Below are 144,179 nucleotides of genomic sequence, written 5' to 3'. Positions count from 1 at the left end.
TTTTTTGTCATGTCCTTTTTTCGTAACGTTACTAACCAGCCCTTTAAGTTGCTATAGCAATGCTATTATTTCTTTGATTGTATTCATTCTTTTCTATATCATAGACCTGGGAATGATGAACATGTTTTTGACATAATTTTGGCTTAAAATGAATAAACGGTAATTTAGTAGTAAAAACAAATATCTAAATTTGTTCAAATGTAACGTTACTAACCGCGGAATTGCCCAAATGCTCGTTGTCTCTGACAGATCAACGCTTTGAGGAAAGGCGTTACCCATGGTTGATCGTTTGAGTGCATTTTGGTTGATTTCAGCGGAAAAAAACACATCAATTTTCTCTTGCAGGGTTTCATAGAAATTGTCACATTTTTCTTGGACAGAAAGCTGAGGGGATGTGACTTCAGCCCAGTTGTGCTGTGAACACCAGTTACCAAACTCACGAATCGCAGAGTCTTTCATGGGACGAGTGATTTTACTGACCAATTTGTTTGGTTTCTCATCTTTACTATAGGATAGTTTCCAAAGCACAGCATTGTGATCGCCACCAGTGCCTAGAGGTGAGAGGATGTCTGGTGCAGAGTACAATCTTTGCATATTTGTGATTATGAGGTCCAATATGGCAGGTATTAATGATATCAAGTTAAATGATGAAACCATCAGTGACCCTGTTCACATTGTAAATGTTTTCAATTCTTATTTTTCAAAGTTAGGTGAAAATTACGCTCAAAATTTCCCTGTGTCAGAGAATCATTTTATTGAATATTTAGGTCAGCGCAATTCTAATTCTGTCTATTTTACTCCAACTAATAGACTTGAGATTATTGACATTGTATTTTCTTTAAAGAACAAGAGGAGTTCTGGTTATGATGACATAGATAATTTTATTCTTAAAGATGTTGTATCCTCAGTTCCTGATCCACTTGCTCATATTTTTAGTTTGTCAATTTTTAACGGTGTGTTTCCCTAAAGATGAAACTGACCAAAGTAATTCCATTACATAAGAAGGGTGACAAACCTGAAGTCAGTAATCATCGCCAAATTTCATTATTATCATAGTTGTCCAAAGTTTTAGAAAAACCAATTTATAAGAAAATTACTAATTTCTAGAAGTTACGCAAAATTTTTACTAATTCTCAATTTGGTTTTCGAGAGAAGCATAGTGCAACTCATGCTCTTTTATATTTCGCTGATTTCATTTCATTTCATTTCATTTCATTTTATTTCATTCTCCTTTTTCCAACAAAACACAACACAGTATAAATTAGGTTATTATCACAATCGTATACACACAACTTACAAATGATATCAAATGATACAATAATAAAGTAACATTTTATGTATACGCAAAATAATACAAGTCTTTGTTTCAGTTGAAAAAAAGGAGAACTGAGAGGTCCACTAAAAAGCAAGCTTGTAGATTGTGAACCACTCAAGAAACTCTAACTAAATACTTATTTGTATATGCTGGACACAAGTATGATTTACACAAGACGGAAACAAACGGGAGACACACAATAACATGACACGACTAGACAGAAAGGTGGAAAATGAAATGAAGGAAGGAAGAAAGAAAGAGAATGCCTACACGCTGATCAAAGAAACGAAAGAGAGAATTGAAGAGGGAACTGAAGAAATTCTTTAAACAGCCGGTGGTTGCATACAGCTGTGTAGAAATTATAATGGCTATTTCATAAATTAATGAATTCAGAAATCAGTTGATTGATGGTTGGATGATAAACTCTGTGGTTGTTGGAACTTGATTAACAAAAACGAACATCAGAGAGGGTTTAACAGAAAGGATTTCAACTTACGCTTAAAGGAATACAAAGAAGGAGAATTTTTTATTTCGCTACTTAATGAATTCCAGAATCTAGGGCCTGTGTATATAAATGTATTCTGAGCCAATAATGTTCTCAGAAGAGGTAGATGAAACTCAGAAGATTGTCTGGTGGGATAATTATGGAAAAATTGATTCCTTGCAAACATTGAATTGAATATACAGGGAAGTGCATTTGTGTTGAAATTAAACATAAACTGTCCAAGCTGAAAAAAAATACAAATCTTTGATTTTTAAAATCTTATATTTAGTGAATAATGGATCTGTATGGGAACGTGGCGGGACGCCACAAATAACACGAAGTGCCTTTTTTTTGTAATACCAGTAATCTATCTAGTAAAGTTTGATGAGCGTTACCCCATGCTAAAAGACCGTAGTTAAGATAAGGTAAAATTAAAGAGAAATATAACGTCAGCAAAGAAGACAATGGAATATGAAACTTAAGTCTATTAATGATTCCAATATTACGTGATATTATTGTACTTATGTTAATAATATGTGGCCTCCATGAAAATTTATCGTCTACTGTAATCCCCAGGAATTTTATATGAGATACGCGTTCTATTTGAATGTCATCAAAAATAATCTCTTTACGTAAAACTTCTGTAGAGTTACTAAATAACATATACTTAGTTTTCAAAAGATTAAGAGATAATTTGTTAGCTCTTATCCATTGGGTCACTTTTTTTAATTCGGAATTAACAATGTGCACGAGTTCATCTGGATTTTGATGTGAAAAGAAAACATTTGAATCATCAGCAAAAAGTATAAATGACAACACGTCGGATGATCTGCAGAAATCATGGATATAAATGATAAAAAGTAAAGGACCTAATAAGCTACCTTGTGGGACGCCACACTTAATGAATTCAAGACTTGAAACGTTCTCGTTCAGAGATACGTATTGTTTGCGGTTTTGCAGGTAGCTCCTGAACCACTCCAAGGCCTTCCCCCTTATCCCATAATGAGACAACTTGTAAAATAAGATTTCATGATTTATTGTGTCAAAGGCCTTGGAGAAGTCCAGGAATATACCAATAAGATGGGAATGATTATCAATAGCATGCGCTGCGTGGTCGATAAACTTCAAAAGGGCATGAATGGTACTGTGTTTTTGTCGAAACCCAAATTGAGAATTTGTAAAAACGTTATGAAAAGTTAAAAAATTAATTGTTCTTTTAAATATCAATTTTTCCAAAACTTTAGATAAAGATGAAAGCAAAGAAATGGGCCTGTAATTACTCATATCAGAACTATCGCCTTTTTTGAAGAAAGGGAAAACCTTAGCTATTTTCATAAAATCAGGAAAAACACCACATGATGTAGATCTATTAAAAATAATTATGTGAAAGTAGAGCTACTCTGATTGCGTGAGCTACTCTGATAGAGTAGCTCACGCAATCGACAATCATTCTTATTCAATTAGTATTTTCTTGGACTTCTCCAAGGCCTTCGACACAATTGATCATGATAGTTTACTCCACAAGTTATCATATTATGGAATACGTGTCACATTATGGAATACGTGTTATTTAGAAAATAGAAAACAATTTGTTACAATCAAAGACTTGTGATTCAGTAATAAGAGAAGTGAAATGTGGCATTCCACAGGGAAGTTTATTAGGGCCACTATTATTCATTGTATATATTAATGATTTTTGTCAGGCATCTGAAATACTTTCCTTTATTCACTTTGCTGACGATACCAATATATTCTTGCCCACGATGATATTAATTTTCTTGTTCAATTTATATACATGTACAGCAACAACTCATTACCGTCCATTTTCGATTCTATGTTTCTAAGAAATTAATCATTCCATGAGTATCCCACTTGACGTTCCAAAGAATTTTATTTACCTCTTTTACGAACGATTCTTGCTAAGAACACACTTATTTATACTGGCCCATCTTGTTGAAATACTTTGTACAATGAAATGGAAAAATGCCCCCTCTATATATTCATTTAAAAGGAGATGATTAGAGTCCTTTCTATTGCAATTTTATGATCTCACAGAATTGAATTAGCTTGACCGAAAGATCGGTCTGTATCTGGTCGTCGGGGATATGTTCCGCGGAGACTGCGTCTGGCTTCACGGCTCCCCTCCTACGGAGGAGAGCCGATAACGTAAAAAAAAAAAAAATAAAAGACTCCTCCGGACAGATGGATCTTTCTGTCTATGAATTAGCCTGCTGGCTTATTTTAATTCCTCTTCGAAGAACTTGCATTACAAATAATATACTGTCACGTATTTTCTCGTTCCTGTTGTCCTAAGACACTTGCAGAGTAGATTTGATTTCATTTATGTTACTTCAGCATCTATTTCTCTATATTTCCTTGTCCTTTTCACGCATCCCATTATTTATTTTCGATATACTTCTGTCGAGGATCGCTGGATCTGTAATTCCTTTCTGTCCGTTGCATTGTCTTCCTGTTATGTTAGTCTTGTCTCATTCTGTTTTGTCTCTTAGTCTCCAATTATTAGTTTCGTTGTCCCAGTCTTGTTGAATGTTTATTCGCGTGTGTATGTGTGTCTGTTTGTTACTCTGTATTCTTAGTGGGCTTCCAGACCTTTTTCCCAGCCTTTTTTTCCCAGCCTTTTTTTCCCTTTGTGCATCAATTTATTTTTCTATTTGACATTCTGTACCTGAGGGGCCCACATTCTACAAGCTTTGTCTTTTTAGTGGGTCCCTCCATTTTTCGATGTCTGCGTATTGTTGTTTTGTCTTTATCACTTCAGTTCTCATGACAAAGTGTTGTTACTCCAAGGTTGCACAATTGTAATTTTCTCAATTTACTTTATTTTGATTATGCAACATTATTCTCTATTACCAAAGAAAGTGAAATGTCTATGTTCTTTTCGAAAAATAAAGTTTGACAGCTGCTTGAATTGAACTGAATTGAATTGAATTAATTTTTTTTTAGTTTTAGTCTTTCTTACGAGACGACTGTAGACAAACGAACGAAATGTCATCATATAATTTTGTCTTGATTTCAAGTTTCTTATTACATGCGGAAGTTAACTAATAAGTATCAAACAGATCGAAGGAGGAGAGACAAGTCAAGTATATAGCATACCATGCGAAAAAAAAGTAAGATTACAGATATTTCAACCAATACCTTTATCTCTCTCTAAAGTCACCTCGTTTCTCTGTGTCGTATCTACTTTTAATGTGGTTGATTATTTGATGCTTGTACATATTGCTTGGACCCACTAATCTTGACCAATAAAACAACAGTCCCCCCCCCCAAAAAAAAAAAACTATCATGTTAAAAGTTACCATTTGCAGATAAAACCCCAGCTTTAGTGCTTTAAAATAGTTCTAAAATATGAGATAGGTATAGAAACAACCACCCCAAAAATTTGAATACGTGAAATCGATGTTATGTATTGTTAAATATACAAAATGTGAAGAGTAGTTATAATAAAAATGTTTCCAGACTAAAAAGTCTGCAGTTAGAAATATACAGATATCGCCGTATATCTTAAACTTTATCGTGAACACTTTATATGATATGTTTTGTGGTATAACAGACCTATACATATCTATTAAATGTCACATCTTGTTTTCTTTTTAAATCACTGTTCCTAAAGGTGAACAAGACCATTAAGTATATCTAAACGAGAATTACTTTGAATCAGTAGGTGTCGCTTCCTTTAGACTAATTGATTCGTTTTATTGCGTCAAATCAACCTTTAAATCTGTAACATTTAGCAAGGATCGGAGCGTTTTCAAAAGGGGAGCACTTAAAGGTTTCATGAGCTAGCAAAAAAAAAAAAAAGATTCCCTATCTCCAAAGAGCTAGCAAATAACATCGCATATATTTTTTCTTTCTTTTCAGTTTATAACTGGCAAGTCTTATTGAGTTTCGTTACATTATGTAGGCCTACTAGTCGGCATACTTAGGACCTCAGAAAATAGTTTGACTTGCGCAAATGTCGACTTGGTATTGCGTTTGTTTGTGTGTTTCTTTCATTTCCATCTGATAAGATGGCTTGATAGCTCATATTCAGCTGCAATATAGCTGGTCTTCCATGGGGTCTAGCTGGATGTACGCGTGACACACCGCACTAACAAAGTGTTAGCGCTATATCATTAAGTCTCCTTTAGCTCTTGAACAACAGAAGGCTGCAGGGTGATATCATATTTACTGCTGGAGTTGTAATTATGCTTTACCATCTGGGCATCTGCTCTGATATGACGTCCTTTAAAATAAAAAAAAGGCAAGTTCAGCTAAGAGTCTCTTAGGTCTGTAGGTAAATGATACTAACTAGTGTCGTGTTCAAAGGCCGGAAGCTTGATCAGCTATTATGTTGATATTCTTTCGTAATACGTTGTACCAGGGTCATGCAAAATTAAATGTGCAGAATTGATGCATTTCAAGTTCAAGTCCATATCTATTTTCATTTTTACATAGTAACATGATATACATCTCACATGATATACATCTCATTTTCTTTAGTGACAGATATAATGCATGTGAATTAAAAAGAGTAAACATCAATAATTGAAACCAGACGGTAGACGCTTTGCCTCCTTTCTTATATGTCGACAAAAGAAAAAAATGACTCTGCATGGTAACATGCACGAATACCATGCAAATGTATTAAAATTAGTAAATGCTTATGATCAAGTTACCCTATTTATGAATTTCTAACATGATACTACTTTGTGCTAGAATCGAGACCAGCCAAAATATCATTCCTATTACCAAAAGAAAAAAAAAGAAACTTTCACAAAAACTACATACATGTACATCATTGCTCTCTACCGTACTTGAGTAGCCAGATCTCCTATTTCCCACTTTCCCTGGCTGTGTTTATCTTTATGATTAGTCGTCCATAATATACAACAGCGATTAGTTTAATCAGGCTTCCGTCACTATCAAGCAAAGCTTCAGATTTTTGTAGACCATTGCAACATTCTGCGACATTTACAAATTATATCTATCCCTATACCATTTTTTTTCAAGATTGTGATATATTTATGTATTAATATGAAAAGATCGCAATTACCTGATTACTGTGCATTCAGGTAGAATCATAGCTTGTATCATAACATTTCATCATTACATTACACTGTATAGAAATTGGTATACTAATAGTATTATGTTTGTTTCATGTTTAAAAGAAATGTATATAAAAATCAACTCACATCAGGATATTTTCTTTCGGTGGTGGAGAATTTGGGTCTTTCTCTACAAAAATGAAATGCCCATCCCCAGCCCACCCCCCCCCCCCAAAAAAAAAAACAACCAACAACCTCAAACAAACTTCTAGTGACGCACTTGCCTGCCACGCTCCAGGATCCGACGGCCTACCCTAGCTGCTCCTGGTTCTTAGTTGTAAAGCAATACAGTCTATAATGCTATGAAATGCACTTAATTCATACCTGAAATTTCGTCGTAATTGGCCTACTGATTGGGCACTTTATTTGAAAAGGAAACAATCTTAAATATTATGAGATCACTAAAAAATCAGATTAAAAAACCTCATAAAACAGAGCAAAATTGGCAATAATTGCGATCTCTCCCTTTCTCTTTCTTGTTTCACTCCCTTTCTCTATCTCCCTCTGTAGTTCGATCCCTGTCCTATTCTGTGGCATCTCATGAAGCGTTTTGTCAGATTTTTTTTTTTTTTTTGGACAAACTGTTATAAGTTACTGAAATCCTTGCATCTGATTGGATGAAAAATAATTATGTCAGCAAAGACATCCAGCCAAACGCTTCATGAAAATAACGGGCCCCTGTTTATCTGTCTGGGTTGAACGTTTTCCAAGCTCAGGCAGAATCCGAGCATTCAATTCTTGTATACACGTTAGTTATATATCGGTACATTAGAATGATGAATTTTATAGTTCAAAGACACCAGAACACCAAAAAATTTTACCTGCCGTTATCAGTACACTCAATTTGTTGAGAATAATACATGTGCATCGCTCATTGCTTCTCTCTGTCAATTCAGCATTAACACTTCAATTTCACAAATATGGCAAAAAATGTATGCGTGAAGAAAAATTAAATACGAGGAGCAGAGATTTCCATTTCCTGCTCTCTACACACATACACATACACATGCAAGCACGTGTATACACACGCGTGCATACAATGTGTGTGTGTGTGTGCACATGCCATATAGATGTACATATAGCATAAACATATATATATATATATATATATATCCCGATGAAAACCCATTTTCTTTGCTCAAAGTTTTCACTATATATTTATTATTTGTTTCTGGTCAGTTTTCCCTTTCTTGTTTCAATATATATATATATATATATATATATATATATATATATATATATAAACCCTTCAAAAAAGTTTCGAGATCTGACTTCAGTTGTAAATTTCTCCAGTTTGTAAGCACTATACAATACATGCTTGATATCAATGGAAAGATTATTAAATTTTCTTTAAAATGATATCCTACTCATTATGACTATGCTGTCAAGTAAAGGCACTCAAAAGTGTCTGATAAGGTCTGCATTGAAAAGTTGCAAAATGAACAAGAACGGTCCTTATGAATGAGAATGGTCGAGAAGATTAATAGGGAACATGTTCTGTTGTGTTATGTCTTTTGTTCTCAACTGATCAGCCATGAAGGCAAATTTCAATAGACATCTTAACTTCACATTTAAGTTTTCAGTGGTGCCATGCCAGGCAATTTTGATAGCTCATCAAGTTTTATGGTTGTACATCATGCCGCGTGTAAGCAATGTTCAAAAAGCCCGCGCCATATAGGGCAAATTGAAGCTGAGATGCTTCAAAAAGATGACAACGCAGGACTCCGTCAGATGGCCAGATACTGGTTGACAAGTGGAACGCCATTTCTCAGCAGCGAATCACAAAGCTACAGTAATCAACAGCATGAGGACACGGTGCCAGGAGGTGGTGCAAGCACTTGGGTCGTCCACCAGATACTGAGCCCAGATCATGTTCATTGACGATATAAAGACAAATTAAACATAAAGTAAAGACAAAATAACAACAAAATGAAGACAAAATAAAGATGAAACTCCAATAAAATCAAGACCATGCCATTTCACTTCTTTATGTCTTTGTTGTGGTTAATGTGGCGAGGGTTCTGTGAGATAAAATGGTTTGAGACATGATCGTTTGTGTTTGTGTGTGTTGTGTATGTGTGTGTGTGTGTGTGTGTGTGTGTGTGTGTGTGTGTGTGTTTATCTGTTTGGTTGAACGCATACATGTTTCACTCCATAAAAATGCTAATGTAACAGTAAATGAACACTAAAGAAACGATGGGGAACTTACTCATAATGAGGAAACTCCATTAGGGACGTCAACAATAGGGCCATTTTGCAGCTTTTAAATTCTGACTTTACCTCATATTTGTAAGCACTGCACCTCCATGTATACGATAATCATAACAAGTATGGTATCATTTGAAAGAGAATTAAACAATCTTTGTGTGGTACTGAGCACAAATAAATCATGTCTATTAAGGAAAAATGAGAAATGATTGATCAAACTCAGATTTCCAAACTTTTTTTGAGGGGTTTAATATATATATATATATATATATATATTCATATGTACATAATGTTATATTTCAGTTCAGTCGATTCGCGCTGACACGTTCAGACACCGTCTGCTTATAAGTCCTTTGACATATGGAAGAGAGGATGGAGCGGCAAAGACAGGTTAGGTGTTTGTATCACGAGCACCATAGAATATTGTTGGTGATGAGTATGTCGTGAAAAAATGCTAACAGTACGCAGGAGACAAACAAACGGGGGGGGGGGGGGCAGAGAAAGATTTACGTCGCACTGTCACTTCTCAACGTGCCCAATCACTGTGAACACTGACGTGATAAGACAATATTTGTGGCGCATGTTGGTTAATGCTGGGGATTCCCCAATGCGGGTTGCAAGTGTAACCCGACTTAATGTTTCTCTCCAAATGGATTCCTTGGGTAAGGGTTCCCTTAGACTGTAGCTGTTAGAGATATGTACCCGGCAGGCATGATGGTTGTCAGGTCACTTTATTGTAATCTAGAGCCTGCAAGGGGTGATGGTTCATTGTAATTAAATCTATGTTTGTATTATAATCCAAGTGATAAATATGTTGTTATGATTCTCGGTATTTTATTGCCTTTAGAGCCTGCACGGGGTTATGATCCATTGCAACCAAATCCACGTCTATACCATAACCCATGCCAGAAATATTTTGTTATGATTCTCAATATTTACTAAAACTGCCTGCAATTAATGCTTTGTTGTTGTTGATAAATACCCTTTATGATAATGACAATAAGTTAAAAAATGTGTTTGGGTGGGGTTTTTTTCTCTATCTCTTGGTCGAAATATTTTTCTGATTAATTGGCATCCCAATTCAGAACTCCATCAGCTGATGTTTTAAATATCTAGATATGCTCCCAAATTACTCAACCTTTTAGCAGTCAACGTACACAAGCTAAATTTCATTATCATTATTGCAACACGCTTAAGCATCTTATACAGGTTGTATAGTTATCCAGGGTGATTGTTCAGTTTGTTCTTTGTTCAGGATGGCATCTGCAAACGGGTGCCATCTGAACTGACAGTATCAGCCGAGTATTGTATTCTTCTCCACTCACGCAGTGGACCGGCTGCACAGTTTAATACAGTTTATTACAATATACTATGTCAATTTGTAAATTGCTCGAATTTGGTGTGTGCCTTGTTCGTTAAAGAGTTGCCCTTGGCAACCGTGTACTTGCTCTATATAATATTATACTGGCCGTCGGCGGTCCCAGCGTGTTGGTCTTCTTGGGGCATAGGGATGGGGTGATCTTTTGCGCTGCAGTTATGGGAGAGGAGGAATCCGTATAGAGTTAATGATAAAAACGGTTTGTTTATAGATGTTCCTTGTGAACAAGCCCATTGCTGGTTCTCTCCAAATTGATTCTTCGGGCAAGGATTTCCTTCCTAGAGTTGCCCTTGGCAACCTAGTATTTACCCTATATACTGGCGGTTGGCGGTCCCTATGAGACTTGAGATGTCTTCTCTTTTGTCATAACACAATACGTATCATATACATTATGTTCCTTCTATTGAATGGATAAAGAATAATTACCGGAGTTTTATTATAACTTATTTTGTGTATATTAGTATACATGCTTATGACAAACTGTTCTCTTTATGTTTGTGCCAACTAAGATCGTATTAATGTTATGTATAGGACGATCCTATTTTCTTTTGTAGATAACGTTATGTCAAGAGACAACGATATAATGTGTAACTGCAATATTGCAACAATCTCCACGGTCAAATTGTTCTCTACTGCTCTCTACAGGTGCCCTCGTGGACTCAAGCAACGGACAACACGCTCACCCTTTAATACGCAATTCAATAGACACAGCATTCAATTCAATTAATGATGATGACTTTTTTGATTTGGCAGGACCTTCTTTTGAACAAAACGAATCAATTATCAATCAAAATGACACTTTTTTTTGATAATTATGTTTCCGACAGTTTTGTTTCATCGAAATTAGATTATGATTTTGACACAGAGAACCAATTGCAAAGTCCGTCTTCTGAATATCTTATTCAAACCCAATTTAACAATGTTGTCAAGGAATATGATTGTACTATTTTTTCTCTTTTACATTTTAATACTAGGAGTATTAATGAGCAATTTGAAGAATTGTGGTTATTTTTAAATAGTCCCATTAATGCATAATATCTCGGCGGTAGGTTTAACCGAAACCTGGCTCTCTCATGACTCCAGTCTTCCATTCGCTCTCGACGGGTACGATTTAGTGGTTAATAACAGACAAAATAGGGTAGGTGGAGGTGTTGCCATATATGTGTCACAAAATTATGATTATGTACTTCGTGATGAGTTTACCAGTATGACTGATTTTTTTGAGTCTTTATTTATTGAAATCACAGTTCCAGGCAGTAAAAATATAATCATAGCTGTAGTATATAGACCACCAAGCGCGAATACTAAATTATTTTTAGATTATATTTCGGACCTGGTTAAAAACCCACTTTTTATTAATAAAAATTGTTTTATAATGGGTGATTTCAATATAGATTTACTAAAACAGAATAATATGTCGCAAGATTTTTTGGAAATATCTTTATTTGCCTCTTTTTTACCCTTAATATCTAAACCCACACGTATAGTTAATGAATCTGTTTCTCTTATTGATAACATTTTTTGTAACATTCTTCCTCCTCCCGATTCTTTTGTAGTACTCTCAGATATCACCGATCATTTCCCCATCTGGACTGGTTTTTCTTTGAATGTGACAGTTAATAATAAAAACAACCGTATATTTAAACGAAGAATTACTCATGAAAGTATAGCTAGGTTAGGTGCTGGTTTAGACACCGCAGACTGGTCCTGTATCTTTGATACAGATGATGTTAATTTGTCTTTTGAATATTTTATGAAGATTTTTATCCAACATTTGGACACTTGTATTCCAAAACGTAGAGAAAAATCAGCTTACTATAAAAAAAAATACCCAGGCTCCCATGGATTTCAAAATCGCTCCTGCGTTCAATAAATAGAAAGAACAATTCATATTACAGATTCAAAATGAAACGTACTGAGCAATCAAAGTTGAAATACACTAGTTACAAAAATACTTTGACGAAAATTATACGTATAGAAAAAGAAAAAATATTATACTAATCAGTTACAATTTTACAGGCATGATATGCAAAATACATGGAAAATTTGTAAAGCAAGCCATGAATATATCAAATGTTAAGTCAAATATTACCAAAATTAGATTTGATGGCGAAATTTTTGAAGATTCTCAATAAATTTGTGATATTTTGAATAACCATTTTTCTTCCATTGGGGAAAGCCTGACAAGTAATATACCTCCCTCCACAAAACATTTTTCCAAATTTTTGGGTCCACCAAATTCTAGTTCAATATTTTTTAATCCAACATACACTCAGGAGATAATTGATATTGTCTCTGATTTTAGTTCCAAAAGAAGTGCTGGACATGATGACATCAGCAATTTTCTTTTAAAGGGGGTAATATCGTCAATTGCGGATCCTTTAGCTCATATATTTAATCTATCCCTTTTTAATGGCACCTTCCCCGAAAGTATGAAAACAGCAAAAGTCATCCCTTTGTTTAAAAAAGGTGACAAATTAGACGTAAATAATTACCGACCAATTTCTTTGTTAAGTGCATTGTCAAAAATTCTTGAAAAAAATTATTTATAAAAGAACTATTAATTTCTTTAAATTCAATAATATATTTTCGAATTTTCAGTTTGGATTTAGGGAGAAACATAGCACTACACATGCATTATTGAGTTTTATAGAAAAAGTGGCACATGCTATCGATAAATCTTCTCATCTGATAGGTTTGTTCCTGGACTTCTCCAAGGCCTTCGACACCATCAATCATGATATTTTACTTAACAAATTACATCATTATGGAGTGCGCGGGAAGACCTTGGAGTGGTTCAGGAATTACCTCATGAACAGGAAACAATATGTCTCTTTAAATGGTTGTAATTCACAAATATTAAATATTAAATGTGGGGTGCAACAGGGAAGTTTATTAGGTCCACTGCTGTTTAATATTTACATAAATGATTTTTGTAGATCATCAGATGTTCTTTCTTTTATTCTCTTTGCAGATGACTCAAATCTATTTTTTCACACAATAATCTTCTTACCCTTGTTAACACAATAAATTTAGAATTAGAAAATGTTGCCCAGTGGATAAAAGCAAATAAGCTATCTCTTAATCTTCAAAAAAGAATATATGCTCTTTAGTAATTCTACTGAGGCATTACCTGTTGATATTGTTTTAGATGGTACTCCACTCGAAAATGTTTCCCATATAAAATTTCTTGGAATAACAGTTGACAATAAACTTTCCTGGAAATTTGATATTGACAGTATATGTAAAATTATTTCACGTAATATTGGTATAATTAATAAGCTTAAGTTTTGTTTTCCTTTGTCGTCCCTGCTGGTACTATATTCATCCTTAATATTGCCATATTTAAATTACGGTATTCTCGCGTGGGGAAATACGTATAAAACATTTTTAGATAAATTACTTTTATAGCAAAAGAAATCACTCCGTGTTATATGTCATACTGCATTTTTGTCCTATACTGACCCACTATTTTATGAGCATAAAATATGGAAAATTAATGATTTGTATTTGTTTAATCTAGGACAATTTATGTATAATTATAATAAAAATAATCTCCCAAACACATTTGAAACAATGTTTCAAAGAAATCAATCCGTTCATAATTATCCAACACGGCGATCAAATGATTTCCACTTGCCATTTCTGAGAACTTTGTTGGCTCAAAACACATTCATCTACGATGGGCCAAAGTATTGGAATTCACTTCCCAACAATATTACAACAGCTCAATCTCTGAATTCCTTCAAGAATAAATTAAAATCATTTTTATTGAAATTTTATAACATCCAACCGAGTTAGTTTCCCTTTATCATCTCAGTCAAGTCATCATTCTTTTTTACATAAGTCCTCCTAATTGAAGGGACATTCCAGACGGTTTTCATAATTTCACATCATGTAGTACATAAATCGACAACTCCATGTACAGATTTGTGGAATTTATTGTGATTCTTTAGCAGAGAAACAATACTTTGAAAAAACCCTTAAACAAATTACACTGAACAAGGATGATGACGTAGGAGGTTCACATATTTCAGAAATGTATCTGTGTAATTCCATTACAATACCGCTTGCTTGCGAGTTCACCTGTGCAGAATCTATGCATGCCTATTTCTTTTGTTCTGTTTCCTTGAGCCCCAACTCATGCATTCTTATGGTGACTCTGCCATGTCATCATCCTTGTTCATTGCAATTTGTTCTAAATTTTGAAAATATTCTTATTCTTTATCCAAATTATCACAAATTCTGAAACTCTGTCCTCAGTATAACTAATTTATAGTTGTTCAAATGAAATAAAAAATTGAAAATCATCCGGAGGTCTCCTTTAAGTCCCTGTCTGTGTTCTAAATATAACGATGTGTTTATTCTCTCTTTCTCCTGCGTTCTTACCAACATAATTACGTATAAAATGTTTTGCACTGCATTCAATCCAGCTTGTATTTCATCACTTATTTTACATTATGGAATCTAGATTGCTTGCGTCCACGATGGCACGTGCTGTAATTTTTCCCCTTTTTTTCTTTTTTTTTCTTTTCTTTCTTTTTCCCTTCCCAATCATCTTGATGTCAGTTGACATCGGTTCGTTTATTTTGTTTTATATTGCTGTCTTGTGTATTTTCTGAGGGTCCCATATCGTACAAGCTTTGCTTCTTAGTGGGACCCTCCACTTCCATCCTCATCCTTAGTTGACTTGTATTATACGCTTTATGTATATATTAACAAAGATGTAATCCCATCTACTTCTCATTTTCATATTTATGTACCTTGTCAAATTATGTTCTGCAAGTATTACAAATATCCTGTACATATTCAATGTATATAATTTTTTTTGTTTATTTGATGGAAGTGAAAATAAAGTTGAATCATTGAATCAATAGTTGTTCCACTTTCACCTTTATGGTGTCTTACGCCAAACGCATAACTGAGGCTCATTTCCTGCTCTCCATATATATAACTAAAACGAAGTGATCATTGAGTTGCTTGTAAGATGGCTCGTACTGACGAAACAATCCAGTGACCTTATAAAATAAAACTATTTCTGAAAAGACTGCACTTTGACGGAGAAAAGAAAACCACACATACACACACACTCACATCCCCTTTTATTTCCTCTTTTTTTTCTCACGCTGCCATTCTGTCTACAAAACAAGGACAGTCACTCCAGCGGACATTGAGTATCAGGTGGTGCCGATGTAAGGTTCCCCTTTTGACAAAACACGGATATACAAGCAACTTGTCAAAATATCGCTCAGTCTTCCTTCAGACAGAACGTTTCCTGGTTCATTTTCTGTTGAAGCTGCAGCAAGAGAAGTTGATATTCTCCTCTCCTGGGTTTGCTTGCATCATAGGTCCTCGATCAGCATGAACAAAATGGATAAGGCTTGGGAAAAGTCGCTGCGTCGTCTACTTGTAGTTGCATCTCTGCTGTCAGCACGGGCAAGCTCAGCCACTGAAAATACTGTAATATCATCTGCCAGAATAGGAGATACCATATACCTCGACTGCGGGCTTACTGAAAACTACCTGTCCGCTTACTGGTACGCAAGTAACTATCAAGCATACATTGCACGTGACGTGTCGAACAGGGGCTGTAATGTGATTAGTCCATATCACCGTGATGGTAGACTCTCAACAACATGCAATTCAGAGTCTCTGTTTCGTCTCTCAATAGCCACCATTACCCTGTACGACACAAGTAGCTACCAGTGCGTAGTTGATGGAAAGACTGAAAGAACATATGACATGCACGTGTATAGTTGCAACTGTTCTGTGGGAAGCGCCCAGGGCACAGATTATCGACAAATATACTGCTACGTACACAGTTATGACGCATGGATAGAAGAAAGAGTAACAGTTCGTATACACACGTACGTGGGAACAGAAAGCTTTGAGGTATTTGGTGATGTATACACCGACAATGGACGGCAAGTTTATAATCCACACGTAACTTTTCAACTACTCCAATCACATCTAAACACTGAGCTTTCCGCGAGATTCAATCATCCCACATATCAGTTCGTTGTTAATTGCCATGTACCAGCCCTGCCACCTTCATCATCGACATCAAGTATGGCATCAAGCACGAGATCATCAATTTCAGATATCTTGGTGAGGTCGACTGCAGCAGTCAGCTCGTCCTCAAGCTTATCCAGGAGGGCATCCACAGCATCACCCTCACTGATTTCTCCATCATTATCAGTCCCCGTGTCTTCTCACTCTTCTGACGACGTCACGATGGGTGCAGATCCTTTGACAGAAGATTCCCTGTCGCGGAAGCTCCCCATAATTCTATGTGCAGCAGCTGTCGGATCGTTAGCTCTTCTCGTGATCCCAACGTTATTTCTAATTATCAAACGTCGCCGTAGGCGAACTCGACCACCATCCTCGAGCACGAAAATCCAAATGCTGGCATCTGCTGATAAGGACAGAGCCTCATCAGGGTACTACAGCAGCACATCGATTGTTACAGCTTCCAAACGTCATACGCAGGATGTACGAGATTCGGATGTGGACGACTATTATTGTCAAGCATCGCCACACCAATCCGGCCTTGATCGCTGGTCTGCGGAGGAAGAAGTGGTGGATAACGAGTTATACACTTCCAGCGGTGAGTTCTACAGGGACCATTCACCAGACGAGTTCAAAGCGTCAGAGAGGTCCAAGAACGGTAGGGATTCCTCGCTGGCATCGGATCGCCACTCTACTGGTTTCTTGACGGACTCTGATTACCGATCGCCTTGCAGAGAAGAATCCACAGTAATGTCAAACGTTGCTGCGAATTTTTACGAAAATTTGCAGGTCGAAAACTCTACGAGTGGTCGCGACGTGAACGCCACTTCTGTGTACGAAATGGTTGACGAACCAGGAAAAGGTCAGAACAGTCCACAAGAGGACACGGAGTTCACGCAATCTTCCATCCCAAGGGATGCCGGCCATACCTCTTATGACGTCAGTCTTCTTTACGCTCAAGTGGACATGAGTAAAAAGGGAAAGTAAGATAAATCTGACGTAACCATGTCAATCGATTCGAGTTCATGAAGACTTGAAAATTTTTGTACCAATTTAAATCGAGTGCACATCACAAAACAAGGTAAGAAGAACGATCAAAAACAATGGGCTGTTTTTGCCTTAATTTCAAGTAGAATATAACTATCATGTTAATAGAACCCTACTAGTGTTCGTTTTATTGCGTCGAATTTACCTGTAACTTAGTGTGCCATAGATACAAATGCCACTGTAATAATTAATGCTGCACGTGGATCGTAGAAACCTGATCCCTGAGACAGCCCCCGTTCTTATATAAAATTCAGTCGCTATAATACCCTCGGCGAAGTATGACTGAAATTTTCATAATTTCACTCCTCGGTTGATACTATCGACTATCGTTATACCGTGTCCGTTCTTCCTGTGCAAATTTATAAGTGTTTATGGACAGTAGTCGTTATTTTGTAATTTACTTTGATTGTTTCATCACTGTACCACTCAGATAGCAGTGATTACTGTGATAATCAGAGTTTTTCCCTTCTCTTAGACTGCCTTGACTTTTGTAAGGTGAAACGGTGCCATCTTTATCTTGACAGATTGTGATGTCTTACAGTTTGCCATAACGGTTGAGCCAAACTTTGACAGAGCAAACCAAGAGGCGCATTTCAAGTTTTTGTTTTATTATGTGTTACAGTTCACAGATGTGTTAATGCTATGTGTTACACAGAGGAAACTCGAAAGGGCAACGGATCTATCGATAAGGCTGTCTGTTCGAGAGAAAAACGAAATGAAAACGAACTATGCGAATCAATTTATAGGACATTATCTTTAGGACAGAATCTTATGAGAAACGCATGCAATTTAATGTCGAGAAACGAAGTGACATCGTGACGAAACTGTCCCTGAGATCAGTTGAATTGAACTTGGGCATGATCTCAGAGCATAGTGAAACAGGTCCCTGGTGAGACCTGGATGTGATATCCCGATATACACAAGTATAATTATTAACAGCTAATCTTAACTATAAGCTTTCTTCTGGTGTGGTCCCATTCACATAGTTCATTTTAAATCACTGCTGTTGGTATGTTTTGCCATTTTTTATTGCGTCTTTCTTAGTTCAATGATACGATGTCTTACAAAAGAAACATTCAGTATATGCGTGTATGCACATAACAAAACATGAAAACTTAACAAAGGATAAAAATAACCACATTAACATGTAGATCTGTACATACATCATCATGCATTGCCTCACAAGGCAAGTGTACATAATACAAATATTACAACCTGGAAAGGCTTTTAGTCTAATACGTGGAAAATTTGTAAATGGCAATTCTTCGGTGAATAAACTGCAATCGGAAAATGCATTGCATCGCGGATGGAAAGATAAATTTCCTTAAGTCGATATCACCAATATTACATATATATATATATATATATATATATATGTACTATAGTAACCTATGACAAGTCTGAGTCACTTCCCCCAATTCTGTAATTGTTTTCTTTGATACTCAACATTTACGGACGTTCCAATCTTTTAAAAGTCGCTAGAGGAGCGCATTGACCTGGTTATGAGACACTGTCTATAGTTGTCGAAAATAACATTCCAAAAACACCTGCGTAAACTTATGTTATGTGATCCTCCTCAGTTCGTCACGCAATACACAACGGGAAAAACAAAACGGAAAGAAAATAGTAACAGGTTGATAGATGATAGTTGATCCAGGGATGCTACATTAAGAGTGAGTCAGTCATTTTGACGACACAGCTTCCGCCTGGCCGTATCGACTGTTAACAACTTTATGTGTATGTGTGTGTGTGTGTGTGTGTAGTCTGTTTATCTTCTTATTCTTTTAAGCAGTGGAACCGCAACATAAGGATGTCTTAAAGGGACTGACAATATTTGTTCGATGTGTTGACTACATGTATCTCATTTTAATTATCAGATCGTTATAACTCTTAAGGTTCCACGACATAGCATTGTGTAACTACACTGTATTGCATGAGCATCAGTTGAGAGGTTTTGGTCAAAATCGATGATGAATCATTTAATAGAAAATGTATATATGCGTATATATATATATATATATATGTACACCAACTTATGAAGATGTTTTATGCAAAAACAGATGAATGCCATTTCATTCTTTTTAATAAGGTCATCATTAAATAGAAGAAAGGTAAAATATCTTTATTTATACAGCACTATAGTCTTGTATAACAAGCAACTTTAATCTAAAATAAAGAATGACGTTTCTGTTTCTTTTTCTTTTTCTTTTGTTTTGCATTACAGTGATTATTGTATCGATGCCGTGTAGTAGAAAATAATCTATCGTATGCTTGCTTTTCTTTGAGGGGGTAATCTAAATATATTGAGAGTCATCATTAATACATGGTCATTCTGTGTGTGTGTGTGTGTGTGTGTGTGGGTGTGTGTGTGTTTTACGTATCATAGCGCAATGTTTAACATCTGCAATAGTAAGATAACCAACTACTCTTGTATATTTCACAGCATCACACCATCGCAATTGAATTATATCCATACACACACACATACCTGTATGTATGTTGTCATAATAGTATACTGTATACGCCATAATTATATTTAGCGAGTCTAAATTTTCGCGAATCAAGACTTCTCGACGATTACGCGAGTGGTTAAATTCGCGGTCATGGAGTACTGAACTGAATGGAGAAATGTGCATATCAATACGTCACATTCATATCGAGATCAGAGTCAATTTTTCGCTTGTCTTTAATTTCGCGAATAGCACCTGACTCGTGAAATTCGCGAAAATAAAAACCTCGGGAATTATTCGGTGTATACAAGTAGTCAACTCCATTTACTCTAATTTCGTTGACTTTGAATACGCAGACTGCTGCCTAACTTGAAATATTAACGGAAGTTTGCAGACCTCCAGATTATATCTCTTGATTTTCTGCATGACCTACGCTAATGGTAGTAGTAAGACCGAACATACATACATGCACACAGGCTGAATTTGTACACTCTCAATGTGGTTATATACACACACGCACATACACGCACACACACACAAAAACACAAACATTCAGCAGTTTTACATCTCCATTTGGTGAGCAGAGGATAGCACCACAGCAAGAAGGGAAATGAAGAAGTTCAAAACAGAGGAGAATTTGACGTTAGGCAATAATTCCCCAAACTTGTGCACTGGTATTAAAAAAAAAAAAAATGTCACTCATTAAACATGGAGCAACAAACTTTCCGTGTGTGTGATGTTGCAATCACATAAGATGTTGCAATCAAATAAAATATTCTCTTGCACAAGTCTTTATTCAGTCACTTTCAGATTCCCTTTTCTTCAATGGACTATTATGTTACAATAATTCGCATACTCTAAATATTGTTCCTATCCATTCTTGCCACATTGCATACAATGGTTGCCATGCTATGTCCTCCAACTTTTCTCTCTTTCTCTATTTCACACTCTCTTCTTTCAAACTTGTCATACTACACAAAGGACGCAAACAAAAGTGGCCACAAGTTGTCATCGTATACAGCACACTTGAGTTATTTTTATTGCACAAGGTCATTAAACACGAATCAAAATGCGCACTGGAGACACGAAAGTAGATGTGAAACCATATAGTAAACATTTGACTATTGATAAGTACATCTTTATACAACTCATGTGGAAGACAATCCTTTCTTCAATGTATTTAGTTTCGTTATTTTTGCACTTGATTCACATGTGGACCCTGGTGTAGGCTCTATTGATCAATTTTGGCACGCAATCTGAGAAGTGTTCCACTTCAAAACTTCATGAGTGTTCCACTTTAAAACTTCAGTTTGTTTCCACCACAACTTCAATAAAATAATCCTCTTCTCGAATACAGGTTAAGCTGCCTAATAACCTTATCAGAATTACTGTATAAAAATTCAATCGGCACTGCACTGATGGTCTAGATCTGGGACTAGACCTCAGCTGAGCTAGGGTCAGCATCTTTTACCAGCTTTGTATTTATTGTGGCAGTGGGGCATCATATCCCCACAAATAAGTTACTCTGAACAGTAAAGGTATTGGATTTAAATCACATAAAAATCAGGGAAGCTCTTTTCTTATATTGTGAAATTTTGCTAGCTTTCACAAAACACTTTTCCTCTTTCAAGACTAAATCCATTTTAGAGTCAGATGACACAAACACCCAGCATTAGTGTTTTTAAAATAGTTCTAAAATGTGAGTTAGGGATAGAAATAACCACTGTAAAAAAAAAAATAATAAAAGAAATAAAAAGGAAATCCATATAATCGATGCTATGAATCTTATACACTAAATGTGAACAACAGCTATAATGAAAATATTTTCAGACTAAATTGTCAACAGTTATGATGAAAATTTTATATGGTAGGATGTTTTTTAATACAACAGACCCACACATGTGCATCAAATGTGATATCTTGAACATTTTTTTAAATCATTGATCCCAAAGGTAAACAGGACCTTTAAGGCACACAAGCCAAGGGCAATGTTGTCGGGATAAAATGCACACTACAATCAGGATCCATGGAGGAAGGATGTGACAATTCCTCTGGTGAAAGCTGCACTCGTTTTTAACTTCCTGGTCGTTTTTATGTTATTTCATCTGTAGATGGCCAAAAATTACTATTCAGTGCACTTATATCACGGATGCCAACATCCACACATCAAAGTTATGTCATGAAAACATTTACGGACATACCAAAGTGTGTACCTATATCTCAATAGGAAAATCTCTAAAATAGGGAGGTTTTTCTCTCTTTTTTTTGCCAGGATGCTGAGATATGGTAACTCTTTCTGGAGAATCCTGCAGAATCAGGGACACTTGGGACTTAAAGGCAGTCCATGTATTTACCATTTGCAGATGAAACAAAAACCCAGTGTTAGTGCTTCAAAATAGTACTAAAATGTGAGTTAAGGACAGAAACAACCAATGTAAAAATGTTAATCATTACATTTTTTTAATCAATGATAGGTATTGTTATATATACAAAACATGATTACATGTAATAGTGATAAAACTGTCTCGAGAGTAAACTGTCCAGTTATGGCTTATTGAGAGAAATAGTGATATTGTATATCCTTAGATATTAGGCTTTATTGCAACATTTTTATTTGGAAGGACATTTTGTGATACAACTGATGTACAAATATGCATCAGATGTGATAAATCAAACATTTTTGAAGTCACTGCTCCCAATGGTAAACAATTCCCCCCCCCCCCCGAGATCTCGGCCATCGGTGGCGCAATCGCGATGAAATTTTGCATGCGTGAGACGCGCGTCATAATCTACAAGATTGTGTCATAAGATTTTTTGAAACAATCAATTTCTAATTTTAATTAATTAATTATGCAAATTAAGCTCAAGATCATATTTTAGCCTAATTAAAAGCATTGAGAGTCTAATTTTTGGTCTGTAAATCTGTTTCAGCATATTCAACGATTGTACATCACAAAAACTTCCAAAATTCATTTCAATTCTTATGTATTTTATTGTTTTCAGAATTTCTTATGCATTTCGTTGTTTTTCAACTTTTGTTTTTTCATTGGAAATTGTCATTGACCACTTTTCTACCATAATTAGCACAAAAGTAATCAATGAAAGTGATTAATTGTAAAAATAATCAGGTTTTTATGACTTTCACGACAGAGCACTGTTTTCCATAGGAAATGTACACAAAATCACAAAATTGTGCCCGTTTTGGGGCGACATTCCGTTACAAAAATGGGCGTGGCTTCGCAAAAGAATGCACGGACGTCGCAAATTTGGTCTCAAAAGTTGCGCAAGACTTGAACAAACAAAGTCAAGAAGCCTCGCGACGAGGCCTTCTCGCGTTACAGAATTATAGTGCGAAACGTCGAGGGGGGGCGGATTCCGCCCCCCCCCCCCCCCCTGGCCCTTTTAGGGTTAAGTTTTATTAGCTTCTGAAAAACTACTTGGGTAAAAAGGTTTGGTACTTGTTGGGGGAAAATGTGTGTCATCCTGTTTCGCACTGTGAGCCTTAGGTTTGTGATATTTCATGACAAGGTCTTATCTGGGACTTTGCTTTCCTTCTCCTATATCAGGAAGTAGACAAAATTAAATTTAGACTTATTGAAGGAAAGTGTCATAATACCATGAGCCAGGTTAATATAACAGTGTCTACTACAGGGAACCTTATTTGAGGACCTGAAAACTTTGATAATTACATCTTGTACCTTGTTACATCAGGTTTCTCACTATATCAGGGTACAAAAATAAAGAAGTACAAAGAGTTAGGACCTGCAAAATAATCTTGTTAAATGAGAAGGTTTTTTTTCTTTCTTTTTTTTAACACCATATGTCCAAAAAAGAATTACACCAGGACCCTATGCAATGATAACTTTAAAAATGGTGAATCAATCCAAATACAATTTCATGGCATGAAACTTTAACTTATTACCAACATCTTACAGAAAACCCCGGCCAATTTGCTTCAGTGATCAAAGAGAAATGAGGAGTTTTGTAGAGTATGTCAGGAATCCATTCCATCCGATTTCTGTCCATTTTAAGTGTCTAACTTGGAAGAATCAGACCGATGGCATGCATTACAATGATTCACATTTCTCTGTAACCACTTAACCAAGTTGAATGGGGTTTTCTGCATATTATAGCTAAGATGTTATATTTCTTAGACCCTGACGTAGCATTCAGATGATTAAATCATATTGGAAGTTATTGGGGTTCCACTGTACTACATTGTGGCAGGTTTCTGAGAGAAGATTACCTCACTCTGTGATTAAAGGTGCAAATATTTCAGCTTTACAAATCACACTTTAAGTACTGTTCATCTTACCTAATATCATTCAACCACGACATCAAGGTATTTCCAATTTCCTATTCTGTCTTTGTTCTTACAATTACTGGCAGCTCTGAATGAGTGCAACATCACCTCACAGTAGTAAAGGCTGCAACATTATTATCATTATCATTTCCTTTTTTGAACACCTTTACAATGTCTCTCAAATTTCTAGTGTTTCAATTGATATCCTACAGCAGCATGCATCACAGCTTACATTCAAACTGTAGATGGCTGTAAGCAGCCTGAAAAAAAAAAACACAACATCCTGTAATACACATTACTTTTTTTGTGCTTATACTGCTTTTTAGAAGATTTCCCTTCTATTGACAGACATACTCAAGAACCCAATTATCCATTGATGCTCATGGTTTAAGAGTAGGTTAAGTGGATGTTTACTGAATAAACACACTGTCAGAAAAGTTGATGGTGAGCTCACGTCAGGTCCAACATGATTTACAAATGTTGACATCTGGCACCAACATGTCGCACATGAGCCAAACACGTCCTCTCAAGTTTCTATGTACAGCACAAACTTATAAAACGTAGCTAGAAGTTAACAGTGACTTCATTTTGCAGAGCTGGAAGCATCGACATGTGGCCTGTCATGCCACCTGATGTCTTTTCCTAAATTTCAAAAAATCTACCACTGCATTTCATATTTCAATTATTCTTCTGTTATTTCTAGCAACCTACTAAGACCTGTCTGCAAAGCTCTTGAAAGCTTGTCCCTTTATCCACTGAAATGATAAAGAAACATACAACTAAAAAGAAAAGATAGTGGGTTTGGTACACTATGACAATGAAGACAAGTTACACTGTAGCTGAACATCATGGTATGTAACATCAGACAGCACAGAATTATGTATCCCAACACCGTTAACACAACAATGTATTTAATACAACATTGTGTTATTACTTCCTTCTACAGGCCACGAACGTCAGCAAAAAAAAAAAAAAAAAAAATAGACAAACAATTCTGCTTTGGGCTCAGGGACGGTAGGAGTTCATTACCAGGCAAGCGCAATAAAAACAACAAAACTCTCCTTGCCAACCTCGCTGTAAACAGGGAAGAGGGGGAGTCAGCTTCCCCGATGTAAAAGCACCAGAACACTTGCAACGCACCTTTATCTCAAACATTTCAAGATATGTGCAATCTACACACTCATACCAGTATAGCTAACCTCACAGAGATAACAATTTTAGGATATGTTTGCTTAAACACATCCAATTGAATACATGTACAACATATGAAATACAACATATACAATAGACTTGCACTTCTGGTTAAAGGTGCAAACACATGAGATACACAAGTTATGAAAACTACATGTAAAACATCACATTCGTATGTGCTGCATTTGATATCAACTACTAAATTTCTTTCATCCTGTAAATGAATCTCTTACACAGGGAATCAGTTCACACGAATGCAACTCTCTTCCTCACTCTAGTCATGAAAATTGCCCATTTTTGGGCCATACCAAGCATGAGAAAGAGATCATACAAAAATTGGAGGGTAGAGAAAATGAAAGTAACGATGAACACAGGATGATTTTTTTTTCCTCTAAATAATTTGATTCTGGGATAAGAGGGATTCCAGATATCTCGTTATCAATTCTAGGGAAAAGAATAAAGCTTTGTGTGTTGCAATAACTGTAAACACGATATTCAGCAGCCAGTGTTGTGTTCCGGTATGAATTTTGGTAACTTTTCATCCAAGGTCATCATGTTCAAAAGTAAATTGTGATAATTCTTTCATTTTTGTTTTTACTTTCCCACTTTTCACCATCCACAGTTTCACGCTGTACCAAGTCGAATCCCTGCTTGTTTACCGATTTACTCTTCTTCTGTTTTTTCTCAATGCAATTTCCTGCAGGGGAGGCAGTGTTAATATGCTCCCAGGTCTCTTCAATACTTCACTTTTTCTTTCCTTTTCCCATCATGGTGAGAGTCCCCGATCGACAAAACAATAGTTGCTGAATTAGGAATGGATTCTTTGGTGTCCTGGGGAGCGTTCGAACGCTCTCCTCTGTACCATACCGTACCCGCGCCACAGGAGCGCTCGAACGATCCCAAATTGTACCGTACCATACTGTACCGAGCCAAACGTGGACCACTTCCCGTTGTGCTCCAAAAGCGTACCAAAAGCGTACCAAAAGCTTGCTGTGAAGAATGCGCGTATCGTGCGCATACGTCACAATGCAAAGACATCATTCTCTTTGTTCGGGACAGCTGACCTTTTTTAATAATAACTTGTGAGGTATGCTTTCTCGAGAGAGCGCTGGAATGCTTCAAGTCTGGCACAGTTTGGTATGGTACGCTTTGGTTCAGTTCGCTTTGGTTCGCTTTAGAGCGCTCGAACGCACCCAAAGTCTCTCATGGCACATGACCTTTGAATACAAACTTCAGGAAAATAAGGTGAATTCCTTTACAAAAAGTAAAGAAAAGAATCCCCTCCTAAACCCTTTTTCCTCAGTGATCCCCCACCCCACTACCACCACACTCGTACAGCCACTACTCTGTACTAATGTCTTCCTGTGTCATTAATACGGACATTTATGTAATGACTAATACAATTTCAACACACAATACAACTAACGTCAATGCTTGGCTATTTATGGACCCTGCATATCACCCTAACCCAGTCCATCTTCTCACTTTAAACCAAAAACAACAACAAAAATCCCGACGGATGTCAAAATCATCCATGTGACATCCTTCTACCAGTAGATGTGTTGATCTACGGATATTTTGACACGTGAACTAATAGGCTAGGCAAAGAGCAGCAAGCGGAATGACTTACTTTTGAATATAGGAAGACATGAGAGGGTATGGTATTAGTCCCAAAGGGAACTTATAAATGCAAGTGTCCTACACAGGAACAGGGCAAACAGCCATTCATTTCACTAGCCTAATGGCGGGTGTAAGTTGCCCCTTGGAAAGTACAATGGGTATGCACGTCTGTAGTACCTTGTGTGAAATGTCTGTGATGGTTTGAATGCAAAGAAAAAGAAAGCAACGAAAGAAGAAGAAAATAATAAATGAGGACGAAAACAATGAAAAAGAAAATTCTGTGAAAACTTTGGCATGCACATTGGTAATTGACTGCAGTCTGCATGAGCCAAAAGCTGACACTTGCTGACTGCAGTATGCCTTTTCACATAGTCTGCATGACAACTGTATTACTCAGCAAACATTCATAGTTTCACTTTTATACAGTATGAACACACAATGCAATAATATATTTGAATTCATCTCCCTCCTCCCCCCCCCCCCCACCCAAAACCAAAACTCCAAAGCAAAACTTCATCACAAAGCGTGTTAGAAGTATTGCCACGAAACCTTGTGTCATGGCTTCAGACTCTTGGCATATCCTGTTTCAGGGACAATTTTCTTTTGTTCTATATAAAGCTTTCATAGTTACAGGTCAACACATGAATTAAACACAGGCTGGCTGGCTTCCTGCTTCATGAAGATATAACCTCCATATATGTTTGTGTGATTGTGAGTCTGACAGTACACATATAAAGTGCAATTGATTTAGTGTCCCTGACTCATGCTTGATACTTGATACTGTAAATCTATTTGCAGCTCCAAGAAGCTATACTGGGATGAACTAAACATGTGTGTCGTTGGGAGGTGTTACAGAGATGATCTCTATGTACAATAAAAGTGTGTGCTGTGTGAGTAAAATCTAAATACATCCTTCTCGAAGGGATGAGGGATCCAGAAGAAGGCTACAAGGTTGCAATAGAGCAGAGAGCAGCCCTCTGAATATTGTCAAGGTGGTGTCATGTAAGACTTGACTAGGTATACATCAAAGTCAAGTATGTATCTCAGAGTTGTAATGTTCTTCATGTCTACCAAGTTCACTTAAATAACATATCCCTTTATTTGCAGGCACTGAAAGCTTTAAAATTGCTCTGCCCCACATTCAAAAGAAAACACCTGTGATATGTGAAAAACACAAACATGCTACCTTTAATACCAGAAAACATATATCGAACACCAAGAGGGTCTGTGTGCCAATTCATGACCAAAGTTGATTTGTAGAATGTCACATAGAACTGATGTGGGTCAAGAATTCACATTCTGACCCATACAGCAGCACAGCCTGTATTTGTTTTATATTTCAAGTGCAACTAAATACACAAATGTCAGAGCACTACGAGGACCTCACATACTTAAACCGCACACTGTCAATGACATCATTTCACCATAACCTCTCTCAACTGTCGTCGGGATTGTGTTTCTATGTGTGTCATTACAGCTATTTCCACCAATGCAATCAACCATTCAAATGCCATCATTGCGAAAGTGACTCATGTAATGAACTCTGAGGGCCATATCATAACTTGTAATAGTACTGTGGGAAGTCACATAAAGAGTCTACAAATTTGGACAGGAGTACTTTAGGCCACTAAACATTTTTTTTCCAAGCTTTACTTTTAAAGGAAACTCAAACCCAAAGAGAAATGTGGATTGAGTTAAAGCAGCAACATTAGTAGAACACATTAGTGAAAGTTTGAGCAAAATCGGACAATAGATGGAAAAGTTGTGAATTTTTAAAGTTTTGGTGTTGGAACCACTGGATAAGGAGACCACCTAAGTTTATGACATATGTGTGGACAACAATTATAAAGAAAATATAAAGAAAATTCAACATGCTTTCACTTTTCTAGTTTTCTAGCAAAATGAAAAAGCACTTGATAAAAAAAAATAAAAAAAATAAAAAAACGCTTTCAGAAAGCTGGGGGAATATTTACAACCCTTACCATATGTCAGTATCAAATTGATGGAGTGTGCAATTTTTATGAAAAATGAATTTTTGTGGAATTCACATTATATTTTCTTGACATGATTGTCCACACACAACGCCATAACCTCTAGTAGTCTCCTCATCCAGCAGTTCCAACACTAGAATATTAAAAATTAATGACTTTTGCATCGATTGTCTGATTTTACTCAAACTTTCACTGATTGTGTTCTACTAATGTCGTTGCTTTCACTAAATCCACATTTCTCTTTGGGTTTTGGCTTCCTTTCGGAAATTCAGGACGGTGGATCCACATCAAGATCAGCATGCCACTGGTTCTCAAGAATGTGTCCTTTAGTGTGTTTCTATTGGACACCTCATCATTACCTCACATCACCATGAATTTCTGTCACCTGCATTACCTCATATTTTACTACTATCCTAAACTGTTTCTCCTTAGCAATAAAACACAAAGTGATAAAGGGTAAGGCAAGGGAGCCTGCAAAATGCGGTGAATAAGGAAGTTGCATATCAAATAGTCACAGATCAGGTCAGTATTATGAATAATTGAATTCAGAGTAGAAACTCTCAGTAAGATTTTGAGATTTCATTTCCTGCTCTGTTTCTACGGAAAATCATTCCTTGCATTACCTGGCATCCACCACTTACAAAAAGGTACAAAAAGGTACCATATGTCAGTATCAAATTGATGGAGTGTGCAATTTTCATGAAAAATAATTTTTTTGTGGAATTCTTATTATATTTTCTTTACATGATTGTCCAAACATGACGCCATAACCTCTAGTAGTCTCCTCATCCAGTGGTTCCAACACTAAATGACTTTTGCATCGATTGTCCAATTTCACTCAAACTTTCACTGATGTGTTCTACTCATGTCGCTGCTTTCACTAAATCCACATTTCTCTTTGGGTTTTGGTTTCCTTTAAAAAACTCATGGCAGTGGATCCACATCAAGATCAGCATGCCACTGGTTCTCAAGAATCTGTCCTTTAGTGTGTTTCTATTGGACACCCCATATTACCACGTATCACCATGAATTTCTGTCACCTGCATTACCTCATATTTTACTACTATCCTAAACTGTTTCTCCTTAGCAATAAAATACAAAGTGATAAAGGGTAAGGCAAGGAAGCCTGCACAATGCGGTGAACCAGGAAGTTGCATATCAAATAGTCACAGATCAGGTCAGTATTATGAATAATTGAATTCAGAGTAGAATCTCTCAGTAGGAAGTTGAGATTTCAATTTCCTGCTTTGTTTCTACAGAAAATCGTGCCTTGCATTGCCTGGCATCCACCACCTACAAAAAGGTTGATGACAAATCATCTTGCATAACCTCAAATCACCCACTACCCAGTGTGTTTTTACTGAAAGAGAAAAGAAAAATAGAGGTACTGAGAGCATTAGCTTATATTATCTAACTTTACCTCACATTACCTTGCATAACCTCATTTTTTTATCATTCAGTTAATACATGCGAATTGAGCTGAATATATGGGAACTTCATAGCCAATAAGGCAGGTTTGATGACCCACATTCTGTGAAGCACAGTCCTCCCCTCCCATCCCCTCACGGTCTTACCCCTCTCCCCCCCCCCCCCCCCCCCAAACCACCAACTCTACCACCAATTTCCTACAAGAGCATTGGATCACATGTAAGACAAGTGCATACACTTGGGTTCCATGCAGAGTATGCAGTATTTCCTCCTTCTGATAGGATCATGGTCAGCTGCCTCAGTATCTGTTTTTCACAAAACTGACAACTTCCCAAGCTGTGTTGCCCAATACCACAATGTGAAAAAAAACAATAAAAAACAAAACAAAACAATGATTGGACCACGCAGAGGCTGGTTGGCCACTTTTGGTCAAATGAGTTGTGTCTTCTGAAATGAACAACAACAACATAAACTCTAAATCTAATGGGGATTTCCCTCTGTCCAGTCTTTATAGCTTCCTCATCAAAAACAAAAACAAAAACAAAACAAGCCGAGAGAGAGAGATATAGAGACAGAGAGCAATGCAATGAAAAGTGACAAAGTTTGATTGATGAAAATAATTTTGCAATCTGCACTGACGAACTGTCACTCACATACAAAAAAAAAAATGCAGCAACAGTTTACAAAGTGAAATTCTTCAGGAACTGCCAAATTTACTGGTCCGACATGACTAGTAAAAAAAAATATTTATATATCAATAATAACAAAATTGTTGGAGCCTGGCAAGGAAAAAGAACAGGACCTTTAAATTTTGGTTTTGGACCAGTAAACAATTTAAAAATATCAAACTGGATATTTACTAGTCTGACAGGTACAGGTTGGACCAGTAGAAGAAAAAAAAATGGTTAGTGTGCAGCCCTGCCAAAAGTAAAACACTACCAGAATGGTTTTAAATGTTGTAGACATAATAAGACTGGGACAAGAACATGTACTGCTGCTACACCAAAACCCTGTTGAGGACAATTAAAGGTCATATGCTCCAAACCTTTAGAGTGAAAAGAAATACCAAGCATGGATACAAAAAGGGTCTAAATAATACAGTTCCACTGATGTTAACATAGTGATAAATGGTGTTAACATGTTACAAATAGGATAATAAAACCACTGCTGTTGCACCAAACACTGTTGAGGGCGCTTCTACAGGTTATATGCTCCATGTATTTGACCCTTGAAGTAAAAAGAAATGACAGGCATGGATTAAAAAGGGTCTAAAATACATTGTCCCATTGTAGGTCTCTAGTAGAGGAACAGCATGCTATACAAGCACTGCACTATTAAAAAATGTGTACAAATAGTCATTTAAAAAAAAAATGTCTTTGCTGAAATTTCCTTGAGTACTACCTAAATCTGAGACATGAAAACAAATCCTTATGTAGGTATTGCATAGATTCACATAATCCAAGCTTGCCACAGGTAAATAATAGCTACATCATCACACATTCAACTTTTCTTACTGTATAGTAGCATGCTTGGTATTGACCAGTCAACACAAGCAAAGCTTTAAGTACTCACTTTACCTCACATTACCTTTTTTTTTTTTTTTTTTCTAGCAATACTACCAAGAAATGCATCACAGTGGATACACATTCTGAAGAAAGTCTTCTTCAGCGTGTTTCTTCTGGACACCTCGTATTACCTCGCATCACCATGAATTTCTGTCACCTGCATTACCTCATATTTTCCTACTACCCTAAACTGTTTCTCCTTAGCAATAAAATACAAAGTGATAAAGGGTAAGGCAAGGGAGCCTGCACAATGCGGTGAACCAGGAAGTTGCATATCAAATAGTCACAGATCAGGTCAGTATTATGAATAATTGAATTCAGAGTAAAATCTCTCAGTAGGATTTTGAGATTTCATTTCCTGCTCAGGTTCTACGGAAAATCGTCCCTTGCATTACTCCTAACCCATCACCCACTACCCAATGTGTTTTTACTGAGACAGAAAAAAGAATTGAGATATTGTAAGCATTAGGTAACATTATCTCACTTTACCTCACATTACCTTGCATATCCTCAAATCCTATCATTCAGTAAAAACATGCACATTGAGCTGAATATGGGAACTTCATAGCAAATAAGGCAGGTTTGATGACCCACATTCTGTGAAGCACAGTCCTCCCCTCCCATCCCCTCACGGTCTTACCCCTCCCCCCCCCCCCCCCCCCACAAACCACCAACTCTACCACCAATTTCCTACAAGAGCATTGGATCACATGTAGGAGAAGTGCATACACTTGGGTTCCATGCAGATTATGTGGTATTTCCTCCTTCCGATAGGGTCATGGTGAACTGCCACCGTTTCCGGTTTTCACAAAAGTGGCAACTTCCCAAGCTGTGTTGCCCAATACCACAATGGAAAAAAAAATAGCAACAAGAAAAAAAAAAAACCTGAAACAATGATTGGACCGTGCAGTGGCTGGTTAGCCACTTTTGGTCAAAGGAGTTGTGTCTTTTGAAATGAACAACAACAACATAAACTCTAAATCTAATGGGATTTCCCTCTGTCCAGTCTTTATAGCTTCCCCATCAAAAACAAAAACAAAACAAAACAAAACAATCCTAGAGAGAGAGATAGAGACAGAGAGCAATGCAATGAAAAGTGACAAAGTTTGATTGATGAAAATAATTTTGCAATCTGCACTGACGAACTGTCACACACACACACAAACACACACACACACACAAAATGCAGTACTTAACAGTTTACAAAATGAAACTTTTCAGGAATTGCCAAATTTACTGGTCTGACATGACTAGTTAAAAAACATTTATATATTAATAACAAGAAAATTGTTGGAGCCTGGCAAGGAAAAAGAACAGGACCTTCAAATTTTGGGTTTGGACCAGTAAATAATCTAAAAATATTAATGTGGGTACCGGTATTTACTAGTCTGACAGGTACAGATTGGATAAGGAGGGGGAAAAAAAATGGTATGTGTGCAGCCTGCCAAAGGTAACATTACCAATATGGTTTTAGATGCTGTAAACATAAAATAATGCCTCCGGCACCACTTCGTGGCGGAGGCATAAAGACTAGGACAATAATGTGTACTACTGTTACACCAAAACCCTGTTGAGGACGCCTTTAAAGGTCATATGCTTCAAATATTTGACTGTTGAAGTGAAAAGAAATACCAAGCATGGATACAAAAAGGGTCTAAATAACACAGTTCCACTGTGTTAAAGTGATAAATGGTGTTAACATGCTACAAATAGGAAAATATCACCACTGCTGTTACACCAAACACTGTTGAGGGCGCTTCTACAGGTCATATGCTCCATGTATTTGACCCTTGAAGTAAAAAGAAATGACAGGCATGGATTAAAAAGGGTCTAAAATATATTGTCCCATTGTACATGTAGGTCTTTAGCACAAGAACAGCATGCTATACAAGCACTGCACTATTAAACAAGGAAAAGTAGAAATTACGCGGTGCGTAAAATATGTCCCCGCCGGAAGTAGCATTTAGTAGCAAAATGTACAATATCGGTAAAAAATCAAGGTCAAAGGTCAAAGAAGTCAAAGGTCAAAATTCTGTGTAGAAGTTTTGAAGCCCTCACCTAGTGCCATCACAAAAAGCAAACGGAATCGAAATCGGGTTAGAAATGGCGAAGGAGTAGCATTTTGTAGCCAATGTACAATATACATGTAGGTCAAAAATCAAGGTCAAAGGTCAAAGAAGCCAAAGGTCAAAATTCTGTGTAGAAGTGTTAGCCCTCACCTAGTGCCATCACATAAAGAAAACGGAAATGAAATTGGGTTAGAAATGGCAAAGGAGTAGCATTTTGTAGCAAAATGTACAATGCAGGTCAAAAATCAAGGTCAAAGGTCAAAGAAGTCAAAGGTCAAAATTCTGTGTAGAAGTTTTGAAGCCCTCACCTAGTGCCATCACATAAAGCAAACGGAATCGAAATCGGGTTAGAAATGGCGAAGGAGTAGCATTTTGTAGCAAAATGTACAATATAGGTCAAAAATCAAGGTCAAAGGTCAAAGAAGTCAAAGGTCAAAATTCTGTGTAGAAGTTTTGAAGCCCTCACCTAGTGCCATCACATAAAGCAAACGGAATCGAAATCGGGTTAGAAATGGCGAAGGAGTAGCATTTTGTAGCCAATGTACAATATAGGTAAAAAATCAAGGTCAAAGAAGTCAAAGGTCAAAATTCTGTGTAGAAGTTTTGAAGCCCTCACCTAGTGCCATCACATAAAGCAAACGGAATTGAAATCGGGTTAGAAATGGCGAAGGAGTAGCATTTTGTAGCCAATGTACAATATAGGTAAAAAATCAAGGTCAAAGGTCAAAGAAGTCAAAGGTCAAAATTCTGTGTAGAAGTCTTGAAGCCCTCACCTAGTGCCATCACATAAAGCAAACGGAATCGAAATCGGGTTAGAAATGGCGAAGGAGTAACATTTTGAAGCAAAATGTACAATATAGGTCAAAGGTCAAGGTCAAAGGTCACAACTGAAATTCTGTGTAGAAGTTTCAAAGCTCCCATGTAGTGCTATCATATAAAGCAAACAGAATCAAAATTGGCTCATAAATGACAGAGAAGTAGCAAATTGAACATTTTGATCACACACGGACGCACAGACAGAGAGACGGACGGAGCCCGTTTCATAGTCCCCTGCTCGAACTCGTTCGGCGGGGACAAAAATGTGTACAAATATTCGTCAAAAAAAAATTGTCTTTGTTGAAATTTCCTTTAGTACTACTTAAATCTGAGACATGAGAACAACTCCCTATGTACATCAATAGGTATTGCATAGATTCACATAATCCAAGCTTGCCACAGGTAAATAATAGCTACATCATCACACATTCAACCTTTTTTTACTGTATAGTAGCATGCTTGGTATTGACCAGTCAACACAAGCAAAGCTTTAAGTACCTTTTACCATACTGGTATTGCTTCAGAGCATTAATTTCCCATAACTACAATCACCTTACATCATATTCAATTTGACTTCAATAAGACCAACAGACTAGGCAAAGTCTCATCTAAACGAACATATAGGCCCGAATTTACGAATAAACCATGGTTTATGCAAATTTTGTTTAACGTAAATACAATCTGCAGATTGTGTATGCTACCATTTGTTCAGTATAAAACGTGCATTGATGTGTGCATATCAAAGCTATGCCCATTTCATGCTTCTTTTAGACCATGGTCTAAACTTGTACCATGGTCTAGGTTTAAACCAGGTTAAAATCATCTTTGTGAATTTGGGCCATAGAGAGAAGATGATGGAAGTTTATAGCATGACATGTTTTCAAAGTACTGGTTTTGGTTACAGACGTGACACCATTGTCACCTTTAATACAACTCTCCCTTTAATAATGTGCATAAAATAATGATACAATTAATTCTCGGGACAATGATTTAGCAAATAGCCAACACTCATATCCTGGTCTGTTGGAGTATGAAAATCATAGATGTGATTGTTGCACTTTCTGTGAAAAAGTAAAAATCTAACATTTAACCCATTCTTTATGGGAACCTAGTGGCCTGCGCTTTAAGTCTATGGCCATTTCAGAATTCAGTATGGCACGGGTTAAGAATGCTTTCATTGTGAAACCAATCTTGATGATACTTTTATCATTTTCTGTGTCTGATTTCAATCATTTTAGTTTGAACATGGTGTGGACTTCTAAGTCAACTCCTCTTGATCTGCACACTATGCAAATGTTTGCAGAAGTGCATTACTCTCTTGCTTTGTCACTTTTTGAAAAGAGCAACAGGACAACACCATTAAAGTATTTTTCTTACGTCCTATCATTGAATCAATCACCAAACTTTGGACTGCCTTTAACACAATGTCTTACCTAAAACATGTAGTACCTCTTGAGAAGGATGAACAGTGAATTTTCTCTCCTCCGATGCGACAGGATGCTGTCCCCTTCTCTGTTCATGGCTTCACAACACTTTACACCATCACAGTCTGTCACATGCCCCGGTCTCACGTATCATCTCCATTTTCTCTGGCCCCTGCCTCCACCTTGCCAGGCCAATCCACTCTCCTCATGGTATCCCTCCGCTCCACCAGTTCCCCATTGATGCCTCCAATGTCCTCATTGTCCCCCTTGGCGAGGCCGACGCCCTCTGCTTCGTCCGCTGCTCTTTTCTCCATTCCTCCCTCTTCCTTCTCGGCTGCATCCGCATCACCATTTTCGATGAGATGCTCATCTATTAGATTCTGCGCCAGGGGGTCTGGGAGTGGCGGATTTGCCCCTACAACTGGCTCTTCCTTGCCCTGCGCCCCGTGAATCCCGACAACCGCCGCATCTCCGCCCCCCTCTGGGTCTCCAGCCTCTCTCTCCATCTCCTCCTTCTCCTGCTGTTCCTTCTGCTCCAGCTCCTCTTCCTGTTTCTCCAGCTCATCCATCTCCTGCTTGAGGCGCTCCTTCCGCTCGGCAATTTTCTTGAGGTCCGCCGCTTGCAGGTGGCCCTTCAGCTCCACTGATTTTTTGATGTGCTCTATTACAGTGAAGGGGTCCACATTCACGTTGGATGCCTATTGACAAGATATGAAAAAATGGAACATTACAGAAGTTTTTGTTATGACACAAACAATAGCTCCGATCTCATAACATTACTCCCTGACAGCTTCTAAAAACTCTACAGCTGGAAAGGTAAAATACAGTTTGAAGCCTGTACGATGAATTTAGGCATGTCCACCATCAGAGCATACCTATGCACACATAAACAGACAATTCATTGATGCAGCTGATCACAAATGACATCCACTGTACACAACATACTGCAATGTACTGTAACATCAGAAATTTTGACATGCATGAAACTTTAAGTGAGTTTCTCGATGAGCCAAGATTCACAGAAATAGAATGCACATGAAAGGTTTTGTCTACACAATGCATTAAATGCCAGTGGTAATTTGCAAAGCTTCCATGCCTCAAAAAAGGTCATCGGCTCCAACTTGCAAAAGTTTCCTGCCGCGAATGTTGCTGGTTCTACAGCATACGTACTATGAAGCAGAAAGAATATGCCCTTGCAGATAGCCCTGCCAACGCTTAACACAACTCACTGCAAACAGCTCCATACTGCTGATGTCACTTCTTGGACTTGTGAGAGGCCCTCTACTGATGATTCTAGCTATGGCAGGAATATCTTCAGCTCCAGGGGTGGTATATGGCTCCTGCAGTAATAACAGCAAATACAATACAATTATCTATTACTGTAAAAGTGGATTTTTCATAGTGTTGAAATTTTTGGCAATTTTACGCAACCAGAAACTAGGGCGAAAAATAAAAGCATGCGCATATTTTTGCTCGCCATATGTTCCAGTAGTCAATGTCTGGATTCCGCAGAATTAAAAACATGTGAAACTCATCCTACCTAGCTGAGAGCGAAAATATCCACTTTTACAGTATGTGGAAAGAGAAAGAGAAAATTGTCTGGTGCCTTATTAGGGCAATCATATATTTCAGGAAAAACAAAACAAAATAACACACCTTAAAGGTGTACGTATTAAGTGCAAAATTATTCTTTTATTTTCCAATTGTAAACATGCAAATATCATTAAAAACTTTGTTGAAGTAAGATCTACATTACTAAAAAAATTTTGATGTGAAAGTTTTGACATTCAATGACAGTATTTTGTATGAAAGACAGTGGGTGATGTCAAGTTTGGTGCTAGTGCTAATGCTAGTGCTAGCTCCAAAATAACAGCGTTATATAGAGCTCCAACACCGATGGTCAGATTAACGAAGCGATACCGATCAAAATTATGGATCACCAGCACTAGGCGTTGGAATCACAGCACCGCGAGCTCCATGGGAAATGTGCGACGGAAAAAGTGATGGCGCGTGATTACAGTCAAATGTTGAAAGATATAGCCAAAACTGCTTAGTTTAACCCGTTGAGGATGAGTCCCGAGTATACTAGGGCAGGTGTCTATGGGAAATGTATGTTGTGGCAAAATCAGTCCGTCCTCAACAGGTTAAGGCACATAGTGAGGAAGACGGATTAAAATGCCACAAATTTCATCCATTCCTCAAAATACAACTATCTCAATTTTGCTCCCAGGCTCAGATTTATATAGCCATGTCTGGAGTGTTTGTGTTCTTTACGTGGGAGACCACTGCATTAGCATAGACTTTGAACGTAAAACGTGCATCTATAATAATATGGAAGTGAATACGGGTCTCGCACGTCAACGCTAACACGAGCACCGAACTTGAAATGAAGAAAATGATAATCCCTAGGGGCTAGTGTTAGAGGGGAAAAAGCACGTAAATCGCTACCACAAACGGCGGAGCTCGGTTCAGCAGACAACATTCAACACCAAGCCCAGCACCAACTACCGGAAATACGTCATAATTTTGAGGTCAACTCCCAACACTGACGTGATTTCAAGTTCAGTTTTATCGCCGGTGCTCGTGCTGAGATAGCACTAGCACTAGCACTAGCACCAAACTTGAAATCACCCAGTGACACAAACAAAAATGATAAAGCAAAAGCACATCTAAAAAAAAACCAAAGTTCTAGATTATCAGTGCATATACAAACGTGTAGGACCAGCACTCTATATTTCAGGGGAATTAAGAATGGACAGACTGCTCATTTCAAGCACTGCCTATCAAATAAGAATAAATAAATAAATAAAGATAAATCATATTATGACTTTGAAAAAGGAAAAACAAATATTCATGATTGTAAAATAATACTAGTTGGCAGCTCTCCTGGTGTTGCATAACCTACTAACTAGGGGGGAAAAGCCATATACACAAAACAAACAAACAAACACAAGGTGGAATCTATGTCACTTGGTAAGCTCACCAATTTGGGAAGGAATACAGCCAGACTCCAGGCATACAGCTGCATATCATCAATGAATGCCCTTATGGTATAGAACAATAACCTGCCAAAAACAAAATATGAAAAAAGGGCTGTCAAAATTCCAATATCAAAATCAGGGAGATACCAACAAGCAAACTAGGAAATATTTGTTTATCACAAAAACTGCAGAAAGAATGTATTCCCATACCAGGGAGGCTTCCATATACTGTATACTCTATATACAGCAAAAATATAAACTCTGATCCCAACATGAGCGCGATATGCACTCCCACATTTCTCTGTTCACTGCTGTACTCCACAACTGAGAATTCAACTGCATCCTAAATTGTTTGGAAGTCCTGATTCACAAATATATTTGACTGGCTTATTATATGGCATATATACAGTAATCTTTTGACATAAGTTTATCCGAAGTTTTCATCCATCCTGCAGAATTTAGGGAGGCTTTGACAGCCCTATTAAAAGACTATCTAAAGGACAATCTTCACTGCATTGCCGAAACTTGTAAACTTTGTTTTCAAGTCACACACAGTCATTTATGGTTGTTAGTAAGTAAGTCTGATATGGAATAAAAAAGAAATCTCATACATTCACAATGTTTTTTAATACAATTTGTATGAAATAAAGATTTCCATTTCAGCTTTTTGTGATCTTAAATTGCCTCTGAATCACAGAAGAAATGGAAACACTTCACAAAAACAACATTGTTTGAAATGTTGACAGATTTTTGTGAAACACAGACTGTCAAAATACTAAAACTCTCCATAAGAATAGTTGATTTGTAATTAATCACTTGCAAGTATAGAAAAAAGGAACTGCATGTACAAGGGCAAGAAGAAGGAGAGGGGAAAATTTAATAGTCCTAGACAGACTTTTCGATAAAAAATGTTACTTGTTGTTGGACAAAAAAGTTGTGCGTTGAAACAGTTCTAGCGCATCCTTACCGTACAAAGTCTTGGTCACAGACTTTGCTAACAATCATGACCTCATGGTCCTTTTTGGGAGTCAGGTATGCAATGGCTGTAGCCCCACCAAGGCTGGTAGTAAGACCAAGGGCATTGTGGACCTAGTGGGAGTACAGTGCATCAGGGACAAGGTTAAAGATCGTGATCACACGTCCAAAAAAATTAAGAATTACAGTCAAGTTTAATACTAGGAAGTGGCTGTAAGGAATGTCATACAAAAACAAGAAGTACAGTGTGACTGTGTGGGAGGAACCAAAACAAGAAGCACTGGGTGAAAGGAACCATGCTGCTGTAACTGGTCAAATTGTGTGTGAAGTAAACTACAGTTGAAGAAGTATGCCTTCACTGCTAACTTTTAAGGCTGTTCTCTTAAAATTATACAATATTTTCTGTGAACACAGTTCCAAACAAAATTGGGCTGTCTACACAACGTTGCAGTGTTTCTGGATTAAAAACCAACCAAAAACCAACAAACCAAAAAAACAAACAAACAAACAAACAAACAATCAAAATAAAGTGAGGAGAAGTACACAGTGAAAGCAGTGATCAAATGATTCTTACTACATGCAAGCTTTGTATGACTGGTTACTGTCAACTACAGTGCACTCCCGTTATAACAAACACGGTTATAAAGAAATTCTGGGTACAAAGAAGTAAAAATTTGGGCCGCAATATCATTGTCTCTATGTATATCTATTGCTCATTTGTTCGGTTATAACAAAATTTTGATATAACGAAAGAAAACTGCCGGTCTCAAGAACTTCGTTATAGCCAGAGTCCATTGTAGTTGTCATTTTTCTTACTCTATTATAACTTCAGAAAATAAAGAAAAGACACAGATTTCTGAACTTCTTTTTTTTTTTAAAGTATCCAACCAGTCTGAGGTACAGCAAGTACAGTTTACATTACTTTGAATTAATGATGGTGATAACAGAGATGAGTTCATTTAAGGTATTCAAGTGTAAATTAAATCTAGTCAATATTTCTGACCAAGGACAGTGTACAACCTGAATGAGATCTGAGAAGTAATTCTGTCCTCCATTCTTGAGGCTGTAATCCACGGCAGACAATCTGATGTGCTCCATAAGACCTGAGAAGAACAGGAGAAGACAAAACATATTCTCACCAAGAAATAAGCCAAACTTTTGTTTTGTAATCTTTTGCTATTACCATTCATCTTGAATTCGATTTTACTTCATCCACTTCTTACTGAAATGCCTGCAAACTGATACTTAAAGGGATGTACAGGTTTGGTTGAGATGGAGTTTCAGGTTTCCAACTTTTTGTGAGATAATGAGAAACCTCTGCTGAACTATGAAAGAGCATACAATCCTAAAAGGAAAATTTCTGTCAAATAGACTGAATTGGCTGAGATATCCAAAAACAAAGAGGTTTTAAGACAAGGTGGAAGCCACTTTCTATTAGGACTATTTTATTTCACTTTGTTCTTGTATATCTCAGCCATTTCAAAATCAAACTTGAATAAATCTTGAATTCCTCAAAGTATTGTATGCTCGGTTATTTCATGGGAGGTTTCCAATCATCTCGCAAAAAAAAGTTCCAAAATCTGAGTTCCATCTCAACTGAAACTATACCATCCCTCTGAGCGAATATCTCATCAGCCTGGAGACTTGGTGGTGACTCAAGTCTTGCTGGTTGCGGAGATGTCTACGCAACATCTCCTCGAGGCAAACCAATGTATGGGGAGTTGTGGAGAATGGAACATGTTCATTTTTACCTCCGCCAAGGGAGGAGGTTATGTTTTCGTTACCGTTGGTTTGTTTGTTCGTTCGTTCGTTCGTTTGTCTGTGCGCAAAATAACTCAAAAAGTAGATAACGGATTAGGATGAAACTTGCAGGAAAGGTTGAGAATGGCACAAGTAACAAACGATTAACTTTTGGTAGTGATCCGAGAATTTTTGGGAAATTTATGATGGATTTGTGATATTTTGGCAGTTAGGGTCAATGAACTTGGGAGTTCAGGCTGCGCATATTTGAGGTTTGCATGCACGCACTAAAGTGCGTTTCTGCTAGGGTGAGGTGCGCTGTGCAGCTGAGGGTTTATGACGTAACAAAGGCTTCTATATTGGGAAATGGAGAGACTTTCAGCACACTATCATAAACACTTTCAGCATGCTCAAATATAGTATAAGTACGTATGGGTGGAAATCACTGATATCTCTATGGAAGAACAAGATCAGCGATGGAAATGAGCTGCATGCTTGGTGGAGGTCTGCGCTCTCAGAGTGCTTCTCTAGTTTTTATAGTCACAACTTTTTCCAGTCTCCAGTCTCCAGCTGGTCTCAAAGACATCTCTGCAACATTGCCAAGACCTATGGAGACCTATTGGCAATGATGTGAAGACACCGTGGTGATGTCTCCTTCAGTGAGATAGGTCCTTTAACCTGTTGAAGATGAATCCCGAGTATACTCGGGCAGTTGTCTATGGGAAATGTGTGTGGTAGCAAAATCAAACCATCCTCAGTGGTTAATTTTGAAGTATATTCTGTATTCAAGTCTATGAAAGCTTCTTTCAAGTGATCTCATTTTATAGTTATTTTGCAATAAAGATTTAACTGTTTTAATGACTTTTGTTCCAAGTCTTGTCCCTTTGCAGACTTCATAACTGCTGCTGAAAAAAATTGAAAGGGACAAGGAACTGCTGCAAACTAGGTTTGATGTATTTAGGGATGATGCCTACTTGAACAAAAGTGCTCTCTTTCTTTGAAGCATCTGCTTAAAACACCCACAATATATAGAGGGCTTAACTTCTCCACATCACAGACCATGAGATTCTGGCTTCTTCTCATTCTATAACACCTCCCTGACAAAACTCCCACCTGAGGAACCAGCAGACGCTTCAATGTGGTTTTGTCAGATGTCTGTGGCCTTTATACCCACGTTTTGCATAAATGATAACAAATGCATACACACCTGTATACCTGAACATGCAAAAGTGCAAAGACAATCAAGTATACCCTCTGACGAAAAAAGAAAACCGTGAAAACATTCAAGACACAGGATTTACAGTATACAAAAATTTGACAGAGCCAATCCAAATCACATTTTCTTAGTGATGTCCCAGCTACACGTGGAACAGCAAGAGAGTTAGTTTGGTGGACTTACCATAGTGGCGGACAGGGCTCATGCTGGCCTGAGCATGGGGGTGGATCTGGCTGGCGCTGGCCTTGGGTAGGTTGTCCCACATCAGGTGAGGATACCGGTATTGTTTGTCTGTCGTATGCACCTTCATAAACCTGCAACCATAAAAGAAAATCTATCAGTGTTTATCAATATCAACATATATTTATATACAAATATATCATTTTTACATACATACATGTATAACATATATGATACACCACACCATTTGTAGTAATACCCAGGGGTACCGTCACAATATAATCGAAGGTGCAGTGTGGTGAAACGCCATCTTGTGTTCGTAAAATATACAGTCACAGCACACTGCCACCGTTGCAGCCAAATTTTAGCAGTTGGCAATAATGATCCCAATCCTGCAATGCCAATCCAACTCTCTTATGACTTTTTTTTTGAAATCATAATTACTTTTATAACAATAATATTTTTGATAAATACATTGTATATATATATTTTTAACACCTTACTACAATATTGAACAGTAATTAAAAAATGAGGTAATATCAATTCAAAAACTTGTCAGATGATTACTGTAAAAGTGGTTTCTTTCACGTACAGAAATTTTCTCGGATTCCATTGGTGCGGACTTTTTCGCGTGTGTTTAAATTTGCGGTCGGTAATGACAGCGTTGTACAAGCCACGAGTTCAAAACATTTTCGCGTGATGTTAAATTAGCGGTTCGACCTCAAAGCGCGAAAAGTGTGAAAATAAAACCACCGCGAAAGAAACCACTTTGAGACAGTACTCATTTTACATCTTCCGTGGATTGGTAATCATAATGCATAGTGTGGTGCAGCTGTCTGTCGGTGACACTGAGATCACTGGTGTATGTATGTATGGTGTGTGTGATAAGGACTGATGTCATGATGCTATTGCACTGTCGAGATCATTGTTGCAACAAAATTTCTTCCATAAAGCACTAAAAATTACTGTCATCCATTTTTTTGGTAATCCTGGGTGCAGTTCTAAAAAAAAAATGAAGTAATAAATAATACAACGAAATGGCAGATTTCTACTGCATCTTATATATTATATAATGTGATATATTTATATATATTGCACTCATGTTTGTCTTCTAATTACACTGTGAAGCATAAAAAACTCTTCAGACATTTTTACATGACAGACAAAAATCATTATTTCACTACTGTACCAATCCACAGGGGTTTGGTTTGCTGGTAATTTGTAATGGCACAATTAAGTGGTTGCAACCATTTTTTTTTTTTTTTTTTTTTTTTTTGGGGGGGGTTCAATATGAATTTTAACCTCAGACGAATGAATCACTAAGAATAGTTGATATAAAAGAGAAACATGACACTTTGTCATTAAACATGGAGGCACATGCTGGCATTCTAACCATGAATACAAGCATGAGTTTAGAATTGAACAATCATCGGTAATATTTATTTTAATAAAAACAAGAGAAGAACATCACAGATGTCACACACTGAAATCAAACTTACTATACACAAGGTGTGACCCTTAAGAAGTGGCACTATCTATGTCTGTCGAAAGCGATTACACACATTTTACTCACCATGCCATGGTGACATCAAACATGTCGGTGAACTGCTCCTCGGTGAATCTGAGAGGATGGTGAGTCTTGAGGATGATGAGGGCATGGAAGGCGTCGTACTTGAAGGTGTTGGCGGCAGTCACCGCATGCTTCGATTCTATCCTCCCAAAGGTATCCTCTGAAGTTTTACTGACAGTGAAAGCATGATGGAATCTCTCATTAGGAGCTGGAGTACTTGTCCTTTCAATATTTTGTCATTAGCAAAATGATTTATTTTTTTCAACATGCATGTATACATGCATTATAATTATAGTTTTGTTATTAAATATTTCTTCATTTTGGCCACGGAGGAAGCACTTTACAACCTTAAGGCTACACCCCCACCCTCACCCCCCCCCCCCATACACACACACACACACACAAAATCAACAACAAAGTAGTGTCTACAACTGTTAATCCGAGCAAGTCTGGGATTTCAGAGCAAGGTAAAAAGGGTAGAAGGGATTGGAAAGGGAAGGTGAGAAGCACATACACCTTAAATGCTCACAATTTATAGTCACACAGGTCACAGTTCTGAGACTGCCCCACCAAGCTCTCCACGTACTCATCCTGCTCCTCAGCAGTGCCGCTCACTCCCGGTCTCTTGGACCTCAGGGGGTTGAAGATGGCACTCTCATGGGTGTACCGATTGAAGATGGACGTAATAAACTGGGCAGACAAAGCATATGAGCAATTCAACATTAGCAATTTTTTTTTTTTTTTTTTTTTTTGGGGGGGGGGGGAGGTGGAAGGGGAAGGAGTCGCAATTCAGCTGTGCCACTACTGCCACTGGGGGCAGCATTAAACAATTTTGCTGTAACAGCAACTGCTACACCTCAGCCTGGTGTTAAAGGGTGTGCCACTCTCTGCCATTCAAACGAGAACTTTGAGAGCAGGCATATCATGAATACCATTAACAAACCTACAAATAACGACCAATGAGATGAGCATGGAGATTTTGTCGGTTGGACAATATTTAATCTTAAAAGTATAGAATTGTTTACTGTTTCAAAGCTGTCAACTTACATTATGGGCACAATTAGTGTGTTAGTATTGCTGGATGCAGAAGGTGCCACAATGCAAGAAATTACCAAATTTTACTTTTGGAGCATCAGCTGATAAAAGAACAAACCAAAACCGGATGATGATTTCCATGTACAGTCTCCTGTCTTAACGCCTGTTCACTAGTAGTGCCAATTCAACATCTAGATCAGGTAATTTTTGTGTTGTCCCTAAATGGCTTGTTATGGTCATGTGATTTTGACATTGCTGTCATGACAAATGGATACCTGGCAAAGCATGTTACTGGCATTCAAACGGACACCACTTTTATGTAATATGCCTGGCATAGCAAAAAAACAATAACAACAACAAAACCCTCTGTTCTGTTATTCTATTGGTGAGTACCGTTAGCATAATTTTGTTTAACTTCAAAATTTTCACCATTGCTTTTTTAAAATTTCTTTATTCATTGGTATTTTTTTTAAACTATCCTATTAACAGAATGGTCATGGGAACAGGCTGTAATATATCTGTACAAATTAAACCATTCCTCACAGGTAACAAGCAAAGGTTCTAGCTGACTTTGACGTCTTACCTGCAACTTAGTTTCCTTAAACAGCTCTTCGTCATTGCCAAGCCACTTCAGCACTTTGGTCTGGAATGTTTCAGGAATAACAAGCTGGCCTGATCTCCGACTGACACTGTAGATATCCTGGAACTTGTGGTACACCGTTCTGATGAGGGATTCCATAATTTAGGGTGTAATATCAATCAATTGCAAAAGACATTATAACGAGAAAAAAAATAAAGTAAAGGCCATAGAACAAAGAAATGCTGGTGAATTGCTTTACATTGTTACGTTGGGTTTTTTTTTTTTTCATTCCATGATGCAAACACATACATATTTGCCCTAACCAGTGGTGGCACTCAGAACGATATGAAAGGAGACACCTGGCATTTATATCATATATTTTCCACAGCATTTTGTATTGCTCTGGATACCAAAGAGTGTGGCAAATATCACTGCATGAACTGAAGAATTAGAGCATAAATCTCTGATGTTTGACTATGAACCTTTGGAAATGATTGAACAGTTATATCTTGAAATAAAGCATGCACTATCAAACAAATAGAAAAAGAAAGAAAAACAAAAAAGTTGTTGCATGCTCCTTATAAAAATCTTGATTGAGGACATACATGCAGTCTGGATGCTGGGCAACCTTCCATCGCAATCTGTAGTCTTCTAGACTTGCAATACCAAGCTTTTCCTCACTGGAACCAGCGCACTCCTTCTGGTACCATTCCTGGAGGAAGACAGCCATGAATTCATCATTTAGTGATCATAAATTCTGTAGTCTTAGTGGTCAAATCAATAAAATCCTGTACTTCCTGTGTTCTAAGTCACAAAATACATAAGACCATCATAACTGAATATTACCCATATTTTGTTTTCATATTTTGCACTGCTCTTGACATTTGCGCACATTTGCTATATCCATCCCTGAATATTTTCCACATTGCATAATGATTCAATCACAGCTGTGCATGTACACAAAAGATTACACTGCAGAATTTATCCAGATCTAGATCTGCACATGAAAAGATTGAATTGTTACCCCTGCGTGTTCTCACAATACAGATTTGAAAATATCTATGGTCTTGTGGGTGCCATATTCCATTCCACTTCCGGCCTTGTAGGTAAAATAATGGCACCAGACCATAGTACATGTATAAAAAGATGTCCATACATGTATTTTGTGAACAAGCAGGTGGCATAATCACGTTTAAAGGTGCATGGTCCTGGTGTTTCAGTTAAATGCGTACCCAGGCGCACGGCGCAAGTTTCCTATAGAGACCTACGCTATCGACTCCTCTTTAGCGCTTACGCTATGGCCCACTTCCCCGAGTCTGAAGAAGTCCGATTCACTGTAGCCAGTGGTCCGATCATAGTTCTGCTCTTGATTTGGCTGAGGGGGATGACAGCTTTAGCAAACTTCTTTTGTGATGTCATAATAAGAAGCACATATGCACGCACCCTGGCATTACTACAGACTGCGCGATGCGCAGAGAAGACAACGAAGGCAACGTTACTTAGCAACACCTACGGTACGCACTTTACTCTTGATTACAGCTCAACTTCGGTAATCTTCGTATCAATGCTAACGGTGATCGGCAGTATCATCAACAGCACCCTCTACACTACCGGGACTATGCACCTTTAACACCAAGAAACAATGATATTACCCCTACATAGATATTTCTCCTATAATGGATGCGTAACACAGGGTCTAACACGTTTATAGACCTCGAGTCTATGACTAGGTCTAGGCCTTATATGTCACACAAGCTGGCAAAGAAACCATCAAGATGACTGGCGGGGGAGGGAACATACCGAATGTTCCACCCGAAGGGTTTGAAATGCTATTGAGGGAGGTTATAATAGCATTTCAAACCCTGAGGGTGGAACGTTTGGTACATGTTCCCGACAACAAAAGTCATCATCTGTTATGGGTTGGTCAAATACGTCAATGTTTAACCACCAGATCGCAGAGATTCAGTGTACTTATGCGTAGCTAGCGTAGCCCGACCAGACGCCGTTAATACGCAGTGCGCTACACAGCGACTGGGCTGTAGTTACAGTGTACAATCTTTGCAACCACCAGCATGAATGCAGAGCGCTCGATCGCTCGCTCGCGCAGAGCCAAATAATTCACTTACGTGCGCGCGTGGGTGGCCGGACCTAGGCCTTCTGTCATTTGTTACGTGAAAATGTTCTCCCATGGGAGAACATTACCAAGAATGTTCGCCCATGGGCGAACGTAACGAATGTACCTCCATCACGTGACTCTGTTTAGCCAATCACTAACCAGTATTTGACTAACCCATTTTAATACACTAGAATGATTCATCATGCTATATTCTTGTAGCCCCTACCCTAGGCAAAGTCTTTTTGACATGATTTCACTCACCTATAATTCTACATTTGTTTATTGTTTATTGTTTTTATATTTGTCTGACATATAGAACAAGACAGTCAAGGCCTAAATACAGTTAGTGTGATGAGATTAAGACATTGACAGTCATTGTCACATTTAACGTTTTAGTCTATTTGATAACTGAAACTCTATTGTGTAGAGTCAAGAAAGGGAAGAAGACAATGCTAAACTTCAAACTTCAAAACAAAAAACATGGAAAAAGATGATAACATACAAAATCAGACCCTAGCTCCCGTATCACTGCACTGACTATTAAATTAAATGATGTAATTTACCGTTGCCTTGATTGAACGTAATAAGCGTAAACATCAGTCCCGTACAAAGAAAGTTGTGTAATGTTATCGTCCTCGCCTGATAAACAACGCATTTTGAGGTTAGAATTCTACTTACCACATCATGAGGAACCTGGTTAGAGAATCTTAGTATCGATGAGGCTGGCCGAGGTTTAATGTCGTATGAAAATGTTAAGATCAACAATCGAAACCATCCATATAAGGCAGCAGAGAGCAGTGTCAACCCTACCAGACAGAGTCGTTTATTCATACGAGAACCAGCCATGACGTTGTAATGGTCAGTCATCACAATACACACACACACACAAGAGTCTAGCCACTAGTCGCACGTAACAGAGGAGCTGCCGTCGCGTCGGGGTCGTCGCCCGCTGGCCAGCGCCTGGGACTTCCAGCCTGGGAGTTAACCGACCGTGACCGTGAACGCGGCTGGCCAGCTAGATCTACTACCGGTACCGGTATAGTATTACATGTAGTATATACATGTATATTTTTTTACTACCAGGTAGCTCTTTTTGGCTCATCGGTTTGAAGCTCTCGGGATAATGTCGGTACATTGGTAGTAGGCCTACACAGGGACTACTAGCGACTGGTGTACCGGTATACAGTACTACGAATCTTGTACTAGTTTTCTGATTTTAAAGGGATATAAGTTTTGGTTGAGACGGGGCTTTAGGATTCAATCTTGTGTGTGTGTGTGTGTGTGTGTGTGTGTGTGTGTGGGTGTGGGTGTGTGTGTGTGTGTGTGTGTGCGTGTAGTGTTTTTTTTTTTTTTTTTTTGAGGGGGGGGGGGGTTTAAAGTTTAAAGTTATGAGTAGTTGACGGTTGGGTATGGTGGAAAGGTGGGAATGAGGGTGGTTTATGTTGTTGTTGTTGTCATCGTTCTTTTGATATAATAGAAATTTCATTTCCTGTTTTTTTAGTGTTTGGCTAAATTGCTCACAAATGCATATATATATTCTGCTTGTTTGTTTTGTAGTTAAAAAGGAATGATCGGATAATTCATTCTATTTCCTCTCTTCTGTTTGATATCTGCCTTAAAATGAATTGAATGATTATTCTTGTTTTATGGATTATGGATTATGTCTCATAACTGTAGGAATATCTACATGATTTATGACAGATGTTATGTAGAATGTGTGTATTTTTTTTTGAATTGTTATATTCTCAAAGGAAATGGAATTAATAAAAAGATCACTGAAAACAAAAAAAAAGTGTGTGTGTGTGTGTGAGAGAGATCGAGAGAGAGAGAGAGAGAGATAAGGAGAACTATATGTGAAAAAGCAAACAATTCTAAAAGGAATTCAAAGTTGTTTTTTATGAACATTAGTTTCGAAATGGCTGGAAATATTAAAATCGAAGCAATCCTATAACAGGTGTAATAATTGGGATGGGTTTTTTCTTAGTTTTTGGATATCTCAGATATTTCAAAACCAATTTTCATTGAACATAAATTTCAGTAAGAATCACAAAAATGGTTTCTAATCATCTCACGAAGTTAAAAGCTGAGTCGCGATCTAAACCGATTACCTAGGCCTATATCATTCCTTTAAGTTCCTCTCTTGTTTCACATCCTTTTTTTTTTTAAATTGCACTAATTTTCAATCAGAAAGAATGTTTCAACTACAGCTATAAAAAGTAGACAGATAAGAATCCCGCCAGGAACCACTTCCACTACACCAGCACTTGTTAGTGACTTCATTCTGATTTCAACATTTGAATGGGTCATTTTTTTTTTCTCACTTAAAAATCTTCTCTTTCTCTAAAATAAATGCATCACTCGTAAATTACCTGCATACATGCACACACACCTGCATATATTGTGTATGATTTACCTACAAGTACAATTGTATGATGATGCCCAGTTAAAAGTCAAATTAAGGGTTGTAGCCTGAGGAGTTCCATGTGATATACATGTATTCAGAGGGTGGACAATTTATGCAATCTGGATTAAAGTTGTTATGCTTCTGTTCCCAGTGATCATTGAGATTAGACTTGCAAGTATTTGTGTGCACATATATGCAGTATACATATTATCAGTGAGGATGCAAGATACCTTCCACCTCCCTGGCAATATATTCATATACACTGTGTCGGGTAGTTTTCCATTCTGGAGGATACAGTTCGACCTCGATTATCCGGCCTCCTTTTATCCGGAAATCTCTATTATTCGGACGCGTTCAGGCAGTGAAGGACTTTTTTTTTTTCATCCAAAAATTGAGAAAAAACAGTGATTTTAAACTCAATCAAAATTTCTACAAAACTCACATGATTTACCTACAATATTCCCGACAGAACAAACATAAATTCACACCACATTATCATCGTAAAAGTAAGCAGTCATCACCACCGTTGCGGGGTACGCTACCTGCCTAGCTGCCAGTGCACTGGGACGGCAGCTTGGACGACAGCTATATACGTTAACATTGTGTCTCCCATATCCGGCCAATTCGCTTATCCGGATGAGCGCCGGTCCCGATATGGCCGGATAATCGAGGTCAAACTGTATACAATATCTCTACTCGTGAAAAATCTGAACCCATAGTCCTCCATCCCAATAGTGTCTCCTGATATTGTGTAAAGTTAGAAGTGGCAGAAAAAAAAAATCTCGACTGAAAATGAATGTGACTGTAGAATATATGCTTCCAAAAGAGGTAGCATCTTTAGGTTACTAGATCTATCATAGTCATTCATTTTTGGCCCATACCTGGTGCAGTTTAGAAAACAACACAATACAATGTACATGTACTATCTTTTGGAATGGGTTTTTGATAGCATGGTGGCATTTGCTCAAAGATATCTCGAAAAACTATGGTAGAGGGTATATTTTTCAAACTTCTGTATGCCAAAGTATGTTTGCTCTGTTTTTTTTTCAATGTCCATCAATTTTATCATCATAATACAGCTAAAGTTGGCCAAGTTATGATTTTGAGTCACAGAAATGTGTCTTTATGAAAGCTGTAACTAATCAGGAGGTTGCATTTCACTTGCCTTTCGGAAATTACTCACGCTTTTCTCCACGAAAACGAAATTGTTATGAAATAGATTAAAGACCAATTCAAATTCTAAAAATCAACGCAGTAGACCATCTGTAAATACATTGTATGTTGTTAATGGGACACAGTATGGCTAGTACTAGTATATGACTGATGTAATGTTTACTTGTATTGGAATGTATTCTCTACAGCTGTATGATTTTCTTTTAATGAGTCATGTTGAAAGATGCTTCCAGCATATGAATTACAGTATACGCTAAATGTTTCATAAGGCTCTTATTTTTGCGAATCGGGTGTAATTGCAAATTTGAAAACACACAAAAATATGAACTCTGATCCCGACATGACGGTGACATGCACACATACATTTCTCTGTTCAGTACTGTGCTCCACAATTGCAAATTTAACCACTTGAAGTCCTGATTCAAGAAAAATTTGACTCACTGAATATATGCCGAATACAGCATTAAAATCTTGTTTCTACTTCTACATGGATAGACGCATGACAAAGATGACACACACAGTTTTTCAGATGTTTCTCCATTTTTTTAATACTTTTTTTTTCGCATCAGACAGCCTTTCAAACACGTAACAAGCACAAAAATTCTTTTCACTCCCTACACGATGTCTCGCCTTCAGATTCTCATAAATAATATAAAAATAAAACTACCTCATGAGCTCATAAAGGAAGAGAAGGAAGCTTTCAGAACAGAAACGGAAAATAAAACAACAAAAAACACAAACTAAAGAAGAGAACTAGAGAAGCGTTCATTGTCAACAGCATCAAATGGCTCCGTACAGAGATGGCAAGTGATTCTCCATACTGGATGTACTTTGGACACTAAGTTTACCATAAACATTTAGAGGTGCTGTAATACATGAGGCATGAAGACACAGACAAAAGCCAACCTTCCCTCATGCCCCACCCCCATCAAAAAAAAAAAAACAACAAGCATACATTTTCATTATTCCCAAATGCACTGTGATTTTTTTTTTAATTCCTGCAGTTCTACCCGTACCATTTCTGATGGTTTTACTGCCTCTAACCCTACATGCATATTGTGCAAGTTATGGAAGAGCATCTGTACCACTTCTCTTACTGCTTTTATTGGAAATCCCTCTCCTTATAACTATCAAGATATGGCACATGCACCATATGATGAGGATGAGCTCAACGTTAGCTTGTCCCCTTTGTTATGAGTCAATTCCCTTGTTGGCGCAAATTTCCTGAAGAAACCAGACGTATATTTTGTTTAAACATCAAGGGTCTTAATTAAAATAACAAGGATAGAAAATCACTCTCATGCAGTCATGCATCATGTGTAACAAGAAGATGTTATAAACTTATCAAGTGTTACTCCATATGAATGCCGTTTCCCTGAAGGAAATCGTGAAGAGTCAATGCACAAACAACTATTGAATAAATAAAAGATGGCATCCAAACAATCATGTCACATCTCCTTTAAATCTACTCTTACACCGAATACGGCTGCAAGTGAGAATGGCTTCGCTTTCACATGATATTCCAAATTTCTGTAATATTTTCAAGTTCCAACTTTTAAGTAGTCAGGGGGGCAAAAGCAAGACACAGCACTAACTTCCTTATACCAATAAGGCAAACCATTTGCTGTGTCTGGCATTTTGGAGTTCTGTTAGTGACGGAATAACGCATGTATACAAATTAAATTTTTGCCATGTAACATGTTACAGTAGGAAATTGTAACAACAATCACATCAGTGACACTGTCAGGATGTAATTACACAATATATTGTAACTGCTCCAGATGATCGAATTATTAATTTCCTTCCTCGCTCCCTAAAACACATTTTTTGCTCACTGAAACTTCATCCCATTCTAATCGAGACATGCCCTGTTTTCAAATTGCTATTTCCATTGTAAAAATTGTACACACTGAGCCCTTCAGATTGACAAAAGAAGTTGTTCACTGAAAGTGTCTAGAAATGTTTCATGCTATAATCCAGCAATTTATGTAAGTCTGAAAACACATTGGCACAAATTCACGAAGGTGGTATAAATGAAAGCATGGTTTAAACTATGGACAAAAACCATGGAGCCCCAAGTGTCGCATGGAATATTTCGATACAAAATCAGTCATTTCGTCGATGGAATTATTATTTTGTGACGAAATGACAACATTTTGTAACTAAATGAACATTTCGTCCACAAAATAATTTTGTTAACGAAATAAGTCATTTTGTTGACGAAATGACCAATTTTGTAACGAAATATTCCGTGCGACACTTGGTGCTCCATGGTTTTTGTCCATGGTTTCATTTGAACCACCTTCGTGAATTCGGGCCATTTAAATCATGCTTCCTTCAAGCATGTTTCTTTGTTATGTTCTATCATAATTCCTGGGTGGTTTGCAATCTGCTGCACTGGTGTGACCTCTAAAATGCATGAAGGGGATGGAGCCTCTTTAGACTGCATTTCTGCTGGCAAACCATGCACTTACTAGACAAGTGTGTAACAGTGTTTGCATGCAGTCTTGCATGCATGTGAGCTTGAAGCTGCATAACAAACACAGGTCTCATGGAGTTTATGGCATGACTGTAGTACAAGAAGTCATTTGCAGTTTGTGATCAGTGGAGAGACTGATTGGTAGTCTGAACATTCCATAACTCTAAAAATGATTGACATGCACATCGTAATCACGATTACAATCAATGAACAGCTGTAAATCAACAGGATAGGGACAGGCATACAAGAGTCTTCAAGACATCTGTTTCTGTGGTGTTTTTTTACAAGTTTGCACTTGATATTATTGTCTGGTGTACAGATAACTATTACATATTACGTTAAATAAGTCTTGGTGACAAGAAGAATGATTTTTAATCAATATACATGTACATGTACTGTAAAAGTGCACATTTTTCGCGGTGTTGAAATTATCACGCATTTCACGCAACCAGAAATGAGCGTGAAAATAAAAACTCAGCCCACGCAAATATTTCTGCTGCCCATATGTTCCAGTAGTTGATGTCTTTAATTCTGTGGAATTAAAAACATGCAAAACTCTTCTTGCCCAGCCGAGCGCAAAAAAATAAGTTGAGCTAAAATATCCACTTTTACAGTATATTGTATCATTAACACCTTCTCTTCAGTAGAGAGCGTGACAGATTACTTTGGTTGCCACAGATGTCGCACAACCTGAAATACCCCTTTCCCCTCCTGAGCCACCCATGAGGAGAGCTTATTCAAGCCAAATAACATACTTATGAAGGCATTTAAAAACAACTGTTTACGTGTCAAACTATTTCTTCACACTGATAATACTTTACTGTTTAATACATCTGGAGAATCTAACACAAGAATCTTTGGTTAGAAGTGCCCAAGGACACTCAAATGCCTTTCTTGAGATGTGTAATCCCACCTATTTTTTCTCCTATCTACAGCACGTCTGTTAGCTACGTCAAAAACGGTAACTTGCCGCTACTAATGGAACAATACTATCATCCTAGATGGAAGATGTGATTTCATGGTGGAAGGCAGCATACCACTCATCATTGTAGGGAAGTTCAAATCACACAAATCAACAACAATAAACCCAACTATTTTTGTTTAATGAATCATATCACTTTGGAACACCTGCAACCTTATACAGCATATGTGCCGCAAGCAAACACCTGTATACAGCTGTAAGTAGCTCCCCCACCCTGAACTGTGTTGCATGTCGTACGACCTTTCACTTGAAAGTGCATTTGAATAACAAGGAACATCACAAGTATAGCAGCTAATGCCCTTAAATCATTCCATTACATTTCACTTTGCCAGCAAGAAGGATGAGCAGATTTACTGTTATTGGCAAACTGTTGTGTTCCAGCACAAGCAATGGGCTGATTATGACAAAAAACAAACAAACAAAAGGAAAAAGAAGGGGGAGGGGGTGAAGGACACCTGAACACATAGAAAAATGCAGAGAATGAGGGCATTGCATACAAGGTGAAATACATTCCTGGAAGTGAAAGTTATCATTGGGTAATCTCTACAGAAAAAAAAAAACAAAAAAAAAAAACAGCTGGTTGGAGAAAATCTATAGACCTATTGGCCCGAATTCACGAAGGTGGTACAATTGAAACCATGGTCTAAATCATGGACAATTCGTATGGAGCGCCAAGTGTCGTATGTTACGAAGTCAGTCATTTCGTCAATGAAATGAACATTTCATCAACGAAATGACTGATATCATAACGAAATAGGCCATGCGACACTTGGCGCTCCATATAAATTGTCCATGGTTCAAACCATGGTTTCAATTGTACCACCTTTGTGAATTCGGGCCATTAACAGTAAAATCTAGAGAGCATGTGCCAACTCTTACTATATTTCAAAGGCAAGATATATGGGGTTGTTTCATCACTGGATTTTGCTTCTGTATTTGCTTCTCCTGTCATTACCCCAACCCCCTCACCCCACTCAGGCAGTCAACCATTCACATACGCTTGCTCCAGATTATTAGAGATACCCCCTTCAAGAATGGAAATGAGTTAGGATTTTGACCCCCAATCATGGGTTTTTATATGAGATGTCATCAAAATTATACCCCCCCCCCCCAATCACAGGCTTTTGGAAGGGAAGACAGCAAAATAACCCCCTATTACAGTTGTTTTGGAATGGAAGCTAGCAAAATTACTCCCTAAATGAAGGAAGAGTGCCAAGCTAAAGAGTATGTAATTGATACGCGCTAACCTACTTATAGTAGCCAGCGCCTAGTGCCTGTTAGCATACATACTAGCAGCATGACTAACCTTTAATGTCTGTGGCGAAATGTCCTGCTTTGCAGCAAAACATGCACAGTAAGCAAGCCTGCCAAGAATTGGGGCAGACAGCAAAAAACCACATTACCTCTATTTCTGAATTTATCGAGGGATTGATATTATCTCTTTTCGGGGCCCTTTCATAAGGATCGTTCAGGAAATATTTGAAAATTACTGTAAAGCGAGGAATGTTCGCGTGCATTTTAATTTCGCGAATTTCGCGAGCGCCAAGATTCGCGAAATTAAAATGCACGCGAAAGTTCTTGTCTACACTATATGCACTGAATGCCAGTGGCTGTTCGCGAAAATTTCATGCCGCAACAAAGGCCATCGGGGTCCGATTCGCGAAAAATTAATGGCGCGAATATATCATGCTTTACAGTACCCCTATTTATTTATTTTTAATATTAGATGACCCCCCCACTTTCTTTCTTTTCTTTTTTTTGGGGAGGGATTTTTCCCAAATTGAGCCCCTGAACAACCTTTTCCCAAAAGAAATATCAGGAACACGCATGCCGTACAGATGAGTACCTGAGTGGTTTGGGGGGGGGGGGGGGGGGCAGGTCACTGTCCCACCAAAATGATCTGGAATTCATTTACAGTGTACTGTCAGTAACAAGCACATCAATCTCTTAGTTCTGGATCATGTAGACCATCGCTTAACAAAAACAGAGAAAAAACAACATCTATCACACTTGATAGTAAGTGATGGGGTAACAGCATTCATTACAAAGTTCTTGTCTTACAAAGTGTTTTAATTCGTTGAAATCTACTCAGCACCACAGGCACATTTGAGAAGAGACTGTGACATGGTAGCACCCAGACGAAGATACGATTGCTACCACTTTGCGAAGGAATGAAACATAACCGGATGGACATTCAAAGGCATTTAAATAATGTAAGTACTGATATACCCTGACCTGCAGTGTTACAAACATGAACAATACTTTAGGCATCCTTGGGGCATTTGTGTATTAAAGTGTGCCTATCTGCAATCAAAGGGAAGAGGTACAAATATAGCACAACACAAGGAGTTTACATGGAATCGGGGCACGGGGAACACAACATAACTATTCCCTTTCTGAGGACTCTGTCTTGAACATGCACATAATCTGAATGAAAACATAAGGGAAATGTGTGAAGGCAAACAACTTACATCGCTAGTAGGGTATGAAGCTAGGCAGTTCTTACCAGTATCATACAGCTAGGAACTATTAGCCCATCCCCACATTGTTATTTTTCTCTCTTATCTTAAGCTGTTGCTCTCTTACATTGTGTTTTCTAGAGAACCTGATATAGCCTCTTTTCCATTCAGCGGCATCTCCCAAAAAAATCATTCCCCTTGAATGTAGAAAACAAGTTTGTTTCCCTCCAAAGTTAAAATAAGCATGAACATGTGATGGAACAGCCTGAGCAAAAGTGGCACATTCACTCTGAACTTGAAGACCACATATGTAAAAGTGGCACATTCACTCTGAACTTGAAGACCACATATGTAAAAGTGGCACATTCACTCAGAACTTGAAGACCACATAAACATGGGTGCCATGTCAAAATGAGCTCTATTTCATCTATTTCTGTCACTGGTGCAAAAGCATGGCAAGATATATAGATGGCCATTAAAAGACCAGTATATTCCCATTTAACCCTATTCCAACTGTGGGGGGTCAAATTGACCCCCCCCTCGACATTTCGCGCCACGATTCCGCAACGCACAAAGATTTTGCCGCATCGTTTCATGACTTTTTTCATTGAAGTCTCCCGCATATTTTGAGACCAAATTTGCGACGTCCGGATACACTGTTCTGAAGTTAAGTAATGTTTTACATATGCATGTCAACCCAAAAACGGCTCAAATTCATGATATCGTGTGCAAATCGAATGCAAATTGTGTGTGTGTTTTTTAATTGGTATAAATTAGATTATTTCAACTTTTAACTATTGAAATTAATAAATCCTAATGTAGATAAGCTTGAAAAAGTGCCTGCAACAAATTTTGGCAAAAAAAAAACAAAAGGTCGAAAAAACAACAAAATACATAAGAAATTAACAAAACGATAAAAATCAAAAGGAATTGATTTTGATTTCGCTATTTCTTTACAAGAAAATTGTTTGATGTGTCTTGAGGAGCTCTGACACAAAAATTTAGGGATCCTTCAGTCATTTTAATGGAGTTATAGGTGAAAATATGATTTCATGCATAAATTTGCATAATTAATTTACTAAAAATAGAAAGCCAATATTCTTCTATTGTATGACCATGTAATCTTGTAGTTGACATCCAGCTCTATCTTCAGGCAAAATTTTGCGGCGATCGCGTGATCGGCGGCCGAGATCTGAAGGGGGGTCAAATTGACCCCCCTAGTAAAAACTTGGTCTCAAATAGCCCAGTTAAAATAGGGTTAAACCCTTTGCCTTTTGGTCTTTAACCCTTGCTATTACATTGCAAGAACAGTGTGGAACCCTAATACAGACACACTCAAAGGGGAAAAAAAAAAGAGAAAACAAAGTCAAAAGTGATTCATTAATAAATGAATAGACATGAAGAAGTATTTCCAATGCCAGGCGCCATTATTCGACACCAGTCATATACCTGAAAGTGCCCAGGTAATCTGTATCATGCCATCACACACACTGTTTGTTTGTTGGATTGACACACCTCTAGATGCAAACACCAAATTGTACAAAATCATCTGTGTGGGAGTGAAAAGAATTTTAATTCTCATTTCTACTTTGTCTCCACTGACTGCTTTCCAACCATTTTTTCTTACACGCAGTTTTCAAACAACAAGCAAAAAACATTAAATAAGCCACTATTCATTTCACGTCTGAATGCAGGGTGCAGATTAAAAGCTCTGCAAATATGTTTAGCCTACTCCATTACACACTTGACCTTCGTACCGTCTGAAGCAGGAAAATTTTGAGAAAAGTCTTGCAAATTGCTCATAGAGCTCACAGTCACAAAAATGTCAATACACTTTACACGTACAGCACAAGAAAAAAACAAACAAACAAAGTTGCTTCAAGTGTAAACAACATGCCTGCTGAGATGAACATAACACAGGAAAACACAAGTACATCAACAACAAGAGAGAAAGATAGAGAGAGAGAAGAGAGAGTGAGATAGGAAGAGCACAGAAAGGAGACAAGAAATTAATGAGATAGCACAGCTTGTACAGTCCAACTTTTGCGTGGGCCACGACTTAAAACTGGAAAGGAAAAAAAAGAAGAAGCGGTGAATGTCCTTTTCTCTTTCTGATCGCAACCCTGCGCTTGGGACGCCGAGATGAGAAACAAGAGCTGGCGGAGGCTGAAGATGGCATCCAAAGTGCCACTGGCTCCTCTTCCAATGTCGACAGGTCCCTTCTCCTCCTTCCAGCCAAGGCATCACCGCAACACGGCCCACCTGGCTCCTTAGAGACGGGTAAGTTGCTGGAGGAGGCTGGCAGGAATGATGCCTTCCAGTCTCTCCATGACGAAGCTGAACGGCGCTGACAGCGACGAGAGGAACTAAAGGGGTGGCAGATCAAGAAAATAACACTCTTAGGGGGTGTTGCAAGAAAGTCAAGTTGCGATTAATTGCAAATATCTATTGCAACTTTGCAATGGAGAGATCTATTGCAACTTGCAATTAATTGCAAATTTGTAATCTATTTCAGGATTTGCAATAGATTTTGGGGAGTTGCAATTAATTGCAAGTTTCTTGCAACACCCCTTTAATCAGTATAATAATTCTTGAAAATTCTATGTGTTTCACGCTAAATTCATAGACACCTTGGTTCCTCAAAAATATGTTAGATAATAAGTTTGGAGGCAATGTTAAGGCCCGGTCACACCGCCCGAACTTTGTTGGAGCGTTCCTTGAACGGTAGGGAGAGGGGGCCGAATTTCGACAACGCTCGTCACCGTGCACGAAATGGGAAAAAATCGAAAACACGGGTGTTGCCTTAGCGGTGCGTTGCTTTAGCGTTGGTTTAACGGTAGCGAGCGTTGGTTAAGCGGTGACGTGAGCGTTGATAGAGCGGCATTCTGCGCATGCGGGCGCTGGCTCGGTGGTTGCTTAACGTTGGTTTAGCGGCATACCGCTTTTGACAACGGAGCTGAACGGAACGCTTTGATAGAAGTTCTGATAGATTTTTTATAAAGTGGATGATTGAAGTTCATCATGCCACGTGGACAAAAGAGGAAGGCTGGAGAAGGAAAGGCAGAAGCCTCCAAGAAGATCATTACTGAGCAGGCAGCTGAACCAATGGAGTCAGGTAAATATATGTGGCCCACTGGTTGTGTCAAGAAATATTTAACAACTGTGAAAAAATACTGTTATGTATTTTACTTCAACATTTGAGCAAATTCGATATAAATGAGGTCTGCACTCAACGGCAGCTCATATTCCAAATAATGGGCTCTTGGTACATTTCTCCCCGTATTTATAGCAAAATTCTGATAACACTCCGACACCTCCATACCAACGCCAAACCAAAGTTCATCACCGCAATGGATCGCTGCTTCAACGCCCTACACCGTTCCAGCAATCCCGTGTCCGCTCGTAAAACGATCACAACCACTCCACCAAAGTTTGTGCAACGTTTAATCACCGCCCAGGCAAAGCTGGCAAAGCTCGCGAAGCAGCGGTGGTCCAGCGTTCAAGAATTCTGCGTTGGCCTAGCGGACCCAAGCGTCCACTTGCGTCTAGCAGTGCAAAACTTTGACTGGGTGTTGTTGGAGCGGTGGTGAACTTTGCCGGAGCAGAAAATTGCCCGCTCCTCACCACTTGCAATATTTTGTGCAGCTCAAAACTTTCGGAGCGGTAGGAGGGACCATCAGCGGTGGCCGAGCGTATACAGCGTTGCCTTAACGGGGGCCAACTTCTGTTAAATGGTGGTGAACGGTAACGAGCGGTGATGAATTTTTTTCACCGCTCCAGGAACGCTCCAGCAAAGTTCTGGCGGTGTGACCGGGCCTTTAAACCTTAACAATTTGGGCACGATTAAAGGTATATTCCCGTACTGAATTTCTGTACATTTTAGTGCAAAAATTGACAGTTGTGCAGGCATGTATATGAGAACTATTTTTTTCCCTATAAGAACATCCATTTATCATCATTTATCATTCTTGACACAGGCTTTTTTTGAGAGGCACCCTAGAGTACTCACTGCTTTAGCGATGGCACCCATTGGTTCAGGAAACTGGTGGGTGAGGAGCGCCAGTGAGGCAGTAAAGGTGCACAGCCCTGCTGTGAACAAGATGAAGAACGGTAACTCCTTCTTCGGGTATACAGACACCTCGTGGAATGCTGCTGATGATGCGCATGTTTGGCAGGACAGAGATAGACACGGACAGAGGGAGAGACAATGTAGGACACATGTTAACGATTTCATTTATAGACCAGGGGGGGCATTTCATGAAGGAACTTGTCGGATAAAATATCTGACAAGTCAATTATATCTGACAAGTTTTGAGAAATTCTTTAGTCTGATTAGCTGATTTCTCTGAACTTGTTGGACATAATTGACTTATCGGACATTTTATCCGACAAGTTCCTACATGATATGCCCCCCTGATGTGTACTGCTTAACAAATATCCCATACACTGAGAGGACCTAACTGAATATAAATGGATTCCTGAGGTGGCAGGAATTCTCTATTACTGCTATTTCTGTCACCTATGAGTCTATAATTACACAGGTTGTTTGAAATGGTGCATGATATACTGTAAAAGTGGATATTTTTGCGTGAGTACTTTTTTGCACTCCATCGCGTAAGATGAGTGAGTTTTGCTTGTTTTTATTTCTGCAGAATCAAGACATCAATTACTGTAACAAATGGCAAGCAAAAATATTCACATGCTTACATTTTCATGCTAGCTTCTGGTTGCGTGAAATGCGTAAAATTTCAATACCACAAAAATGTCCACTTTTACAGTATTTTGTCTTACATAATTCAAAATCCCTCCCATGAGTCTTACATGAAAATCATAACAATGTTTTTCAATTACCCTAATTTTCTCTGTAAGTCTAATCCTAGTCAAATATGATTCAGTGTACTGCAGTGGAGGCAAGTTACAGAGTGGTCTGCGAGGGCAATTCCAATAGTACTTTCCACACACGAGAGATAGAAAACCATTACACAAATAATGACTGCTATGAGGGGCACACTTAAAATTATGGGCCCAAGGTGATGTGAAAACCATAACTATGCCCGAAGCGAAGCTGAGGGCATAGTTATGGTTTTCACATCACCGAGGGCCTACATAATTTTAACTGTGCCCCGAATATCAAGCTGTCATTATTTGTTTTATATACCGAAAATATAGATTCCGAAATATAGATACCGAAAATATAGATTTTAGTCTCTTTTACAGCACTCGTAATCAACGCTGATCGACAGCGCGGCGGTCATATCATTGGTGCGTACATATGAGTGATCTATGTGTACTGGGTTGCGACTGTCTCCAAACCTATTTACAGGGCACAGTTGATTCTATGCCCCGGGCACAGTAAATCATGACGTCATTTTGATCAAAAATGGGGCACAGCTATTTTCATGACTCCACTTTTAACCAATCAGATGAGAGGAATCTATATATGAGGTATATAATGATCAATAGCACGGTATCATGTACTAAACCAGGAATGTCGTCATGGTATCACACATTTTTCTCTATCAGCATTTAATTTTCAACATCATCACTATCAAAGCAACACTATGTTTGGTCACACGACGCTATGAAGACCAGTCCCTGAACAGGAATCTACTAATGAGGAATTTAACAGGAAATGCGACAAAAACCTGGCAGTAATCTGAACATGCCAAGGACAACTTTTTTATGGGTAAAAGCATTAACAAATCTACTTATTCTATTAGCAAATGTGCACGTTACTTGGTTGAGCTCTCTTTCAGTCGAACACAGCATAACCCCGAAAGAGCCTTGCGTAAAAGGGCAATAGGGCGATAGGAAAGCTCCAGAGTACTCTCTCATCAATATGTCCTCAATTATATCTGGCCTCTAAAAACTTCAGCCACAAATTGATTTCGCATGTTGAGATGGATTTTGAAGGAGAGACAACATCTAAATTGATCTGGTAACCTTAGAATTGTGCAAACTCCAGGCAATAAGCAATTTTTGAGCATTCACTCTCACATTCAATCTCTCACTTTTTTCATAGCAAATGTCCAGAAATGTAAAGACACTTCACTGCAAGGTATCCCGTTGTAGCCCTTCAGGTACTTTTTGCCAGAATCCACATCCAAATAATACTGACAAGACCAAAAGAATTATGTTCATAAACTCTAACCTTGTGAATCCATCCAATTTTTATGAGTACCGAACCTGAGATGATGTCGTGTTTAAGCAATACACATACACAATAACACACGCTTACCATGTAAACAGCTAGTGGGGAGGACGGATGCATACACACATACACCGTGTAGACATATGGATGCACATGGTGCACACCATACATTTGGGGTATCATGACTTTTTGACCCTAATCATTCATGCCAGTTGTGAAACGCATTTATGTATTTTCATATGAATAATGCAGATAATTCTGGTAAAGTTGTGTCCATGTAATTTGAATCTTTTTTTATTCAAAGACTAATTATTGATGTTGTCTGCAGGCAGAATTTCCTGTGAAGAGTATCAATGCTGCTCTGCAGGAATCAACGTTTTTAACTTGAGAGATTTTCCCATCAGTCCTATATTCCTTGGACCCCTTCAGTAGGAGTGTTCACCAACTTACGAGGCAGTAATTCCCTGTCCACTGTCTCAGTACAGCTGGGGTACGGGTAGAAGAGGTGGCCCTTCTCCAGCGGGTACGGGATCATGCGAAATGTCCCCTCCCAAGTACAGTGCAGGAGCTGGAGTGCGCCCTCGACCCTTTTCCAGTGCGCAATGTGGAAGAAGCTATACGCGATAGCCTCGCTATCACCCCTCTTCAGGATGTGTTCTGGTGGCAAGATCAGGCTTTTCATTTCCAATAAGTACTGGAGGGGTAAAAAAATGACGACACAATCTATAGTCCACTGTGCAATAATATTTGATATCTTGTGTGGCAACATATTTCTCTAGAATCAGTATTTTATCACAAGAAACCTGCACTTCCACGAATCTTTTCACACCCATCAATTTTACAAATTTTATCTGCAGAAAGGATGGATATGATAAAGTATTTTCAATATAAGTTTCTGAAAATCAATTATTTCTGTGAAGAATAAAGTACTTTATGATTTATTTCTATTTTTCTATTTGTGCAAATTCTGACAGCGTGTAATTGTAATATCAGATACAAGTACTACTTTCGCTGCAAGTGTGTTCGATACCATAGCAGGAAACCATCATCATATTACATGCATAATTGGTTATTGTGGGATAGATAAAACAATTTTTCAACACCACGTTCAACCTTACACTTTTATCTTGCATATTGTTGTATTTTAGTCAACACTCAAGCTACGAGCTTTACAATTTAACCTCCAAAATTAAAGGCCACAACATTGACTGTTTTCATTAGAGACCAACACAGACTCATGAATCTCTTAATAATGCTTCAGTTTACAGTTCTATCCAATTTCCATGTTGGGGAGTCTGTATTAACTATACTGCACCTGAGTGAAGTATACACTTTCACGTTTGAGGCTAACCTTTGGTACATGTGGATTGAACTCCACTGCTCGATGTATCGCCTCCACGGCGTTCATCTCCGCCGTAGACAGCCCTCGTTTGGACGCTATCTCCGGCGAAAACCTGAACGATGAAAGAGAAATTTGGGAGCTGCTACTATGGATGTTGGAGCTTCTATTTTATACACAGAGGGTAACAAAGCAAAACAAGAGAGAGAACAGTGTGTCAGTTGTTTTGCTTTATATCCTTCTGGAACAACTCCTCATCCTTTCAGGACATACGACCCAATTAAACCTGATAGATTTTCTGCTAATGCCAATTTTCATTGTATCACATACCGGGGTATGCCTTGACTTTCAACTCAATTACAGAAGACATGATCTGATTAACATGTTGACAGTTCAATCTCTTGATAGGAGTGACAAACTTTCCACAAACATGCCTATAAAGTGCTAATTAAAGGGAAGTTTCCCAGGCATAGTGGTTTGTGGGAATCTAGTCAAGGTAGAAAGACTTATGAATCAGTAGGTGCTAGTTCGAGGATAACTGGACACTACAAAAAAGTCAGGATTTTTAAAGTTCCCATTAATTCCACATGTAATCTTCTCTAGGTAGAAGCTCATATGATCAAGCTACAGGAGGGTTTTCTACTCAATAGCTTAAAGACTCTCTGTATAGAATCTACAGTAAGCTTGCATATGAAAGTATTACAGAAAGTACAAAAGAGCATAAGCATTAAAACAAATAGGTGATAGAACACAAGTTTGCACTCTTTTTCACCTTCACCCTGTCTATATAACAATATATTTTTTGATCTATATTTCTACCAACCTATCCATGTCTCTATATGAATTGTGCCACCTATGCTTATTTGAAATGAGTAAACTGAGTAAAATGAGCCAAATGACATATAAGCCAGAAATAGCAACGACAACAAAGAGTTCTGACACGCCTCATTTGGAGGTAAAATCAGAAAAGCTTTCAGTACTTTGGTTTTGTTGCTCTTTGGGGGGGGGGGGGGGGGGGGGGGGGGGGCCACAGACTGGAAATGTTTTTGAGAGCTTTGGAATATCTTTGCTCGAATCGACTGGGGAATGGCACTCACTTGTCGCACACCGTCCGCGCCTTGAGGAGCGCTGCCGTGTAGCAGATTGTGGCCGACTTGGGCAGACTGATGTCGTCGTACTTGGCAAGCAGGGCCTGGACATCTGCGTACAGCTGCATCTCCAGCAAGGCCTCGATGAGGTTCTCGTGGATCTGGAACATGCTGACTACTGGGAACTCTTTGATCAGCTGCAGCGGGAGGGAGAGGTAAATGCTCACAATTGATTTGTGCGTTACGACTTATTATCACTCAAACACGGAGGGGACAGGGAAGGGGAGGAAAGAAATCTCTTCTCCACCACTGGATATGGAAAGTATATATGCATACATGTTTTGATCTGTCCCCACCTCATGAATTAAAATGTACTCATTATCAGATTCAATGAAAATATCCTCTGACTGGTATCACAGTGTTCACCTCCAGTTTATTCAGCTGGCACAAAGCGATGTCACCCAAATCTTTACAAAACTCCTAAAAATGTTGCTCTGTCTATCTCCAAAAGCAAGACCGTTCATTAAAATCAATTACACTTGTTCAAAGTGCAAAGCATTCAGATAAATGGCTCTCACACAGAAAATACCACACCAAGTCAGCCCATTGCATTCAGCCAGATGAAAGGAAAAGCACAAAGTTTCTGGTTTGTATGCAACCTCAATACATGATGAATCAATGGTTACAGTTCAGGGGATTTATGGGCATCTGTCTCATTCCTTGTCATATAAAATCATTACTCCTCTATTGGTACAAGCAGGTTACTATTATGTGACACGAGACATTAAGAGCATCACTCAACTGCAAAATCATGCCATCTACAGCTGCATTATGTCTCTTCCACCCCCCTCCCCTTGAATTAGGATACGCTCACATGAGCTTGCACTTTTCAGTCTCCCTACTCACATCTCGCATCATTTTGACAGCTTCCTTTGTTCTGCCGAGTTTTCTCATACACATCGCAATCCGTCGCTTCACGTACACCAGCACATTCAGGTCTCTTCCTGTGTTGGGGTGTCAAGAGAAAACACCAGGGTGTGTTAGGATTTAATTCAATGCCTGTGAGAAAACCTAATCAGAGGCCGACTCTGGTGATGCCTCGCGCATCACTAAGCATTTGCCCCATACTGCACGCATTCAACTTAGGCAATTTCATGGGCAGATTTTCCATCTCATTTAAGCGGCGGGGAAATTTGCCCATGGCTGCTACACAAAGCAAACAAATTTTCAGCTACACTGCACGACTATAATGCCATTTCTCTTTTTTTCTTTTTCTTTTTTTGTCATCACTGCCTGTAGTGCTCTTTCATAATGAAATTTATTTAATGTCTCTGTAGGTGCTGTGTGACATCAATGAAGAATACTGGAAGAGCTAATTCTACTCTGTGTATGGAAAAAACAAATAAAACATATGTGCAACAAAATGAATCTCAAACGAACAAATTATTACAATTTTGATGAGGACTCTGGTTATCAGCAAAAACTCAAAGTTGATGGCAACTGCATACATTTCAAGTTCACGATACAAATGTCTACTACAGTATCTTTAGATGAACACTCCTGAAAATTAACATCAATTATAACAATAAACTAGATATATCGCTACGGCGACTGATATGCCTCCACCATAATGCATGGTTCTCCTAATAGGTCTATAGTACAATGTCTTGACAATGTGTGATGACAGTTTCAAACAATTGGCAAAATATTAAAATGACAGGTTTGACACAAATGTGCTGAATGTTCACTTTCCTAGAACTAGGTTCAATTGGATGAATGATTAAAATGTCAGAGTGCAGGTATTTGGGGAACTGATGATTTTTTACTTGACTTTTGACCCCTTTATAAGTTTATGCATTGAGTAATTTTTCAAGGTATTGAGAAAAAGTATAATTTCAGTATCAAATGGGAAAATAGCATTATCTAAACCTGGCCTTTGACCTTTGACCTCACAGTTCCAAAGAGAATCACTGTTAGGTTGAACATGCATAAATATGTAAGTTTCATGATGATACCTTGAGTTACTTTTGAGATATGGAGGAAAAAGTGCAATTCAGCACTTTCACTTGACCTTTGACCTTTTGACCTTTGACCTTTTGGCAAGAAACTTCCCACAGAATATATATTGGGTAATACATGTATACATCAAGTTAAAAAAAAAACACCTTCATTCATTGCATAAATATAAGGAAAGTAGTGATATTTTGAGGAGTTGACCTTGATCTTTGACCCCCTGACCTTTGACCCATGACCCCCAACTTCCCTAGATAATCACTGCCCATCGGTACAAGCATATATATACTAAGTTCCATGAAGATACCTTGAACCATTTGCGAGATATGGAGAACTAGAAATGTCGCTACGGCGACTGATGCCTCCGCCATAATACATGACTCTCCCAATAGGTGTATAGTACAATGTCTTCACAATGTGTGATGACAGTTTCACATAACTGGCAAAATATCGAAATAACAGGTTTATCAGAAATATCTTGAATGTTCACTTTCCACGAACTGGGTTTGCTATAATTGTCTATTTAAGAGTACAGGTACACATATTTGGGGAATTGAAAATTTTTACTTGACTTCTGACCGACCTTATTATAAGTTTATGCATTAATTTTCAAGGTATGAAGAAAGAGTGTAATTACAGTACAAAATATATCTTTTTTTTTTCATTTAAACCTAACCTTTGACCCTTAACCTTTGAATTTCTGGCTGGAAACTTCCAAGAGAACCTCCATTAAGTAATACATGTACATATATTAAATTTTAAAACTAATAATGCAATTATTGCATATACTAGTATATGAGGGAAATAGTAATATTTTGAGGAGTTGACCTTGACCTTTGACCCCTGACTATTGACCCATGACCCCTAAATTCCCTAGATAATCCCTGCCAGTCAGTATATGCATATGTACCAAGTTCCATGAAGATACATTGAACCATTTGTGAGAAATGTGATATTGCAACATTTTCACCTAACCTTTGACCTTTTGACCTTTCACCTTATGACATGAAACTCTCTCTGGAGAATCTTTATGCAGTAGTACATGTCTACACTAAGTTTCAAGAAAATAACTGCGGCCATTGCATAGATATGGGGGAAATAGCAACATTTTTAGCATTTGACCTTGACCTTTTGACCTTTGACCTCTTGTCAATGTCACTAAAATCTACTCAACTAATTGTCCCATCATATATCATCCTTGGACCAAGTTTGGTGAAAGCTGCTTCATCCAGTTTTGAGTTATCACGTAAACAGATAAATTTTAGGATTTGACCTTGATCTTTGACCTTTGACCTCTGTCCAATTTCACTGAAAAACTAATCAAGTAATTGTCCCATCATACATCATCCTCCAACAAAGTTTGGTGAAATTTGCTCCATACAGTCTTGAGTTATCGCGTAAACGGATAAATTTCATGATTTGACCTTGACCTTTGACCTTTTGCCGATTTCACCTAAAATCTAATCAAATCATTGCCCTATCATACTTCATACTTGGACCAAGTTTGGTAAAATTCCAGTAAATATTACTCAAGTTATCGCGTAAACGAAAGCGGACGGACGTACGTACGGACGTACGTACAGACGTACGTACGGACGTACGGACGGACAACCCGAAAACATAATGCCTCCGGCACCACTACGTGGCGGAGGCATAAAAACATGAAATTTCAATTTTTTTTTCACAAAATAACCTGTGATCTTTGACCTTTGACCCTGTGACCCTAAAATCCACACAAAGTATTATCCCCCAAGGATATACCCTCATACCAAGTTTGATGTAAAACCACCACACGGTTCTTGAGATATCGACAAAAACAAAACGGGACGGACGGACGTACGGACGGACGGACGGACGACCCGAAAACATAATGCCTCCGGCCACTTCGTTGCAGAGGCATAAAAAGGTCGAACATGTACATTTTGATGTCATTTTGAAGACTTCCAAGCCCACTTTTGAGCCAAGTGAGAATGAAGAGCTACAATGATCATAAATGTAACACACTTACAGTGAATGTTGCTCATAAGATTGCCTGATTATATATTTGTCAACTTTATTCAAAGCACTTGTGTAACAGTACACTAGTGCCTGCACCTTTCCTCTCGTTACTGATTCACAGTTTTTAAAGGAAAGCTTCTTGCTGCTTGACAGCTTTTAAAGGACAACTCTTTGTTGCTTGACATAAAATGTTACCATAGAAACATCTTGAGGAAAATTTCATCCATTTGTTATTACTCAATTGGTACATTTCACAATTTCATACTACAGTAGTCTTTATGTCACATTGAAAGATCACAATTAAAATACTTTTGATACCATAAACCACACTGGTATGTATGCCTATCAGCAAACAATTTCCTGTAAAAAGACTAAGACCCCGTTTACAGTGAGCGATAAGGCCGGCCGAGCCCGGCCTTCATTTCAGTGTAAATGCGCAAAAGGCCAAATGCAGGGCCAAAATTGGCCGCGCATTTGGTCACACTCTGGAGGTGGTCTCCGCCGCGGCCGAGCCTGGCCTTTTCTCAGTGTAAACGCAAACTGGGCCAAATGTGGTACCAAATTTAGTCTGGCTTCCAGACCCTCTGCCCGTACTATTTCGCTATTCAGGATATTAACCCCCTCAATGTCGAAAACTAGTATAGTTTAAGGTGGTTTTGTCCTGCAAAGGATTTTTCCTTCGGCAAAGACCTTTGCCGCTTCGTCGCCACGGAATCCAGTTAGCAAAGGGTCTGGAAACCAGACTATACCAAATTGCGTTTGTTTACAAGCAGAGCGCCACTACGACAAAATATTGAAAGGTTTGAATTAAAACCCCGGGCCGAGCCCGGCACTGTAAACGGACATAATTGTGGGGCTCGGCTGCGGCTTGGCCGCGGCTCGGCCCAGCCCCGCACTGTAAACGGGGTCTAACTAAAGACAGGACTGTATTTCAGAAGTTAGACCACTCATATCTATGAATCTTCTAGTATATGATATAACTTCAAAGTGGCATAATCTTTGCATGCTATCTATTTTGTCACAGCAATCAGTGATATCAATTGAAGAGGTTCGATACTTGCTGTCTGGTAAGTAAGTGATTTAAGTGACACAACACACAGGTTTGTTCAAACTACTATCCAGTTAAGTCAGAACTACAAAATTCACATTTTTCAATTCATAACTAGTACGCCATACAACAGGGCTTAACACTGACTTTTTCGTCTGGTGGTTTGTTCTGGCCATGAAAATCTTAAAATCTCAAATTTTGGTGGCATGAAAAAGCTTTGTAGTGGCTTGAATTAAAAGAAAGTAACAACCCACTTTCGTCTTAGTTGCCTGATCGGGCCACCAAAAGATAACATTTGGTGGCCCCGACACCAATTTCTAGTGACCCGGGACCACTGGCTAATGTCAAGCCCTGTGTACAAGCATTGTCACAATATGAAATTCACGCGAGGAAACTCTATATTTGGTCTCTCCCAGCAGAAAGAAGACTTTTGAAAACAATGAGCCACAGAAAGAAAAAAAAAAATCTGTGTTGCTTCAAGTTCCAATCACATAAACCTGATTAGAATCTTAATCTAGAGTATAACTCTTTAGACAACTTCCATTCTATCACCAAAATCTGGTGGACCCTGTGCAGGCTTGCAAAAGAGGGCACCTTTCTCCAACACAATTACATCCTATGGTACGATCTACCTACTTCTGTCCATGCAATACTATTCCACACTTACTGTGAATCTTCTCATGCGTTGGGCTGTGATGCTGCAGGGCCTGACTGCGCTTGAAGTTGGCCTCTGCTATCTTGAGAGCCTGCCGAAACTTTTTCTCAGCATCTACTATAGTTGTCGCCTCTTCTTCAGCCAGCAGTATAAGCGCTGTTGCACAGCTGCAAACAAGACCAGAGACGTGTAATAGAGACCAGCTATGAGGAGACCAGGGCCCCGTTTTATCAAAAGATATAATCGATTATAAATTTCATTTCCATACAGGCTCCCATAGACCTACCACAGAAATCAACTTTATAATCAAGTATAACTCTTCATAAAACGGGGCCTAGCTAAATACGGCGACGGAAAATCGGGACCACTGAATTTACTTCGGTAAATGTGGTACCATGTTTTAAAGTGACCTCTTTATCATGAAGTTTCCAATCGTCTCTTTCATACTGTCGATGAAAGAACACAAACTTGTATCACCTGCAAGTGATATTGTTCAAAACTACAAATCAGAAATTATCGTTCAAAGAACACTGAATACACCATGTAATATTGCTTTCAATCCAATCCACACACTATGTCACTGGACACACACAAACTATTCCTACATACAGCACAATGACCCACATTTGATATGCACGCTACACACATATCAAATGATAACAGCGCCTCATTAGATTCTCTGTAGGCTTTAACTGAGAGAAGTGCTGCAGGTAATATTTGCAAGAGTGGCGCAGTCTGTGAAACATCATACAAATGAGGGTGCAATTCCCAGCATCAATTTCTCACACTTCTTGCCTTACAGGAAATAATGTGGTATGTGCCACTAATTCAATTTTATTCCATTAAGTCCCAGGAACTAATATTTTTATGGTTTGGTGCTGTATCAGTTGATAAAAATGTTTATGTTCCAAAAGGTAAAGTAAATACATAATCTTTCATTTGAACCCTTGGGAGTTCATATACGACTGATTCTTAAGGTTGCAGCATTCAAAAAAGTCAATCTTTAAGTGATAAATTCGGAACAGATTCTCAGATTGGCCATAAACTGTCAAATATCAAAGGTCCCTGTCTTTATCTAAGCTTAAGAATTAATGATTTTTGTCATATCCATGTAATTTTCCCTTTATAAATCATAATGCAGTAAAATTCAGGGGTACTGGTTCTATGACAGAAACAATATAATGTGCACAGTAAGCTGTTATTTTCGCACTCAGATGTTTTTGCAAAAATGAGGTGGTCATGGACATTTTCATGTGATTATGTTTTTGCTATTTTGACACCGATGCTATCATAAGCGAACTAATGCCTGCCAGTTCGAGATATTTTCGTGTGTTGTTAAATTCGCCGTCCAAGAGTGACTTGTGCAATTTGCAGAAATTAAACCTTCTCGAAAATAACAGCTTATTCATAAGTCCCACGGGGGGGAATCTCCAGGACTTGATGGTTTCAGGAGAAAAAAAGAAAAGACTTACTCTCCAGATTTCTCCATGGCTTCATGTGCTGCTTTGATCCTATTTTGAGGGTTTCTCTCTCTCCAGGCTCTCATCATTACTGTACACATTTCCAAAAAGAAAAAAGAAATAATATACCCAAGGTTTATGAATGCCACAGAAATGGATAGAGAGGGATGTTAATTACATTCAAGTTGACAAACAAGGACAAAAATGACACAATGTCAAACATACACGAGATAAGTTTATTTCAAAATTTACCTCTCATTCACGATAGAACATGATACACAAACTGCTTAATTAGTTAAGCCTTTACGGATCTACGTCTGGCTTGCTCACAATGAAATCTATAGCTTAAAACATTTGAGGTACTGTATATACATGTACTATATGTTGACTGAATCTTACATTTCATAAATCAGGGACTGTCCAACTATTTCGAGAGTGGTGAAATTCATGATTGTGGAGTACAGTAATATGTAGAAATGTATGCATGTACATCAAATTCGTATTGGAATCAGAGGAAATATTTTTGTGTGTTGTTAAAATCGCGAACAGCATCTGAGTAATGAAATTTGCAAAAATAAAAACCCTGCTGAAAATATGGCATATGCAGTCGATATCACTAAAAATGTAAATCAGGAACAGAATATGAGAGGAAATATCTTTTAAAACAAACAAGTTCAGGGGGATGCAGAAGAAAGACAGGGAAAGTGTAGAGCATTGTAAGCATGCTGACATTTGAGTCACAGGTTTACAATTGTCAGATCTATTTTTCTTTATCAACACTGTCAGCTTTTCTTGATCCTCTCACATGTTCTCACATGTTGCTGAAGATGAAAACTAGAAATGTCGCTATGGCGACTGATGCCTCCGCCATAATGCATAAAGTAATATTGTAACATTCTCATCTAACCTTTGACCGTTTGACCTTTGACCTTATGACATGAAACTCTTTCTGGAGAGTCTTTACGCAGTAGTTCATGTCTACACTAAGTTTTTAATAAAATACCTTCGGACATTGCATGGATACGGGGAAATAGCAACATTTTTAGCATTTGACCTTGACCTTTTGACCTTTGACCTCTTGCCAATGTCACTAAAATCAACTCAACTAATTGCCCCATCATACATCATCCTTGGACCAAATTTGGTGAAAGCTGCTTCATCCAGTTTTGAGTTATCACGTAAACAGTTAAATTTTAGGATTTGACCTTGATCTTTGACCTTTGACCTCTTTTCAATCTCACTCAAAAACTAATCAAATAATTTTCCCATCATACATCATCCTCGGACAAAGTTTGGTGAAATTTGCTTGATCCAGTCTTGAGTTATTGCGTAAACGGATACAATTTCATGATTTGACCTTGACATTTGACCTTTGACCTTTGGCCGATTTCACCCAAAATCTAATCAACTAATTGCCCTATCATACTTTATACTTGGACTAAGTTTGGTAAAATTCCAGTTAATATTACTCAAGTTATCGCGTAAACGAATGCGGACGGACGTACGGACGTACGGACGGACGGACGTACGGTCGTACGGATGTACGTACAGACGTACGGACGTACGGACGTACGGACGGACGGACAACCCGAAAACATAATGCCTCCGGCACCACTTCGTGGCGGAGGCATAAAAAGGGTTAGAATAGAAATCCCTCGATACCTGGAACGATCTAGTCCATTACCTTCTTTGCAATCCTACAAGGATTAGTCCGATTCAAAATATTGCATGGCCACATAATGTAAAAACCTTTATTATGCTAATACCTTCCTCTGTATTTCCTATCAATTGTGAAAACGACTCATCCATATTCTAATACAAGCACTCTATGGATTATGCTTGTGATAGAAATAGAGACCCAACCAGTAACCCATTTTGTTGGGGTTGTTTTATTTTCTTGGTCTGTATGTTTCTGTTGTTGATGATATCTTATGATTCAGAAAGAAAGAAACGAGGAGGCAGGACTGCTGAATTTTCCCTCTTTGAGAACAGATGGAACAAACAAGTCCCATTACAATACAAGACAAACATACCCCAGATTTGCTCTGTAGGAATTTTTCCCCCCACTAACTAAATGCAAAATAAAGGAGTCATGCGGACTTTGTAAGAATTGTCATGTGCTGATATCCATGGAGATATTGTTCCCTTCATCATCCATTCCCTAAACATCCCTTTCTAATCCTATATAAAGTCAGTTGTTTTTTATGGCCAAAACAAAAAGAAAAAAAAAAACAAGCTGCACAAAAGAATACAACAATGGCACCATCTAAAGCTTTTGATATCTATCCCTATTATTCTCTTTTGCTCTCTAGTTAACTCTGCATTTATCAAAACGTGCTTGGCAATTTTAACTCTCGGGCACTACCACTATGGGAAATGATTTTAAAAAACAAAACAAAACAAAACAAAACTGAAGGCTAACTTGGGGCTGTTGGATGATTCCTGTCAAGTTTGGGTAAAAAATAAGACCATGTGCTTAGAATAATTATGCTAATTTTCTTCTTGTTTTTATTGCTTTGTTGTTGTTGGTTTTTTTGTTTTTTTGTTTTTGGGGGGTGGGGGGGTGGTCAGCAATGCTACACTCTAACCATCCCTGTCCTCACATTTTAATGTCTTTATCAACTCTTCATACTGGGGACACTTGAGGAAAAGAATCATTTATTTTTTATCCACTGGGGCATCCTATCAATACTGAAAACTTGTTTCTCATCAAATTTAAGTGAAAATTTACTAACTGAAAATAATTGAAAATTAACAAGAATTAGCTAAATGTCTTTTTGGTTTGCCACACAAGGGAAAGAAAAAAAAAAGAAACTAGATATATCGCTACCGCGACTGATATGCCTCCGCCATAATGCATGGTTCTCCTAATAGGTCTATAGTGCAATGTCTTGACAATGTGTGATGACAGTTTCACACAATTGGCAAAATATTAAAATGACAGGTTTGACACAAATGTACTGAATGTTCACTTTCCTAGAACTAGGTTCAATTGGATGAATGATTAAAATGTCAGAGTGCAGGTATTTGGGGAACTGATGATTTTTACTTGACTTTTGACCCTTTTATAAGTTTATGCATTGAGTAATTTTCAAGGTATTGAGAAAAAGTATAATTTCAGTATCAAATGGGAAAATAGCATTATCTAAACCTGGCCTTTGACCTTACAGTTCCAAAGAGAATTACTGTTAGGTTGAACATGCATAAATATGTAAGTTTCATGATGATACCTTGAGTTACTTTTGAGATATGGAGCAAAAAGTGCAATTCAGCACTTTCACTTGACCTTTGACCTTTGACCTTTTGGCAAGAAACTTCGCACAGAATATATATTGGGTAATATACGTGTATACATCAAGTTTTAAAAAAAAAAACCTTCAGGCATTGCATAAATATAAGGAAAGTAGTGATATTTTGAGTTGACCTTGACATTTGACCCCCTGACCTTTGAACCATGACCCCCAACTTCCCTAGATAATCACTGCCCATTGGAACAAGCATATATACTAAGTTCCATGAAAATACCTTGAACCATTTGCGAGATATGGAGAAAAACGTGAATTTTCAACCTTTTTTTTCACAAAATAATCTGTGACCTTTGACCTTTGACCCTGTGACCCTAAAATCCAAACAAAGAATTATCCCCCCAGGATATACCCTCATACGAAGTTTGATGTAAAACCACCACACGGTTCTTGAGATATCGACAAAAACAAAACGGGACGGACGTACGGACGGACGGACGGACGGACGGACGGACGACCCGAAAACATAATGCCTCTGGCCACTTCGTTGGCGGAGGCATAAAAAATGAACAAACTATAGGACCATATCAAGCTTTTTTTGACCATCTGCAGGTGTGGGAATGACTCATTTTTCACTGTTTCCTAGTATCAGCATCCTACATAAAAGCATATATGTAATACTAGCAGTTTAGAGTCATCACCATCAGAATTTGGAAATATGCTGTCTGCTCGAGCTCAAGATGGACATTAGCCCAATTTGTAAAACTATACAGCTTTCACTCCTACAGATGACACCTGTCAAGTTTGGTTCATGTTGAATAATACACTCTGACAAAGATGACTGATCAGTGCAAAAGTTTTTATAAAGCATAGATTGATAATGAATGCGAGCAGATGCGAGACTGCAACAGCTCTCTCAATATTTTGCATCGAGCGAGGGGCTCTAGTGAGCAGCCTACCTTCATCTTGCTGTCTCGTGGGATCCGAGTCACACGTGAATAACGTCTGGTGATCCTGGGCCGACTGGTTCATGTCATAGTACGTGAGAGGATCCTTCCCCGTCACCCAGTTGTAGCGATTATACTCGGCTCCTCGTATCAGGTTCAGTGGATTTCGCCAAGTTTTACATTCTGTCAAGAAGAAAAATTGCAGGGTATGAAAAGTTACAAAATCATTTGAAGTCATAACATTGGATCAAGCTGAATGGGACAATTTATCGCCACTGCTGGAATGGGATTTGTTTTAATCAAAAAATTCCAGCCCCTCTTTGCATCTCATGAGTCTAAAGGAACACGGTAAGATTAAAAGGTCAGAGAAGATTTGTACTGAATGGCTCTTCAGCACACACCATGTAGAACAAGTTACCATCTAATATGGATCATCTGTAATATGAGAGCGTAATCCATTACACGACAGCTGTTACTACCCTGTAGCTTGTCATAGATCTATGAGCAAACCACACTAAAGGGCCCCTTTACCTTTGGGAGCAGTGATTTAAACATTTTTCAAGATAACGCATTTGATGCACATGTATAGGTCTGTTGATTCACAACACATCCTACCATTAAAAAAAAATAAAAAAATTCGCAATAAAGCCTAAAATATCACTATTTTTCTCAATAAACCATAACTGTAGATGGTTTAGTCTTGAAACATTTTTATTATAAATATTGTTGACATTTTGTGTATTTAACAATACTTAACATTAAACCATACAAGACTACAGTAATCAAAATGAGGCAAGATAAAGGCATTATAACACATACAACACAAAAAGAGTATGTAACGGCAGTATTGAACGGAGCTTATGATGCATTCACCGATAGAGATCTAGAAATACTAATCTTCCCATGATTTATATCATCTATAATAGATATTCATCATCTATAATAACTCCTAAATAATTGATATTATCAACTTGACCAACTATTGTTCACATTTTGTATATTTATCAATTATACAGATTCAATTTTTTACAGTGGTTGCTTCTATCACATTTTAGAACTATTTCAAAGCACTAATGCTGGGTTTCTATTTCTTCTGCAAGTGGTAAATTATGCCTTTAAGAGATGAAAGCTGAATTTGGCACAAACATTGGCTCATGATCAGCATTCATGTTCATCCCTATACAGGATTCCTCCCTGGACAGAAAGGCAATTTAAGTGTCTTTAAATGTCAGTATCTGTCTCAATGCGTTCAATAACACACACTTTACATGCATTCATGAACAACTTTGTTGTGTTCTTTAATTAGAAAACATACACTTAAGTTTTAATGCACCATTCATTCACTACAAGGCCTGTATGTGCACAATAAATCCAGAGTTCATTACCAGAATGCACATGTACAAAGCTTGACGCACCTCCTTACATACGGTCTGGTTTTAACTGTCACATGCATAGACATGGTATCACTACTTTGACAATTAAGAGCATTTTACTACTAAACTGTCATTCGGGAACACTCGCAAAAAAGAAACAAACAAACAAACAAGCAATAACTATCAATTTGCCAAATGATTTTTGCATGCCATGTACACATCATAAAATTGGGTCACTGCTGGTCTTTTCTTTTTATCATCACTTTTGGAGCGAGCCAGGCAGCTATGCGAAAAATTGCTATATGCACATGTAGATCAATCATAAATCACCATCCTATCATACAGGAGACATCCATAAATAATATTAGAAAATACTGATAATTAACAGTGGCACTTTACAGAGCAAACATTTAGTCAAACAAAGACAGTTGTGGTGATATTAGAGAGGAAAGATATTTCAAACATTTGTAATGCCAGACATAGAGTGAAAGAGAACAATAATTCAGTAAACAAACATTATTAAAGAGGAACAAATGAGATGATTACAAAGAGATATGTGAAAAATCCCCAAGATAGGTCTTCAGATGCATGCTGCATATGATTAGCAAGGCATATTACATTATATGAGATAAATAGAAGAATAGAACTATGGTTCTAGGAACTTCTAAGTGCACAGAATGTAATGATCTTAGGCCTAGTGAAGGACTAGATACCTTATCAGTGAATTTTATACATTGTGTATGTATAACGTAAGGGGGAGTACTTTGTAAGCTGATGGATGGCACAGTACACTCACATTAATATTTTTAATTTCATTTGTTTGTTTGTTTTTTACTGGAAGCCAATGGAGCTTTCTCAGAATGAAAGCAAAGTGGGTTGCTTTCTTTATTCCTGTTAACCAGTCTTGCAGATGAATTCTGAATGGATTGCAGTCTGTGGATCTGTCGCAGAGGATGAAGAGATCAAAGGTAGAACCTCTTCTCTTGCAAGGGATTATTGATGTTAATCATACATACCCCAGCAACTGTGATAAAAGCAGGATATGTGAAATTATATTTGCTATCATTTTTTAATATTAATTGTAATTCTATGAACAAAATAATCATTTATGAGAAGTAGAGCATCATTCATCTGCCCAATGCCATTCCATAAATAAAAAGCAGTGTCATGCATTTACTATTTATAATCAAGCATTTTAGATATTACCATTGTCACAAAATGTCACCACTTTAATTGATGAAATCTAATATATCATTATTCATATAATACTTTTTATCAAATCTCTAACGGATCATTTACTACATTCCCAAGGGCAAAAATTGATTGGTGTATTAAACGCCACTTGTATTATAAATCATAAAAAGAAAAATACATAGATTTCCTGCATTCACTTGTTATGAACAAAGAAACCATTCTGAAATATGTAATTATTATTCCTACACAAAATAAAAATTTAGTAGACATTTGAGGACAGTTTATTCAAGATAGTTTATATATATACAATGAAGCTTCAAGAGATTTGTACTGAAGTGAAAGCAATCCTTGATGATGGAGTTACAATGTAGATTGTTGTTTTTTTTCCCCCTTAACTATCCAGAATTATATCATATCCTTGCAATAAAAATGCTGATTCTGAAAATGTCAAACAGACTTTTGGAGGCCATCAATCAAATTTACTGCAAGAACCATCATCAAACATCTGTGCAATATCCCTTTATTCATAAACAGACTACTACACAGTGTATTTCTCATTTCTTTATGAGAATGCAATATTTCTATGCACTGCATATGGTAACAACTTTCAGCATGCCATTCCAATATTTCTGCCCATGTTCACTCTGCTTTTATAACCAATTCTTTTATCATTCTGTCTTGTTGTTTGTAAAAACAAAATGGATTTAAAGAAAGACAATTTTTTATGCAAACATTCCATTTCCTATGACTATTGTCATGATATATAACTAGACAAAACTAAAAGGAATTTGTATGCAATTACTACAAAATATTATTAGTAGTAATTATATTCTTACATTTTGGGAAACATTTAACCCAGATCACACTGTAAACAAAGATTATATTTCCCAATACACCTTACGGGTCTTTCACAATTATCAACATTTTCACAAGTGTACAAACCACTCACTTTTCAAGACCCCTCCCCCATTAAAGTGTACGAAGAAAAGTGTTTTCACTGTGTTCAGTTCTTGCTTGGTCTGCCTTTTTTCAGTTTGTGTCCCTCCTCATCCTGGTGCTTCAGCAGTCCATACCGAGTGGGATATTTCTGGTCACACACTGGGCGGTCACTAGTTCTATTGTCCGCCATCTTTGACATTGTTTTCACGTGCCTATTTGTATTCTACTTCTTGCAATGTGGGCGCGCAGGCATACTAGTGCGTGCGAGCGAGAGGAGAGGCCATGATCAGACGGGATGGGCGCGAGAATACAATTGTATGGATCGACATTTTTCGAAATTGGAAAGCGTACTCCGGGTGCTGACCCCCTCCCCCCCCCCCCCCCCCCCCCAGCGTACGGTTTGTACGCTTGTGAAAATGTTGATAATTGTGAACGGCCCCTTATTGAATTACTCATTTCAAATCTCACAACCTGCTGTTTTCCCCTGTAATACTAACAGATGATTAATTTACCTACAGCACTGTACCTACAATCTGTGCATGCCAACTGTAAGAAAACTACATACTGTAAGTCCTGAAGTCATTGAGGTTAAAGGTATAATTTATCATTGGCAGATGAAACAAAAACCCAGTCTTAGTGCTTTAAAATAGTTCTAAAATGTGACTTAAGAATAGAAACAACCACTGTAAAAATTTTAATCTGTAAAATCAATGTTAAGTATTGATTATATAGAAAATGTGAACAATAGTTATAATAAAAATATTTCAAGACTAAACCGTCTACAGTTAGAGTTTATTGAGAAAAATACTGATATCTCCTTATATTTTAGGCTTCATTGCAAAAAATTTATATGGTAGGATGTTTTGTGGTACTACTCTACTTGTACAGACCTACAAATATGCATGAAATGTGAGATCTTAAACAGTTTTTAAATCACTGCTCCCAATGGTAAACAGGACCTTTAAAGAAATATACATGTGCAGAGCAAAGCAAGTGCATTATGGCTACAATCTGTAGCTTACTTCCACATCTGTACAAGAAACACTCACTGCCCTTGTCAACCACTGATCCCAAACATTGTGGCCATGCACATGTACATGTACAACATAGAGGAAGTTTAGGGGGAAAAAATGAAGACAAAACCCATGCACTTTGTGCATATATGCCCTCTGTGCTTTTCCCCACAAATTGCTTGGATCAGCGAATGACATTTTGTGGGATATGAGTCTCCTCATTTACATGCACATATCAACACAGGAGCTTTAAACTACAAACTAAGAAAATACCTATTCAAGCTCTTGCTAGCATACTGACAACAGGGGTTCTCATTTTCCCAGTCATGAGTATATACATTATATTAAAATACCTGATCAGTGTGTGCCTAGTTTTATTGTATCTGGTGCAATCTGAAATACATCTGTGCATATTCGTAAAGAAAACTACTGTTTACATGCATGCACCCACCCCCCCCCCCCCCCCCCCCCCCCCCCCCGCCTTTCAAGGTATCATGGGATTTGCTTGAAACTTGTAAATGAAAACACAATTTAACCCTCCATCCTTCCAGAGGTTGAGAATACTGGAAGATGTCTCAAACATCAAATGTTGAAACTTTGCAGTAATATGTAAGCAAAGTACACTACAAACACATACAACTGCTAAACCAACGTACATGTATGACACACATAATATGCATTCTCCTCTATTTTATGCCTGGGGTACCCTCTATAACAAAGTCTACAAAAATGATTGCATGTTTATCATTAAAGACCAGAATGTGGACAACATTTCATGACCTAAACACTGTACCATATGTCCCCCCCCCCCAAAAAAAAAAAAAAATAAAAAAAATAAAAAAAAAAATACAACAGTACCCTCCACAATGATAACTTTAAAAATATCTAGTGAATCAATCAAAATACAATGTCAGGGTATGAAGCTTTAACTTATTACCCAAATCTTGCAGAAAACCCCATCTGATTTACTTCAGTGGTCAAAGAGAAAAGAGGAGTTTAGTAAAGCATGGCAGGAATCCCTTTCCCCCAAGTTCTGTCCATTGTGTTCACACATTATGCAGTTCCCAGAGCATCCATACGTGCTAAACCCATGCCATGCTTTACAATGATCCACATTTCTCTGTGACCACTTAACCAATTTGAATGGAGTTTTCTGCAAAATGTAGCTATATGTTATATTCTAAGACCCTAAAGTACTTTGTAGCATTTAGACCCTGAAGTAACATTTAAACAGCTTAATCATAATATTGGAAGTTTATCAATGTGGATATCTGATTGTTTGTATGTTTGTTTTGTTTTGTTTGTTTTTTGTTTGGGGGGGGGACATACTGTATGTTTCTTCCAAATGGACTGAATACCTTCGCTGTGTACATGTATATGTAAGCATTCATAGTATAAAACATGGTACATAATATCTGAAATTGTACTTCCTGGATAGAAAAGATGATCAAGTAACAATATCAATCACACGCACGCACCACCAATAAGTGCTCCATAAGAGATCAAGACTGAAACTATATGGCTAAAAGATACTTTATGCCTTTTAAAGAAGTAAACAGGATATTTCTGTTCATTATCGATTTCTCATCACTCTAACCATTTATAGGATTTGTAGCTAAAACAGGAAAAGCGATCTTCAGTTTACAATCATATTTATTCTAAAACCACAGAAAATCTAAAGGACATGGAGTCATTTTGCACCAAAAAGGTATAATTTGACAGATAAAATTATATTCTAAATGTTTGCAAAGGAGGACAGAATTTCTAAAGAATTTCAACACACTGGCTGTATCAATCAGCTGCATTATTTTTAGTAACCTAAAATGGCATAATTGATATCTACCCGTATCCTAAGGGGCAAAAGTAGAAATGTGAAGGAACTACAGAGAAAGTGAGAGACTCTGCATTACCTTGGATGAAACAAAGTTAAGAAGATGTCAGCCACATTCATTCAATCTGAAAGCTGACGTTACATACTACATCTGAATATCAAAAATACTTCACTCTGTTATTGCTAATCATAATAATCTACCGCCCCTCTTTCTTGCTGCCATGTAAACATACACATAAACCTTATATACAGTACCATTGTAAAAAAAGATAATCAAAACTTCAAGACTGTTGTACTTTAAGTTCATGACTTGCAATTATACATTGTACACATGTACATAGAATGAGGTAGTACACTGTATGTTGTACTGTACACAGAACTCCCCTTCTACAAGTCCCTCGGTTCCTGTTTCCTTCACGCTTCTTCTTTGCCCATACTTCCACTTCACACATCCAAGTTACCGCAAGACTTCTACAAGGTCTTCCGGCAGAGCTACCACGTCTCACGCATTCTGAGTGAGACTCAAGCATTTAGGGTCTGTCTCACGATCTCACGCATGACACCCATTTTTCTCACGCATCTGGCAAAGTCTGCAACTTGGGCCTACAATAAGAAGCATAGCTCAAAAGATTAAAGCGAAAGTTGCAATTGAAGGTATATTTTCCCTTTGTCTTTCAAAATACGTACAAAATAGTCACTTAAGTATGCACCTGATCACACCATTAAGAGCTAAAAATTGAAAAAGCTCCCTCGCTCGCGCGTACATTCGCTCGCCGAGATGCCGAATCATGAAAATCTCACTCATAAAATTTTTTGAACTTGGCATCCCATTCTTCGACCTTTAAGGGACTGCAACCGAATTCACTTTACAGGACCTCCATTATCATTTGGTCTCACTACCCATGCATCATGTTGCACCTGCCCTGGGTCTGCCCCCTGTCTGAGGGTGTTTGGCCAATAAGCCATGCATGACTGCTGTTGCCAGGCCGACAACAACTGTGAAGACCTGTCGGTCACACTTGCTTAACAGATAATCCGATATTTGGGGCTGGCAGACAAGATGCTGGCAGACAAGGAATAAAGACAGAAAACTTGGGCCCACGATTGGCAGAACTACCAGAGCCATTGACTAAATTCCAACATCCCTCACCCACTACAGTTATAGAACTTTGCATCTCGCAATTAATCTTTGCAAGTCTCCCCCCCCCACCCCAATCTCTACTGAAGAATTCTCATTTGTTTTCTACCTATGACAGCCATGCACATCCAAAATCATTGCTGAATATTAATCAATGTATGTTGAAGAAGCGTGTCAACGAAATGTACATGTACCTGTACACTGTAATATTGGTAGCCACAAAGATTCTAACTTGAGAACAATGTAGCATAAATCAGGACTAAAATTTCTACACATTGTTTGGTGCATTATGTGTGATATTTGCCAAAATGGAAATGAATCTCTAGCTGATGTGATTGTGCAAAAAAAAAAAAAAAAAAAAAAAAAAAGATCTTGGAAAGCACTTCCAAGAAAGAAAGAAATTCTTTAAAACAAGAGGGAAACCCCCTACAACAACGATGAACAACCCTGATAATATCTCTGTGCAGCTGTATCTGCAATTTGGTAACATCACTTATGCCCCTTTCATGCTTAGCAAATTTCATTGTTTGAGGTTACCCGAGATCCACTGGGTGACGCTGTAGCATGAAAGGCATTTTGGATTTAATCTTGGATAAAATGTCACAACTTTTCAGAATCTTACCCATGAACCGTCCCTTGTAAACTAGTGGGTGTCCACGAAATCTCTCGGGTGCACGTGGGTGAAGTTGCAACATGAAAGGCATACACATTGTAACAGTAAAACTCTCGAGTGAATAGCGATGGTCGGCCATACCAAACATGTCTTGCGGGCTGTTCGCGCATGCGCCATAGCATGTACTTGCACTGCAGAAGAGCGGGAGAGATAGTTTAAGCAGAAGCTCATTCGCTAGCATGAAAGGGTGTTCCCCGATGGATACCCAGTTGAATCTCTGGGTGATCACCCAAGTGACTACAAGTGTAGCGTGAAAGGGACACTTGTAACTGGTGTGGGAAGGTACACGTACACACAGATTGCCCCATTCAGGGTTGGAAATACCATTGAGAGACTGAAACCTGTCCAAGTATTTTAAATACTGCAATTGGAACAGTCAACATTCCAGATGATGAAATCCATCTGCTTCACATGACAGCCAGCCGAAGGTACTTTGACAATAATAAATATCTTAAACTTGAAATATACATGGTAGCCACTACAAGCGACAAGCTTGACACAACACAGCTTCAGCATCTTTGCGCCTCATTTTCTTTGATACTGAAGTGATGTCTGCAGCATCACCATTAAGTCAACAGTATGCACAGCTGTGACAGGACAGCTTTCACTAGTGCATGCCCCATTCCATTACATGCACCTTCCATCGATTATACTTCCCTACGCACATATCAGCTATTCCTTTGTTTATTTTTTAGCATTGTAAAGTACATATCCTGGCATGTTCTACTCACAGAAAAACAGATCAAATTGTCAACTTTCATGTATTAATCATGTTTATCCAGTTGCTGGCTAGTATTTGACTAACCAATATAACATAATCACAGGTGGTTTTCAACTACTGATTGAAACTAGAAATGTCGCTACAGCGACTGGTTATACCCCCGCCAAACAACATTTCATAAGCTTTGGTAAAAACATTTCATAAGCTTTGGTCAAAAAACTGAGGAAGTAGTTAAATCCGCAAGATCTTTCCTTGATCTTCTGCCATTAATATGCCGTTACCATGGCAACGTACTTTCGGGTACTGTCGAAAAATGCGTCTTGCACATCTATAACCAAAGGCACACATCTGTACCAAGTTTCATGGAAATTGGGCAAAAACTGAGGAAGTAGTTTGCAACACAAAATTTTCCATCATTTTGGCTCATAATATGTGAGCTGCTACCATGGCAACATACTTTTTGTCACTGTCAAGAAATGTGTCATGCTGACCTATATCCTAAGACAAACATTCAATATGAATTCCATGAGAATTGGAAGAACACTGATGAAGCAGTTTTGCCATGAAGCATTTTGCCCTATATTTTACCAACAACATGCCGTTACCACGGCAACGCACTTTTTGCCACTGCGGAAATATGCGTCTTGCACATTAACATATTCAGATGAACATCTGTACCTAATTTCATAAAAATTGATCAAAAACTGTGGGAGGAGTTCGCGACGCAAGATTTGTACCCATTTTTGCCCATAATATGCCGTTACCATGGCAACGTACTTTTGGGTACTGTCAAAAAATACGTCTTGCACATCTACAACCCAAGGCACACATCTGTGCCAAGTTTTATGGGAATCGGTTGAAAACTGAGGAAGTAGTTCGCGACGCAAGATTTGCAACGGACCGACCGCCCGACCGACCGCCCGACCGACCACCCGACCGCCCGACCGACCGCCCGACCGTCCGCTGATTCCTATATACCCCCTTCAAACTTCGTTTGACGGGGGTATAAAAATCCCTGTCCAACAAATTATCATATTTATTAGCAGTTAAAAAGATAATAAAGATATAGATTATAAATACACATCCATAATGCATTATGAAGACTTCAGGTAGTAGTCATGTCTTGGCCTGATGCACAAGATTTGGATTTTCCTTGTCCAAACCTGAAGAGCACAAAATGCATTTATTTGATGATAGAATGTGCAAGCTCTGACATTGCCATGAGTAGCTCCTCCTGAGAAAGTATTTTGGAACTTGGTTTTGAAAGCAATCCCTTTTCCTTCTGCACGGCAACAACCTAGCAAAAACACAAACTTATAATTGCACGATTCTGGTCATCATAGTTTGAACAACTGTGGAAGAACAGACATATTAATGTAGATCCGTGTGATTCTACCTTGAAAGGGGAATTCCGATCCAATTAAAAGCAAGTCTAAAAAAGAAAGCAAATTTTACAAGCATGATAGTGAAAATTTGATCAAAATCAGATGAAAAGTAGGAAAGTTTTTAAATTGTGAAGTTTCGTTAACATTTCCCCGACAGTTCTAGAACAGCTGATGAGATGTGAATTTTCAAATGTCTTGGCTGGTAATAATATTGCCTCACAAATTTCAATTGATGGTATACAAAAAAAAAAATGATAGATTAATATTTATGCTATAAAGTATAAAATATGTCATTCTTGGCTGAATCACTTTGAAATAATCTGATTATTTAAATATAATTATAGAGTTCAAGACTTTGGCATAATTGCATTTGGGTAAAATAATGGAAATTTCAAGATTTTGTGTACAAACTATATGGCAAGCTGTGAGGTGATGACATCATCAACTCACTCATTTACATATTTGTATTGACTGTTCAAGAACTGTTTTGAGAAAATGAGCAAAACCTCAAAATTTCATAGCTTCTTTAATTTTCATCAAATTTTATCAAATTTTCTTTGTTGTGCTTATAAAAGTCAACTTTTTTTATCAGACTATCTTTTTAGTGGTCTGAATTTCCATAAAATCATAGATTCTGACAATTTGAAGTCGAGGAGCTACTAAAATCAGCAGTAGTTAAGTGCCGATATGGATGACAGGAGTGAATTGACAGGCTCAACAAAAGGATGATTAAGATGACAGAGACAGGAAACAGGGTTAATACCTGGAGGAGATTGTTGGCCGGATGAGTTCCCCCCTCCATTGTCCGAACCGCCAAGCCATGGGGACAGGTGGTTCAGAGACACTTGCTCAATGAAGGAAGTCCCATACTTTCGGAAGTACCACCATTCGAAGATCTGCAAGATGCAAAGAAGTGAAGTGCACACAAATGAACTTACTGGTGTCCAAGCAATGAAAATTGCATAAATACAATGTACTATATTCCTTTACTCAACAAAATAAAAATCATGAGACAATACATATACATACAGGTATGTACACGTATTTGTGTCAAGTTGTTTCACAATGCACAGGAAAGTGTACTTCAAAAGTCATTAATATGATATATCTCAACTAATTAACTGAATTTTGCACCAAATTTTGGCCACTTTAAAAAAAAAAAGTCTGATATATATCTGATTATGATAGCTAACATTTAACCCCATCTTACACTGTATAGATCTGACCCAGAGTCTTCTAATTAAATCATTTAGTAGTACCTTTATAACATCTCATCTGTTACCTTTGAATTTATCTGAATTATATTTCAGCTTACATTGTATGTCAAAACTATGGTTGTCAACTCTACTGCTTAGAGATATCCAGTCAACAGAGAAAAAATTTGGTGTTAACCTGCAACCACTGCTTTCATCCATAACATGTCAATTTTGTGAATTGCCATTCAGTGCATATAGTGGAGACAAGAAGTTTCGCATGCATTTTAATTTTGCAAATCTTGGCTCTCACAAAATTCACAAAATTGAAATGTACGCGAATATTTCTGGTTTTACAGTATTCAGAAACAAAAGTCCTTGTGCATTCTTTGGGAGTACTATCTGACAGAAATCAAAATGTTAAAACTCAAATGAGAACTGTATGTCATGCCGGTAATGATCTCCACTCCATGTGAAATTAAGTATACAATGTACACATGTACAGTAACAAGCAGTTCTATTTGAGACAGTATTTCCAGCACTACATTATACATGTACAATGTACACTGTGTAGTACATGTAGCTCTGAAGTTGACCACACCAACATACTCTCTCAGTGCAATCAATTTCCTCGAATGGTGCCAAGTGACATGAACAAAAGGCTTTCCTCTTCATTTTCAGGAATAGAAAATGCACGTAACAAAAGCTGGAACCTCCTGTAACTTTCAGATTCTGTTATGTTGGCTTCTAAACAAACTGCAGTCATCAAATATGGCTGGTATATTATATTAGCCATTAAAATCACATAAATATAATGTCAGCTGACAATTTTCTATGGTGTTACGACCAAAATCACTCTGAGAATGATCGCACAAAAGAAACAATCAACTGATGTTCAGGCGGTTTATTAACAGTGATATTGTGGGTACAGACTGGTAATCGGCTCTCACATCAGTACAATAATGATCAATAGAAACAGTTACAAATCAGTAATGGAATCACTTACACTTATTACATGCAATATCCCTGGAAATGTCCAAATACGATGCTCGATGCACAAAGGAATGATCCACGATGCACCGATGAATAATACCTTCGACGTAAATCCAGAGGTGCAGGTAACGATAGTCCAAGGTATAGATCCGGGGTAAAATCCAAGTTATGTGTCCACAGCAAAACGTGCAGAATCGAAACGTTATGACGATCACGTTCAGTTGATGTGTTGAATGATGATTCACTTTATAATGTCCAGCGAGGAATCCAGCCCGTCACAGCTTTGCCGTAACAATGTCCGTTGACACTAAAATGTGGAGTCTATCTCCAATGTAGGCAAATTAATTCTCTGCAGGCAAAATGTCTCCCAGGCCTTATCTCCACAAACATAACAGGTCAGCAGGTAACACAGGAGTGACTATAACAAGTCGCTTCAGAGCCAGAAGTGACGTAACTCTCAGAGCAGAGGTGTTGGGTACTCTGCCTACTGCAGAATTTCTCTAGCTTATATACTATTCATTCACCCCCTTCTAGCACATTCTGTAACTCTCTCCAACCTGGGGCCACACATTCTAGCTAGTCCAAGTTCCAGGAATCCTGGATGATTCACTGCCTATCTATGTACAAAACATCATTGCCAAGAATAACTACCAATCACATTGGGCTACAGGGACAGTGCCTCACTCAGCCAAACATGTAAGCACTTCCCAGAACTTTCTGGAATGGGTGAAATCAATCTAGATTGAGTGAGCTATAATGTATTTCCTGTTACATGCATGTACTGTATAGCTACATTGTATACCACCTAGAAAATTCTCCACTTATCTGGTCAGCCTGTATGTACTATATCTATACCACATAGAATGTTCTCCATTAATCTGGTCAACCTGTGTACATACACATTAAAACAACCATGAATACAGTACATCATACATGTACATAACTACTAGTGTGTACATTTGTGACACCATCCCCCATGGGAAAAAGAAAGCCTTTGCCGTAGCAAGGGTTTCTTTTACCTTCACAATTTCTCATTATTATTTACATTGATAAATGTGAGGTAAAATCGAAGTCAAGCAACAATAATCACATACTATCACGTGCCTTTTGGATAGCTGTATTAATTCCATGTTCTCTTTTCATGGATACCATTTACAATGATATTGCTTGGATTCTCGGAGCTTATACAATCATATCAAACTGTTTTGCACACATTTATGAATATGCTAAACACATACACTGGAAATTATATGCGGTGAAAACTTTTCACCTTTGATACTCTCTTCATGTTACACTCTTGACAGAGCGTCGGCAATTACATTGTTTTTGCCTGCCACATGTTTGATTTTGAGTGCATATGGCTGCGTCATCATGCTCCATCTGAACAACCTGTTGTTCTTCATTTTGAACCGGTCTAAAAAGACCAAGGGGTTGTGGTCAGTATAGACCGTGATCTCCCCTTTGCTATTTGTCAAGTACACTTCGTATTGCTGGAGGGCAAGGATGAGACTGAGAGCCTCCTTCTCAATTGTGGAGTACTTCTTCTGGTATGTGTTCAATTTTTTGGAGAAGTAGCTAACTGGTCGTTCAGTGCCTTCTTCATCTTCTTGGAGCAAAACCGCTCCCACTCCTACATCGCTAGCATCTATTGCCACCTTGAATGGCTTTGCGAAGTCAGGAGCTGCCAAAACAGGCTCATTAGCAAGGACTGCCTTTAGTTTCTCGAAGGCTCTTTGACACTCATCAGTCCAGGTGTACTTTGCCTTGCCCTTCAGCAGGTTTGTTAGGGGGGTGACTACAGTGCTGAAATTCGGTACAAATTTCCTGTAGAAACCAGCCATGCCCAGAAATCTGAGCAACTCCTTCCTGGAATGGGGGATGGGAAAGCCTAGTATAGCCTCTACCTTGGCTTCTCTTGGCAATACTTGTCCCTGACCGACTACATGCCCGAGATACACCACTTTGGCCTTTGCAAATTCACTCTTTGCCAGATTAATCACCAATCCGGCCTCCTTGAGTCGATCGAAAAGTTGCCGCAAGTGTGTAATGTGCTCCTCCCACGTGTCACTATACACTAGGATGTCATCAATGTATACTACACAGTTGTCAAGTCCAGCAATGATTTGGTTTGTCAGCCGTTGGAAGGTGGCCGGAGCATTTTTCATGCCAAATGGCATTACTTTGCATTGGAACAAGCCATCTGGTGTAGCAAAGGCAGAAATCTCTCTGGCTTTGTCGGTCAAGGGCACCTGCCAGTATCCCTTTAGAAGGTCTATTTTACTGACATATGCAGAATTTCCGACCCTGTCAATGCAGTCTTCTAGTCTGGGAATGGGGAAAGAGTCTGTTTTCGTCACGGCATTCACCTTTCTGTAATCTATACAGAATCTCTGAGACCCATCCGGTTTGGGCACCATGACGATTGGGGAGCTCCAACTGCTTTTACTCGGTTCTATTATGTCATTGTCTAGCATGTATTGAACCTCTTCCCTTACTTTTTGCAGTTTGCTCGGGTTTAGTCTGTAAGGGTTCTGCTTGATAGGGTCAACATCTCCTACATCAACATCATGTACAGCCAGAGGGGTGCAACCTGGTTTGTCTTTACACAGTTCTTTGTACTCATGTAACAGACTAGTCACATCTTTCCTCTGATTTTCAGGTAGGTAGTTCAGTGCCTCATCTACTTTCCCTAACATCTCTGAGTTAGACAACCTGGCACTAGAGGGCTCACTTCCATGCTCATCTTGAGCTTCTCCCTCTTCATCTACTTCTTCTTCTACCACCTGGGTTACACCTACCGGCTGACTAGCCTTTCTCTCATAGTACTCTTTCAGCATGTTTACGTGACACACCCTCTGATCTTTTCGTCTGTCTGGCGTACTGATCACATAGTTCACATCATTGAGTTTCTTTTTGACATAGTACGGGCCACTGAACTTGGCTTTCAGTGGTTCACCTTGTATGGGCAGCAGTACAAGAACTTTGTCACCTGGGTTGAAAGTTCGGGCTTTGGCATTTTTGTCTGCCTTTCTCTTCATAGAGTCTTGTGACACTTTCAAGTGTTCCTTAGCTACCTCACAAGCCTTTGAAAGCCTTTCACGAAACTTTGACACATAGTCAAGTAGGTGGACCTCATCATCCTCCGTCATGAATTTCTCTTTGATGAGCTTCAGTGGGCCCCTGACTTCATGACCGTACACCAACTCAAATGGGCTGAAACCCGTCGACTCATTTGGGGAGTCCCTCGTTGCGAACAGCAGGAAAGGGATGCCCTTATCCCAATCCTCGGGATACTCCTCGCAAAATGCCCTAATCATTGTCTTTAGGGTCTGGTGGTAGCGCTCCAACGCACCTTGGGATTGGGGATGATAAGCTGACGACTTCAGCTGCTTCACACCCAAACGATACATCACCTCTTGAAATATGCCTGACATGAAATTTGACCCTTGGTCAGACTGCACTTCCTTGGGCAACCCATACCTAGTGAAAAACTGCACTAGAGCATCTACCACAGTCTTAGCAGTGATATTTCTCAATGGGATAGCCTCTGGAAACCGTGTAGACATATCCATGATTGTCAAGAGGTACTTGTGACCCGACCTAGTCCTAGGCAAAGGTCCAACACAGTCGACTAGAACCCGACTGAATGGTTCTTCAAACGCAGGTATCGGAATCAATGGCGCCGGCTTCACTGAATGCTGTGGTTTACCAGCCACCTGACATGTGTGACAAGTCTTGCAAAACTCAGCCACATCCACATTCAACCCTGGCCAATAGAAATGCCTCATGATCCGATCCTTTGTCTTTCTGACGCCTAAATGGCCGCCAACAGGTAACTCGTGAGCAATCCTCAAGATCTCACCGCGGTAACTAGGAGGGACAACAACTTGACGGACCACCGTCCAATCCTCATCAGCTGGCCTATGGGGAGGTCTCCACTTCCTCATCAAAATGCCATCTTTGACATAATAGCACTCAGGGACCTTTTCAGCCTCAGCCTCAGAACACGCCGTCTGAGACAAGCCTTTCAACTCAGAGTCTGCCTGCTGTGCTTCAACCAAGGAAGACTTGCTAAACAGCCCATCACTGTTAGCCTCGGAGCCTAATACAGCAACCCCATCATTCAAATCCTTGAAAAAGGTTTCTGCCAACCAAACACCGGAATTCTCCTCCACATCAACAGAATCCGCATCATCTTGAACAGCTCTACGAGCCTGAGACCTAGTCACAACACAATCTGGGAAAATCCCAGGAAACTCCTCCTGCAACTGCTCAGTTTCAGCAACCACCACTGGTTTATCCGAAACAACTGGAGACGCAACCACCTTGTCCCCAGCCAAGTCATTCCCCAACAGGAAGTCAATGCCTGCCATGGGCAACTCAGGAACAACTCCAACAGTAACATGACCAGAAACTAGGCCACACTTCAAATCCACTCTATACAGTGGCACTGACATATAACTGCCATCAACAGTCTGAATCAAGACTTTTGCATTCACTGCACTATCTGGTGGAAAAGTCATACCACCATCCACCATCAACGACTGAGAGGCCCCCGTATCCCGCAGGATGACTACTGGCTTACCTGCCTCACCAGAAGTACATGGGGTCACCTCACCATCAAACAAAAAGCTACGATAGCTCTCATCCACCTGCTTCAGCCTATCTTTGAATTTGGGAGATTGACTTTCAATGGCCTGTGTTTCACTGAACGGGACACTGTTTTCGGGTAGGACACTTTTTGACATGACAAATCCCAAGTCCTTCTTTGTTTTGTTTTGCAACTTCCAACACTGTGACTTTACATGCCCTGTCTTGTTACAGTGAAAACATTTAATGACATTTGCACTTGTACCGGACCCTTTGTCAGATTGAGGCTTTGGTGTCGATGAAGTTTCAGAACTCGTGCCTTTTTCAGAACCAGCATTCTTTGGACTGCTCGACTGATTTTTGTCTCTCTTATTTCCAGAGAAATTCCTGAAAGGTGGTCTGTTGTCATTTCTGTGGGTCAGCTCATACTCATCAGCCATCAAGGCTGCTTTATGCAAACTTGTCACTTTGTGATCATCCAAATGTGACCTCACACTGAAAGCAACACTCTTTTTGAATTCTTCCAAGAGAACAACCTCACGTAGGTTATCAAAATCCTGATCCACTTTCAGGGACCTGTACCACCTATCAAACATCATTTCTTTTTCACGAGCAAACTCAACATGTGTCTGGCCTGGTCTGCGGTACGAATTTCTGAACTTGTGTCTATATGCCTCTGGCACCAACTCATAAGCATTCAACACTGCTTTCTTGACTGTAGCATAGTCACGTGATTGCTCTTCAGAGAGAGATGAGTACACATCGGCTGCTTTGCCGACAAACACACTTTGAAGGAGCAAGGGCCAAAATTCCTGTGGCCAGTTCAAACTGTTAGCCACCTTCTCAAATGACACAAAATATGCATCAACTCTGTTTTCTTCAAACTTTGGCACCAATCGAATGTTCCTGGCCAAATCAAATTCAGAGGGAGCCCTTTCATGAGTTCTTACAGTCTGTGCATGAGCCAATTCCATCTCACGCAATTTCAGTTGTTGCTCAAGTTTCTTCATTTCAATTTCTCTTTCAATTTCTAATCTCATCTTCTCTTTCTCCATTTCCATTTCTTTCTCCTTCATTTGCAATTTAGCAAGCTCAAGCCGTGTCTGATCTGAAATTTGAGCTTGATCAGGAGTATGAGTTTCTTCTTTGAGCTCCATGTGACCAGCCACTAAGTCAAGAATCTCTGCCTTTCTTGCACCTTGTGGAACATCAACATTTAAATGCTGTGCAATAGCGGTCAAATCACATTTGCGTAACCTTTGCAAATCCTTGAGGGACAAATCTGTCCTCTGAACAAATGCCTGAACATCCATCGTACTGATTGACATTGTCACAATGTATTACACACACTATACAATTGAACAACCAACTCAACTGGTATTTTGTCTATACCAATATTCTGGATTCCGGAACGTTCCAAATTCTAACTTTTGGCTTTAATTCACTTCCCGGACAAGCCCCCAATTTTGTTACGACCAAAATCACTCTGAGAATGATCGCACAAAAGAAACAATCAACTGATGTTCAGGCGGTTTATTAACAGTGATATTGTGGGTACAGACTGGTAATCGGCTCTCACATCAGTACAATAATGATCAATAGAAACAGTTACAAATCAGTAATGGAATCACTTACACTTATTACATGCAATATCCCTGGAAATGTCCAAATACGATGCTCGATGCACAAAGGAATGATCCACGATGCACCGATGAATAATACCTTCGACGTAAATCCAGAGGTGCAGGTAACGATAGTCCAAGGTATAGATCCGGGGTAAAATCCAAGTTATGTGTCCACAGCAAAACGTGCAGAATCGAAACGTTATGACGATCACGTTCAGTTGATGTGTTGAATGATGATTCACTTTATAATGTCCAGCGAGGAATCCAGCCCGTCACAGCTTTGCCGTAACAATGTCCGTTGACACTAAAATGTGGAGTCTATCTCCAATGTAGGCAAATTAATTCTCTGCAGGCAAAATGTCTCCCAGGCCTTATCTCCACAAACATAACAGGTCAGCAGGTAACACAGGAGTGACTATAACAAGTCGCTTCAGAGCCAGAAGTGACGTAACTCTCAGAGCAGAGGTGTTGGGTACTCTGCCTACTGCAGAATTTCTCTAGCTTATATACTATTCATTCACCCCCTTCTAGCACATTCTGTAACTCTCTCCAACCTGGGGCCACACATTCTAGCTAGTCCAAGTTCCAGGAATCCTGGATGATTCACTGCCTATCTATGTACAAAACATCATTGCCAAGAATAACTACCAATCACATTGGGCTACAGGGACAGTGCCTCACTCAGCCAAACATGTAAGCACTTCCCAGAACTTTCTGGAATGGGTGAAATCAATCTAGATTGAGTGAGCTATAATGTATTTCCTGTTACATGCATGTACTGTATAGCTACATTGTATACCACCTAGAAAATTCTCCACTTATCTGGTCAGCCTGTATGTACTATATCTATACCACATAGAATGTTCTCCATTAATCTGGTCAACCTGTGTACATACACATTAAAACAACCATGAATACAGTACATCATACATGTACATAACTACTAGTGTGTACATTTGTGACAATGGTCAATGACCTAAAAGAACCTCCCTTTCCCTTTTAAATGAGCAAATGCAGCACAAAGCAGTCATTATCAAAGAAGTTTAATGACACCTATTGTGAACACAAAAGAAAAGAAATGAGAGAGTAGGACGTTTGTATTCAGGAGCCATTACTCTTTTGTTTATAGATCAGTTAATATCAAAGATTCTTCTCACTGGTGATGTATAATTTGCAAGCACAAAAGGCAAAAAATATCAAATCAAAACACAGTCCAGTATGACAATCAGCCGTCTATGTTAAATTTATAGGTACAATACTGAAACAAATTCAAAACAAGTTTTTACGAGAGTCACAGGAATAGAATCACACAGACCACTTTTTAATGACCTCTTGGTCATAAGAATAAAGTGTCACAGATGAGGTAAAATCTTATATACTACAGCTTGTCAACTTTCCTTCATCAAAAGATTTTGTATAACTTCACAGTAATTAAGATTTTAAGACTTTTTTATGATAAAGTAATTAAGATGATGACTTCTTGATACTGCTCAAATTAAACCAATTTGAAATACCAGTTTTATTTCACTCTCTTGAGGCGACTCTCACTTCAACATTTGGAGCATAAACTCCAAATTCCAAAACATTCCAGGTGGTTATGAAAAGATATATATCATATACAGCCATATGAGTTCAGTGCTCCCTAGTTATAGCGACATATAATTTGTGAAATTAGAAAGAGAACTAACAAAACAAGGGGTGCTACGTATGAACATGAATCCTCATTTGTAGCAGTACCCACCAGGATGAGACCAGAGATGAGTGATGATGTCCCTGTGAGGGCCACGTAGAATTTTGGAGTCAGCGTGTTCAGGAACATTGCCACTGAAAGCCAAGACAGAAAGACAGAACACGTTGATCAGCCTGATGATTGTTTGTGATATCAAAACTCAACATACACATTCACATTGTACCACTAGCACATGTAAACATGCCGACACATAACACACAGAAACACACACACACACACACATTCTCATACACATGATTACAGAATGTGAGCTGGCCGCAACCTAAGGAATGAATTGGGCTGTCACACTGTATCACTGCACAAAGTGTGAAAATGCATCAAAACAATCCATTTCAAGTTACACTACAGGCAGGAAATATTCAGGATTTCCTCTGGACTTTGGATACCTGACCTGCACTGGATGTACTCCAAATTCTGAGCTAATGGCCCTGCTAAACTTTACATTCAGGCCACAGCAGATATAAACCTGATTTATGTGTTTTGACATGTCCAGTACCATATGCACAAGAACTCAAATGTGCATGAAAGGTTACTCAGCAATAATTCTGGGCAACTCCTGAAATTTTGCTACAAATTTTGTAGAGAGGCATAAAACTGACACTGACAGAAAATACTTTATTCTCAATGCCCATAATACTATATCAAAAAGAAAATGACTGTACAAAATGTATATCCACTATGGTTGTTGCACACTATATTGTACATTTCACATGTGAAAAAAACGATAACAACAAACAAAACAAACAACTATGGACAGACTTCAAATACATGTACACACGAAACTTAAAAATCCCATTGCAGAAATTAATATTCTTCCAATGCTAGGGGAAATTACCCCCCCCCCAAAAAAAAAAAAAAAACCAAACAAACAAACAAACAAACAAACAAACAAACTTATTTTCAGGCTCTTCCAAGGTTGAAATGATTAATTACCAATTTATAAGCTTTAAATCACAACAACAAAAAAATCCTGCCACCAAAGTGCTTAGTTTCTCTTTACATTCACAAACACACACATACATGTACACACACAATATTTTGCACATACACTGTACAGGTGTACATAGGTATGGACCAAGACATGGGTATGTTTATTTAAACTGCCAATTCACTATTCTCTGTCAACTTGCTTAGAGCTCACACAGAACTCTAAATATGTATTTCAGTAATTTAAAAGCAAAAGCAGACAAAACTTAAATAAGAGCTTTATGCAATAATTTTTAACCAAACTTAAGGGTAGTGCTGCATGGGTAGTCTAATAGATGAAATTCACCAGAGTCCCTCCAATGGAATATAATGCCTTTTCTATTTTAGGAGAAATATGATAGTGAAAAGGAAATACTGTACATTATGAAGTGAATTTGCTAAGTTTATGTTGTTAATGCAAAAATCAATTTTGTACAGATATACAGTTTTGTAATTAACAAACATACAGTGATTTGTACATGTACGTATACAATGTACACAATTGTATACAATGTATACAATTTGTACAGTACTGTATGGACTGTAGAGGACAGAATATTGTCTTTCACAATATGTTACGGCTAGAACTTTCTCATCTATACTACCTACAGTTTGTACTGTGCTTACTAGGAGGCTTCTGACATCTGAATATCTTTCATGGGCAAATTGCTGCCCATTGTTGAAGTTACAAACGTACTGTGTACAGTAGGACCAGCATGTGTGATCAGGCATCTCAAAAAGTGTTTTGTTTTGCTTTGCTTTGTTACACATTGAAAATCCCCAGTATTATCCAAGACGGTAGAAGGTATGTCTTCTTTCCAAAAGTTGCAAGCATCTGGCAAAATGTGCACACTGTACTACGTGTTGTGTGGATTAACAAAATGGGACCTACATGTACAGTGTATAAAATACTTTCAAGACACCACTGATCATGACAAAATCGATCAAAACACAAAACAAACAAAAGACAAACAAACCAAGTAGACATTTCCTCTATATGACAAATTATGCACTAAAGACTATACAATGTGTACAATGTAATTTACTATGACTATAAATACTGCCGACAAAAATTGAAGACAAGCCAGTGCAGTACCAATTCAATCATCATAAGAAGTGACCACAATATTAAAGCCATATGGCATTTTCAAAGCTACACTGTATGTTACACATTTTCTAATGCACACTTCATCCTTTCTCACTGCATCGTTGAATTTGCTCCAGTTTCAGTTTTGCCGGTATACTTGTACTCATTTTCCCCCCTCAACTGTGCTTGAAGAAATATAATCCAATGGGGGGGGGGGGGGAGGGAGAAAGCAGGAATCAATGACAGGCACTGTAGGCAAAACTGTGCACAGAAAATATACAATGAAACCACTCTGCTGATAATGAAACCCAACAAGATGGATGGTCCATTATGCCAATGACAGTTGATCAAACTGTGGCATTATGAATCCACTTATTACCTTTGATACTGCCATCCTTTGTGCTCCAGGAGGAGAGAGTGAGAATGAATGGAGGACCCTCTTCACATGGAAGGTTTAATACAGAATACTGAGATTCACTTTCTTCCCTTATTACTGGGATACATTGGTGTGTGTCATTTATTCTGTATAGATTATTATGCTTTTTATCGTCAGCCACACAAGAGGTTTCATGCGTAAAACTTCCCTTAAAAAGAAAGAAAGAAAAACTTATATTGAGTGAATCTGGTCGAGTTAGTGCATACGGCCTATTCTACCTTTGCAGAAGTTGCAAAAATCTAATGATTCACATTTAGAACAGTATCGGAAAAATCAAGTCAGCTCTGATATACTGTACCTTGTACACAAGTTGAAGTTACATTGTACACATTGTAATTAAATTCTTTCTCTCATACACACACACACACACACACACGCACACACACACACACAAACACACACACACACAAAGGAAGTGGGTCAACTATGTACATAATTTGAGCAGACTCTACCAAAGATGAGGCTCTTTTCCTAATCACAAAAAGATTAGAATCACAAAAAATTGTCCAGATATGAAGCAAGCTTTATGCAGCCTCCTGACTTCTTTTTTGATTAAGTCTCTCTTTATCTCCTTCCATTTTTCTTTTTTTCTTTTTTTTTGGGGGGGGGGGTGCAATTATTCATCATTGCAATAAGAGATTGCTACTGTCTTTTTTTTTTCCTCTCTCTCTCTCTCTCTCTCTCTCTCTCTCTCTCTCTTTCAGGCACCAGCCCAGATTGTCAGCATGTGTTGACCTTTGATGACTTGCTTTCCCTAGCCTTGTGACCCAATACAAAGTTTCCCAGAGTTGAAGTTAACTGTCATGATAAAACTACTCTTCAGGTAGATGCATCAAACTGTTCCTCTTATCCCCACGCCTCATCAGTACACGAGATTTGTTTACCTCAGCATGTCAAAACACTGGATCTTCCTGATTCCAAATGCTATGCGAGGTGGTTGCAATACATAAAATGTACAATGTATGTGCTAACATAAACAATATCATTACAAATTTTAGCATCATCCAAAGACTACCTGAAGGCTTCTCGAATAACTCCGATGTGTATGTAGAGTTAATACTTGTGAATATTAAAATGGAAGTTGAAAATACCTCCAAAATGTCACTCACTGCTGCAGTAAGATAATCAAACATAATATACATAGGCCTATATTTTTTTTTTTTTTTTTTTGGGGGGGGGGGGTAATATAATTTCATGACATGGGTCATCACTTCAAAAGATAAACCACTTCCCTGTCAAACAGCATGACCAACATGGGTTATTTCTCAGTCTCTCCCACATACAATGTTTATTCACAAATCTTATTAATATTGTGCAAGAAAGCATTAAGGCATCAACCCTTTCATACACATAAATATGAGCAAGGCTTCCTCAGAAGTCAATGTGTGTATGAAGCGAAAAGATTGATCAGCATGAATTGACTCCTCATGCAGGTTTTCAAAGGGGCATCTCACGGAGTCACAGGTTTTAACAAACACCTCAACAGGCAGGCATTGGTTGCCTGCTCTATAATGACTAACATGCACCATGCAATTATAGAGTTCCACCCTGGGCATGAGCAGATATTATGCACATTGGACAGGCACAGCACAAGGGCAAGCCATTCTCATCTGTACATGTACATCCGAGATGGCCAACTCACAGCTACAGACTGCAGTAAGCGGCAGGAGAATGTCCACGTGCAGTATATCTGTCCTCATGCTGTGGTGTACCATTTATAACCAGGAAAGATCCAGTTCAACTTTCAATGCATCCTCTGACTTACACTGTTACAGTATCACTATGCATTGACTACAAAACCTGGTGCCTGCTACACTTCCTTGATAAATGAGATGGCACGATGGTTTGCAAAGACAAGGCGGGGTAGGATGGTTACATGTTGACTTCATCCCTTACAGTGTATCTGCCTGGGACAGATGGGTTTAATGGGCTTGATACAGTATCAAATGATCAGTGAAACAAGTCTACAGTTCACAGTGACTCCATAATATGATTTTCATAAAGTTGATGCAAGTCTCAAATTGAATAAAGTATCCAAGATACAGTACATTGTATCTTGTTTACTGACAGGCATTCCAAAATTTGATTAGAACTCCTTTTCAAAGAATTCAAAATTTCTTTGTTTATTGTCTGTAGTAGAGTCTTCTTGCCTTGTAATATGAAAACACCACGCTAAATTTTATCTAGAGCAAAAACAGCATGCTGCTGTAAAATGTACCTAAATGTCATGAATGGCCTGTCAGTACAACGGTATTTTGTGAATGCCATTGCATGTGATGCGAGTGATACTTTGAGAATGCCAAAATATGTATGATAAATCACATCAGCAAACAATTCCTTCTTCTTCTTCAATGATCAGTTTCTTACAGGAACTATCAAAACTCCTTATACACATCTTAATAAAGAGCAGGAAGGCTGGCTCTAGGATTAATATTCGAGGAACCCTGCGACGAATTGTGTAAATCTTAATCACTGATCTCTATGAAAGTACACACCTACTACTACATCTAATCTCGACTGGAGTCGACCATGGCCAATGAGGGTACTCTTTGGGTGTGTTTGAGCCCTCACAAGCGAACCAAAGCGAACTGAACTATTAAAGTGTATCATACTCCACTGTGCCAGATTTGGATTTCGAGCGCTCTGTTGAGAAAGCGTACCTCATGAGTTATTTTTAGAAGAGGTCATGCATTTTCATTTTGTAGCAAAAGGGTCATTCACCTGGCACACCTAAACTACTTACAGCTGTCCCAAACAAAGAGAATGATGTCTTTGCATTATGATATATGCGCATGATACACGCATTCTTTACATACGAACTTTTGATACGCTTTTGGTACCCTTTTGGAGCATATCGGGAAGTAGTTCACTTTTGGATCGGTACAGTACAATACGGTACACTTTAGGAGCATTTGAGCGCTCCTCTGGCGCAGGTACGGTACAGTTTGCTTTAGGAAAGGGCTGGAACGCACCCTTTGATTTACATACAAAGTGTACATACAGAAACTGTTATGTATTCACTGACAGGTGCTATTCATGGTTTTCGAATACCCTGGTAAGCAGCGAATGAAGATTGATTTGATCAGACCACCAATGTCTCTCCATACTACTGGGTTTTTACCCATTGGCCCGAATTCACGAAGGTGGTACAAATGAAACCATGGTTTAAACCATGGACAAAAACCATGGAGCGCCAAATGTCACATGGAATATTTCATTACGAAATCAGTCATTTCGTCGATGAAATGATTATTTTGTAACGAAATGACAACATTTTGTACCTATAATTCCGTCCACGAAATGATAATTTCGTTGACGAAACGGTCATTTTGTCGACGAAATGACCAATTTCGTAACGAAATATTCTGTGCGACACTTGGCGCTCCATGGTTTTTGTCCATGGTTTAAACCACGGTTTCATTTGTACCACCTTCGTGAATTCGGGCCATTGAGGATGAGTCCCAAGTATACTCAGGCAGGTGTCTATGGGAAATGCATGTTGTAGCAAACTCAGTCCATCCTCGACAGGTTAATAGGTACAGACATAATTCAATACTTTATTGTCCACACCCAATTGGACATTCTACTCTTTACCACACAAAGCATTCTGAAGTTATGGCTGGTAAACTTGAGATACTCATACTGTATACTATCTTCTTTTTTTTTTTAAAGTAAAAAATGCAGCAAGAGCCACTCTTTCCTTACACCATTAAAAATAATAATAATAATAATAATAATGAAGAACAAATAATTGTCCCGTCTGCTGGAAGGCCATTTCTATGGTAAAAGCACAAGACCCTTCTCATTGTCTACCTGGATTTCAGCTTTGCTCAAACCTATTTCTTTATGTCCCTAACTTTTTTGTGTCTTCCTTACAGAAAGTTTACCCATAGAAGAATATTACATTACATGTATGTTCATAATGTTCATATTGTGGTACTTTTGTCTAGCAGCGTCTCACAAGGAAAAGATACACTGTAAAAACTACCAAAGTGTAAGTCCAGTATCATTAGGTATTCATAACATGGGTGTCTTTGCACACTTGAAGCATTAAAGCTTTAATACAAAGAGGCAAGATTGATATCCTACAGCTGTACATGGATAATGCTTACATATCTGACACATTAAAATGTTAACATGTTTTGAATCATCACATGACCATGAAAACTCAGAGTCTAGTGTTTGAGTAGTACTCTAGACATCTTTAGACATCCCAACAGTACCTTCTCTTCTTTGTTTTAATAGAAAACCAATTAATAATAATCTTTCCTTGTAAGTGGTCAAATAAGAAGTAGGAATCTGTTGGGATTATTGCATTGAAGATTCTGCTCACATCAACCACACAACCACTGCTCATTTTTATGTGTGAGAAGAGACTTGCAAATTGTACATCATGCTCTCAGAGACAGGGCAATCCAGGGGTTTGATAGAAGCCACACACTGTTATGACTCTGACACTTATTGATATTTTAGGTTACAGCCATGTATTCTGACATGTTTCAGCTTTTCAATGACATCACAAACCAAGTTTGGCTATCAATAATGAAGTTTATGCCATAAATATTGCTGGATGACTAAAAATATCACAGAGACACCACTTCGCCACTCACTCACTACTCCCAATGCCAATGCGCGTATGCCTAACGTACAAGCATCATCTGAGCACTAAAATTAGCTTGTGACTTTGATATGCAATTGTACTGTCAGGAAAAGCTGGAATCTATAACGGTCTTGAACTGGTCAGGTCCTGGTCCTGGGAGACAAATGCTGCAATCTCCCCTTGGTAAGTTATTATTCATTTGTTCTCTCCTTCACTCTCACTTTCTCGGTCAGAGCGACAAGAGAGGAACCACAAAACAACAAAGGAACTTGAAACAACTGACGAGGTAAAATTGTTAAATTCTCCCAACAGTTCAGGAGCTTTATAAGAAAGGTAATGTATGCAACCACATGCATGTGTCTTTACCATCTAGCCACTTGCGTGCAATAGCCACAGCCCGCGTTGCTGGATACAGCCACACACGTGTAACATGCAATGCGATATAGCAATATCATTGATTGCGTAAAAACATGCAATGTGTACAATGAATGTTTGGCCGGCTACACAGTGTTTTTTTTTTTTTTAAAGGCCAAACCTGCATCATAATTTTCATCATTTATAGGGAAGCTTAAATATGTTTATTATAAGAATATAATTCTGTAACCTAAAATATCATCAATTTACAGTCACATTGAGGTAAAAACTGTGGCCTCTAAACCTGGGCCCCCTGCCCTGCCTTTGTCCTGGATACCCAGATTGCCAAAAAGATGGGACTTTATAAATATTACATTGCTGGTTTATATCGGAAGGCACTGCACTAGTTTAACCAGCTTAACACTAACAGGGCGGGGAGGAGGTTGACCGAAAGATCGGTCTGTTGGCTGGATCTGGTCGTCGGGGATATGTTCTGCAGAGACTGCATCTGGCTTCACGGATCCCCTCCTAAATATACATGTCTACGGAGCTGCAAGGACATTGAAGGAGGAGAGCGATAACGTCAAAAATAAAAGATTCCTCCAGACAGACGGATCTTTCTGTCCAGGAGGAGGAAACTCTACTCTGCATTACTGCCACTAGAAACCATTGACTGCTGCTAGTGCTACCCTACAAACTCAGATGAAAGTAAGGAGGCAGATCATAACTTTTCACTTTCTCTCTCGAATAGCTCAACTTGCACTGGCTTGTTTCTGGGCACACAACCACAACCTCCATTTGCGTTGCATTGTATCAGTGGGGACATCCTTGCACTTCCACCAGCCGTGCCAGCACACAACGCGACGGGAAGCCATGCAGCATGCACAAAAACAGAGAGCACGCATCAGCTCCCAGCCAGCGACCCAGACAGCATACACAAGACAGACGGATAGCCGACAGAAATGTCCCGATTAGCGACAAGAGTTAAGAGTCCCATTCATTGTTGCTTACCATTCATACTTGCTTGCAAATCGACAAATCTTGCCCCTTCAGTCTTAAAGGATAAACACCAAAGAAGTATTTGATGGGAAGATCATCGCACCGTAGGGTAGAATTCAGTGAAATTTAACAGCATATGGAATTTAGTCGCAGACACCGCAGCAATTTTTCAGGATTCATAAGGAGACGGTCAAAGGTCAAGTTGTGTGTACGGAGAGTACGCGCGTACGGTGCATTAGGGGGATCAGTTGGTTTACGATCGTTGAATTGAGTTGGCTACGTGTGTCCGTACGCGCCGTCAAAGCGCTATCCCATCCTGTACCTATCCCGTCGAGCGGACAGAGATGACTTATCTTATCTGGCATGACTGTATTGACATTTTTTTTTTTTTTGGACTTCTGCAACATTTATTATAATATAGGTTATAAATCTTGGACCCCATGGAAGAACAGATCTATCATGTTGATAGATCTGAATTTGGGCTATCCATCGTTACATGTTATCATCATTGTCACATGTCAACTTGTTTTCATTGTGTTTTGATACTTCAATCTTGATTCATGTTTCAGTTATGCAGAGACTCCAAGCCAAAGCACCTTCTGATCGGGAGATTCTCCCGCCTGAAACCCCTAGCAAACGGGAGACTCCAAGTTGATGTGTGCGAAGCGCGAAATTCCTAGGGTTATAGCTGTTCTCTGGTGCTATCTAAGGCTTATTTTTTCAACATACAATAGCAATAAGTAAGAAATCCTTTCCAACGGGAGACACAGAGCCAGGGCGGGAGAAATTAAATCTCAAACGGGAGAATGGGAGATTCTGCAAAAATGGGTTTTCGGCGGGAGATCTCCCGTCGAAAACGGGAGAGTTGGAGTCTCTGGTTATGTCATTTTCAACACTATGTTTATCTTCTATATGATCTTATTGTTTCGGAAATATAAAATGAAAAACAAGAATAATATTGCAATCTACAGTAAAACCTGTCTTAGCGGCCAACTGCTTATAGCGGCCACTGAAAAATCCCCGCACAAAGTTGCTTATTATAGACCCTTTATACAGCGGTCACCCGCCTAAAGGACCGTTCACATTGGAGCGGTTTTGCGGCCACTCATTTTGTATCCCGTGGTACTAATAGCGGCCACAAAAATTTAGTCGGCTTTTACGTTCATTGCGTGAATTCTACCAGGGGCAGGGAGGAAGTCACAATAATACAGATATGATTGACAAACGCAACTTTTCGGCGTGAAATGTCGTCTTACCACTAACTGGACTAACTTGTTAGATTTAGGCTTAATGCCGCCCTGAACAGATGATACAAAGACAAAGACAGATCCTAATAACATCTTAGAATTTTACCAAAATGCTGACTACTAGTAATTAGTTATTAAAATTATTAAAAAAGGATAATAGGATACATTGTCTGGGCATTGTTTTCGTTAACGTCAGCCTGGCACTTATCGATCCCGGCGCGGGGGGGGGGGGGGGGGGGGGCTCGAAGTCGCTCGTGAACCCCATTCACAGGCTCGAAATGTTATTCTAAAAATCAAAAGGAACAGAAGTAGGCTAAAAGAAAACCTAAAATAAAGCAAACTGTGCGAAAAAAAATTCCCATATCATAGCTGCCCATGCAACCTGATTTGGTGTTTTTTTTTATTTAAGAAAAACATGCGGTATTTTATAGGCCTATTTACGCTTTTATATACAATGCAAGTGTTGCAATCAAAAAACGGGCCACCGACCGTCTACCGGCCACCTGTCTATAGTGGTCATTTTGTCGTTTCCCTTGGGTGGCCGCCATAGACAGGTTTGACTTATCTAATACAATATCATTGTCCGATGAAATTGCAACCTGAAAAAAAAAAAGACATTCTACTTTATTTTGCTATAGAGTGCTCTTCCACTTTATGTTCAAGATAACTTATGTTCCGAGAGTAAAATTGGACGACCAGAATAATTATTGTAGACGTTTCGTCAAAATCAGACATACAACAGTGATAACGTTTGCAAACACGATTGTATAGACACAGTAACTGTTGCAATCGTGGAAGAGATAAGTCTAAACAACTGAAAGTAATTGTGAATATGATATGTGCACCTTTATACAATATTCTCCTACTGGTATATGTTTTTGGTCGTTAGCCATAACCTCCCCCCCCCCCCCCACAAAAAAGGTTTATTGCCACGCAATTTTGAGAGGGATATTCCAGTCTAGTACTAGTATCTCCCCGAGTATCACGCCAAAATGGGACTCTTGGTGGTCTTCGGTGCGCGTGGATAGTGCAAAACAAGCGTGTGATGCCATGATGCTTTAAGCCACACCGGCTCGCGTGTTTTTTTTAGACGGCACAGATTGGGGAAACTAAAAATCTATCGGGGACCCTATCCCTAAACCTAACCCTAATCCTAATCCTAACCATCAAACCCTAACCCTAACCCTAACCCTAACCCTAACCCCAACCCTAACCCTAACCCTAACCATAACCATAACCAAAAACCCTAACCCAACGTTTTTCCCATAGGTTTAACACGCGCCATGCCCCAATCTGTGCCGTCTTAAAAAAAAAACGCCACCGGCTCTGCTTGAGTCGGGGGGGGGGGGGGGTCGTGTTTTTTTTTTTAATGCGCAAAGAATAACCAGCAATAAAGGGTGCATTAAAATCGGACTCAAAAAAAAAAAGAAGATTTACAAGGAACTTCAGTTTGACAGAGTGACATCATCAGCAATCGCATATAATCTGACAAGATAATTATCATGGCTTACCAATTAATCTCCACTGCAAATACACTCACACAAAAATTTTCACTTCATAAACTTCTCTCCCGGGAGGGAGGGGGGGGGGGGGAGAAAGAGAGATAATTATCTTGCATCCTTCGCATATGGGATTTTCGCCAGTTTTGCAATAACCCGGTAATGACGTACGTATAGTCTTATTCATAATACACTTGTATTACGAAAAGATGAAGGCGTGCTGTAATTGCTATAATACAATAATAATAAACGAGATGTGCTTTTCTTTTATTTCTTGTGTGTACAAACCATTGTGAGACAGTGGATGACATCATCACCCTACAGTTAATCTATGGTGGTCGCAACCAATACAAACGTTTTAGTGAACCACGAGTATCAAGGGGCGCATCGCTCACGTTCATTCGGAGGCTCCGACAGTTCGAGCCCGTCAACTCTTGAGTGTGATGTACACGGGCGGATCCCTCCCAAATTTTTCTTTTTATTTCTTTTGTTTTAACAAAAATTCAAGGGGGCGCGCGCCCGGTCCGCTCCCCCCGGGATGTGTTTTTTTTTTTTTTTTTAAGACGGCACAGATTGCGGCATGGTGCGTATTAAACCTACGGGAAAAATGTTGGGTTAGGGTTTAGGGTTACGGTTAGGGTTAGGGTTTGATGGTTAGGGTTAGGATTAGGATTAGGTTTAGGATTAGGGTCCCCAATGTTAGGGTTAGGGTCCCCAATCTGTGCCGTCTGAAAAAACAAAAAACAAAAAACAAAAAAAAAAAACACGCCCCCGGGATCCGCCACTGTGTACAGTAGTCCTGGGACGGTTTTTATCTCTCGACCTGGCAACGATGAGTATGGAGTAATAATGGCAGCGCCCTCTGGCAGAGCAGTGGCAACAGTGAAGAGACTACCCTGGGTAAAAGGAGATATCTCATAATTAAACTTCAGATAACAGTCCATCCGAACTTTGTATACAGATGATTTCAAGCCCGATGCTAATGAAACTTCGTACCCTCTCTTCCTCTGCTAGTTTATTGAGTATGAGGTGTGAAAGCCTGTGATAAGCCTTCGGAAACTTTGACTTTTAGTAGCTTTAAATGTACAATGAGATTATAACGCCACCTCGAGCGACATCTGCTGCGATGCAAGCTTGTTGCACAATTTGAAAAAAAACAGCAAAAAACAAACAAACAAACAAACAAACAAACCTTGAGTCGTTAGTGACGATCTCTATGGATATTTGCAATCACCTTAGGACCCTATACTTTAACGTCATTATTTTTCACTTTCATTAATTTTGTATAATAATAGTATAGGCAAACTGTATAATCATAATGTCAATGTCACTGCTAGATATTGGCCCCATCAAGAGCATTGAAGAACATCCCATTGCGGATAATTATTGTCGGGTGTTCTCAACATACAAACTTTTATTATTATACTTTACTCGCTATTTCATGGATTCCAAGGTGTTCATCATCTAAACAGATATGCACACTGTGCGCTATTTACGATATTATACCGTCGGGACTGGGTATAGGCCCTTTTCAGGGCCAAACAATAACCTAGAAAGAATACGAGGGGCACCGTTAAGCCTTTTCTACCACACAACGGTTCACCACCACGGAAGCCTTCAAAGATTTCAAGATACGATACCACATATACCATTATTCTTACTTTGTTTTTATTGAATATAAATTATTACAGTACTGATTAGTATCATTATCATCGTATCAACATCATTTAACATCAAACCTCAACCTTCACCCCTCTACTTGATATTCTCTTGCTTTCAACATCATTGTAATTATATACGATTATTCTTGAACTGACGAATCTTTGAAGTGAGATTTAATGTACAGTTTGTAGTTATATCAATATGTTGAGATTTCATGATTTGGCTCAACAGAAAAACAAAACAATCAAACTGCATGGTAATGCCTTTTTTGGTCAGTGATTGTTTAGTTGACTCTCATTCAAATGTATATTAAAACAAATAATTCATTGGCTACAAATACATTACCATTTTTTTCCTGTTTATTGAGTTATATTTTTCATCCGGTCGCAGCCAGGCACAGTAATGTTTTGACGGTTTCCTTCATCATTTTTATGGTTCTCCGGGTATAGAGCATAATGAAGAGCACCCACTGCAGCGATTGAGTTGAAAACGGCAGTATGAACGTTGTTTCGCAATACAATGTCTTATAGTCCTATGTAATATGTTAACATTTTATGCACAAATCCCGCACGTAAAAAACACGCATCATTACATATCATTCTTCCCATAGAGACGGCTATGTAAAGGCCGTGTCACACCTTTCCGGGCAAACTACACGGGCTTGTTGCGAGGAAGGTTTTCCAGCACGGAGGAAAATTTTCCGCGTGCGTACATGCATGTTTGCGAGTTTCGCATCGTATTGTGTCTTACCTGCTATAGACTCGTGCTACTACTTACATTCTACTTGTGTGTATTCCGTGTGACCTGCGTGAGAGCCTTGAAACCGATCCGTTTTCTGTTACGAGCGACGTACGGGTACTGAGAAGTACCTACGTTGAAGTTGCCTGCGAGGTGCTGCCGGTAAGGGTCTCCTACTGGTGTATACATGTACCTCTGCGAGCGAACCCCCACGACTCACTCGGAACAAGTTTTGAGCATGCTCAAGGCATTGTCATACTGTATCTGGGGAAGTTTTGCAGCTTGACTTGCGGGGAAACAACTTTGCTACCCGGAGCTCTCCGCAGTTGGTCCGCACCTGACAGTACCTAGCGCGTATCTCGCCTGTAGTGCTCGGAGGTGCCCACGCAAGTCCCATTTAACCGCAGCCAAGTTTTGAGCATGACCGAAACTTTTTCCGGGTGAGTCGCGGGGATGCCCGGAGAGGTCCACGCACAACGCCAGTAGGAGGTCCGTAGCGGCAGCACCTCGCAGGCAACTCCCACGCAGGTACCTCGCAGTCCCCGTATGCAGCCAAGATAATGACATTCTGTGGGATTTCTGCCATTCCGAGGAATTTCTTCACTGAGTTGTCAGCACCCACGCGACTGGTACACAGGTCACATAGTATACCCGCAAGAAGAATTTAAGTATAGAACGCATCCAGCAAGTAAGACACATATGCACTGACTCGCCCAAATCCTTGTGCGTCCTCAGAAATTTCCGGTATCCTCGAAAATCCCCACACACAACAAGCCCGCGTAGCATGCCCAGAAAGGTGTGACAGGGCCTAAACATGGTTGCGGGTATAAAGATTTGCGTGCGCACCTCCGGGCGACTACGGGTGAGATACGTGCTAGGTACTGTCATGTCCGACTCATCTACGGGGACCTCCGGGTAGTCAAAATTGTTCTTTGCAAGTCGCACGCAGGGCTTGCCCGGAAAGGTGTGACACGGCCTTAACGCTCCGCGTGTCATTAGCCCATGTAGCCAAGTTCCGTATATAGCATAAAGATCTCCTCTTCGTGCACAATCCCCATGAGAGGTTTCTTTTCTTGGGGTCAATTACAACTTTTATTTACAAAAATAACTTGGAAAAGCATCTCTGATTTCTGTACAAGTACCTTCAGCTCACGGTGCTTCATCTAGAGTGTCGAGTGTAGGCTGAATGGAGTAGCTTCGAAGCATCATTTATCAACCGGGAAAGGGCGTGGGACCGGATATCCCCCACCAACTCGAGGAAGCTTTTGCATTTCTATAGGACTGAAATTACACGATTTGGTGCGCATTTTTTTGGAATTTTTGAAAAACTGTCCATCGAAAAAAAAAACAACAACTTTGAGTCCAAGGAGGTGGATCGAGCGAGAAAGGGTAAAAGGAGGGGGTATCCCTCCCCCACACGAGAAAGTTTTACGCTTTTAGAATTTCAGTTTGAGTCTTAATGTTGTGGCATATGTGGATAAGACTCCCGACTCCCAAACGGAGAACCCGAATTCGATTCCCGGCCAGCGCTAAACGCCCTTGGACAAGATGTTTTTACCCATATGTCCCGCTTGACCCAGGTGGATGTGTACCTGGCAACGCTTGGGTAATAATAATGACACGGTGCTCTGGTATAGAACAGTGCAACACTGAAGAGGCTACCCTGGATAAAGAAGACCTTGTTATCATTATCATTATTATTATCATTATTATTATCATTATTATTATTATTATTATTATATATTTCAATTATTATCATATAATACATTTACGCGTTTTAGCAGTCTAGTTTTCTTTAACGATCCCGGAATAACTGCGGGGGGGGGGGGGAGGGGTCAAAATGATACGTTCCCCCCCCCCCCCCAAAGGCGCTGTTGCATATTAAAACATATTTCTATAACTGTTCATTGTTAGTGTTTCAAAATATGCAACATGCATAGAAATTCAGGGGTACAAACTTAATGATGACAAGATGATATCATTTTTTGCAATAATTTATACGACTGGAAATGGGTTAGGACCTACTTACTGGCAAGATACAGCGGAAATTCGACATGCCTAGTTAAATTTATTGTGATAAAACAAGGTTGGAAAACTAGGCGTAACAGATACACGTGTCTGATTTAAACGGGCATGTGTGCATGTGCATTTTTAAAAGGAAAACCCATCATCTTTTCAATCTAATTGCCTCTGTTGTCTCTTCCCACCTCCCTGATTTGCAAAAGCACGGATCGGGATTGCAACGTGATGCGTTTATGGTGGGTAATTCTCTCATGATAATGTCATTCTGATAAAATAATCTAGCGCGGACGTGCATGACAAGAAATTCATGCACCTTCCCAAGCGATAAATCTTCTTCAACGATAACCGTCCAAAGAAGAATTTTGTTTTTGTTTCTGGCACAGCGGTGAAAACAAACTATGGTTAATGAAAAACAATTAACAACAGACAAACAAACAATGATTGAATTGTAATTGACAAGACGAGCGTTTGGTTGCAATTACTCAGTTCTTGATGAGCAATAAGAGTTGCTGTCGCAGAATAGTAGTCATCTTCTCACGAAGGTATACCGTGAAATATAGGTAAACTGGGATGGTTTGCAAGTTTGTCTATTATGCAACTATTATACATTATTTTGTATAACCACAGGGAATTCAATCCATCGTATCAGTACTGTAAATCTGGGATATACATGTAGCTTTAAAATGGGTTTGTAAATGCTGGAGAAGAATTCTCTCCACATGGAATTTCTTTCAGTATTTGGTACATGCAAACTTCGGTAAGACAAAGTGAAGGTGCGAGGGATTGTCCACGTGTGACAATCAATGCAGTGCCAGTATACCCTAAACCAGATACGTCAAAATGCCGACAAATTTTCGGATTGCGCCACCACTCGGTCTGTTCCTTCACACGTCGGGTCCCGCTATTTGGCGAATCAAATAAATTTGATTTTTTTTAAAAAAAGCAAAGATCATTTCTGTATGTTTGTATGGGAAAAAAAATACTCATGATAAGTAAATTATCTAAAAACACTGTCAACCTGTTTGAATATTTCTTTATACGCGATTGCTTGTAACGTCATCTTGTTTGCGTCGATGGACTTTCAAGATAAAATAAATTTCAATTACCTTGATATTTATTAATGAGACTGCGACAATGATTTATTAAGCAATATGGGCAGCAGTAAGAATGGTGATTATGACCCATATTTCTTAGCAGCGGCTGAATTGATGCAGCTGGTATATAGACAGCAACCAGGAGCACAAAAATAAGACAACCAGATAAGCATATCATGCTTTCTGCGAGTTTTACCCTTTTTTTGTAATAGTTTGGACTAGTGCAAAAGAACAACAAAAAAATCACAAAAAGAGCAGTTTTGATTCTATGCTGATATTTATAATCAGTGCATTTATATTTGAATTACGTGCATAGAATCCAACAAATTTTACTTCACTAATCAGAACATCGATGTGGCGATGAATATAATTGACGAGTATCTTTGTTCGTTTTTCTTGCTTGCTTGTTTCGTATCTGTGAGCAAGTGCGTGCTTCCTTACAGTATACTCCCTCGAGACTCGTTTGGTTAACATTATTCGACAACGTTCGGGGTCATACAGAGTTTAACGGTGCAAGATTGACCAGAGCCCTGCAGATATAATATGTTGCATAAAAGATACAACCAAACAGAAGTCAGAAAATCAATCATAATTACAAGTGTCTAAATACTCAATTCTGACTGGCTGAATCCTGACTTATATTTGATTTTCTGACTTATGTTTGATTGTATCTTTTATGTAATAGGGTCCTGATCATTTAGATATTGTGTCAGAACATTCCCTGCAAGGACGGTGTTTGTCATCGTGTTTAGTGTTTATTCACTTCATTGGCTCTGTATGCGAGTGTAAATAAATAATATATACATACAGTGTGTTTATTATGTGCGTGTGTGCATATGTAAAATATTTTGTGGTGTGTTATTGTCCGGTTTTCGCGATTAATATAGAGTCCTCCAAAAGAACGATCATTCCATTGGAAAATCCAAATCTTGATGGCCAACAAATCCAGTTTTTCTTTCAGCAGACGTTATTTTTGTAAGAAAACTAATGCTCTTGACAATGCTCATGAGAGTCGGGGTGTGTGTGTAAGTGTGTGTGTGTGACTGTGTCTGTGTATGTTGCAGCTTGCTATACGAGGCGTCTTCTTCGATCTGCACCTTTTTCATATAGAGTAAATGCATATTGTTCTTATTTTTTTATTGGAATTACACTAGAACAAAATAATGTCGTGCATGTCGAATAAACACGAGAAAATCGTTTTGACATAACTGGATTTAATGTAATATCAGTCATTGGATTTCTTAGCTTAAACTACAGTAGTATGGTTTTGAACAAACTTCATCTCTTCTTATGACTTGTATTGAATTAAACAAAAGAATTTAATTTTTGTTCCTGGAACCAAACTGTGGCTTTAACCTAGCACTGTCGTCAAGGAGATGCGCGACGAAAAAAGAAAAAAAAAGTGATCTAATGGAATCGTGGAGCTGCATATACCTATACAACTACGGAGCTATAACCGAGGAGCCCCGAGACAAAAAGTCGTTAATAAATTTACACTTCGTGGAAATGCCTCCTTCCCTCCCCCAGTCTTCATATTAAATTGATTCGTCTTTGGCAAGAGAGAACAAGTGAGAGGGTTCAGCTGAGCTCATTCCAGCGCTCAGATGTCGATCAAAACCACATCGCACCCTCTCATAACGCACATATAGGGAAGTGTGATATCGGATGTCTCAACACATACACAAATCCACATTGAAAGAGGAGGAAAATAATGAACGCGCTTGAAAATATAGGAAGTCTATGCCTCACGAAGAGGGAGGATGCAATACGGAGGACTTTCTGTTTATATTTTTGAAAACTTTAGAGAGTGGAATTTTTTTTTTTTTTCAAGCAGAGTTTATTGATACAACTACTGTATGTACATCGAACTGGGTACAAACAAACTAGCTTCGCTATATATTCAAGAAATTAAAGATGTACCGTAGGTACATGTATTTGGTCATAATAGTAACAAAAGCAATTGTGATAACGTGCTAATGATCTTACCGCATATCAGTTTCTCTCGGTAGCCAATAAATTGCGTATCACAGAACTATACCTGAAAAGATGTCGAAAACGAGTTGTATTCTTTGAATCAAGTTGTGCCGGAGTTGTAATGATTCAGAGAGAAGGACTTTATAGAGGGGAGAGGCTGCTAGATCACGCACACAGACGATTTTCCCGTTCACTTTCCCGGATCATTTTCAAACTTTTTGCATTCAGTTTAACAGATCTGTAGTTCGATTTCGTCCCGATAAATCTGAAATATGCTAATTCAAGTTTCAAAGTCGTCTTTTGCCGATCATTTTCGAACAAAGTCTATTAAATTTAGTCATTGTCACACATTCTCGTCATTTACAATTCCAATTCGTCCGTCACTTCGCTGCACACCAACAGCAAAATTTTTCGTCCTTTAGCAATCATTTTCGTCAAATTTCCTTCAAATTAATAATTCATCTCATATCTTTTCCTGCAACCATTCACTTTTTCCACATTTAGGAGTAACAAACACATACGTGTACCCCGCCCCCCCCCCCCCAAAAAAAAACCACACACACACACATTGACAAACACAAACACACCCTAGTCAGAGTACACACATGCACATGGAGACAAGCATAATGTGTTTGTCACACAAACGGAAACAGTGATCCATGATTTTGGAGGCACATTATGATTGAAGACAATTTTACATGTGATGTATACGGCCCTAGAGTTTTAGCGCGTTTTAATGTAGAAAAACTAAAAGACATCTTATTATTTATTATACATATACATTTTGTATTTCAGTTTGCAGTTTGCACGTTGAATAAAGTTGTGTGTTTTTTTTTTTTTTTTTTTTTTTTTACATAAGATGCAATAACACAAAATCTGGAAACAAAAGAGTTCCAGTCCACATTGTCACAACATGATTAAAGATTGTCTTTACTGTTTGATGTTCTCTGACTGCCGAAAACCAGGGGAAAGTGAGAATATAACGGTGCAGAATGAAATTGGTTCATATCACCCTCACAATAAAAGATCAATACCATCTGACTAGTTCATTTGAAAAATTAATGAAATTTTGCGAACAAAGACGAATGTGATCCTTACATTCTTCAGTCGATGGGAGCCAAGGAAGAATTTCAATGACAATGATTTTGAATAAGATGTCTTTGAAAATGGTTGACGAAAAACGAATTACAATGACAATCGACTAAATTGAAGTTGTGATTTCCATTCTGTGTGCTTCTTGGCAGGAATATGAATTTTTAAAAAAAATCTTTAAAATCGATTTTTAAAAGTGCAAAAATGGACGGGAAAACCTATATTTTATGTTTTAAAATGAATTAATGGAGAGTTGTGTGAGGCGATGTATTCTTCGAATCGACTGATTTGCGTGATGTCATAATGACGACGGTCATTGTTTCGAAAGAAGAAGAAGAAGAAGAAGAAGAAGAAGAAGCTTCTTCTTTACACCAAGGCTTGAGAAAGCTACAATAATTGTACATAATACATGTAAAGCTTGATTGTAAGATGTGCTTCACTGTTCCGGTCGTTTGAATTTACTCTTCTTACCAGAGTGAAGTTAAAAATGGAGTGGCGTTTTCTCCTAAACATTGGCCTGTATACATAAACCATGCAGTGTAGAACAATCTAGACAAAACGGACGTTTTGTGCTACAATATATAGGCCGTCAACCAGGAGGAGATCCAACGCGACGACGTGACACAATCCTTGCAAGAAATTAGTAACCTTACAGCTTTTCTTCTGTCATGCTTAAAAGGATCGTACAGTTTTGGTTAGGACACAACTTCACGTTTCCAACATATTCTGGCGAGATAACAACCTCTAATAAAATATGAAAGAGGATAGGTCCAGAAATATGTCTAGATTAACATACTAAAAGTCCTCATAAGTCCTCCTTGAGTGTTTTCCGCAATCCAAGATGGCGTCCAAAATGGCCGCCATTTCCTGAAATTCTTATAACTTTTCAACCATAGAACGCAAATCAAAAATTTCAATGTCTAAATATATGTCTTGAAGCATGAGGAACTCAATAAAATACATATTAAGAGATATTTATACACACAAGTGCCGTAATCCAAGATGGCGTCCAAAACGGCCGCCATTTCCTGAAATTTTTATAACTTTTCAAACAGGTAACCCAAATATCAAAAAAAAAATAATTTTGAGGATGAAGAACTCAATAAAATACATATCAAGAGATATTGACGCACACAAGTATAGGCCTACCGTAATCCAAGATGGTGTCCAAAATGGCCACCATTTCCTGAAATTCTTATAACTTTTTAACCAGGTAACCCACATACAAAAATGAATGTCTAAATAACTGTTTTTAAAAGATGAAGAAATCAATAAAATATATTTCAAGAGATGTTGACGCACACAAGTACCGATTAAACCGCTCAATCTCTTCCCAATTACAAAATGGCGTGCAAAATGGCACGCAGTAACAATTTTCTCTCACAATTATGTAAATAAATATCAGTATAGTGTATAAGAAACTTTTTAATGAAAATAGTTCCTATGTGTCAAGTATACAAATAAAAACATTTTAATGTTAAAATCAAGGAGTGTGTCCTTGTTACGAGAGAATTTTTTTTTTTTGCCATTACATTTGTTGCTAAACAGTCAACTAAAAGGCAATATTTTTTTTTTACCACATGGTTTATTTTCGTCACCTTAACAAGGAAAAGTAGAAATTACGCGGTGCGTAATATATGTCCCCGCCGGAAGTAGCATTTAGTAGCAAAATGTACAATATAGGTAAAAAGATGAAGGTCAAAGGTCAAAGAAGTCAAAGGTCAAAATTCTATGTAGAAGTTTTGAAGCCCTCACCTACTGCCATCACATAAAGCAAACGGAATCGAAATCGGGTTAGAAATGGCGAAGGAGTAGCATTTTGTAGCCAATGTACAATATAGGTAAAAAAATCAAGGTCAAAGGTCAAAGAAGTCAAAGGTCAAAATTCTGTGTAGAAGTTTTGAAGCCCTCACCTAGTGCCATCACTTAAAGCAAACGGAATTGAAATCGGGTTACAAATGGCAAAGGAGTAGCATTTTGTAGCAAAATGTACAATATAGGTCAAAAATCAAGGTCAAAGGTCAAAGAAGTCAAAGGTCAAAATTCTGTGTAGAAGTTTTGAAGCCCTCACCTAGTGCCATCACATAAAGCAAACGGAATCAAAATCGGGTTAGAAATGGCGAAGGAGTAGCATTTTGTAGGCAATGTACAATATAGGTCAAAAATCAAGGTCAAAGGTCAAAGAAGTCAAAGGTCAAAATTCTGTGTAGAAGTTTTGAAGCCCTCACCTAGTGCCATCACTTAAAGCAAACGGAATTGAAATCGGGTTACAAATAGCGAAGGAGTAGCATTTTGTAGCAAAATGTACAATATAGGTCAAAAATCAAGGTCAAAGGTCAAAGAAGTCAAAGGTCAAAATTCTGTGTAGAGGTTTTGAAGCCCTCACCTAGTGCCATCATATAAAGCAAACGGAATCAAAATCGGGTTAGAAATGGCGAAGGAGTAGCATTTTGAAGCAAAATGTACAATATAGGTCAAAGGTCAAGATCAAAGGTCACAACTGAAATTCTGTATAGAAGTTTCAAAGCTCCCATGTAGTGCTATCATATAAAGCAAACAGAATCAAAATCGGGTTAGAAATGGCGAAGGAGTAGCATTTTGAACATTTTGATCACACACGGACGCACACACGGACGGACACACGGACGCACGGACGGACACACGGACGCACGGACGGACACACACACGTACGGAGCCCGTTTCATAGTCCCCTGCTCGAACTCGTTCGGCGGGGACAATTAAGCACATGAGATGAAAATTTAGTGCTAGCCTTTTTTTCATTACCAACGCATTTGATGTCTACCACGAGGTGAGTTTCATTTGAACTGTCAGTTATCACTTATTGTACCTACAATTCTTTTTTGTTGTCTGTGTTATAACATATTCAAAATTAGTGTCTACATGTGCTACAAAATAGTGTGTAGTATCACATTACAGTGAATTTCTTCGGTGCAGTATATATTGCTCCACCGAAAAACATAGTGTCTAAATCATCTTATTCAATTCATCTAGATTACATAGAATTATAAAACAGATAGAAATCAGACAATATGACACTCGTACATTTATTGGAACATGGAGGAGGGATATTCCCCTCCTACGCGAGGGATTTTTTTTTTTTTTACTTGAAAGTGAAACATACACTGTATCGTGCAAACGTTTAGTAAGATATTGAATTGTTTCTATCAAAGAGTAAGAAAAATATAAAGTGGTATTCAGGGAAACAGGCAAGGGGAGGGTGTGAAAGAGAGATACCCCCACCTCCAACATGAAGGAAATTTTGCATTTTCAGACTTGATATTCAGACATCTGATGCCCTATTGGTGAAATACAATGTATTAGATTTTTGTTTCCAAAAAAAAAAAAAGAACAAAAAGTATAATATTCATGGAAGTGGGCGGTCATAGGGTTGCCCGCTCCCATACGAGGGAAATTTTCGTATTTCCAGATGTGTTGCACCCTTTAGGTGAAATATGCGATATTTGTTTTCCATTTAAAAACGTATATATTCAGGAAAAAATATACATTCAGGAAACTGTCAGGGAGGGGGGAGTGTGGGAGGAGAATACTCCTTCCCATACGATGGAGATTTTGGCATTTTTTACAATATAAAATTCAGAGATTTAGGGCACTCTTTTGGTGAAAAATGTGTTATTTCACGTTGTCATAAAAGTAAGAAAATATATATTTATGGAAATATGAGGGGGAGGTGTATGAGGTGAAGCACCCTCCCACAAAAGGGAGATTTTTTTTCAGACCTAAAAAACTCGGGGTTTATGGTGCGCAATGTTTATGAAATATTTAATGAAATAGTAGATTTTTGTTTCTGTTAAAAGTGTAAATAGAAAAAAGACTAGTATATTCAAGGCAATGAATGAGTGGTGGATGGGGGGGGGGGGGGTTGGAGGGACCCCTTTCGACTGGAGGGAGTTCTTTCATTTTTATGATCATAATTAAACGACCTAGTGCACCCTTTGTGTCACATTGTGAAAATAATTGTCCAATCTCAAAGAGTAGATAATTCGTAGCCTCAGTATCCCCAACCCCTCCAATACGAGGGAGCTTTACATTTGAATTGAAATAATAATATCATTTGCACACAGTTGATGTAATACAGATTGTACTTGTTACTTGTTAATTGTTAATCAAAGGGGTTTCTCATTTATATCGGGGAAGTGAGCGGTGGAATGGTTAGGAAGAGCAAATCACCCTGCAATATGAGGGAACTAACTTTTGCATTTTATAAGTGAAAGATCTGGTGCACACTTTTTAATGACATACCCGGAAATTTGTCAGTCTCAAGTGTAAAAAGTCTATGCAAACAGGCTGAGCGAGGGATGTTTTGCATTTTATGATTGCAATTCGATGACAAAGTGTATATACTTCAGGTTTAATATTTGGAAAATAATGATTGTACAGGTGATTGTACAGGGATGCATCCCACCCAACTTATATGCCGACCCATGTTTTCCACATTTAAGGGAAATATTCCACTGGACCTTCCGAGTTGTTGAATCTCTAACGTTACATGTATATTGAATTTCTTTGTCTCTTGAAACAGGCTAAAAACAGCAATGTTTTGATAAAACAAAATTTTGGGCAGCATTTAATTTTCGGGAAAGAACTTGCGTGGTTTAATTGGTACTTACGTGTTTCATGATATCTGAATAAGTATTTCATTGGGTTCCTTATGCCTCAAAATATCTTGGATCTTGGATTACGGTACCTGCGTGTTTCAACAACTCTTAGTATGTATTTTATTGAGTTCTTTACGCTTGAAAACATATATTTCGACATTTAAATTTTGTATTTGGGTTACCTGGTTGAAAAGTTATAAGCATTTCCGGAAATGGCGGCCATTTTGGACGCCGTCGCTCTTCATGCTATGCTTCAAAACATACATAAAGACAATTAAATTTTGTATTTGGGTTTTGTGATTGGAAAGTTATAAGAAATTCAGAAAATGGCAGCCATTTTGGACGCCATCTTAGATTGCGGAAAACGCTCAAGGAGGATTTATGAGGACTTTTAGTATGTTATTCTAGACATTTTTCTGGACCTGTCCTGAAAAAAATCAGCTTGTTACCAAAAATGTCCAGGTTAAAACAAATACTCTTGGACTATAAGGGAATGAACTGAGAGTACTTACGCCTACAACATCTCATTGGCACTAAATCCTTGACAAAAGCTCTTTGTCATTTCAAGTTCATGTGTTGTTGTTGTGTTTTGTTGTTGTTGTCGTTGTTGAACGATTTTTTAACGAAAAGTTTAAACATAAATTCATTTGCCATTTATAATTACATTAAAGAGTAATGTCTGGTAATGACCAAGAAAACGATGTTTCTGAAACCAATACTATCCAAAACTACAATAATGATGATGGTATTGATTTTCCTGATAGAGATGCTCTTCATCTCATCGCGGAACAGTACTCAAAATAGCTGTATGCAGTACAAAAAAAATAAATAAATGAATAAACATGCACAGCAATACCAAACTGACGACGTTTGTATAATATCGATTATCAAAATGAATGGTATCAAAATGTTTTCGTCGTCGTTTTCGTAAGTATTAGTGATCATGAACGTTACTACAGAGGTTATTCACTGGACAAGGAGTTCACATGTCAAGGGCGATTTGATATTTAAACGATAATTGAAAAGGCCTTGTCAACTAACGCTGCGCTCTTTGAAAAGGACACATGTATACAGCTTGTACATATAACAGCTGTAAGGAATCGATTTGAAGTGTATATAATGTCGCAAAGATGGCAGTATACATTTTGTGGTCATTCGGACTTAACGAGTGTATACGGAGTGATGATGAATGCTTGCCCGTTTTGTGAATGACTTGATCACACACACACACACACACACACACACACACACACAATAACCAGTAAACAGTAAACAATAATCATCGAGTCATCAGGATACAGTAACTTGATATTTTGTGTTCCTTATACAATGTATCATGCATTTTGTTGCAGTGGTACTGAGAAATGGAGACAGGAATATATACAATGTATATTCCGGTGGGATCAAAGAAGAGGTTTGTCATATCAAGTATTTTTTTGGGTCATGGAGCCACTCTTTGTAGTAGCCCCATGGTTGGACATAATTATCAGAACTCTTTACAACAAGTTCAGCTACATTTGTGTACATACATGTATTAAATGGGTTAGTCAAATACCGGTCAGTGATTGGCTAAACACAGTCACGTGATGGAGGCACATTGGTTATGTTCGCCCATGGGCAGAACATTTTTGTAATGTTCTCCCATGGGAAAACATTTTCACGTAACAAAATGAATGACAAACGATTGAACGATCATATTTTTCACGCAATCGATAGGATAAATTTGCATATTCCAAACAATGTAAAAAAGCAGATGACCGATTATTGTAAGGCGTACGAAAGTGCGATAATTTGACTAACCCATATAACATAACAGATGATGATTTTTGTTGTCGGGAACATGTACCAAACGTTCCACCCTCAGGGTTTGAAATGCTATTTGGGAGGCTATAAGTCCATCAACTTCGTCTCGGAACTTATAACCTCCCTCAATAGCATTTCAAACCCTTCGGGTGGAACATTCGGTATGTTCCCTCCCCCGCCAGTCATGACACACTCTCTCACTCTGATCCCAGATTTTCAACACATTCATGCACAGTACAAAAAAAAATAATATCTGCTGTTTTAGCATTTTGCTGGCATTAGGAAGATCTAAATGGCTGATTATTGAACCAGCTCATCTGAATTTAACCAAACAAAAGGGCGTGCATAATTGTCTAATCACAAAATTGCTGCATAGATGGTGGGTGGATCTAGCAAGAGATATACAATATGTACAATGTAATTTCAAAAAGGTGGTGCCCGAGTTTCATCTCTTTACTTTCTCTTCGTCAGTGAGACAGCTGGTATTATCATCAATATGTTTTTCAACCCCAAGTTCTCCTTTTGATCTTCATCCAAGAAAATATTTATTTTCAAGCTTTATCTTCCCTCTTCCACCACTTGAACTTCCTTGGCCTTGTAAGTGTTTGTCTTGCACAGCTTGCCAGATGGTTTTGGATTTCTTGTCATTCCAGGCTCCACCAGATATTTACATTATTGCGCATTGCAAAGAGTCACTGTGAACGTAAACTCACTCATTATGGGCAGTTTACTAGATATCAAAACTTCCTGTCTTCATTTTCTTTTCAAAAGAAAAGATGAAAAAAGAAGAGACTTGGAGAATTTTGAGTTGAATAATCTATTCATCTCTTGAAATGTTATTTGCAACATGGCATACTTGAACACATACATTGTAAACCTGATTGCCCATAAATTGCACCTGCTTTTAACTCTTTAGTGAGCAATTTTGATGTCCTTACTGTTTGATCCTGAAACTAACTGCAAACCATAATCATAATGATCTTCAATGGTAAGTTATTGAACTTTCAAAAAATATCAAGATAGTGATAAAGGCTACAATGTCTAGTTCCAAGGCTCTTGCCAAAGTACAGTACTCTGAATACACACACACACACACACACACACACAAACACACACAAACACACACATATATATATGTATATATTGTATATAAATTGTATGTACACATATATGCATCATATATTATATGTCATGTATTATATATTATACATCATGTAAAATTTATCTTTCTGGTTTCTCCACAAACCCCTTCTCATGAAATTAACTGGCGCTGCAGCTTAAGAGTGATCTAACAGTTAAAATCACTTGAAAAGCATACTTGTCGTAGGAAACAAAAAAAACAACAACAACACTCTCCTATTGATAGCAGGCCAACAAAATCCATCACAAAGCGACTTCAACACTCAAAAGTTATCTTTTTTAATCTTTCAAGATATCAACCTGATGTTCATTTCTAATGAATGATGACATTCAATATGAATATCGATGACCACGGACAACTTCATGATTTGTGCAATATGATCAAAGGATCAACAGCTCACCATCACTGAACTTTGAATTTCACCCACCTCCCTGGTTTTACTGGGAAGACCGCATGTATTACTCTAACTCTACCAAAACACAAGAGGCTGTCCATAGCTTATATTCAGTGCAATTGTATACGAAAGAACTGGCTGCAAAAGTTTAAAACTACACTGTATGAGGCAAGATGGTATACAACTATGTTGACATCTTCGACACCTACAGGTTGTACAGTGCATCTTCATCAAAGGTCTCATTTTCATGACATTCAGAATTGCTTCTGTGCACATTACTGCTGTGGCAGTAAGCAAATGTGCCATCTGCAAATGAATATTGTAGACCCTGTACACATTTGCTATGTGTTTGCACTGCAGATAACAAGTACCATACACACGTTGCACACATACAGTGTAGATATAAGTGTGGATGTACACATACGTGTAGTAGATATTGACATTAAATTGTAGACTTGAACTGCATTGGCAACAATGAGTAGATGATCAATCCTATTACAGCTGTACAATGTACCTCAAAGTTAAGGCACTTGCTCATAGGTTTTTAACAAACAATAGTGGCCTTCACACACACACACACACACACACATTGATGTTTTTTGAAACTCAATTTTTGTAACATACAGAATGTAATGCTAAAAACAAAACCCAAGAACATTAAATTTGCGTGTGAGGACACAAATATGATTGTCAGATATCACAATCTGCATCGCAAAGTAAAAATAAATCCTGCTAGATTGTTTTATCTTGAAACATTGCGATAATTTGCCCTGAGTGGTGCATGAGGAAGTTACAGTACTTCAAGGATATAAATTTGAGTCTGTTAATTCCACAATGCCACTTGCCACAGTGTGTCCTCAAACTCGGATGCCTGGGGTTAGTATGTTCCAATCACTGTTGGTTTTCTTGTTGAAATATTGCAATATATACCCTGCACAGCATAGTAATGTGAATAGTGGTAAATAAAATAGGTTTTTGCATTGAGACGCAAAAGATTGCGACTCCTTGGGTGAATGCAGCTAATAATAATGATACATATATAATACTTCAACAGCACTAGTTGTGATTATTATACTGAAAACCTTGTTATTGTCACTACTACTTCTGGCTAGTCTACTACAATGTACTTCTGCAACTAAAATTTTGTACATTGCACTGTTGTACAGTACGTCACTGAAACAATACTGCTAACAACACTAATTCGGAGCACTTGTACCATTACTTTATCAAACTATTTAGAGGTAACTATGGATTCATTTTGAATATCGTTTTACACAGCATCTGGTTCCCATGCAAGTTACGTCGACGTATGTAAACTGTACATGTGGCAGCAGGATGGCTGCATACACACAGGAAAAGATCTCTTTAGACTACTGTTGTAAAATGTACGTCTTGTGTGATGTAAAGAGAAATATTGGAAACCATGTGCTTTCAAGATACACTGTAGCTGAAGAGATGCTCAGATGTGAATCACTTACAATGTACAATGTACCTCTCCTTCTGTAAAGAATTTTGTCTGGCTATACAAAAACTAAAAGATTCATATCCATGTGAATTACTGATTAGAACAAATTCAAAGGCACATCTACCACTTGAAAATTCAGTAGGGTTAATAGTGTATCACACTCATCTAAGAGTACAACTTTCAAGTCATCATTTCCTCCTCTTTGGCTCAGAGTAATTAAGTAGTTTAGTATGTACAGTGTGATCTATCTCCCTCTCTTTCTCTCTTTTGATGTACATGTACAATAAAATACTAAAATTTTTTTTTACATGTAGCTGTACATAAAATGTATGTTTTGTATTTACACTGGTTAATTTGGGAGCAAAGTCCCCAAAGTACAGTGGATTCGTTGTTGTGTTTTATTTTGCTACATTGCAAAATTGTAATGTAATTTATACGGTAACATGGCAGTGGCGGATCCAGAGGGGGGCGCACCAGGCACGCACCCCTCTTTGATATGCTAAAACAAAAGAAATAAAAAGAAAACAATGGGGGCACATGCGCCCCCATCCCCCCCCCCTTACTTTTGTAAAGTCCCTCCCTTTTACGGAATTCCTGGATCCGTCCCTGCATGGTATTCCGAGGGCATACTGAAATAGCCATTTTCCTCATGTGATCAACACTCGGTGTATCTTCTCATTCTCTTTTAGATCTGCATCATCTACAATGTAACCATGATGGCTACTTTAAGGCTTTTTTTCGTTTTATTGCCGATGCCAAGTGCGGTGGCATGGCTTTATTATAGAAAAAGTGTGCAGTCATCACTCTTCCTGGCATACAGCTGTATGATATTGTAGAATCTTATATTTTCCGATTTTATTCAACTAGGTCTATAGCTTTTATAACTAATTTTGCAAGAATGCCTTCAAATTTGGCCCTACCGCTATGTGATGTTCCATCAGTTTTATTAATAGAACCCTTGGCCAAACATTAACAAACTGTGTGTAGTATCTATTACTGTTAGACATCTTAGTTGTACTTACTTGGTGAATACTATCGGTTATATGTATCTCGCTCTCCTATAGACAACTCTAGCAACATCTTGACTACAAAGCCAAAATGTGAATGTGATAGATCTAGAACTCTAGTCACTGACTTCACTACCAGCTGACGTTTTTTTTTTTTCTCTCTCTCTCTCTTTCCCTTTCTTTCTTTCTTTAATCTTAAATGATTAAATACATAGCTTTATTATCGTCCTGCTCATGCTCACTGCAGTTGCATGGTGGGGGTGGGTTCAGTGCAGTTGTGATGACCGTGGCGTTTACAGTCAGTGTAGCAACCCAAGCGATAACGCGTAGATCGCGAACAGCGGCAAGGCCAAGTTCATGCTACCGTAGTAAGTGCACAGTTAAGTGGTAGGCTGGTGAACTGACACTGACCTCAACTTCAAGAAGAGTGCTGCCGTTGGCCATGTTTTGCATGCTACTCACCAATGTTCATGTTTTCCGTCACTTTCAGCGGTGATCTCAGGATGTAGACTAGGATGACTACCAGAATCAACCAGATTATCCACAAGTAGACCCAAATCCACGTGAAAAATGCCTTTATTTTGTCCACAAAGCTACTCCACAGTCCAGCCATCGTAGACTGTTAGCAGTTCACACGCAAAACCTGTACGTGTATACGTTCTCCTAAGTGAACAAAAGTTTATCACGCTAGTTGACCTTTGTGTCCACAGCCATTCATGTATTACTCGTGGGCATGACAATAGTAGATATTATTTTGAAAACTTAAATGGTACTTTTAAGGTCTACCTAATAATGAACGCCAAAATTGTTGATGGCGCTGTTTACTACAAACCCATCTGATTTTTCTCTACTTACTACAAACTGTGCAAAACACTGTTTTACCGATGATATTCTTTATATATTTTTCCATGGCACTGAAAATTACGATACTAACCTGATTTTACAGATATAAGTAATAATGATTATAGTAGTATTAATGATTATAGTGACAATGAAAGTGGCAACAAAAGTGAAAACAAGGATAAGGATATAGGAACAAGATTCCGATTAAAGAAAAAAAAATCGCATTATGATGGTCACTCCCACTGATTGTGCCTAATACCTTTCTGTTTCAATTCATGAGTGTTCACACTTAAGGTTGGTTTTTTTTTTTCTCTTTCTCGCGTTTCGGCTTGAGAGGATACTCAATGAATGATCTGCCTTAACCCTCTGTGTGTTTTGGTACAAGAAAACCCGTAGCATTATACATTCAACTGTCAAAAGTCTCTGGCACAAAGAGGGTGATGTTGCCACTTTAAAATTTCACGCCATGTTCTTGTAACACATCATTTACTGTAACGAAATACTGTAAGTAGTATCAAATGAACAGAGTAATACAAGTTTCAGAACTAGAATCCGATTGAAAATACTATCAGGCTTAGAAATTTAGATGTCTCTATGACTTCTTATTTTTCATCTATTCCTTTTTTCTTCTTTTCTTTTTTTTTGTTTTGGTTTGGTGGCTTGTTTTTTTACTAAATAGTACTAAATAGTGATAACACAAATCGATGGCTGAAGTGACGATGGGGTTGTCATCGATTTAATGCTATTTAATTTGTTTGTTCTGAGAAATGATTACACAGACCCTGTTTTCGGGGGATGATTTGAGAAATGTAGTCTGCTTATTCTTTTTATTATTTCGCGTCAGATTTGAAACGTAGTAATTACTTGAATCCATTCTCGTTACGTTGAGATATTTGCGATTAAACAAGGAATCGAAGAAAACTTACGTGTGGGATATTTCTTATCACCACTTCAAAAAAAAATCCTTTTATGCAAAAAGTCCAGTATCAGTGGAAAGGTTTTCATTTTGCTCTACCTGATAATAAAGTTATACTTTACTTTAGCGTCTAATCTTAATGAAACCTATACACTGATTTGAATTTAATGTAGTTCTTTAGCGTGAATATGACGTGGCTTTGCGTTGTAGTATAATTCACGGAACTATACGAGCGATGGACACTTTGCCGCAATCCACTACTATCCTCTGTGTGGGATGGTGTCAGGATTTAGCAGTCAATAGAATATTGATACCATTTAACTTCCTTGTACAAATCGTCCTATTTTGCAATAATTTTGTATTACACTGCATTTGGATATATACAATTAAAATGAAACGAAATTAAATTAAATATTTCCTTTGGAAAGATAACACGAAATGAGCTTAAAATCAAGCCAGGATTCAAATAACATTATAATAGTAAGTGGCAATCGACAACAGAAATTCACAAATGGTGCACTGGTTATGAACGTATCATTGGATACCTCTTCCTTTCTTTTCTTTTTTTCTTTTTTTTGTGGGGGAGGGGTCATCACTCTTCATGTTGCGCTTATAGACTTTAACACACTATATATATTTCCAAGGAACAGTCGCTATAAACATGTCCCCCCCCCAAAAAAAAAGAAAAAAAAAGAAAAGAAAAGGTGTCAATGCCATATCATGACTGTATAGGACCTATACTTGTATGCTCACGAGGCCAAAGCACTGGACAAGTTTCGAGGTGGGGGCATGAGGTTTCCCCGTCAACTTACATTTCTCTATTGTGTGGTATCGGGCCTCTTTCTGCACAAGCTTACCATTATTTGCCACAAAGTCATCTCACATCGCTTTAAATTACAAATTTATAAAAATGCAGCATACAAAATGTCCTATAAGCATCATCCTGGTAAGACATACTGCGCAAATGAAGGGGGAATGACATTACCCCTGTGCCTCCATTGGCCTCCCGCTACCCATCATGCTGCATATACTCTCCTGCATGTACATGGATACATGCACAATTACATCACAGAATGCCCCGACAATGTTTCGAAAGTGCGGGTTGAACCTCCAAAACGCAACGAAATATTCATAGCAATGTTGAAAGCCTGTGAACGCAGTATGCGTGATCATATACGCTGATAATCGACTATCAATATTATTCACTTGACGCTTTCCAATCCGATATTACGCTGCCCGCAGTAAGCGGTTATGCCTTTCTTTCACTTTCTTTCACTTTCGACAAAAGCAGTGATGCCTCGTCTCAGTTTGTAATAAATGAAGTGATGTGAGGTCAGTATAAAATTTGTGTACTGATGAATACTCACTCATTCATCATTATACGAGTCCAAATTTAGCTGAGACACAAACAGTTAAAAAAATGTTCAGCAAATATTTTATTAGAACCCCCATTGCTTTGTCCTATACGCTATTTTTATAGGGAAAGGTATACCAACACTTGTTTCAGTAACTTCGAGGATAAAGGGGCGCCAAGTGTCGCAAGGTCTCTTTCGTTACAAAATGACAATTTTGCCGACAAACTTGTCATTCTGTTGACGAAATCGTGACGAAATAGTTATTCGTCGACGGATTTGTCATTTCGTGACGCTTAAGCTGTAGCCCCACTGTATCATTCATTGTACGCTTGTATTGCTGATACGTTTCTGCTGTACATTGTGAAATGTCAATGAAGAAAAAATACTTTGTTAACAACTGTATGTATGGCTCCAATTAACAATGTATGTATATATACATGTACATGTATGTTCATGTACAATGATGATACAGGAATCAATAAATCAAATCAAATCAAATCAAATCAAATCAAATCAAATTTCGTGACGAAAGACACCATGTGACACCGGGCGTCCCGTACTTACCTATACAAGTTTTAATATCCTCGAAGTTAGATAGCTCATCCGCCGTCTGAAAGTTACTTCTGTGGAAACAGAGGAATGTACTCATTGAGATGCACATAATCAGGTGGCGGCGGTGATGACGGGATCATTATAAAGACATCATCGTTCATACAACAACAACAACAGAGATATCTCACATTTATATTTAATTATTTGTATTTAATGACATTTATTAATTGTAACTTTTCTCATCACTCCTCCCATGGATGCATTTAGATATCACACTAACACACATGGACACAAAAAATTGATATAATCAGTATTTTGTTTACAGATGTTCATACCCAAGTATATAAATCTTACATTTACTATACTAAGTGATTGGCTGCAATTTGTAATGCTGATTTGTTTACGTCATGTGAATGAATGAAATTTCACGTTCTTTCTGACAATCAGTGAGAAACCAACAATCCGACAAGCCTCCCCTCTCTCCGTTCTAACATGGAGATGATATTTGTTAGTATGATCTCATGAGTATCATGAAATATTCTGCAGTTATTCCTAAAAGGCAGAGGAGAAATCTCCGAAAGAAAAATCAAATAATATACTCTCAAAATGATAATGTGCAGCGTGTGTTGTACAATATTGTTTTTGTTCTGTTATAGTTGAGTTTTGTTTTTATTTTGTTTTTGTTTTTTGTGGTTTTTCTTTTGTGTTTTTGTGTGTTGTTGTTTGTTGTTGTTTTTGGGAGTGGGGTACTTCAAGAGATATAGGCCGACACATACTTCAAAACGTTGACAAACCACTTACTTACCACTTTTTCTTTGCCATGTCATGCATTTTTTTTTTCACAGCTCAGGAATACCAATAAAGGACGAAAGCAAAACTATGTAAAGATGTAATTCAGGCCTTCCGTCATAGTATCACGACTCTGACGAAGTATACGGCCGATGTCCTTATGGCATAATACATGTACAAGGACTATGCATCTATTTTTGTACCCAAAGCTGAATTAACATCCGAACACTGATACTGAGAGAAAAGTCCAAATATCTCTTATCAGGTCATCACTTTAAGTTGTCCTATATACAGCTTAAAGGGATGGTATAGTATTGGCGGAGATGAGGATTGGGCTTTTAACTTTTTGCGAGATATCGAGAAACCATTTGGGAAGTAGTAAAGAGCATACCATTCTAAGAGAAATTCAAAGTTTAAAAATTTTTAATGAAAATCAGTTTTGGAATGGCTGACACATTTAAAAACAAAGTAAAACAGAGCGATCATGATAAAAGGTGAGTCCCACCTTTTATTACAGGATTGCTCTGTTTTGGTAATCTCATCCATTTCAAAACCGATTTTCATCAAATAAACGTTGAATTCCTCTTGGAATTACACGCTCTTTCATATTTCATAAGAGGTTTCTCATTATTTCCCCCAAAATGTTATAAAACTGAAGTTAGGTCTCAACCAAAACTATACGATCCCTTTAAAGGTCCTGTTTACCTTTGGGAGCAGTGATTTATATAGAAAATGTTCAAGGTCCCTTTTGATTTATATATGTAGGTCTGTTGTATTAAAACATCCTACCATATAAAATTTTCGCAATAAAGGTTAAAAATAAGGAGATATCAGTATTTTTTCTCAATAAACCACTGTATACGGTTTAATCTGGACTTTTTTCAGTATTATAACTGTTGGTCATATTTTGTGTACTTAAAATACTTATAAACATCGATTATTCGGATTCAGATTTTCACAGTGGTTAATTCTATCCCTAACTCACATTTTAGAAGTATTTTAAAGCACTAATGCTGGGTTTTTGTTTCATCTGCAAATGGTGAATTATGCCTTTAAACTGCATTCAGCCATCGCTTTAAAATGGGCTATGGGCCTAATGATGTAATAAATTTCAAACCTGACAGTAACACAATATACATTAATATCTATATCATTATTTCCGTGTCTTTTAATATGATTTCCAGCAAGACAGCACCTCTCTCTCTCCCTCACACACCTACACTCTTAAAGAGAAAAGGGTAAATCAGCCAATGTCAGCGTTTCAAAAGGGGCGAGGAGTGACAACGTTTTAAAAATGTTGTATTCACCCCTTTTCTTGCTGTATCTAGCTCATTTAACTGTTGGATTCAGCTGGATAAAAGGGTGAATACAACATTTTAAAAACGCTGTCACTCCTCGCCCCTTTTAAATGTTGATTTACCATTCTCTCTTTAAGAGTGTATATACGTCTAGACATATAACTTCTTTCCTCTTCCTTGTTCAGTTTTCCCTAATGAAGCTCGTCTGGTTGACACATGCAGAGTGACATTGTCGTCAATAAAAATGATAATAATAATGGAACTATAAAAACCACACCAGCCGTATTTTCTTACCTCTAACATTTCTTGGGGGCATGCATGAAACAATGAATAACATTCTCTATACCAGCATCTATATCTTTTCCTTGAGGTCCAGATAAGGACTTCTTCAATAGTAGAGCGGTATTTCTTTGATGCTATAATAATTATACACAAACATGACATCATAAATGACGGCAGTAATGTATACATTTTTATTGTATTTTTTTGTAAGATTTCAATCGCTCCTTTTGTGCATGCTATGTCCTTTATGTTACCACAATGCGATATTTATTTTAGAGAAATGTGAAGGTAAACTAAACTGAAAACTGAAACTGGCAAACAAAAAGCAGCCATACAAGACACATAATGGCTCGTTAAGTATAATAAATACATTGTTTAATTTGCTAACCATGACACTTTGGACAGATTCTTTCGTTAACTCATTGGCTCCTATATAAGCAGTGTAATTCTTTGATGTAATGTCAAATTACTCTGCTGGAAGGACTGTAGGTTAATATACTAATGGCTGCATCTGCATGGCCCACAACATTATTTCTAGTGGGAAAGTTTATAGATTCATAGGCACGGGGAGTCAGTGAATATAGATATATAGATATATAGATATATAGATATATAGATATATAGATATATAGATATATAGATATATAGATATATAGATATATAGATATATAGATATATAGATATATAGATATATAGATATATAGATATATAGATATATAGATATATAGATATATAGATATATAGATATATAGATATATAGATATATAGATATATAGATATATAGATATATAGATATATAGATATATAGATATATAGATATGTAGATATATGGATATATAGATATATAGATTCCCAGTGAAAGTCTGAAGAAAATGGAGTATTTCCTTCAGAACAATGGGTAGTGGTTTGGCTCAGTCGGTAGCGCGTCTGCCTCCAGGTCCAAAGGACCCGGGTTCGATTCCCGAGTCTTTCTGAGCAATTGTGTGTGTAATCACACCCCTCTATATAGTAATAGAGACAAAATACTATGTCCCTCCGATAGGAAAATGAATGTCCTGTTTGGATTGGGATGTGAAGAGGGTCACAACTCATGCATGACAAAGATCCAGTTTCATTTATTTTTTGAAAAGAGCAGGTCTCGCCTCACATCAAACTGGACCCCATGGAAGACCAGGTTAGTGCAGCTAATGGGCTATCCACCCATCATCTTCTCGGATGAAAAAAAGAATGAAACCAACAATCAATCAAACAAACAAACAAAAAGACATTTGCCTCATATCTCTGCATCAGGTCATTATGCTCCCTTTAAATTCCCGTAGCATATAGGGTGTATTAGAATCGGTTATTGTTCATCGTGATGGCCAGGTAAATTAACTACAATTTACAAACTCCAAACTCATGCCACATGTTACTACTATGTAGTGGAGTGACAGCTACTGACGAAGCATGGCATGCTAATTATAAATTAAGAAATAAATGGTTGCAGTTTCAAATCTGTACATCAGCTCAAAGAGCACGATAGACAATAATTGTTGTCACACCCACGTTCTCTGACGATGCTGCACGGAACATTTCCAGCCATAAACCTGCTCGACGAACTAATGTAAGGTGACATGATTATAACTTTCACATATCATAGTATAATGCTCATTGTGCCGATCATGAACGATGCTTGTCTTTTTAAAGTATGCCTTTGCTCGTGTGATGTGCTGTCTGCGTGTGTCAAACAACATACGCATATATTTGTGAATAGAAATGTCATAATGGGATTCCTCGATGAAAACATTAATGAAACAGTATACAATCACAGATGGGTTCTGTTTTTGTTTTTTGTTTTTTGTTTTGTTTTTTATGAGAGTCATCAGCACATGCTTACACAATACTATGTATGCATGGTGTGTATGATGACGATTTAAAAAAAAGCAAACTTGCAAATGATATAATAATTGTATTAGTGATTACATAAGTACAGAAAGATATAGATATATGGATAAATAGAAAGATAGATTAATTGATTGGTCGATCGATAGATGGATAGATAGATAGAAAAATCGATAGACACACACACACACACACATGAAAGAGAGAGGGGAGCGAGAAAGGAGAAAGGGAGGGAGAAAAAAAGAGAGATATTACTAATATTTATAGATAAAATGACGAATACATCCATTTCATGTTTCCAGTAGCAAATTAAGGTCAATAATGCTTCATCGTGTAAACGATGCTGTAATTCATAACACTAACATAACACATTGATTCAAGGGCGTGTTTTACCTCCGCACATTTTCAATAACTGGCTTTGTCCTTGCTGTACTTCTTTTACTCAAGTGTGTAATCACAACCGGTGTTTTGACAGTGATGAAAATTAATCCTTGTCGGCCCGATCTGTAGGAAGGAAAACCGAGCAAAGGTGACAAGAAAAAAAAATGGAGAGCAGAAAAAGAAGGGCATGATGAAACTCGATCATAAGGCGGAAATGCTATGTGGATGTTAGTTCTAGCACAGCTTGAACTAAGCGCGAGGGTGTGACGCTAGTCAACCAGTTTGGTTTTCGCTTGCCACGCACGAGGAACGCGCCATACGAGACGTTCTCTCACTATCTGAGTGATTGTTACTCTGCAAGACACAAGCAAGACTGATAACAAGAGCTTTGAAGAAGCAGCTGATGTACTCCTAAGAGCTGTCAAGAGAGTGACAACAACCTCTGCAGGTCATTTCTTGGTACGTTATGACATCAACGGATAAAAAGGTACGTGATTTGTTCGAACATTGAGCTACTAACAGCATGGTCCGACTGATAATTGTTTATAATCTTGAACAAGGCGCACAAGAATCTATACGTTCTACGTTGTATATATTATAATGATTATCACTCGTGTGTTTTAAATGGAAGTCGTCGCTGCAAGCGATCTCTCATGAGTCACTGACCATGGGCCTACTGTCTCTCCTCGTTAAAGGGGGGCTTTACCCTGAACATTATGTAGGCTCATCATGGAATGCCAGAACACATCAAAGAATTTTGTGGGAATCCGGGCAATCCATTCAACAACAACAACAACAACAAAAATCACAAACATTCAGAAGTTTTTGTTTAATCCACGTGCCGCCATCGCTACTAATTATTATAGGCAGGAAGGCTGCAACAGTTCGAGATGTCATTGTAATGGAATGATATAAAGAAATATGAATAGAACTAAAATTTCCTTTCCTAGCTTAATAACTTAGCATTTGCCTTACCTCGTTGAAGAAACATGAGGGAAGAGGTACATGCTATGTCAATTCATGAAGGGAATGTGTACTTTTCGTATACATGATAACATGGAATTCGTGGAATTTTCTTGTCTAATTTCTTTATGTTGGTGTACTATCCATTTCCCATCCACCTATGACATCATGTTGATTTAACCAAAATTGTAAAAATACAATTTCGAACGGATTGTCCAAATTTCCGCAACCTCACTGACTATTTTCACTCTATTCATTTTGTTGGGGGTTAATGTCCAGTCATAAGAATGATTTCAATAATAGAAAAAAAAAACCTAGATACAAGTATGCGAGGTTCGGCATATTAAATAAAAATCACATAAGAAGTGTCAGTTATTCCGTATTATCAGTGACCACGGTCAACCCTGTTGCTTATAAACACAAAGATTATGAAACGAGTGATATTAAATACTATGATCGTAAACACGAGGAAGAAAACAATACAGGAGGTATATATCACATATATATATATATATATATATATATATATCTTTTATTCGCTTAATTAAAGGCAATCAAATAACATAGAAATCACATATACAATAAATAAACATGACAAAAAAAAATGTTGACAGATTTAAAAATCACATTTCAAGTCAAACACAAAGAATCAATAATTTCACATAATTCGGTTCGATTAAAAAGATCACAATGTTTGACCCCATCCCTAATGTCTACTAAATCCCTCACTGACTGGGCTTTACACTGTAACTCACTGTCTATATTTAAGCTAGTATTGTTGTACCTAACGTTAAGGCACTCAGCCTCCTTCACATTGCTACAAAAAATAGAATTCGGATTTAGGCATGCAACCCTAATGGTAGATTTCAGCAAATTGGAACCAAAGTGAAGTGCTTTGCTATGAAATCTCATGAAAATCTGTACGAGCTTTTGCTCAAGGGGAACACTATTAGATAATTCAGCCACAAGATCGCAATGAGTTCTATTACTTATCTTCCATATCTTTCTCAGAGCCTTTCTCCATGCAATACAAATATCACTAAATCCCTTACTCAAAACAGACCAAATAGGTGAACCATAAAAGCTACAGCAGTATTGCTTAAAAAGCTGACACTGTATAGATGAGTAAATATGTCCAAACTCAGATCTGAGAATGTTAAAACTTCTCCAAAACTGAGCAATGGCTTCATGTACACAACTTTCCTGATCAACAGTACTCAAACAATGTCCCAAATGAGTAGCCCTTTGAATATTTGAGACAGAAGTACCATTAACTATAACTTGGCAATCTATGTGTGGGTTGCCTCTTCCCCTAAAAATCAGAAACTGACTCTTCTTACCATTAAATAATATATTATATTCTTGAGCATAATTTTCACACATATCTATCAACTTTTGTAAACCCCTTTTTGTTGGAGCTAATAATGACAAATCATCTGCATAACCCAGACAGCCTGCATAATTATACTGTCACCCATTGTACATCCAATTCCACTCTCCTGAAGTCTTAAAAACAAATCATCAACATATACCAAAAACAATACAGGAGATAATACCCCACCCTGTTTTACTCCATTCTGCACAGAAAATCTATCTGAACAGTTTGTACCCCATCTTACATATAACATTTGATTAATATATAAACTCACCAACATCCTCAAAATTGCTGGAGATATATTCCTTTGCAACAGCTTTCTAAAAAGTACTGAATAATTCACCCTATCAAATGCCTTAGATGCATCTTATAACATAACATATACATCACTTCTGTTGTAATTTATATAATAAGAGATAACCTCAGACATAACAAACGTGCACTGAGTTGTTGATGAGTGCTCTTTAAATCCAAATTGCATATCAGAGGTACTCAAATGATCTTTTTCCAAAAATAAAATCACCCAATCAAATACCTTTCCAATAATACTGCTGAGAGTAATGGCTCTATATGATTATCTGAACAAGAAAAAGATTTTCTTTTATCCTTCGGTATAGGAACCATGGTGCCCCATGACATGCTGGTAGGGTAGACTCCATGAACTACCATACAATTAAATAAACATGTCAACCAAACAATCAGAGAGTTTGTTCCATTTATGACATGATCAGAATACATACCCTCATCGCCCCCACTTGTACCACTTTTCAATTTTGATATACTCTCTCTAACATAATTAACAGTTATCATTTTCTCTAACCCCTCAACCATTAATCTTTTATCAATTTCCTCACAAATTTCTTTAATCTCATGAGACTCATATGGTACTGAATTATAAAGGCCATTATACTTTACACTAAAAGCCTCTGCAATACCCTCCTCACCACTTAAACCATCAACTATATTAGCACATAAATTAGTTTTTCCCTTTAATTTCTTAACCTCTTTCCATAAATCTCTATACCTATTATCACATAATGCAGCACCCATACTTTCCATTCTTAACAATTCAGAGTCTCTAATAACCTTCCTAACAGCTCTGTGATATCTAGTCCTACTCAACCTATGCTGGTCAGCAATCTCACCAACATGGGGGCAACCAGATGCCTTCCAGTATATAAATCAGAGCTTGGCTTGGATGGAGTCCAATGTCAGAAGCAAAATAAACAAGATATTATTTTGAACTATACTACAAATATACAAATTATGATAAAAATAAAAATGTTTGCAAGTACAGGTCAGAGTTGGATTGTTCAGTGTGGACTGAATAACAACTCTGTACTATTTGATTTATGTGAGGACGTATGTGACAGTGGAAAATATACGTTTCAAATGTGCATGTCAATGGTGTTGAGTCACAGCACGTGTGTGGCTGTGGTAGTTTACAATTGTCACCTTTTCATAATTTTGATAAGGAGAAATAGGCCTTGAAATCAGTATAACATACAGTTGAGGAGAGACCAAAACTTAAACATAACTATATACATTTGTATATACATGTATACATGTCGTCGATAATTACATTCGATAACACCGCTTGAGTTGACTATCCCATTTTATGGCATGATTGGGTATATATTGAGATACATATCATGAATTTTGTCGGGTCCGTGTTGTCTGGTTGATTTCTGGGCTAAATAGAATACTAGTAGACTGTGTGGATATATGTGTGGATATCTGAGTTTACGTAAATTGAATTGTGGAACAATGAGCGAAAGTGATCAGTTGTGTATACCGATCTATCTACCTGTATACATAAATAATTTATGCATGTCTGTGATATCAGTGACATATCATGGAGCCTGGGAATATTTAGACGATGAAGTACAGACTCCATGTCCTAGTTGTGATTATCACTTTGATTTTAATGTACTAAAGAATAACTTAAAGTTGGCGAACGACCGAAACATAAAAGTACATGACCTCGTAGTCATACGCATAGTTATTATCAAAACATTGCTCCAGACAGATTATGCATTTTATACGTAACCCGCTATTGATATGCGTCATCTCTATGTTTGTGCAACATGATCAAGCTAACTCTAAAAAATACGGTAATACTGGGCAAAAGGAATTAGGTACGAGTGTTATTATATGGGACATAAAAATAGAAAGTTGTGGGATTTTAAAATATCACTGCATGTTTCCACCAAATGGCGATATTGGTCGTAAGCACACACGTAAATCACACGACGCGATGATGTCATCAACTCACTGAGTATAGTACAATCCCTCTGGTTATACACAAACACACACACACTTTTTTGTTTTATGATATTCTTTATTTGAATTCATTCGATATCAAGTCCATTTTAACAATGAAATTAATATGAACAAAAGTAAGCTGCTGTATTCTCTCTTGTGCTGCTAAATCATTTTTTCAACATACAGCACAATATATGATATGTATATAATTATACATGCAAATCATACCATGTATAAGAAAAATGTCATAAAATTCTTCATTCATTCATTCATTTCATTTATTTCATTCCTTCTTTCTTTTTCGTCAAACATAACACGAAATGAATCAGAAGATATAACATAGGCATGTATTCGACTTTACATGGTAGATAATGTTTAACAAATATGAAATTATACATGCATATCGGCAAAATACAAAGTTATGTTTGGAGGGAAAAAAAAAGAAAGAAAGAACTGAGAGGTTCACTGAAAAGCATGCTTGTAAATTGTGAACCACTCAAAGGATTCTTATGAATACATTGAACTTTTTTTTTTTACAAAGACAGGAGAGAACAAGACAGGACAGAACAAGACAGTAGAAACACAACGACTTTACATGACTTTACAGTAGGGTATACCATGACAGTAATAAAACACAAAAGAACAATGGAAAGAAAGGAGAGAAAGAAAAAGGAAGTGAAAGGAAAAGCCAACACGCTGAACATCGGGATCAGAAGATGGAATTGAGGTGCTGTACATCTGGATCAGAAGAGGGAATTGAGGTGTTTCAGCTCGATCAGCCGAACAAAGTTTATACAAATAAGATAATGTAAAAAATACACAATGATGAAATCAATGATTGACGATGAACCCTTAGGCTGTAAAGACCAGCTAGGTAATGAATCATATATAGCTTAATATGAGTTCAACAACAAAATTTTTAACTTACGCTTAAACGAATTCAAGGATAAAGAATTTTTATATCACAACTTAAAGAATTCCAAAATCTAGGGCCACTGTATATAAATGTATTTTGAGCCAATAACGTTCTCAGAAGGGGTAAATGAAACTCATTTGATCGCCTGGTGGGATAATTATGAAAAGATTGATTTCGTGGAAACATTGAATCAAAAATGCTAGGAAGTGCATTTGTGTTATAATTAAACATAAACTGACCCAGCTGAAAGAAAAACAAGTCTTTGATTTTTAAAATCTTATATCTAACAAATAATGGATCTGCATGGGAACATGGAGAAACGCCACAAATAATACGAAGTGCCTTTTTTTGTAATAACAATAATCTATCTAATAAAGTTTGATGGGCACTGCCCCATGCTAAAATTCCATAATTTAAATAAGGTAATATCAATGAAAAATACAACGTCAGCAAAGAAGGCAACGGGATATGAGATTTAAGTCTATTAATAATACCAATATTACGCGAAATTATTTTACTAATATTAATAATATGAGGCTTCCACGAAAGTTTATCGTCTACTGTAATACCGAGAAACTTTGTATGTGATACACGCTCTAAATGAACGTCATCAAAGATGATATCTGTGCGTAAAACTTCTATAGACTTACTGAATAACATGTAGTTAGTTTTCTGAAGATTCAGTGATAATTTATTGGCTCTTATCCATTGAGTCACTTTTTTTAATTCAGAATTAACAGTATCGACAAGAGTGATTGGATTTTGGTGGGAGAAGAAAATATTTGAATCATCGGCAAAAAGTATAAAAGAAAGTATATCGGATGATCTACAAAAATCATTTATGTAAATGATGAAAAGTAAAGGTCCTAATATACTTCCCTGAGGGACGCCACATTTAATAACTTCAAGACTAGAGCTGTGCTCGTTCAAAGATACATATTGTTTTCGGTTTTGCAGGTAACTCCTGAACCACTCCAAGGCCTTCCCTCGTATACCATAATGAGACAATTTATGAAGTAAAATTTCGTGATTAATTGTGTCGAAGGCCTTGGAGAAGTCCAGGAAGATACCAACAAGATGAGAATGGTCATATATAGTATGTGCGGCGTTATCAATAAACTTCAAAAGAGCATGAATGGTGCTGTGTTTCTGACGAAACCCAAATTGAGAATTCGTAAAAACATTATAATAATTGAGAAATTTAATCGTTCTTGTAAATATCAATTTTTCCAAAACCTTAGATAGGGATGAAAGTAGAGAAATAGGTCTATAATTACTTATATCAAAACTGTCTCCTTTTTTGAATAAAGGACACACCTTAGCAATTTTCATACAATCGGGAAAAACACCATGTAATATGGATTTATTAAAAATATGAGAAAGTGGGTCAGCAATAGAAAATATAATTCCCTTTATAATAAAATTACTTATATCATCATAACCGGCACTTCGTTTATCATTCATTGCAGTAACAATGTCTATTATTTC

General features: G+C 38.0%; 2 protein-coding genes across 5 annotated transcripts; both read right to left on the bottom strand.

The window, feature by feature from the left end:
- Positions 1-36,316: 36,316 nt before the first annotated feature.
- On the bottom strand, positions 36,317-49,645 carry LOC139743735 (uncharacterized). The gene is made up of 11 exons (XM_071654186.1): positions 49,478-49,645; positions 47,289-47,395; positions 46,687-46,825; positions 45,598-45,758; positions 45,072-45,239; positions 43,502-43,632; positions 41,383-41,465; positions 40,355-40,476; positions 39,390-39,471; positions 37,636-37,746; positions 36,317-37,104 (listed from the first exon to the last, which is right to left on the bottom strand). Exons 1-11 carry the CDS (start codon positions 49,643-49,645, stop codon positions 36,550-36,552), a joined length of 1,827 nt encoding a protein of 608 aa, XP_071510287.1. The 3' UTR covers positions 36,317-36,549.
- Positions 49,646-59,894: 10,249 nt separating this feature from the next.
- On the bottom strand, positions 59,895-129,489 carry LOC139743737 (suppressor of tumorigenicity 7 protein homolog). Of its 4 annotated transcripts, none has more exons than XM_071654188.1 (12): positions 129,338-129,489; positions 98,650-98,732; positions 89,271-89,403; positions 78,253-78,423; positions 74,061-74,139; positions 72,601-72,755; positions 67,781-67,878; positions 66,884-67,071; positions 65,799-65,952; positions 64,898-65,141; positions 62,306-62,448; positions 59,895-60,662 (listed from the first exon to the last, which is right to left on the bottom strand). In XM_071654188.1, the coding sequence occupies exons 1-12, from the start codon at positions 129,486-129,488 to the stop codon at positions 60,567-60,569; spliced, it is 1,695 nt and encodes a 564-aa protein (XP_071510289.1). In that variant the 5' UTR covers position 129,489; the 3' UTR covers positions 59,895-60,566. The 4 variants fall into 4 exon arrangements, with proteins under 4 accessions (XP_071510289.1, XP_071510290.1, XP_071510292.1 ...); XM_071654189.1 differs by having other exon boundaries at positions 62,306-62,445; XM_071654191.1 differs by lacking the exon at positions 129,338-129,489 and adding an exon at positions 112,286-112,390.
- Between the last annotated feature and the right edge of the window lie 14,690 nt (positions 129,490-144,179).

The sequence above is a fragment of the Diadema antillarum genome, unplaced genomic scaffold (assembly GCF_040938485.1).
Source record: "Diadema antillarum isolate AM-2024a unplaced genomic scaffold, OU_Dant_1.0 seq00001104_RagTag, whole genome shotgun sequence".
In the NCBI taxonomy this organism is placed as follows: domain Eukaryota; kingdom Metazoa; phylum Echinodermata; class Echinoidea; order Diadematoida; family Diadematidae; genus Diadema; species Diadema antillarum.
The sequence above is the reverse complement of the archived record's forward strand: the minus strand, read 5'-3'. Positions and strand labels throughout refer to the sequence as shown.

What these genes read in the sequence shown, in the direction of transcription:
- LOC139743735 (XM_071654186.1), bottom strand. Translation starts at nt 49,645, where the DNA reads ATGGCTGGTTCTCGTATGAATAAACGACTCTGTCTGGTAGGGTTGACA. An exon ending in ACCAGGTTCCTCATGATGTG is followed by an intron (nt 47,396 to 49,477) that starts GTAAGTAGAATT and finishes GTCTTCCTCCAG; the next exon opens with GAATGGTACCAGAAGGAGTG. An exon ending in GCCCAGCATCCAGACTGCAT is followed by an intron (nt 46,826 to 47,288) that starts GTATGTCCTCAA and finishes ATCCCTCATCAG; the next exon opens with AACGGTGTACCACAAGTTCC.
- LOC139743737 (XM_071654188.1), bottom strand. Translation starts at nt 129,488, where the DNA reads ATGGCTGGACTGTGGAGTAGCTTTGTGGACAAAATAAAGGCATTTTTC. An exon ending in CTGTCAAAATGATGCGAGAT is followed by an intron (nt 67,072 to 67,780) that starts GTGAGTAGGGAG and finishes CTCCCGCTGCAG; the next exon opens with CTGATCAAAGAGTTCCCAGT. An exon ending in TGGGTGCCATCGCTAAAGCA is followed by an intron (nt 60,663 to 62,305) that starts GTGAGTACTCTA and finishes CCACCCCTTTAG; the next exon opens with TTCCTCTCGTCGCTGTCAGC.